The sequence below is a fragment of the Populus alba genome, chromosome 15 (genome assembly GCF_005239225.2).
Source record: "Populus alba chromosome 15, ASM523922v2, whole genome shotgun sequence".
In the NCBI taxonomy this organism is placed as follows: domain Eukaryota; kingdom Viridiplantae; phylum Streptophyta; class Magnoliopsida; order Malpighiales; family Salicaceae; genus Populus; species Populus alba.
Window position 1 is genome coordinate 9,469,493 of NC_133298.1, and position 144,179 is coordinate 9,613,671.

A 144,179-nucleotide genomic window follows, 5' to 3' on the forward strand; every position below is an offset into this window, starting at 1 on the left:
CAATACGATTTTATTTTTCTTTTTTTGACAAAAACCAGATATTTAATATAGGATTGTATCTTTACAGTATAAAAATACGAATCAATATTGATCAGAATGCAGTAAAATATTTGCGGAAAATCACAGATTTTTGAAAAGAATTTTTTTTTGAAGAATTTCTTTTTTACTTTATTTTATTTTCAGGCTGGGCCCAACTCGGCCTATGTGGCTGGGCTGGACCGAGCCACCCGTGTATGGTCATTGGCCCAATCCAGTGACCCAAAGAAACCATGCACACGTAAAATTTTTCACATACATGGAACAATGTGTATGTAATTATATTACCTTCACACTATTCATGCTCGTTTTTGCAGATAGCAAAAATGAGCCCTTGTTTCAAGTGCAAAATTTAAAACAAAGAGAATAGGATTACCTGGAATGGAGGCGCTGTAGTTCACAATGTTGATGGCTCATGGTGGCTTTGGTGTCGCGGCAGCTAGCTTTGGTGGTAAACGCTGCTTTTTTTTTCTTCTCTCCTCTGTTTTAGTTATGCTATTTGCTTACTTTGGTTTTTTTGTTCCCTCTTGTCAACGGTGCTCCTGCCTTTTTATAGTGGCTTCATGGAGGTGTTGTTGGTGCTAGCGGTGCCTCTAGTGGTGGTGAAGAGGAGGACAGGCCGTGGTATACGGAGGATACTGCTTTAATTTTTTTTTTTCTGTATTTTCTTCTTCTTCCTCCTGCATTCTCTTGTGCTTCGTTCACTCCCCTCCCTCTCTTTCTCTCTCAAATTTTCTTTTCTTTCCTTATTCTCCTCTTTTCTTATATTCACGCTTTCCTCCTCTTCTTTTTTTCTTTTCTTTCTCTCTGTGTTTTCCCCCTTCCCTATTTTTTTTTCTACCCCTACTCCTGCTCCTGTTCCTCCCTCTCTGTCTCTTCTTCCCCCCCTTTTGGTGCGGTTCCTCCTTTGGCTTTATAGCCAGAGGACGCAGACATTTCTTGGTAATAGTTGGCGTGCATCATGGTGGTGTGAAACATGCCACCCCAGACTAAAACGACTCCATTGATAGCACTCATTCACTGTCGAAACCGTTGCGAATGAAGAAGGTGATAAACAGTTGTCAAGGAAACGATGCCGTTTTTAATTCAAAATGCATATTTCTAATTTGGTCCATGGATGTTTTTTGTAATTTTGTAATCAAGCCCCCAGATAAATTGTAATTGGATCCCTTGATTTTAGCTGCTTTTTTGGTTTGGTCCTTGGTTTCAGATTGTTTCAATCAAGTCCCTAATTGACCATTAAACTTCAATAATTATGCAATTAAACCCCTGTTTTGACCAAATAAACTATTTAAATTTATAATTGGACCCCAAAACTTTAATTTCATCCAATAAAAGCCTATATTGACTTAAAAATTTTTTTTTTTTTTGCAATCAAACCCTCCATAAATTCAATGAAACCTTAGATAAAATTTAATTGAGTCCATAAATATCTAATTTTAGATTTGTTTTCCTCAAATTGAATTTTCCTTGTCAACATGTTTCTCAATAGTAAAAAATATACTGTCAAATTTTACCCTTTTGTATTTTTTAAACCTCCTCAACTAATTTTGGTTTTTTTTCCTGGACATTTTAGCATCTTTGTATTTGTATTTTCTCATATTTTTTTTGTGGGAATCCAAAAATAGATAACAATAGATGATATGACTAATAAGTGTCATATCATATGAGTTGGGGTTTAAGTTCTAAGCAAGTAAACAATTTGAACATCTTCCTAAACTAATAGAAATCCCATTACCCAAACTCAAACCTCAAATATAGCCTATTAGACAATATAGTAAATATTAGGGTTTAAGCTTTTTTAAACCCCATAGGAAACACAAAGTTAAGACATCTTAACCTAACTTTCAACAACTAGAATGTTTAGCATCATGTAAGCTAGAAGCCAAACCATGTATCTCCATCTCCATAAAAACAAAGGTAAAAACACCTTATGTGAAATACTAAACAATACAAGATAAACAAGTAGCTTAATAACCCAATGCATTACAAAAATAAGTATTCAAGTCCACAATAAGAGTTCCAAACTGACAGCGGGTTTTAACAATGAGAAAACACTTTCAACATGTCAATATTAGGCTTAAAAAAAATAGAAGTGCCAGAGAGCAATCTCTAGTCCCAGCCATTGAAAGCCAAGCGAGCCAAGATAGGCCATAAAATTTGTAGGCCATATATGCTTTCCTTAACCTTCAACCTAGCCATCAAAATTCTAATTTTTGTGTGAAGTCTTACCACAACTTCATTATGTTTTGTTTTTTTTTTTTTTCCAATCTTCTTTCTTCTCAAGTTTCAAACCCGTGATGGTTTGTGTAGAAAGACCAATATCAATAAACTCACCGGTTGGAAGATGGGTTGTGTTAGCCTTTGAAAATCCAAAAGGATAATTGTTTTGTTTAAAGACTAAGCTGAGAATAACTTGGAAATGTAATAATCTGTTAAGGTCTTGTTTGTTTGCTGAAAAATAGTTTTTTTAAAATAATAAATTTTTTAAAAAATAAATTGTTTGTCAATGTTTGACAGTGTCATGAAAAATATTTTTTAATGTTTAGCTATGCCATAAAAATCTAACTATATATTTAATATAAATATTTTAAATATAATATTATAGACATATAAAATTTTTCTTGGTGTTTAAAGAATATTGAAAATAAATTTCTTTTCTATGGTATCCTATGATTTAAAATGTATGATTTTCGTGTAGGATAAGTTTTGTATTTAAATGTATTTTATAGAAATATTATCTAAATTAAAGTATTATATCCACTAATATATCATATTAATATAAATTTATATTGTATATTAATATATCATTGTTATATATATATATATATATATATATATATAATGAAGTATTGTATCATTTTGGTTTCTAGGTCATTCATGGGAATTGTTTTTCAATTTTTTAAATTAAAAAAATACTTTTCTCTATCTAAAGCTTATATTTTTTCAATGACCACAAAGTGAATTCCATTGACTAGGTTTTTACAAAGTAGTCATTCATGAAAATTGTTTTTCAATATTTTAAACTAAAAAAATACTTTTCTCTATCTAAAGCTTCTAGTTTTCATTGACCACAAAGTAAATTCTGTTGATTAATTTTTTTATAATGTATATCGATAGTGCATGCTTTTCAGATTTTTTTTCAGCAAACAAACAAGTAATTCCTAAAACAAACTTACAATTATAATTATAAGTTTAGTTTTTTCCAATAGCATCCGTAATAAATACAATACGTTTTCATTGAAAAACTATCTAGTTATGGAAATGGAAGAAATTACATATATTTTTGAGGAGGTCATACACCCAAATTTTTAGATTTTTAAATTGTAGCTCTATTTCAAGGTTTTTTTTTTCATTCTAAATATGCATTTCCCCCTCAAAAAGTACATTTTTGCATTCTAGAACACTTTCTTATTGCTCCATCTTATTCTATTCCATCTATCTATTTTTATTGTAAGCCCCTCTAACTATAAGATCAGCTGAACTACCGGTTTAAAAGAAATATCTGGTTTATTGCCTGCCTCGTGCAATGAAACCTTTTTTTGACCTTGCCTGAGTCGTCTTCCATAACTCAACTTGATGATGGGAAAAGCATATGATATTGCCTCATCATGCAGCCTTTTGAATTCCGCAGCCCTAACTGGACCATATTACGGTGTTATCTAATACAGTGGAAAGTCGTGGAAAAATATTACAATTTCAGAGATATACTCTTGATTTTTCTGCCCTTTCCAACATTGAAGGGCATAAGGTTTTTGAGCTGCCTTACCTCCTAAAATTTCAAACAAAATAATTTCTTTATGTGCTTGCATTAAAAATAAAAGTAATCACAGAACCAAACAATCCAAAAATGTCTCTTGTGCAGCCCTCCTGTAGCTCTCTTGTGCACCAAGCACAGTCCAAAAATGTTTCGACTGCCAACTTGGAAGTCAATGGTCAACTTTGATTTCTTTCTGTGATATATATATATATATATATATATATTACTTTTGTCTGTGTCAAAACAAATAAGGGTCCCTTTGTTTACTGGCACAAAGCATCAGCCTTCCTCTCTCTTTCATTTCCTACAAAATGATGGAACAATCTATGGGTTGAGCCACCAGTTAAATCCCCTTCTCGTTAAAGACTCCTTTCTTCACGTTTTTGTTTTCTTAAAAAAATGGTTGCCCGTCTATCTCTCTATCAACACCACTCCATTATCACAACCGTCTTCTCTGTCCTAATAATCCTTGTATCAACCTCCTATGGTGATGATGATAATAAGGATTACACAGATTGCAAAAAGCCCTTTAGCTGTGGACTCTTGCCGGAACTTTCTTACCCTTTTTGGGGAGGTGATCGACCTGAAGTTTGTGGACACAAGGGGTTCGAGCTCAAGTGTGAAGAGGGTCAGCTCCCTCTAATAGCCAGCGACACGCTTGAATTCCGGTTATTGAATTTAAAGCAATCTTCCAGGTTGATGGCTCTTCAGCTAGTGAATTTCCAGGAGTACATTTGTCCTACTCAAATAAGAACCAATTCAAGCAGTGGCAGCGACATCCATATCTTCGGTTATGACCTGAACCTTCAAAACCTCAACTTACTCTACAATTGCTCTACATCTAGCTCGACAGTATTGTCTAAAAACAGAATTTCGTTTTGTAATGGATATAGTGGGAGATCATTCTATGGAAATGATGATATCTTGGTAAACAGCAGTGGGCTAGACGTAATGCAATGTAGCATGAGGATTAGAATTCCCATTGCTAAGTCTTTTGGCGAGCTACTAGTGGGTGATAGAGCAAAATTGGTGGAGGTTTTAGGAGAAGGGTTCAATGTGTCGTACGAGTATGATCAAGGTCCTTCAATTTGCGAGGGATGTATGGCTTCAAGAGGAATATGTGGAACTAACATGACCCATCTGGACAAAGAGTTCATGTGCCTTTGCCGTGACCAACCTTATGCTTTTGTGTGTCAAGGTAAGCTCGCCATGCCTCGCTGATCTCTCTCCTTTTTTCCCCTTGTTAATTTTTAGTACCTATTCTATCTATTGTGTTTCATGTTGTTTGCCAGGGAAATGAAGTTAGTGGGGGGAAATTAGGGTTGATAATTAGGAACAAAAGTACTTGGGGGCTCTGTTCTTAATCAAAAATTTTAAGGACGTCGTAGGACACAATCACAAAAGCAACAGCCAGGTGTATATGGAACATCGGGTAGAGTTTGGTATGCCATATAATATTTGATTAGATAAGATAAATAATTATCATCTTATCTTGTGTTTGGTATGATTTGAATTAGATTAGATAATTTGCTAGTTTTATTTTGTGTTTGCTAGATATTAGACCGGATTTGACCAACTTAAGGTTTAGACCGTTTCAAGTTTTTGTTAAAAAAAATAAAGAATGATTAATTTGACCTGACCTGATTAAAAACTCGGGTTAATTTATGACCTAGTCTATATGGGATAAAACACAGATAAAAAATTTTTTTTTTATATGTATATAAAAATGAGATTGTTTTTTTTTTTTAAAAAAATAGGTTAACCCATGTTAATCCTTCCAAGTCGTGACTTAGATCTTACCCATGTCGACCCATTATGATAAATAACCATTATTATTTTTATTGCTTTAGGTCAACCCAAGTTGACCATCCTAACCATAGCTTGAATCTTGCCACAGGTCGACCCTTAGTTGATTTAAAAATTATAGTAATAATTATTTTTATCTTATATGTTGATTCGGATCAATGTCAACTAACCCATGACCCAAGTCTAGCCTCAGGTCGACCTCATAGTTGAGTTTTAAAATTATAATAATAATCATTTTTATCCTTACATTAATTCGGGTTAATGGTCAACCTGATTCATGACCAAAGCTTAGCCTCTCAGATCCCCAATTAGGATTTTAATACTATATAATAATCATTTTATTTTTATGTTAACTTAGGTCAATGATCAAAACTAGCCTGTGACTCGGGCCTGGCCTCGAGTTGAACTCCTAATAGTCATCTCGATTGTGACCGAAACCTAATAAGCTCAAATTTGCTTTCAAGTTGAGTTTTAAAACTCTAATAATAATTATTTTATTTTTATATTGATACGATTCAATAGTCAACCCAATCTTGTGACCAGGACTTATTAGAAGTCTACTTTTAAATTAAATTTTAACTATAATAATAATAATAATTTTTATTTTTATATCGATTCAAGTAATTCCTTAAAATAATATAATATCCAGTCTATCATGGTGTAGCATTAGAAACACTTCCTTAGGGTATTCTCCAAGGTAAAAACCCTAACCAAACCAAATTCTCTGATTAATTAGAACACAGTACAAAAACAATTAATGGCATATGGCATTTGATTGTGATAATTCATAGTAGTTTCTCCAAGTTATGACGGGTGATAATTCTGAGTTTTGTCTCTCTGATATATATATATATATATATATTTGTGGCTGGTTAACAATGGTTTCTACTTTCTTATTATAAACTTCAGCTTGGTTTCCTTAACAAAGGCCAGACCCAAAACTTCCTTTAGCCTAACCAAAACTCATGGGCTCAGTCCAGTCGTCTCCTTGGGCAACACCACAGCTCAATTCTTAGGTATGTAGCGGATCATTTCTCAAATGGAGTTGCGAAAGAAGCTGTCCACTTTCGGTTCAACTAACAACTCCTGCCTCAAAAGTCAACCACTCAAACCATCCATTTCAATATTAATTGTTTGATGTTCATTATTTTTTAAGAATATTTTATTTTTATTTTTTTAAATTTAATTTTATATCAACATATTCAAAACAATTAAAAAACAAATAAAATTTTCATTTGAAACTAAAAAGAAAAATTTTTATTTTTTTTTTAAATATATTTGAATCGCAATACTAATAATAAGATTTACAGCATTTTCAAAATAGATTCTTAACATTTTATTAGTAATTTTATAGAGCATTTTTATTGAAAATGAGTTTCAACCTATTTTTTTTAAATTTGATTTATATTTCTTTAAATTAATTTTTTAGTGTTTTTTTAAATTATTTTTATGTGTTTAATCTTCAAAAATAAAATTAAAAAATAAAAATAAAAAATATTTTAAAAAATACTAATACTACTGAATTTTTATCATTTGTGCTGATCAAAACTCTTGTATATCCTCTGAAACTTGGGAAAACTAATGACGAATTCTATAAAATAAAAAAGGAAAAGTAATTGTCTTTTCCATCAAAATATCGTATCCTCTGAGTCTGACATTGAAAGCAGAATTGATATTGAAGAGTCGGCCAATCCGCGTCTCAAGTCGTTGAACGACTAGAATTCTGATGTCTCGTAATATTATTATTTACCCCATGCTCCTTACCAGTTTCCATCATCCCAAGCCATCCATGATTAGGCACCACCCAAGACTGGACCAGTCGTCTTTTAGACTCATAGCTCATAGCAACCACACATGATTTTGTGGACTTTTCTAGGTTGATGAAATAGCAAGAAACTTGCTTTTGCTTTTGCTTCCACAAAATGGTTTGTTTCTGTCCATCCTTCCCTTTTCAATCACGAATAAACAACGTTAGCCAACTCAACGACTCTTAAAGCCAAGTCTTGCCAACTACATAGGAACTCTGTTTCAAATCCTTGTGTCTCCCCTTTCTTCCTCTGTTTTTGAGCACTCCAAATGGATCCCAAAAACTCCTTCGTATTCAGAAAGCTTCTTCCTATCTACAACTGTATCTTTCTTTTCACATACTTGGCCACCCAAACTGTATCACATGATCCAAAGTCTCACTCTTGTGAACCAAAAAACTGTGGTGCTGGCCCTAACATAAGCTACCCTTTTTGGCTATCTCAAGAACAACAACCCTTTTGTGGCTATCTAAATTTTATGCTCAACTGCAGTGAAAAAAAGCCAGTACTCACAATTTCCAATGATGTTTTTATCATTGAAGATATCTTTTATGCCAATAATTCTATGCGTGTGGTTAATGCTGCTGTGTATGAGGAAACCTGTCCACCTCCTTTGCATAACATTAACCTTGATAGAACACCCTTTACTATTAGTCCTGGCTATACTAATCTCTCCTTCTTCTACAATTGTACCTCAAAGCCCAAAGATAACTACTCTCTCTATGATTTAAGTTGTGCCACAAATTCTACACACTATTCTTTTGACGGTTTTCACTTGGAAGAAATAGAGATGCGCAACAATTACTCATGCCACGATTTTGCTAATGCTCCTATCCACACTGGTGAAGATATTGGTAGTCTGCATCCGGCAAATTATACTGAGGTTTTGAAGATGGGGTTCCTTCTGAACTGGACTGCTCCTAATTGTAGCACTTGTGAGAGAAGAGGTGGGCGTTGTGGATTTGAGAATAATGAATTCATTTGTTTTTGCCGTGATCGGCCTTGTCCCAAATCTTGTGATGATGGTAACTGTTCATCAAATATTTCGTTTATCCCATCATCCTTGCTATATATTTTTTCTATTTCCCAACACAGTCAAATTCTCGGGGAGGACTAGCCATTTCTGATTTGGTTAGGTTGGGAATTTGGACAGGTTAATTTCTTGATTACTCCATGAATTTACATAGACAACCAACCTTTAAACAATGATGCTAATCCCTGACATATTGACATGAAAAGGCACTTGTACTGTATGAAAAAGTTCAATGCTTGGATGGAGTTGTGCTTGCATCAGAGTATTTGTCCGTTTAGAACCATGATTCTTTCTTTTCTCTCTCTTTCCTTCCATATTTTTTATGTGCTGCTTTGTATGGAATGCTAGATGCTTCTACTTATTGGATCGATCTCTTCAACAGAACAAGTACTATGCATACATCTTACTTGCAGTTTTAGAAAGCTTCAGTTTTGTTTATAAAGCTGTTCTGATCTTGCAGAAGTCTAAAATTTCAATTTTTTTTTTTGTTTTAACTTTTTTCATGAGAATATTAACACCTCATTGCTTTGAATTATTCTATCCAGGAACTAGTTTGAATGTGGGCCGGAAGGTTGCCATAGGTAAGATCTCTGTCTATCGTTTATTTATGTTTCTGTGCTTTGGTACTCACTTCAATTTCATGTCTAAATGTTGTAGAAATTCTCTCACCAAACTGTTACTGAAAAGGCTAACCAATTTCTATATTCTGCTTTTAAGGTCTTGGGGCATCCCTTGGTACATTAGTCACAATGCTCATAGCCTTCTTCTTCTGGTACCGCCGCAAGAAAAGGCAATATGAATCCATTTTCTCTAGAAGCATCAAATCGGTTCCGTCTTCAAAGGCACATACGGAGAAGCGAAGTAGCTACAACGGTGCTCATCTATTCTCTTATGAAGAACTTGAAGAGGCCACTAACAATTTTGATAAGACCAGAGAGCTTGGAGATGGAGGCTTCGGGACAGTATATTACGGTAAAGAAATAACAATCACTGTCTTTTGTGTTGTGTTTGAAGAACAATTTGTTGAAAAATTTGCTTTTCCTCGTGTTGTTTCATCAGGAAAACTTCCAGATGGGCTTGAAGTTGCAGTCAAGCGCTTATACGAGAACAATTATAAGAGGCTTGAGCAGTTCTTGAATGAAGTTGATATTCTAACTCCCTTGCGCCACCAAAACCTTGTCCTACTGCATGGATGCACCTCTCGGGACAGCCGTGAACTCCTACTAGTATATCAGTACATTCCCAATGGTACACTTGCCGACCATCTTCATGGTGAAAGAGCAAAGCCTGGTGCACTCCCTTGGTCTACTCGAATGAACATCGCTGTGGAGACTGCATGTGCACTGGCTTATCTTCATGCTTCTGATATTGTGCACCGTGACGTGAAAACCAGCAATATTCTCCTTGACAACAGTTTCTGTGTTAAAGTTGCAGATTTTGGCCTGTCTCGACTCTTTCCCACAGATGTCACCCATGTTTCAACTGCTCCACAAGGGACTCCTGGTTATGTTGATCCAGAATATCATCAATGCTACCAGCTGACCGACAAGAGTGATGTCTATAGCTTTGGGGTGGTCTTGATTGAGCTTATATCATCAATGCCTGCTGTTGATATCTCCAGACACCGGCATGAGATCAACTTGTCTACCATGGCAATCAATAAAATCCAAAGCGATTCATGAATGAACTTCGTTGACCCAGTCTGGGGTTTGAATCAGATTACGCAGCGAGAAAAATGATTAGGGCTGTGGCTGAGTTGGCTTTTCAATGTCTGCAGAATGAAAAGGAGTTGAGACCATCCATGGAAAAAGTGTTAGAGATTCTGAAAGAAATACGAAGTAGAGACCACAATGCGAAAAAGGCAGAGGATGTAAATAGTCCTTCAGATGATGTTGGGTTATTGAAGAGTGGTCCGATACCGCCTTCACCTGATACTGTCACTGTTACATGGATTAGCACGTCCTCGACACCTCATGCCAGTGTTTAATTGTTTCACTAAATTCTCAATTACATCGAGAAGAGAGGCAGGGACCTCTGTGCACTGAATATTGTGATAGTGCCGCCACTCTCTATTTATTTGCTGTTGATTAGCATTTGTATTTTAGCCAGACGTACATAAATTGATAGTATTTGCAAATATAGATGTCACCGTGTGTTGGACCATATTTTGAGGCTTTGTATTGATCAAGTGTTCATGAGTTTAAATTTTACGAGAGTTTCAATAGGACATTGTTCAGCTTGTTGCATGGTAGTAGGACCAGAGCAACTATCTTGATGTCAGCAACTGCATTTGTAAATTCAGAGGGAGAAAAGAAAGATTGATGATCAAGTTCATCCTTTTCTCCCTACTTGAACTAGGTGCAGCTGGAATGCTGTTCCTGTTGGCTGCAGATGTACTATGAAAACGCTACTGGAAAGGATTGCTCTTAATTAATAGAAGGGACGATACTGAATTTCACAGAAGAAATTGTTAAATGTAAGGATGTTTCGCAGATATGAAGTTTCAGGAAAAGCCATTTCACATCAATATGTTTAAAGCACGAGTACAGTTCTTGACCCAGTAACGAGTTCCATGTTCAAACCTGTAGCTAGGAGATGGACAATGCAGTTGCCATCTGTTCATTACATGTATAAATAAAGCTGAGTCTAGTTTTATTCTCGTGAATACATCAGAAAATCACATGAACCACTCAGTTGATTCATGTGAAACATTCCATTATCTTCATACTAATGATGTAGTAGATGAATATGAAAGTAATCTTGGAGGAGAATACAGGCGAGGTTTCGGTGGAATCTTCAATGCTCCAAGAGGCCCTTCCAACATTTCTATCACTTTTCTCATGGATGGTCTATCAGATGGATATGTGAGGATGCACCACAAACCAACTATTGCTATTTGCCTCACAATATCAGATTGTTCTGCATTTGTCACGCCATTCAATTCAAACCCATCATCTAGCTCAAGATGCCTGTAAATCCAGTCTGGAAAATACTTTTCGCTACTGGAACTCATTTCAGCTTCATGATTCTTTCGTCCTCCAACAATTTCTAGAGCCATCATTCCATAACTGTAGACATCGGATTTGTGTGAAACTTGTCCAAAGTTTCTACTGAACACTTCTGGTGCTATATATCCAATGGTTCCTCTTGCCTCCAACAGCGATACATTGCTCTCCTTCCTAGCGCATGGCTTCGCAAGTCCAAAGTCGGATATCTTAGGGGAAAAATCTGCATCAAGAAGAATGTTATGAGGCTTAATGTCAAAATGCACAATCCTTGTATTGCACCCTCGATGCAAATACTCGAGCCCTCGAGCAACGCCAACTAAAATCTGGTACAATTTATCCCATCCCAGCTGTTGATTGGCTTGCAAAGCATTTTCATGATTTATGAACTTTTCAAGCGATCCATTGACCATGAAGTCATAAATGAGAACTCTTTTGTCACCCTCCAAACAAAATCCCAGTAGAGTGACAATATTGACATGGGAAGTTCTACTGATGCTTGCAACCTCATTTATGAATTCTTCCCCGTCCCCTTTTGAAGCATGACCTTCACTGCCACCAGATGGCCATCCTGTAGCTTTCCTTTGTAAACAATTCCATAGCCTCCTTGACAAGTTTATCTTTGAAAAAATTGCGTCATTTTCTTAACATCCGACAGATTGTATCTTTTCAGTGCTAGTGGTCCGTGGTTTCTTATGAAAACCTCAAGATCTTGATTATGTTTCTTCTTTAGAAAAATAGGAACCGATTTGATGCTTCTAGAGAAAATGGATTCATATTGCCTTTTCTTGCGGCGGTACCAGAAGACGGCTATGAGCATTGTGACTAATGTACCAAGAGCTGCCCCAAGACCTTAAAAGCAGAATATAGAAATTGGTTAGCCTTTTCATTAACAGTTTGGTGAGAGAATTTCTACAACATTTAGACATGAAATTGAAGTGAGTAACAAAGCACAGAAACATAAATAAACGATAGACAGAGATCTTACCTATTAAAATCTTCCGGACCGCATTCGAACTTGTTCCTGGATAGAATAATTCAAAGCAATGAGGTGTTAATATTCTCATGAAAAAAAAGTTAAAACAAAAAAATGAAATTTTTAGACTTCTACAAGATTCAGAAACAGCTTCATAAAACAAAACTGAAGCTTTCTAAAACTGCAAGTAAGATGTATGCATAGTACTTGTTCTGTTGAAGAGATCGATCCAAGTAGAGAGCATCTAGCATTCCATACAAAGCAGCATATATAAAAAATATGGAAGGAAAGAGAGAGAAAAGAAAAGAATCATGGTTCTAAACGGACAAATACTCTGATGCAAGCACAACTCCATCCAAGCATTGAACTTTTTCATACAGTACAAGTGCCTTTTCATGTCAATATGTCAGGGATTTGCATCATTGTTGAAAGGTTGGTTGTCTATGTAAATTCATGGAGTAATCAAGAAATTAACCTGTCCAAATTCTCAACCTAACCAAATCAGAAATGGCTAGTCCTCCCCGAGAATTTGACTGTGTTAGGAAATAGAAAAAATATATAGCAAGGATGATGGGATAAACGAAATATTTGATGAACAGTTACCAGCATCACAAGATTCGAGACGAGGCCGATCACTGCAAAAACAAATGAATGCAGTATTCTCATATCCGCAACGCCCACCACTCCTCTCACAAGAGCTACAATTACGAGCAGTCCAATTCATAAGGAACCCCATCTTCAGAACATCAGTATAATTTGCTCGAAGCAGACTACCAATATCTTCTTCACCAGTGTGGATAGGAGTATTAGCAAAATCCTGGCATGAATTCAATGAGTAAATGCTGCGTATCTCTATTTCTTCCAAGTGAAAACCTGCAAAAGAATAGTGTGTAGAATTTGTGGCACAGCTTAAATTATAGAGATTGTTGTAATCTTTGGGCTTTGAGGTACAATTGTAGAAGAAGGAGAAATCAATATAGCCAGGACTAATAGTAAAGGGTGTTGTTCTATCAAGGCTAATGTTATGCAAAGGAGTTGGACAGGTTTCCTCATACACAGCAGCATTAACCACACGCATAGAATTATTGGCATAAAAGATATCTTCAATGATACAAACATCATTGGAAATTGCGAGCACTGGCCTTTTGTCACTGCAGTTGAGCATAAAATTTGGATAGCCACAAAAGGATTCTTGTTCTTGAGATAGCCAAAAAGGGTAGCTTATGTTAGGGCCAGCACCACAGTTTTTTGGTTCACAAGAGTGAAACTTTGGATCCTGTGATACAGTTTGGGCGGCCAAGTATGTGAAAAGAAAGATACAGTTGTAGATAGGAAGAAGCTTTCTGAATGCGAAGGAGTTTTTGGGATCCATTCGATAGCTCAAAAACAGAGGAAGAAAGGGGAGACACAAGGATTTGAAAGTCCTGCAGGCTTCACAAGATTTGAAAGTCCTGCAGGCTTCGTTGTTTGCTTCGTGGGGGTTTGAATATGAATACTGCTTGCAAGAATTGTGGCTCTATATATACTCGAGGGGCTTGGGTCCTAGTGTTTGCTGGGAAGGAAGGTGTCAACATTTTGAAGAGAAATTGCTGTTAAAAAGCGATACTGGATTCTTGAGAGCCAGTGGGATACTGGATTCTTGAGAGCTAGTGGGGGCCGACTCTTTACTCTTTTAAAGCCTCTCTCATGGCACAGTTGAGGTTTAAATAAAATAAAATTCAGCTTTCGAGGATTAGGGGAAGCAAACAGCTCTGGCTTAGGAGGTCTTATCGTGAATAAGATGGTCAAATGGGTGGTGATTGGTGGATTAATTTGTTTTTAACCACCACAACCCATGGTCCATGGATGTTTTGCTTGCTAAGTGATAATGGGAGGCTACCTTTTGTTATGGCGGACTTTGTTTTTGCTGATCGGACCTTTTGGCTTTAAGCGGATAAGATTCTTTTGAAACCCTTCATCCATTTAGTGTTTTTTATTCTTACAAGAAAGGAATAATAAAGGACTTTATCTTGCGGTGCCATGTGGACGGGGTGCTGGTCCTGCTGGATGGAGGGTATTTCTGAAGTGACGGGGGCATAATGGTATATTTCTCCTGTGGGCAGAGAAATGCTTGCATGTTCTAAGGCATCCATCGATGGCATGATCCAGTCGTTGCAGTTTGCACACCCCATGTGGTTAAATTCACTCAGACTATGATCTTTGTTGTCTGCAAAAACTTGAACATGAAAACGTCGCTTGGCTATTTTTTTTTTTTTTTGATAACGTGGGTATCCGGGCCAGCTTACGCGCACCACGACTAATCCCACGGCCCACTGAACATCCTGCAAGTTCTAGTGAGCAGGTAAGGCACCGCGGGGGTGACAGACATACCGCACAAGAAGGACCCAGTATAGACAGGAAATGAGCAAACTTTCCAGTCCCACTCCCACTGAGACTCAAACCTAGGTTTGAAGGAAGGAAAGCTGCTCCCTCCCACCGCTGAGCCACGCACCTGTTGGTGTCGCTTGGCTATTTTGCCCAAGTGGGGAGGTGACACGCTAATGCAAACTCTGTCTCAGGCCCCATCTTTTCTGGATTTCTCTCTTCTAACTCGTTTCATTTGGGCTCATGAGTTGAGATCGGTGGAGGAGGGAAAGCGTTGTGGGGAGGTATAATAAAATAATACCAACTTGTGGTGGGAGTTTCGCTCTTCGGAAAGTGGGAAAGAGATGGGCTGAGATCTGTGTCGAAACAGATTCTGAAGAGATCCTAATCATCCCAGGAGCGTTCTAATCTATTCCTAAACAGACGGTCAATCTCTGTATACCAAGAGATTTATAGAGATCCTAACTCCACAAAATCAAATTTCCAAGAGATCTGTAGAGATCCTCCTAACTCCACAAAATCATGTAACTTTCGAGTTGTCTTAAGGAGTGAGGGATCGTCCTTGCACCGTCCAGGTAACAGCGTTGGGTGATCGAGGACATCGCTGGAATTGAGAGAGAGGCACTGGGCTTGAGACACCAGCCATGGGATGGAATTAAGGGAACAAAAGCATGCCATGCTTGTGGAGCTAACTTGGGTTTTAACCGATGAACAAAGAGGTGGGTTTTGGGAGGGGCTTCTGAGGGATTAAAAATGTCAAATCCATTATCTTCATACTAATGATGTAGTAGATGAATATGAAAGTAATCTTGGAGGAGAATACAGGCGAGGCTTCGGTGGAATCTTCAATGCTCCAAGAGGCCCTTCCAACATTTCTATCACTTTTCTCATGGATGGTCTATCAGATGGATTTGTGAGGATGCACCACAAGCCAACTATTGCTATTTGCCTCACAATATCAGATTGTTCTGCATTTGTCACGTCATTCAATTCAAACCCATCATCTAGCTCAAGACGCCTATAAATCCAGTCTGGGAAATATTTTTCGCTACTGGAACTCATTTCAGCTTCATGATTCTTTCGTCCTCCAACAATTTCTAGAGCCATCATTCCATAACTGTAGACATCGGACTTGTGTGAAACTGGTCCGAAGTTTCTACTGAACACTTCTGGTGCTATATATCCAATGGTTCCTCTTGCCTCCAATAGCGATACATTGCTCTCCTTCCTAGCGCATGGCTTCGCAAGTCCAAAGTCGGATATCTTAGGGCAAAAATCTGCATCAAGAAGAATGTTATGAGGCTTAATGTCAAAATGCACAATCCTTGTATTGCACCCTCGATGCAAATACTCGAGCCCTCGAGCAACGCCAACTAAAATCTGGTACAATTTATCCCATCCCAGCTGTTGATTGGCTTGCAAAGCATTTTCTTGATTTATGAACTTTTCAAGCGATCCATTGACCATGAAGTCATAAATGAGAACTCTTTCGTCACCCTCCAAACAAAATCCCAGTAGTGACAATATTGACATGGGAAGTTCTACTGATGCTTGCAACCTCATTTATGAATTCTTCCCCGTCCCCTTTTGAAGCTTGCATGACCTTCACTGCCACCAGATGGCCATCCTGTAGCTTTCCTTTGTAAACAATTCCATAGCCTCCTTGACCAAGTTTATCTTTGAAAAAATTGGTCATTTTCTTAACATCCGACAGATTGTATCTTTTCAGTGCTAGTGGTCCGTGGTTTCTTATGAAAACCTCAAGATCTTGATTATGTTTCTTCTTTAGAAAAATAGGAACCGATTTGATGCTTCTAGAGAAAATGGATTCATATTGCCTTTTCTTGCGGCGGTACCAGAAGACGGCTATGAGCATTGTGACTAATGTACCAAGAGCTGCCCCAAGACCTTAAAAGCAGAATATAGAAATTGGTTAGCCTTTTCATTAACAGTTTGGTGAGAGAATTTCTACAACATTTAGACATGAAATTGAAGTGAGTAACAAAGCACAGAAACATAAATAAACGATAGACAGAGATCTTACCTATGGCAACCTTCCGGCCCACATTCAAACTAGTTCCTGGATAGAATAATTCAAAGCAATGAGGTGTTAATATTCTCATGAAAAAAGTTAAAACAAAAAAAAAATTGAAATTTTAGACTTCTGCAAGATCAGAACAGCTTTATAAACAAAACTGAAGCTCTCTAAAACTGCAAGTAAGATGTATGCATAGTACTTGTTCTGTTGAAGAGATCGATCCAATAAGTAGAAGCATCTAGCATTCCATACAAAGCAGCACATAAAAAATATGGAAGGAAAGAGAGAGAAAAGAAAGAATCATGGTTCTAAACGGACAAATACTCTGATGCAAGCACAACTCCATCCAAGCATTGAACTTTTTCATACAGTGGAAGTGCCTTTTCATGTCAATATGTCAGGGATTTGCATCATTGTTTAAAGGTTGGTTGTCTATGTAAATTCATGGAGTAATCAAGAAATTAACCTGTCCAAATTCTCAACCTAACCAAATCAGAAATGGCTAGTCCTCCCCGAGAATTTGACTGTGTTAGGAAATAGAAAAAATATATAGCAAGGATGATGGGATAAACGAAATATTTGATGAACAGTTACCATCATCACAAGATTTGGGATGAGGCCGATCACGGAAAAAAAAAATTAATTCATTATTCTCAAATCCAAAACGCCCACCTCTTCTCTCACAAGTGCTACAATTAGGAGCAGTCCAGTTCAGAAGGAACCCCATCTTCAAAACCTCAGTATAATTTGCCGGATGCAGACTACCAATATCCTCACCAGTGTGGATAGGAGCATTAGCAAAATCGTTTCATGAGTAATTGTTGCGCATCTCTATTTCTTCCAAGTGAAAACCGTCAAAAGAATAGTGTGTAGAATTTGTGGCACAACTTAAATCATAGAGAGAGTAGTTATCTTTGGGCTTTGAGGTACAATTGTAGAAGAAGGAGAGATTAGTATAGCCAGGACTAATAGTAAAGGGTGTTCTATCAAGGTTAATGTTATGCAAAGGAGGTGGACAGGTTTCCTCATACACAGCAGCATTAACCACACGCATAGAATTATTGGCATAAAAGATATCTTCAATGATAAAAACATCATTGGAAATTGTGAGTACTGGCCTTTTTTCACTGCAGTTGAGCATAAAATTTAGATAGCCACAAAAGGGTTTTTGTTCTTGAGATAGCCAAAAAGGGTAGCTTATGTTAGGGCCAGCACCACAGTTTTTTGGTTCACAAGAGTGAGACTTTGGATCATCTGATACAGTTTGGGTGGCCATGTATGTGAAAAGAAAGATACAGTTGTAGATTGGAAGAAGCTTTCTGAATACGAAGGAGTTTTTGGGATCCATTTGGAGTGCTCAAAAACAGAGGAAGAAAGGGGAGACACAAGGATTTGAAACAGAGTTCCTATGTAGTTGGTAAGGCTTGGTTTGAAGAGTCTCTGAATGGCTTGATTGAAAAAGGAGGGAAAGGACAAAAACAAACCAATCTGTCAAAGCAAAAGCAAGTTGCTTGCTATTTCTCATTGACCTGGGAAAGTCTATAATAGTATTGTGTGGTGGCTACGAGTCTTGTAATAACTAGATTTTAATGTAGTTTGAGAATTTTTAGGTCATAATCAAGATTTGAATTGCAAAAAAAATTGAGAAAGAAATTAACTTGATTTAATTTTTCTAAGAGCAAAAGAAACTTAAATTTAATAATGATTTTAAAATAAATAGCTAGATTAGAAATCAATGAAGGATTTAATTAAAGAAAAAATTAAAAATTAAGGATTAAGGATAAATTTATAATAAATTTAAGGATTAAGGATAAATTTATAATAAATAATTAAATTTAAAAATTTACATTGATTCAATTAGAGGTGCAATTGAAAAAGGTAAATTGAATGAGATTGTAAAAATTCAAAATCCAAGCACTTCAATGAGAATAAGAAAAGCTTGTCTGAGTTTTTATTTCACTCCATTTAATTCAATCTAGTCCAAATTAATTGATTGATTTCATTCATGTTAGTCCAATTAAATTAATTTTATTCAATTCAATGTCAGTTAATTAATATCAATCTAGTCCTATTGTGTTCAATTCATTCATTTTTAGCCCAGAATCCATATAGTCAAGCAATCTCCGGCGATTAATCCCAGATTTCAAATTTTCCGATTGAAGATTTCAATCCTATATTTTGAGCTCCCAAGACCCAGCAATCGATAACCCAATCTCAAGATTATAGCCAGCAGTCAATTTCCCAAATCAAATCCCAAATGATTCTAAAAGACAGAGGAACAATCGAACACGGGAGGATGAGCGTTCATCATTTTTCCAGCTCTCAACACAAACAAAAAACCAGAGAAAAAAAATCCATTCCTCACGGCCATAACCATACACTGCCAAGACCAAGAAAATCCCCCAATCCATCTCAAGCCTCCCACGAAGAACACCAAGGAGTTCTGGAAATTTTTCCAGACTTCAATCTTCCCTACCAACACTACCTCTCACCCACCCACGGCTGAGAAAACACCAACCTTCAACCGTGATCCGTGAGCAGCCTCTCCCATTTTTCTAGACCACCAAATCAATCCCTTCCTGAACCAACCCATCCTCCTTGCGTCCCATTTCCAGTTTATCTTCCTCCCCAAGCAGCCATCATCTTCCCCATCACTGCCAAACCAACATGTGAAAATTGCCCCACCTCCATCGCTGTCAACACCCAGCCACTATCAAAACCACCAAACCAGTTTCTTGTCTATCCGATTAGCACACCAACTTACCTTAATCATCGATCAACGACCTTACTTCTCCAACTATACCACCATTGTGTAGCCTAGAAAATCACAGCCCCTCCATATCGTTAAAAAAAAAAAACCAGGTCCAGTCTCCCGAATCAGCAGCTAAACCACCATGTATAGATACCAACAGCCCCCCCCCCCCGCGCCTTTTTAAACCCAAAACCCCATCACCGACCGTGTCATCGAGCTCCTCAACGTTTATATATTTTACCCTTAAAATATACTGGTGTCCAGTTGCTTCTTCTTCTTCTTCTTCTTCTTTTCCCTTATCTCCCTCTTACTGTTGATATTTTTCCTTTAAAATATACTAGTGTCCAGCTTATATATTTTTATAAAAACAATTATATTTACTATTATTTTTATATTAAATGTTAATATTAATAATTGTATAAAATCTTTAATTATAAAACTTAAATCAATTTAATTGATCGATTCAAAAATCAATTGATCTGAAAACTAAATTGATCCAGATTTAAATAAAATATGATTGACTTAATCTCAATTGATCATCACTTGTTATAAAATTAGGTTAAAATCTAAGTAAAAAATCCTTTGATTTTTTTTAAAACATTTTTATAATTTTTTTTATTTAGAACGAGAGAGTGTTTTGACAAAGTCTTGATAATGTTAAGAACTTAATCATGCTCTCTAAAAACCTCTCATGTCAAGATTCTCTTGTCCATTTCTTACAAAAAGTTTATTCTCGTTTATTTTATTTAGAAAATGAAACATTGAGTAAGACAAAGAAATAATATTGCAATCATAATCATACCAGAGAGTAAACAATGAATTGTTTTAAGGTCAAATGAATGATTATTGCCTGAACTATTTTTAAAGTTTGTTTTCTATCAGTAAATACTGGTAATTTATATTCATGTTTTAATTATATCCTGCAAAAAACCAAATCATAAGAGGAAAGCAAGCAGGAAAAACCGCATCATATATTAATACCATAATTGTCAAACTCCAGGGATTTACTATGTAGCTTCTCTCGCTTTCTATTGCTTGAATATTTACATTAGTGCACTTCCAAGGAAAGTGCGGGATAGTTTTAGCTGCCGGGGCATCGGAGATATTGACTAGCTATTTCACACACCATTGCCATATTATCATTTTACAAACTGTGGCATCCGAGTAGATTCTTGATTATGTTTTCTGCACCTTAGCTAATGCTCGATCGATCCACTCTATCGATCGCCATTGATGAAGGACTTGGATGTTATTTCACCATCTGATGACGACTCGGAGATGCTGTACTGGATTCCCTGTTCAACTGCTGCGCCATGATAGTGATTTGAAGTTATTTTCCAGTTGTTGTATGCATTGCTTGGCACGTTCCCCGTCTCAATGTATCTGTTATGATCAGTTGAATACGCAAGTGGTGGAAATGATTTCACAGTCGTCTGATGCTGATTCAGGTACTGATCCACTGGCTCACCTGTTTATTTGTTTTTAATTACCAATTCTATGTTAGTAGAGGGAGAGAGTTAATGATGAACATTTTTATTTTTTATTAATAAGAGAATTCACTATATAATATACCTTGAGTGAGCAGATGAGTACTGTCACTTGGAAACCCAGCAACCTCCTCCAAAGAGTTCCATTCTACATACGCTTGTCTCACCAAAGTCTCGATATAACCCTGTGCAAAAACATTATGATAAGAAACAAATATGCTCGCGTTTGAGCGCAGAAATAACATAATTAAATACTTGAAATATGTGCCTAGATGATTCCTTACCCTTATGCTTGGAAGCTCCTTGTTGGAGTATGAATTCCCGTCGATCATGGCGTGCACGATTTGACATATAGGGTTTAAGGTGATGGTGCAGTTGGGGCGGTGAAAAATAAAATGATTGTTCCCCAGATCACAAGTCCTCGCATGTTTTATTGTAACTTCCCACATTTTCTCAGACATCCCAGGGCCTAAAATCTGTTCAAGTAACAGCAACCAGTTAAGTTAGTTCCCATATACTTGGAGGCATTAATCAATTAGAAATTGTCGGAAGGTAAAATGTTAATTTACATACCCTCCTGAGTTTCTGTCGGTCGACAACAGACAACTTCAAGAAGTCTTGCACGGTGTTAATACCGTCGGCGGCTAGCTTTCTGTGGAAAGCTCCATCTTTCCCTATCTTCTCAAGCCGCCAAACTTCGTCTTGTAGCATTGGTGGATGATGCTTCTTGTACACTGCATGGAAAAAAAAGAAGAAGAAGATGTCATGGCCGCTTGATCATTGTTAAGGAAAATGAATCCAATAACCAAACAAAACACATTAAGCATATATATATATACCTCTCTGTTTGTTTTTATTGGGACTATTCATGTAATTAGGATCAGTCGCATTCTCAGATTGCAAAGAATTTAACTTATTTCATTGACCACAGCGGCCGCGTGGATATGAAAGATCATGAAAGGAATCGAGTCAATAATAATAATAATAATAAAAAAGGGCACTTGCTTGTAGAGTTTCGGCATTTAATTTTCTTTACTTGAACGAATCAAAGGTTCATCATCAGTACGTGTAGTAAAAAATAATGATTTTATTAAAACGAGAATATTAATTGGGTATTAAAAAACATGTAATATATAGTTGCAAAATCCTAGATATTTGCTGACTGAAATCTTCTGGTCCTTCTGACAGAAAAGGATTTTTCTGAATGATGTAGAGACCCAAATGGTCCCCGTTGAATTGTAGTTCTTAATTTTCAAAGATGTTTTTAACTAGTATTTTTCAATGATTCTTCTCGTTCAACATCAAGTCCTTCCTTGCGGGGAAATTAAAATTCCATTTTAAAATCATATATATCCATGTTCACATGATGATCTATTACGCTAGGTACTGCTATCATAAGCAGATGATAAAATAACTGATGAGGGCAAGGTAAGCAAAGATTCTCTCTCAAGATTTTAGATAAATATGGAAGAATATATAAATATATAGTATGGTAAGATGTTTTGTTCAATGGTTTGACTTCATAGCTAGCTAGATTCACGGTTTTATATGGTGATATATAACATTGGGAAACATTATAAGATCATTTTTAATTTTATGCCCAGCTCGCCAACTCACTTTAGCTAGACAGAGAGAATATTATTGAATGAAAAGATTTAATTATAGCATTATATATACTAGATACTCAAACATTAATTAAATACCACGAACTAGATAATTGTAGAATGTTTTCAAGAAATGGCAAGTACCTTACATGTATCATGGCGCTATAATGTTTAAGAAAGAAAGGGCGTAATTGGGTAGAAGAAAGCTTACATTCTCCACGGTGATCCTTGACAACAAAGGCTTCGGTGATTGCTTCACGGATTTTAACCCCTTGGTAGCTCCCCGGAGCTACTCTTGCACCGAGCCTGAATTTCCTGCTCCTGATCCAGCTCGAGTTGTCCGTGAACTCAATCTCTCCAATGGGTGCAAATCCATCCCGTAGAGTGACCGTTAAGCAATCTCCGGCGAGCAAAGGTCGTTTGCCTGTTCTCTCCTTCACAATATTGCTGTCAAATTCTTCACTTGTCCAGTTGCTGCTACCATTCGACGGGAAATCTCCATCGAGAACCACAACTTCAATCTTGAGCGGGTGAGGGAGATATGTCGAGACCATTTGATCACCCCTCGTGTCTACAAGAAGGATTTGCAGGGGAGAACTATCAAGATCAACTATTTTGCTCCCTGTGAATATAGGGAGCATAAGACTCTTGCTGTACATTAATTGTAGACTAGATGCTTCAAGGGCTTGGATTTGCAATGACGATGATCTAGTCAAAGAGCATGTTGAACGCCTTAAACTGCTCTCCACCTCTTCATTCACCTAATAAAACATATAACAACGCTTCTTAGTTAATTGTGCCATGCTTTATTCTTGCTAGGGTTTCTATTTGCCGGCAAGGTGTCCGGAAGATAAAATTAGTGCAAACCCTAAAATATTGAAAGACGCGCAGGGATATGGAGATTATATTCTATCAAATTATATCAAGTATATCCACAAGTAATTAAAACGAGGTATATAAATACACTTAATTAAATCCTTTAATTTCTTGTATCGTTGCTATATATTTAATAGAATGAACATGCACAAGCTAGCAACATATGTGTTAACTTACCACTCTCCTGATCATTGGCTCTAAGGAAAAACATAAATTCCTCAAGGAATTCACCATTACTGCTTCTCCAATCACCCTGTCAAGAAATTATACAAATGAGATATATACAGTACTGTTCTAATGTGCACCAGCTACAAGTGCAATTTCTTTGCTTAATTTCTCACATAGAATTTAAAAGGCCCCCAGAAAGCTACTGGCGTGTTTGAGCATCAAACTCAAGTTTCATGAATCAAAACAACAGAAATGAAGAAGAAATTAGCTCAGAAATACAAACATACGAAGCGAAGGAAGGTCTAGTTCTCATTCGTTTCTGATCCACTGGCTGATCCAGGTCCGAATCCTGTTCATCAAGAAAACGTTTGGCCGCCATGAAATTTAAGGATGTGAAGAGCAGAAACTAAAATAAGTAGGAGATGAAATGGTGAAGCAAGGAGTATGAGTTTAGGGCTCAGGAGTGCTAGGGTTCTTCATCTGCAAGGGGTATATATATATAAGGGTACAAAAATAGCTACAAAAATAATAATAACAAAAGGCAGCTTCTAGGAATCATAAACGAAATAACTTGGTAGGTGAATAGCGGAGTGACCAAGGGGTGCATGATGTAACGACTTTGACGTCGACTTTTCTCCAAGTCAACCCCAATCAAGCACCATTGATTTCGCTCATTCGAGATTTACTTCTCCTATCAACGGCTATGATCAATCAACCGATTAGATGGTACAGATGTTTGTGTCTGAGCAGATTTGTTGGGTTGCTTAATGGAAAATTCTGGCCGTCCGATAATCTTAAATATTCTCGTGTGAAAATGGTCAGACAGTAGCTTCATTTCTGAGAAGGATCTGGCTTTTGGAGGTAGGTGGGTCCCAACTCATTTTAGACATTTCATGGAAGCAATGAGAAATAATTATGAATTACTAGTGGGCCCATTACTGCATATCGTCGAAGGATGTTAAGCTCACGTCAATGAAGAAATCATTAAGAATTACCTTTTTTCATTCTTTTTTTAGGTAATGAGAAAATGATATTCTGATGCTTGTCAATGTCGATTTTTTTTACTGATATATCATCGTATTATTTTTATGTTTTTTTTAATTTAATTAACTATATAAATATCATTGATAACAAAGTTAAGAAATAAAAAAAACTTAGTTTTTCATTACAAATCAAGACACAAAACATTCTGGATTCAAATAATACATTAATTTTTTTAGTATTTAATAAAATATTATTTTATTGTCTATTAGGGATATTTTCATAATCCAATAGTTATTATCAAATTAACTATGGATAAATCAGTTTTTTTTCTAATAAAATAACTTAATTATCTTTAAAAACAAAAACAAAATATTAAACTGGCATCTAAGAGCATTTTTATTTTATTTTTAAATACAATCAAATGACTTTATTATTGTTTAAATAAAAAAAATATTAGGATGGCATCCAAGGGTTTTTTTTTTTGTATTTTTATCCTTGTTCTTTATTTTCTATAATCTAATTTAATAAGGTGTGATTTGATATTTTTAACAAATATAAAATATATTTTTAAAAAATATCCTTTAATTTTTTTTATTTGTCATATTTTTTCTATTATTTTGATCGCTACTTGTTTTATTTATGATAATTTTTTAAATTAAAATTTCCTTAACAATTTCATCCTTTATTTTTTTTCTATTAGATTTTAACCTCATTTTTTTTTTCCTTACTTTGAAATATTTTTAAAAATTGATATTTTATTTTACTGTATTATTCAACACTAAATTATTCGCGGTATAGAATTTGCTACCAATTTAATAAACTCTAAAGGATAAATAGTTCATATCCAATAATAAAATTCCAAAATTTCAACTAAAGTTTATGGCTTGACTTTCAATATATATAAAAAATAGAAGCGGATTTATTATGGATAATAAATTATTTTATTAACACGCTGGAAGTTCTTAATCATGGGATATATCATTATTCTCAGCCACGCTATTTCACAGCAAATGATCCATGAATTGATAATCATTATGTTCAACACAAATTCTACCTTTTTCCCTCCTTTATGGCCACCAACATCGTTTCCTCAAATTCACCCTTTTTCAACTATTGGTTTGATTTGATTTTGTTCCTCATTAAATTAAAATAGGGACTCAATCAAACAAAAAAAAAATAGCATAGGAAGCAATAAAAATAATTAAAAGAGGCCATGGAAAAATAATGAGTAAAAATAAATATTTTTTAATTGCGACAAGGCTTTCATGTGCAAAATCCATTCTTTTATGAGTGGAATTTTATACAAACAAAGGACTGATCACTAAATTAAATGAAATAATTTTTTTGTTTTTTGTTTTCCATGGAGCTGGCACAGGATTATCTTGAGTCACTGGCTCACTGTTCTTCAACATGATCATGATGACTTATGTTTGTCCCGTCACCAATTTTAATATTAGATAATAATAATAATTTCTAGTTGCCGCAGAAGGTTCCTCAACATTGTTCGGAAATTTGGCAGCGTTTTCATTTTTCACAAGGAGTGGGTGTGCGCGAGCCTGTCACAGTAAGCCTCTAGTTCCCAAAATCATGCTGATACGTACTTTCCTCTTTTATTAAATTCCTGATGGCTGCTCCCCTGACTTTGTTTCATCTTTGCTTGTGACATGACCTAACTTTTTATTATTTTTTTAGTATTTTATAAAAAAATTTTAAAAAAAAACTAAATTATAAAAAAAATATATTTTTAATGTATTTCGGTCATTCACCCTTTTTTGTAATTTTTTATTTTTTTTCTTGTTGATGTCTTTTAAAAAATTCATATTCAAAGAATATGTTTTTTACGTTAACATATCCATCTTGTAACTCTAGTAAAATTAGGCTTAAGTCAAGTAAAATCAATAAATTTGGTTTGATTTTATAAATTTATTAAATTTATGATATGAATAAAGTTAGGTTTAAAATTGACTTTAAAATATCTGCTGATCAATTTTGTAAGATTGTGAATATCTTTTAAACCGTATATTGGATAGAGCTAAAATTTTATAGGAAAATATTAGATACATAAAAATCTATTGTGTTAAATGTTCAGATCAAATGGAGTTCGAGAACATAACATTTTAGATGGTCAAAGTTAGTAGACGAATCATGTCAAATATGTCAAACTAAACTTTTGTGTACTCTTTGGGACATATCTAAAGCTACCGGTGAGACTTTATTGCAATTAAAGTTGGGTTAGAAACTAGACATCTAAAGCTTTCCAACCATATATCATAGGCCCAATAATTCATCTAGATGAGAGAGAAAAACATATTTGAAATCAGGATTCAAATCTGCCAAGAATATATAAAAATTGAAGGTTCGGGTTACATGGAGGAATTTTAACATGAAGACTTTTTTATTATTCTATTTCTTTATTTATTTAATTTTGAATAATTTTTTTGAATTTGAATTTTTTATAGCGCATCAAACATTGTTTAGGGATTTATTTCATTATCGAATTTATGTTAGTCAATTAGTAGTTTAGGCTTATTACACAACCAAAAACTCAAAGAATACCAATGGAATTTTTCTATCCAAATTATCAATCGATTTAAATCCGTCGCTAACACCATCAGTATATATTAATGGAATTATTCTATCGGTATATACCAACAGAATTCCAGATGGAATATAAAGAATTTCAAAAAATAAAGCAGTGTGATGACATCGAATATAGTTTTTATGGGTGATTTTACTGATGGAATTATAAAGGGATTCAAACTAAGATCTCTGTATAGTGACGTGTCCACTTCATCGACACAATTGCCATTAGAATCACAGACAGAAATATTCAGTCGATAATTCTATTGTTAAACGTTAATATATCTCCACACTGTTGACCCTCCCCTCCCTTATTTCTCCTTCTTTTTCCCCATCTTTACTGTCGAATGTGTGTGGCGTCGCGGCAATCGTCCACCACTCAAGGTATATCGTGTGTTTAGGCCATTTTATGGGCGTTCTAGCTTGCTTTTTTCACTGCTATTATTTTTTTTTTCTTCTGAATATATTTTTTGATTTTTTGGCTTTTTTTTTTTTGTGTGGGGAGACTAAAAATGGGTTACAATACTTAAATCTAAACAAACTCCACCCTAAAAAAAAACTGCAAAGAACCACCCCTCAAACACATCCCTCACTTCTCAACACAAATCATCTTTCTTTATTTTTTATAATCACAACATTCGTGTCCTGATTTATTGTGCATTTTATTATTTTTTTGTAAGTAAATCTATTTTTTTCATTTTAACATCAAAATGTCAATTTTATTATTGTTGAATGTTTTTTTAGTATATGTATTTTGTTAGGGTATATATATATATATTTGATTATTTTTTTCTCAAACAAACGTGTAGTATAAATGTATAATTTTGTACTTGTTATGATTTGTTTTAGATTTTGTAAAATTATATTTATTTGTAAATTGCTGAAACTTATATCGAATTACCAAATTAGATGTATTGTAATGAAATAAATAATAGCTTATTTAACAGGTCCGTTTTTATTTTTATCATTGTTATTGCCAAGTTGTAATTTTTGTAAATTCATGTGTATAAATTTGTATGGATGTTGATAATTGATAATTAATATTTAATAGAGGTTTTAAAGTAAGTTGGATAATCTTGAGCTAAACCGATATTTTTGTAAATTTATTTACTCAACGTAGTTAATTAATACATGTTGTCATCATTATCTTATAGAGATTTGATAGAAGTTATGAATGATCATTCACCCCAAGGATGGTGGATGATGAATTATTATAATGGAGCTCAGGGTTTTATTAATTTCATAATATTTATTTTGAGAAATTTTAGTGGAGGCGGTATTAGGTGTTTATGCAGGGAATGTAAAAATAAAAAGTTTTTGTATCCATAAGTTGTAATTATAAATCTTCTACACAAAGGGTTCATGGAGGATTACCTGTGTTGGTATGCACACGAAGAACTATTTGTTTGTAACGATAGAAAAGGGGGTTGGGTCAACTTCCAATGTTAGCAACGTGCATGGAGTTATAAATAACAATAGTAATCCTTACAAGAATATGGTTATAGATGCAATGAGAATGAATCAAGGTAAAGTTAGTCAATGTCCAATCGTAGAAGAAGAACCTAATGCAAACGCGACCATGTTTTTTGATCTGTTGAAAGATTCTGATGAACCATTATGGAATGGTTGCACGAATCACAGTAAATTATTGGCTATTGCACAAGTGTTTACCATCAAGTCAGATTATGGATTGAGTGAGGTCGGTTATAACAGAACTATCGAATGGAGGAGAAGCATTTTACCTAAAGGGAACAGGCTGAAAGAAAACTTCTATACTGCTAAGTTCATGATGAAACCCCTCGATTTAGGATACCAAAAAATTAACATGTGCCCTAACTTTTGCATGTTGTGTTACCTTGAAAATGCTGAGCTGATCAAGTGCATGACATATGAGCATTCCTGTTACAAACCCAGAACTGACAAATGAAAGATTCTCGTAGCATATAAAAAACTTAGATACTTCCCAATTACACCTAGACTGTAGAGGTTATTTATGTCATCAAAGACTGTTGAGCACATGACATGACACCAATTACATGATGCGGTTGATGGAGTTATGGTATATCTTCTGACAATAAAGCATGTAAACACTTTAACAATGTATATCCTCACTTTTCATCTTAATTAAAGAATGTGTGTCTTGGGTTGTGTACAGACGGATTCAACTAGGGGTATATCAGTTTTTTTTTTTACAGTAAAATGATTTAACTGTCTTTAAAAACAAATAGTGGTATTCCTTAAACATTTTTTTTTTACATAAAAAATTTAACCTGATTTGCGGAATAGAATTGCTACCAATTTGATAAACTCTAAAGGATTTCATATCCAATAATAAAATTCCAAAATTTCAACTAAAGTTTATGGCCTTGATTTTCAATATATAAAAAAATAGCTTGGATTTATTAAAGATAATAAATTATTTTCTTAACACGCTGGAAGTTCTTAATCATGGGATATATCATTATTCTCAGCCACGCGATTTCACAGCAAATGATCCATGAATTGATATCATTATGTTCAGCACAAATTCTACCTTTTCCCCTCAATCATGGCCACCATCATCGTTTCCTCAAATTCACCCCTTTTGAAATATGTTCCTCATTGTATTAAAATTAAATAGGGTTTCGTCAAATTATTAACACAAATGCTGGGACTCAATCAAACAAACAAAAAAACAAAGCATAGGAAGCAATAGAAATAATTAAAAGAGGCCATGGAAAAATAATGAGTAAAAATAAATATTTTTTTAATAGTGACAAGGCTATCATATAGGGATGATTATTTTCGATTCAATTCGGTTTTTATATTTATAAAAAAAGGAGTACTAAACCAAATTAAAAAAAAAAAAGCAGAAACTGAACATAAACCGGTTCAAACCGACCGGTTTCGGTTTGGTTCAGTTTTTTAGAAAAAAACTAGTTCAAACCGGTTTGACTCGGTTTTTTTCAGTTTGGCTAATTTTTTTTTGATTTGGTTCAGTTTTTTCAGTTATTATTTTTCTGATTTTCTCTATTATTGTTTTTTTTTTTTTTATCGATTTAATTAATTTTTTGATTTTTTTTTCCCTAACTCTTACTTTCACAAGCAAAATCCGTTCTTTTATGAGTGGAATTTTATACAAACAAAGGACAGACTAAATTAAATGAAATAATTTATCCAGCATGAAATCTTTTATTCAAGATTAATAGTATAATTAGCAGTAGTAAATGAGATTTCATACGATTTAACTTTTTGTTTTTGTTTTTTCTGGCACAGGATTCTCTTGAGTCACTGGCTCACTCACTGTTCTTCAGCATATTTGTCCCGTCACCAATTTTAATAATTTATAGATGCCGCAGAAGGTTCCTCAACATTGTTCGGAAATTTGGCAGCGTTTTCAGTTTTCACATGGGGAGCTGGACCGCTCCACATTGTGGGTGTGCGCAAGCCTATCACAGGAAGCCTATAGTTCTCAAAATCATGCTGATACGTACTTTCCTCTTTTATTAAATTCCTGATAGCTACTCGCCTGACTTTGGTTTTATGCTTGCTTGTGACATAACCTAATTTTTTATTTTATTTTTTTAATATTTTATAAAAATCTAAAAAAAGCTAGAACATAAAAAAGTATTTTTGATGTATTTCGGTCATTCACCCTTTTTTTTGTAATTTTTTTTTATTATTTCTCCTATATTAAAAAATTCTTATTCAAAGAATATTTTTTTTTTACGTTAACACATCAATCTTGTAATTTTTGTTTTTTTCTCAAATTTATGCTAATGTTATTTTAAGAAAAAATAAAATTACAAAGAAAAATAAGAAAATAAAAAATCAAAATAAAAAGTAAAATAGATGACAAGCTAAAGTGTAGGGCAATAGAATAAGAAACCAAAGTGAAATTGAGTTACATGGGACCAAATAACTAAAAACAAAAGATGATAAAATTTGTTGGCTATAAATAAATGAGTAAATTATAGAGAAAAAAGAGTTACCACATAAAAAACAATATCTATCATCTCTTCCACCAAAACTCTATTAAAAAAATATTATTCACCATCTCTTCCGCTAAAACCCTAGTCAATTACATGCATTAAATTCAAGTGCATCAAGTATTCAACATAGAGGTTCTTATGCTAAAAATATCCTATTTATTACGGACTTAAAGTATTTCAATATTTAATATTTAGTACCGATTAAAAGTCAGTAAAATTTCAAAAAAAAAAAAAGCAATTTCTAATGGCTGGCTAATTATTTGTTTCCTTCTCCTTTGCATCATTTGCTTGCATCCTTGTCTCCACATCAATCCTAGTCATCATCTGTACCAATAACATATTGATGTAATTGTTCGACATCCAAGCCGATTTGAACAAGTTTGTCATTAACTACACAATATATTGTTGCATATCTATAGTAACTTGTAAACAATATCAAATTTATGTTCCCATTTACCAATAAAATTATTAAACTTATTTGATAATGCTTGCAATTTTTTAATTATAAGAGGGAGTAGGGGGCTAATTTGAGGAGTTTTAGGATAAGAGGATATAGATTCTTAAGGACGTGACTCTTTTTTACTGACCATAACTTCTAATTTGACAACAATTGTGATTGAGATCATTTCAAAAATCTTAACTATTAGCTCATTGTCACCCAAAGATATCGACCCTTTAAAAGGCAAACTCAATTCCTTTTTAGCTTGTAACGTTTTTTATGATATCAATAAAGTAAGTGGCTAGGTCGATACAATTATGAGTAGTAATAATATACATGAACTGAGCTTTCTCAAGTGTTAGCTCAGTATATCTTCCAATAGGCCAGAATTTTATTATCATAATTCTTACTAGCAGTTGATAAGGAGGCAGCATAGTGTTCATCACACCCGGACATCACGATGACCAATTAAAAATATATCACTCGATTGGAAAAAAGAACAGATATCTAGCATCTTGTTTTTTTACGAGAAAATATCTTGTTCAAAGAGTCGTCATCTAATATTATGGTCACTTGGAACCCTAACTGGTCAACAAAGATTCTATAGTACGAGACTGGTTACGCAAAATGGATGATGTTATCACCTCTTAAACGTTCAACCTAAGGTAGGCTGCATTGCAGATTTTGTCTAAAATTACTAAGAATTTGTTCTTATTTTTTCCTTTTTTTAGTCTTCCTTTCATGTTCCTGAATTTAGCGTCAATGAACAATTCCTACGAATATTTCCAACTTTGACATTGGTAAATATCACATAAATCCAAAAATTACAATATTTCTGACTTTGGCGCCAGTGAATATTTTCGCAAAAAATGAATTTGAAGAAGAAATTTTCTATGTCATTTTTTTCTTGTTTATCCTTTATTATTATTTGCCCTTTTTAGATGGAAGTAAAAAAAAACCATTGCACAACATATTTGCATTTAACAATAATAGTCCACAGATTGAGCACATCTACAAAAAATAAAAACACAAAGAAAAAAAATAAAACAAAGTGCGAGGGGCCTATAAATAAATCAATGAAGGCCCCCAAATATTTTTGGAATTTTTTGTTATCGAAAAGGGGTTAATTTGGTCAAATATCAAATTAGAATGAGCATAAAAATTATGACAAAGGCATAAGGGGTTTGTTCTTGATAAACCTATTTGTAGCACATATGCAAAATTTTATGACTCTTCTCCTTTATACGCGTTTAAAGGAATACGATGTTGGCTTGATAATGTGTCAAGTCTAGCCACATAGGACTTGACAATGTGTCAAGCTTTGGGTACGCCTATATAAATCTACATCCTCTCTTGGAATGTCTAAGGGAATGACAATTCTTCTTTGACACGCCCAAGAGAATGAGGTAATGTGAGCCTGAAAAACATGATAGGCCCAATGAATTTGGATATGACAGTCTGCCAAGTTCACAATAACATGGGTCTGGCAAAATATTAGATTGATGAATCTAATATTTTATGAATATTAAAGATAAATTAATTTTTTTTATTAATAATTAATATGTATTTACATGAATAAAATAAGTGTTATGTATAACTAACCAATTGGCTGTAAGGCATATTCATTAACAATTTCCCACATGAACTAAAGCTAATCATTCATGTATCTAAAATCATATCCCTGCATATGATGATCATGCTTCTATTGGGACAGTGCCTTAGTAAGAGGATTTATAAAATTCTCTTTAGTCTATCTTTACATCTTTCTCTTTATGATTTCTCTAATTAAATGGAATCGTCTAAGTATCTATTTGGATTTTTGGTGAGATACTGGTTCCTTTGCTTATGCAATGGCTCCATAATTGTTATCCTAGTATAGGGCTACTAGATCAACAATGTTAGGAATCACACCTAGTTCAATGATTAACTTCTTGATTTAGACAACTATTTTTGTAGCCTTAAACATAGAGATGTATTCAGCTATAATTTTAGATTTAGTTGTGATCTCTTGTTTAAAATTCTTTCAACTCACAACATTACTATTTAAAGTAAAAACATATCCTGAATGAGATTTATTGTCATAAATATCTGATTGAGAACTTGTATCTGAAAAACCATGAACCTCTAGTTCATGTTCTCTATAGACCATAAAGACATTCTTAATTCTTATTAAGTATTTAAGAATGTTTTTAACTAAATTTTAGTGACTCTCATCTAAATTAGATTGATATCTACTTGTTATGCTCAAAGTATAATATATATCTAGTCTTGTACATAGCATTATATATATAATGGATCCTATAGCCGAAGCATAAGAAATCATTTTCATTCTATCCCTCTCAATTTGTATCTTAAAACACATATTATTTAAGAGATGTATTCCTTGTGAAATAGGTATATATCATCTTTTGAATTCTTACATGCTAAATTATTTTAACATCTTGTCTATACACATGGATTGCGATAATACAAGCAACATTTTAGATCTATCTTTATAAATTTTTATTCCCAATATATAGGTTGCTTCTCCCATATCTTTTATAGAGGAATTATTGGACAACCAAATCTTTACTGATTGAAGTAAAGGATGTCGTTTCATATTAATAATATGTCATTTACATGTAATATTAAGAAAACAACTCCATTTCCACTAACTTTTTTTTATATATATATAAACACAAAGTTTATTTATATTTTTTATGAAATCAAATTATTTGATTATCTCATGAAAACATATATTTCAACTCCTTGAAGCTTGCTTAAGTTCATAAATGGATTTTTGTAGCTTGCATACTTTGTTGGTTAAAAACCTTCAGGTTGTGTCATATACACATCTTTATAAAGATTCTCATTTAGGAATTTAGTTTTGATATCCATTTGTCAAATCTTATAATCATGGTATGCAACTATAGCAAGCAAAATCCTTATGGATTTTTATATAGCTACCAACTAGAAGGTTACATCAAAATTAGCCCCTTGTCTTTATCTGTAACCTTTAACAACTAGTCTAGCCTTGTGTGTTTATCCATTGTCATCCATGTCAGCCTTTCTCTTAAATAACCATTCACATCAAATGGGTTTTATCCATTCAAATAGATTAACCAAAGTCCATACCTAGTTAGCATTTATGGAAACCATTTCAAATTCATGACTTCAAGTCATTTCTTAGAATCAATATTAGATATTGCTTCTATATAATTGATAGGCTCATTAAGTATGAGCAATTTGTCATCATCAGCTTCCACGTGAAGTTGATGTATCAATGGTGCATAACGTGTCTTACCAAATCTATAGAGTTCTTGTGTTTCTTGAGTTTCAGGCAAAATATCAAATGTTATAGCCTTAGACTCTTGTTCTATTTAGATGTTTGTTTGTGGTTCTTGAACTTCTTTAAGTTTTATTTTCCTCCCACTACTCATTTAAAAAACAAATTCTTTCTCTAGAAAGGTATAATATTTTAAGACAAATATTTTTTGCTTAATGGGATGGTAGAAATAATATCCAATAGGTTTTTTTGGATTACCCATAAACTTACAAATATATAAGTCAACTCCTAACTTTTCAAATATTATACGCTTCACATAATCATTGTACCCCTAAATCATTAAGTATAATAGGTTTTGTCTCTTACCATTTCATATTTCATATAGAGTCTCATAACAAATTTTGATGAAACCCTATTTTAAAGGTAAGCAACAGTTTTCAGGGCATAACCCTAAAAAGAAAGTGGAAGGTCTACATAGCTCATTACAAACCGTACCATATCTATTTTAGTATGATTTCTCCTTTAAGAAACTCTATTGAGTTTTGGTGTTCTAGAAGATGTCTTTTCTGAGATAATCCTATTATTTTTAGATAACCGTGAAATAATTGGATCAAGTATTAACCATCTCAATATAATCGAAGTATTTTGATACTATTTCTAGTTTGTTTTCAACTTTAATTTTGAATTTCTTAAACCTTTCAAATAATTCAGACTTGTGTTTCATGAAATAGACATAGTCATATCTACAATCATCATTAGTAGTTGTAATGAAATAAGTATATCCACCTATAGCATGAATTGTCATAAGTACATAAACATCTGTATGTATTAAACCTAACAATTCCTTAGATCTTTTACTCTTTCTAGTAAAGGGTGTTCTAGTCATCTTACATAATAAAGAAGCTTCACAAGTTTCATATGATTCATAATAAAAAAGAGCAAAATATCCTTGTTTATGTAACTTAATGATTTTTTTTTCATTGATATGAATTATTCTACAATGCCAAAAATAATATGGATATTGATTATCTAATATTTTCTTCTTGCTATTTATATTGAATTTGGGCATTTCAAGAACAAGTATATATAAACCATTTGTATAAATATCAGATCTATAATAAACAATATTTTTATAGAAGGAACAATGTTTTTCTTTAATAATAAATTTAAATCCATTCAAAAATGGATACAATGTTTTTAGAAAGTGCTAGAATAAAATAACAATTATAAATTCTAGTATCAGCTCATTTGGCAAAGTAAATGCAACAACCTTTGCTACATTGCCAACTGTTAGATCCATTTTACCTTTATTCAATCATAAGCACACATGAAGCACAAGATGTGATATGATTTTTAGCTTTCATAGTTGCAAGATAATCTTTGTAGTTCCTCTTATAGTGGCTTTCCTTGCCACAATAATGATAAGTACCCTTGTGATTCTTGATTTTCTAAGTAGGCTTTTATGTTTAGAATGCAAGACCAAGTTAACACTTAACTAATGGTTCATGAAAAAGCATGATCGACCCAATTTCTTTAAAATAGCCAATCATCCTCAACACATAGATGCTCACCAAGGAACCTTCTGCTATCTTACAATGAAATAATTCCTTAGAGATATCATACCTCTCATTTTTAAGATTTATTATGTGGACATCCATATTCTCATGATTTATTTGAAGTTCAAGTGACATGCTAGCTAACATCATACTTGTAGCCTACTCATTGTCATCAAAATGACATTGATATTCAATCGCAACTTTGTTATCTCATCAAGGACAGAAGGAATTAGATTTTCAAGAATATACAACTTTCTTTTTTATTTGAGAACAATTCTTATATATTGGTATTTGTCCAAGAAGTTTAGTTTAGTCAATTTATTAGTATTAAGTATGTTACATAAAGATATATTTATCTATACTCATGGTAATTTATTAACTTATTGATGTAAAGATAAGAGTATTACATTCAAGACGATTTGAATTCTGTGAATACAGAAACGCATTATCAGCTGCTACATGTTTTGTCAGTTCCAGATTTGCATCCAACAAATAATTCTATAGAATAAATATAAAATGGAAAGCCTTTGCTTGAAGCATTTCTGGCTGTGCTCAAAGTTTATTAATACAAGTATCAACGAATGGTGCTTTACATGAAACTAATAATAATAATAAAAAAGAAAATGTTAGAAATGGGCTAAAATTGCATGACCTTGGGAGCAAATCTCATCAACCTATCCAGAGCAACAGGAGTGAACTTTCTTGCAAACAAGTAGCAAATATTAGTCCATCTTCCATTGTTCTCACATCGGCTCCATTTCCTCAACCTCTCCAAAAAATCAACAGTAATATCCAGTCTCCCAAATTTACGAGGATGAGGTCCACCCCTCGACCAATCAACCCATGTTAAACTCCTGTTTGAATTTTTCTTCCGATACTTCATGTTAACAAATGTTGGCAAATAATGCTCATCACTGTAGCAGGAGACTTTGCAAAATTTCTGAAACGTTGGAAAATATTTGCGGTCGGATACTACCTCCACCGCAAGCTGCCGGTCCATCTCGACCCACTGGGAGCCTTTTCGCCATTTATCGAGCTGAATTACCGGCCTCATTCTATGGTTGTATCGGCCGCGGCCAACGGGGCCGGGTAAATCGTAAACCTCGATGAATGTTGTTGTTGAGCCCATTAAGTAACTGTAGATGGTGGAGAAGTTGAACAAGGGAATGCATGATTCTGATAGGAGAACAAAACGTTGATTTGAGAAGTCCAGTAGAGCATTAGCAAGTAAACGACGCTCTGCTTCCACCATTGAAAACTTTCCCCACTGTACCTCCTGCGTTCATGAAAAATAAGTCCTTATTAGTTGAGGTGTATTGGAGATGGATCATTGATTGCAAAGAAGGGCTTTTTGACATTTCTTGAGTCTTCTTTATCAATGGAAGGCTACATTGCAAAGCCTGCTATTGAATAAAATCAGGTGGGCACTCAGTTTTCGTTGCTTTATGGTTGATCCCAACTCTTATCATGGCATCTTTTGCCATAAAAAAACAAAAGAAACCGATGAAGAAAGGAATGAGAGAACGTGGAACGTAGAAAGGTCGAATTTTCTTCTCAGTTGGAAAAGGAGTAGAATCAAAGTAATGCATGGAGTGAACTTGTAAATTATTTGGCTTTTATTCTATATATTATCAATTAATAACAATTGCATTAGATAACAACATGTTGTATGATTTCTATATAAAAACATTTCATTTTATATTATTTCTGTGCAGTAAGATCTTTCGATATAACTTTTTAAAATACAGTACAGGTTCAAATATGTATGAAAAATGAATTTCTTAACAATTTGATCACTCCATTTTGACTCTTGTAAAGATATTCTTATTAATTCGTAATAAATAGCAACAATTTTATACTAACAGTAATTTCTTTTTTCATTTTCGTATTTTTTTGTCCTGGTATTTCGAATATTGAGAATTTGGAAAAATGGGCAATAGTCCAACTTTCTATGGAAACTGATTTGGCAACATTAATATGATCTATCGCTAGCTAGTAGCCATGAACATCACCTCAACATTTTCTTTATATTCTAAGAAGAAGAAGAAGTAACAATTCTACATGTTTGAACTAATTAGAAAATAAACGAATAAATTAAACTGACCTTGCTTGGGATCTTCCTGCCACGAAACACAGAATCTTCCTCATCTGTATAATTTCCATTGAAGGATGGATTGGAATGCACAAAAATTGAGTAAAGCCCTTGATGCCCTTTAAAGAACAAGTTCCACAACGGAGCCAAAGGCAGAGGCCCTTTGGTCAAGAACAAGAAGGCAACCTTGGGGACTAGCTGGAACGGATAATTGGGTAGACGAGGAACCATTGATGCTCTCCATAACAATTCTTCCTCGTTCATATCATGAGAAACGTTAGGCGCTCTCAAGAACTCTTCGAGTCCGATCCGGCCAGTTCTGTTTCCGTCGATTGTAATGAAGGGGGAAGATGAGGAGGAGTTGGATAGGGAGGTGTTGGTTCGATTGTTAGAGAATTGGTCGAGTTGAAAGTTGAAAGAAATGTCTCTGATGTAGGAAGTGCGTGCGATACCAAAGGCTAAGCCACAGCCGAAGACCAGCAAATAGAAGATGAAGTTCTGGAGGTGCGTTTGGAGCTTCCATGAGGTTTGTGGGCGGAGCTGCTGATCGTCGGTGTCCTTCATTGTATGAAGAGTGAGGATGTAGAGGAAGAGTTAGATATGTACTATGGAATGAATTGTAACGGCCGGAGCTTTTTATGAAGGTCTTAATGGATGTTTATTCCGGGGAGAAATGAAATTGCCGTTGGCTTCTCTGAAGGTTTCTTCAAATAATCTTGACTGCTCTGTATCCTATATATATATCAGAACTTAGTGCCCTGTTTGATATTAATTTTAAGTTACTCTCTTTCCATATATATACATGGGGAGTGATCTACTTACACGTAAGACTTTTAATTTTAAACAAATTTCTAGCCTTTGATTTGTTTTGTATGCAGGGGGGCTGTTACTAAGTCAATATTTATTATTATAATAACAACATTAACTGCATTTCTCAATTCATCGTGTAGCAATTAAGTGCACATTTCTTTCGCTTCTTGGCCACGGGTGATATTTTCATTTCGTTTAATTTTTATTAAAAATAAATAATTAAATTAAAATTTATTTTTTTAAAAAAAAATAAAAAATGGTTTAAAATTGAACGGTTTTGGTTCGGCTTTTTATGATAAAAATCGATTCAAATCAGTTTGGCTAGATTTTCTTGGTTTGCCTTGGTTTTGACTTGGTTTTTTCAGGTTTGATTTAGTTTTTTCGGTTTCAGATTTATAAAACAAAACCAAAACCGAACCAAACCGGTTTGTTTTTTTTAAAAAAAATTTTAATCTGTTTAATTAATTTTTTTTTCACGGTTTTATTTTTTTAATTTTCTCGATTTAATTGGTTTTTTGCTCGCCTCTATTCTTCTATTCTTGGCCACAATAAAATTCTATTTTTTTCTTTTTTTTCCTTATATATAATGTGATCTTTCTATTTTTGTTGCTGGATAGGTTTTTCTCTTCATTATTGAATTACAAGAATTCATGTTTGTGTGCAAGAATTGATGGAAACATATTTCAAAAGAAACCATCTTTTTTCATGATTTTATTACGATTTTATGACTTCATGAATTAAAGATATCAATATTCACCCCAATTGGAGACTTGGAGAGGCCCTAGATCGCTCGGCTCTTCATGGCCTAGTCCTAGGGCCGGGGCCTTTGGTTTGGGTTTACTATGTATTGTAAAAAAAACATTTAGGCCCATAAAGAATTAGTATTTTTTTCAACCCATGAAAAAGTAGTCTTAGTCTGAATAATAACATTTCTCTTCCGGAACAATTTATATTTTAAAAAAATATTGTTTTTAAGCAAAAAATTGTCAGATCTTTATTTTTTTATGATGGGTAATTAAAGAAAAATGATGAGAATTAATTCTAGTATGTATCAATTTTGGTTCAAAAAACCAGTATAAAAAATGATTGAAGATAACATATTTTGTAAAAAAAAAAAAAGTAACTTTTTTCCCTTCCTCTTTTTTGGTTTTTTTCAACATTTTCTATTATATTATTCTTAGTCATTCTAAAGCTTATGTTAAAAATTTTCATAGAAGTATTTTTTTAATATGATTTCCTAGTTCATGGAATTTGATTAATAGGACAACTAGTCAAGATAGTATCGTTAAAATCTTGAGAGATCGATTTTAATCAATTCATTTACACTAAATAACGAGTAAAAAAGCCATAAAGTTAAAAGATTTAAACCTTAATAGCAATGTAATATACATTTCTTTTACATTTTAAGTATTTTAACAAGCATACTAAACAATATGTTTAAGATATTTTGCATATGTTTTTTTATGCATATGTTTTTCATAAAGTTGTATCTTTAATTTTAAAACTTATAAAGTGATAATTAACAAGTACCACCAAAAAATCAATTAGAGGTGTCAATTGGATCAATTTTCAAAGGTCAAAGATCAAAAAAATTTAAAAAGGTATTTCAATGGGCTAATTCAAAATATTAAAATCAAGTTTCAAGATTACAATAAAAAATAAACTTTAAGGAAATAAAGAGGTAATTAGTTTTGAGCTTGAGGCATGTAGATTGGACTTATTTTCATAACATGAAATTTTATATTAATGGATATAATTTCTGATTTGATTGATGAATCAAAATGAAGTTTTTCCAAAAAATTCTAAGGCTATTATTTCATATAAGGTTAAAATTTAATACTAGTAAGACATATTAGAAAGTTTTTGTGATAAATCTTGGAAGTTTCTATTCAAGATTTATAAAATTTTCCTCATTGATTTAGGATCTTTTTCTATTTTATATGGAAATATATTATTATTATTTTTCTATCCTTGTTTAGGATATTTAATTATATAAACAATAATATGGTATTTTATTTAGACTTTTTGGTATTTTGATTTCAGATAGAATATTATGTGTGGAAGGTTGCTTCTCTTGATTCTTCATTAAACTTTTCAGAACTTGTCAAAAATTTATTCTTTGTGACATTCATCCTTATATTTTAATTATTGATTCTTTATAATTAATGGTTTTGGGTTTTCATCCAGTAAATATAATTTATTGGTTTATGTAATCATTAGGTTAAGTTCTTTTCAATCTAATTTTAGCTTTCTTGGGTTGTATTTAATCTTGATTATGGATTTTAGAGTTCTTACTCTCTAAATTTGCATATGTTAGTATCAGGGTTTATCTCTAAAATCATGTTTTATCTATCTTTAAATTTTTCATATCAGTTCATGTTTTATTTCAAGAATTTGTTTTTTTTGTTCTTGTTTATTAATTATTGAATTGAGGCAACTGTTAAAAAAAAAAAGTTTAAGAAGAGGAAAAGAAATTTACAATTAGTTTTTTCCATAACTTGATATTACTAAAAAATTGAAGATTTAAGGATTTATTTATCTTTATTTTTCCATAATTGGTGGAGGTTTTCATCCAATAACTATAAATTTTTAATTTAGATAATCATTGAATCAGGTTTTTTTTAATCTAATTTTAACTTTTTTTTAGTTTTGTTCGTATCTTTTAAGTTCACATCACTAAAATAAAAGATAAATCTAACAAAGTAATATGCATACTGAAATATAGCATAATAACTTTATAAGTTAAGAGATTAAAGATACAACTTTATGAACAACACACGCATAAAAAAATTATATACAAAATATCTTAAACAAATGGTTAAGTACAGTTGTTAAAAGACTTAGAATGTAAAAGAAATCGCTATGTTAATTAAGTATGCATGTTACTTTGTCAAGTATCAAGTCTTGTTCGCACCCTGCAGGAACTGAGGTGACCCCTTATATCATATTACAAAAGACAGAGTCTCTGTCTAAAACAATAACAAAAAAAAGTCATGGTCTGGAACAAATTTCTGATCCAAGTAATCTTTAATTAGTCATTCTCAAGTACCAAATTAATCGGTCATACAAAATAAAAAAATGTCACCACTTGACAAATGACTCAAAAGAAAGGTTAAAATCATATTCATCAATGCCATAACCGGAGAGTAATCTTCAATGTAGTAATGTAGGTGCAAGCTGCAACAATGGCTGCAGAGTGCCTGGTACGAACTTCCTAGCAAACAGAAAACACGGTGAAGAAGCATTGCCATTATAAGTGCAGTTTTCACCAAACCTTATGCGATCCAAGAACTCATCAGAAATATCTTGCTTCACAAACCTTCCGGGATGCGGACCTGCCTTGGACCAATCAACCCAGGTAATGCTCCTATTCGAATTCTGTTCTGGGCAACGAATATTCACTAACGTAGGAATATAATGTTCATCCATGTAACATGGAGGGCTACAATGCTCGCTGAAGATGCGATAATACTTGGTATCGGATATGATTTCAACGGCGAGTTTCCGATGTACCTCGAACCATTGAGACCCCTTGCGCCAATCGGAAATGGTGATTGCAGGGAACATTTTCGGATTGTACCTGCCACGCCCTACCTTTCTTGGATCATCATATGACCCTATGAAGCTTTCGTTGGCATTAACAAGGTAGTTATATACTGTTGTGAAGTTGAATATAGGGATGCATGTTTCTGAGAGCAACACAAATCTCTCGTTAGATGCATCGAGAAGGGCATTGGCTAGTAGACGCCTCTCTGCGTCGATCATCGACGGTCTTCCCCATTCCACAGGCTGAGATATATAACGGGAAAAGAATCAGAAAAAGGTTTTTTCATCATAGAAGATCTAATTGATTTCGAATTATATATCAGCTTGCACTTGCAATAATACAAGTGTGGCTGCTGTATCACATAACTTGAAGGTATAATTCATAGACCATATTGAGTAAACTATCCTAAAGTTTTGTTGTGGTGTGCTTAGGCTATATGCAAGAGAATTCATTTCAGGAAAATCAATAAACAGGTTTCAGTAATTTTTCAGCCTGCTGCTTCATCTAGTTAGCTTTCCTTTCGTCCCATTTCTTTAGGATTAGAAATACAAATTTGGGATTATCCTGTACCTACACATTCAGATATTTTTCTACGCTATTCAATTTGAGAAACAATTTTGAAAACTGATAATTCTACCATGTCAACACTTTTACTTTCCTGTTTTCTGGTTATTATTTACATGCACACATAGAAATCAGCAAGAGGATGGAAAAGACTCACCTTGCTTGGAATTCTTCTTCCATGGAAAACAGAACCCTCAGGCACTGAATCATTGTAAGAGGGGTGATGGTGAACATATATAGTATAAAGCCCTTCATGGCCTCTAAAGAACTTCTCCCACAAAGGAGCCAAAGGTATAGGTCCCTTGGTCAAGAACATAAAAGCAACTTTACGGACTTGTTGATCACGTTGAAAATTTTGACTCCCTCGTATCATTGATGCTCGAGAAAACAACTCGTCATCATCCATTATGTGCACAAGCGGTGGCCTAACATCGGGTAAAAGGGTTGGTAGCGATGCTGGTGGTGGAAATGGTTTTATTAATGGTGGTGGTGGTGGTGGTTGTAGCAGTAGTACTTGTGGTGGTGGTGGTGGGGCTACTTGTGGTGGTGGTACTTGTGGCGGTGGCGGTAGTGTCAGAGAGAACATGGTAGCATGTGAATCGAAGAAGCATTTCAAATATGAACTGATAGTGATTCCAAGGGACAAACCGAAAACAAAGAAAAGAAAATGGAAGACATGGCTTAACTGTAAATGGGAATTAATAACTTTGGCAATTGATGATGATCGTTGCTGCTCTTTTCCCATTTCCTTCACGCTCCTAGAGAAGAGAGTTGTCTCAGAATGGAGAGGATAGCAAGAACACAAGTTAAAATAGTCCAATAGACGCTAGGACTTGAAAGACTTGAAGCGAAAGTTAGGACGACGTGCATTTGTTATGGTCCTATGAAAGTTCTTTAGTTTTACTCAAACACTTCAAAGAACATTGAGCTTAGATTCACCACCAAAAAAGCAAAGAAATTTAAAACTCGACAGCCGTTGGTGAATCTGTAAGCTTCAAAAATATGCGCAGCACTCTTGGTAAAGACCCTGCAGCTACAGCACATATTAGCCCATCGCTTTCATTAAAGCTTGATGCAAGGATACAATGATCAAAGTTGTGAACCCATGAATTTGAGAAAATTGTGAACCTAAAGTCAATCTCCAAATGGCTTTAAATTTGGCAATTTGGCACCAGGCTTATTCATCTCTATCCTGCTGGTCTTGGTCTTGGATAGAGTTTGACATTTAGGACACGCCTAAAAAGGTTGACCCTTGCTTACCACTCTTCTCATTATTCTTCCATTGACCAGTTGACGATGTTTACGAGTGCATTAATTTGATCATAATGGAGATTGGTTTGCTTAAAGAACCAAGCTCCACTAAATTACAGCTGTGTGTTGTTTTGGAACCCTTTTTTTAAGCCATGTTACTGGAGACAGAATGATTTCTTGAGAAGAGAAGTTACTCCTTTTTGTTTTTTTACATATCATTTCCGAAGACTACAAATTTGGCAGCTCATGGGTTGGTTATTTTTCTAATAGCATGCAATTCAAAAGTATTTTTAAATAAATATGAAAACTTTAAACAGAATACCAAACTGAATCTCTAAGTTATTAACATCGTTACAAGTTGTGCTTGGACCAGAAAGACTAGGTTTTTATTTATGATAAACTGAGACAGGACGAGTAAACGCAACTTCAGGGAAGATGTTGAGAATCGAACAACACTCAACCCATGAAACATTGACAAACAAATCGAGTTCCTTTAGAGGAAGCCGATGGAATTATTAAAGAGCTTATTTCTGGCCCAATGAAGGAAAAAAGAAACTTCAATTCATAAAGGGGATTGCCTCCCAATGCTGTCTGTTCCCATCTGCGAAGATTTCTGGCCCAAATTTGCTGACCTTTCTGACTCTCTGCTTTCAATCCTTGGTTCCACGCTTACCCACTTTATATTTGCAGAAGAACATAAAAAACCTTCCCAGATCTTCAAGAGAAACCACATTCCCAAATAAACAGTAGATTATTAGAAGTGATGGAAAATGAGTTCTTGCTAAAAATTAGATGGAAACAGATAAATTAGTGTTTTAAAAAAACAATTCTGAGACTCATCAGAAACTATGGTAGATTAAACCCTAATTTATAGAGATTAGAACCAGGTTGCACAAAAACCATACTTGAGGAGATACCTTCAAGAGAAGGTTTCTTTTTTAGAATACTTGAAGCAAGATCACATCATCGTACAAAACTTGCTCATTTCATATGAAGAGGATGTTTAAGTGTCATTCTTACAGACTTGCTCAGTTCCTATTATTGGGATCTGCAATGATTCTAAGTGAAAATATTTGAAGTTTATAGACTTATTATTGCTTAAAAAACACACAAGTAAAAATGCCAAACTTCAGCAAGTAGATGAATAAAACAATTGCAATAAATACATGCTTAGAGTAACATAGTTTTCGTTTCCAAGGACAGCTCACATAAATCACAGGAATCAGGATCCATGAAATATCACGAACTCCTCCCTCTCTTCTAGGAGCTGGATCGGAAACCCACAAATTTAATTTGAAATAAAAGAAACCCCACTAGTAACACTTTATAGGAGTTCCAAAACTCTATAATCAAACTGATGGTGTACTAGCTTCAATATCAAGAAATTTATTATAGGTTTTATTGGATCCAGCAAATAGATTCAAGAAGATCATTAATAATAATAATAATAAAAAAAAAAAAGATACATAGATTAAGGTAAATTTCGAGAGAATATTAAAAAATAAAGAACAAATCTTAATTAATTTTATTAATATTCAATAAGGGCTTGTAGGGAAGCATCTGGATATTATAGAAAAATTAAAATAAAAAGATTTAAATATATCAACTTTGACCTTTCGCTACTAATTTGATCATAATTGGAGCTACAAAATGAATTTTAATATGATTCCAGATGCAATGAAAAGTAGATATCCTATCCACATCTTTCTAGTGATATATGGTAGACTTTTTAATTCATCAAGACGAAAAAAAAAAACATTCATTTGAAGTTAAGCTACTAATGTGTTAAGATTTACTTATCAAGTTTAGATCTATTAAGTCAAATTATAGTTAGTTTTTTTACAATATAAATCAATTGTTAAATATTATTTTGAGGTTGATGAAATTTTATCTAATAATGAGATTTTATCTAGACCCTATTTGTTTGCTGAAAAGTAGTTTTTTTTTTTTTTTTGAAAAGTGAATTACAGGAAATTAAATTATTTTCTGATGTTTAGTAGTGTAATGAAAAATAAGTTTGGAAAACATTTTCCAGTGTTTGGTTATATCATAAAAAATGAGCTGGAAAATAACTTATTAATGTTTTATTTTTTTCAAATTTATTAAAATAATAAGGAACAAATCTTACAAATTAAAAAGTTAAATGAGAAAGAAATTGAAAAATATATATAATTTCATAAATTATCTCAAATAAATAAATAATAATCAAAATAATAGAGATCAAATCTAAAAAATAAAAATAAAAATTGAAAGATGAAGAAATTAAAATAATAATAATTAACATTTCATAAATTATTTCAAATAAAATAAGTAACAATAAAAAAAAATGAGGATCAAATTTGATAGATAAAAAATTTCAATTAAAAAATGATAAGAGAAAAGCAAATAACAATTATAAAAATGAGAATCAAAGTTAATATAAAATTAAATTCTAATGGATGAAATTAAAAAAATAAATATTCAAAACAAAATATATATGCAATCAAAAGTTTGAGGACCGAATTTGATATAATCAACAAATATTATGACATTTCTAATTTTTTCAAAACTTCCAGAAAATATTTTCCACCAAAAATAAAAGGAAAACACTTTTCTGGAAATCAAGCAAAAAAAAATTTTTGACTGGAAAATGTTTTTTATTAATCAACTTTTTAATGACAAACAAAACATAGAAAAGTTTGAAAAGTGATTTCCTTAGAAATCGCTTTCCAGAAAATAAACACAATCCTAAAGTTGTTGTATATTTATGCTTTATTTTTGTTGAGTGATTTTCATATTAAATTCTTCAATAAACTTATAAATTCTTTGAAAAATTAATTAATCTCATTGTAATTTATACTTGTAAGATTAATTGCATATAACTTTGTTATCAATAAACTCTTTTTCTTCAATCCAAGAGACAATTCCGTATCAAAAACATATAAACTTCGAATTTTGAAGCAGATGGTACTTCAATCAAAACATGTTGAAGGCATTTATGGCAGACTGGAACAATCATGCAAGGAGTATTAAAGATGTTAAATATTCAGCGCATACCATCATTTACTGGTAAATCTAAATAGTTGCTGCGAGCCCATGGTTTTCATCTCACAAATTAGTGGGATTACCAGATAAGAATCGCAAGGAGCAGATAAATCAAGCCAAGCTCTACCCGAAGACACTCACCTGACTTGAATGTTACTCATGATCACTCAGCAAGTATTCACAGAACGATCAGATTTATAAATTCCCATTCAATGCAAAGCTCAGAATCAAAATTCAAGAGTAAAAGGTAGATGAGACGCTAACACCGAATGCTGTTGTAGGGATATAAGCAATCTCTCTCTGTCTCTCTCGCCAAACTCAAATTGAACATTTCAATTTACATTTTGACAGTGTCTTGCATGTAAAAGCAATCCCGGAATTACCAAGAAAAACTAAAAAGGCCACAAATCCAACCAAAAAATGAATATATCTGATCTACACCCAAAAAATGAAACCAAACTTAGCATTCAAGATGGTTGAATACATGGGACGGACGAAGTCAAACAACTCCTCTTCAGCAGTCACTAACAGAAGCACTGATCCGAACATTTAATTCTATAAAAGGTAATCAGGAATATCCGGTGTTTGTGCAACCACATTTATAGGTGCATCAGCTCTTTGTCGACTTTTGTGTCTCCCATGGTGATCTCTAGTCTTCTCTCTTTCTTTCTCCCCATCATCTTCCCTTCCATCCCCATTCTTCTTCCCTCGACTTTTTCTGCTTTTCTCTTTACCATGACCCCGGTGTTGGCTTCGCCTTGAACTTGGATTTTCATGATTGGGCTGTTCACCGACAGCTAGATTTTCTTTTGAATCAGGTAGAATAACAAGTTTCGCCTTCCCTTTTCTCTTACTGGATGACTTATCATATGGATTACTTTGTGATGAGGCAGCTTTGGCTTCATTACCTAAAAGTATATCACGAATGGCGCCAGAAAGTAAATCATCCTTCAGCTCTGGTTTCTTGGAAACGACAGGTGCTGCATCTCCTCCTTCCAACTTCACCACCACAGGCCTAGGTTTTGCATGGTTTGGCTTTCTCTTGGAGACTAGTGATTGGTCTGCAAGCTTAACTAAATCTTCAGTGTCATCATTCGTGTTAATGCCAGAACTAGGGTCATTGGCAGGGGGGTAATCATTTGCAAGAATTTTATTCTTTTCTGAAGGGAGATAATACAACCCATGCCGCTTTCGGTGTTCTGTAATCAAGGAAGTGGACTCTGTTGATGGTTCTGAATCTTCTTCACCTTGGAGGTTAGAGACGGAAAAACCAGCACTTTCTCCATAATATGGACTTGTAAAAGAAAAGGAACCAGGTGAAGGTAATTCTACTCCTCCACAAATTGCTTCCAAGTCAGTGAGATTCTCCTTAAGCACTAGTTCATCTGGTATAAGGACTCTATCCTGGGCAGTTACGGAGACCGGACCAAGCTCCTCAGAGAAGGCATCATGCACCCATTCAACAACTCTGGAAGCAATAACTTTTTCCCTCTCCAAATTTGCTTCCTTTCGAATCAATGGATTAGAAAATTCTTGTCGTACCAACTCAATAAATCCAAGCACATTCCATGCTCTCTCCTGTATTTCAACATCAAGGCTGCCTGATAATGGACCCAACACCAATTCCATCAAGTTTAACAGGTTAACAATAGATTCATGCATGAAACTTTTTTCCTCCATGAATGCGGGTGTAGATGTCTGTCCAACCCCAGTATCTACAACAGAAGGATCTTCATATGATTGGTTTGATTCCCTTGGATTGAACCCTTCATCCTGATCACTTTGGACAAGAGCTTTGCCTGTTGCTAAATCAGAACTTTCTGAGCATTCCCTTTTAGAAGCCAAATCTGAAACTTCTGAGGTCATATCTTCCTTTTGCAAAAAGTAAGAGCGTATACAAAAGATTAAGACTTTAAAAGCAGACTGCATGTAAACTGTTCTTATTGACGAAGGCAGGAGACTAGTACGAGGCTGTAGCAATGCCTCCATAAGTTCAACTGGGTTCCTCGAGAACTCTACATATTCCCCACACACCCAAGCAGCAGCAGATAACAGCCGATGCAGAAAAGGATTGCCAAGTAGTGCTGGATCAATCAGCAAGTCACGGCCAACACGGACAAGCTCTGGCCTAACATCCTTGACTCTCATACCTATATCAATTAGCTGATTCTCAATTTCTTCCCCCTTCTGGCAATTTGGAATCCTTGACATTTCCCCAAGAAGTGACACATACCAATCAAAGTCAATTATAACATCATAAACGTTCCGGCAGCATGTTGATAAAATTGAACCAAGAATTTCATTGCAGAACTCAGGGTCAGATTTGAGCGCATAATTAACCAAAACCCTGCAAGTTTCCACTAAATTGCTCTCTGAAGCCATTGCCATAACTAGATGCAAAGACTCGAGTTTAATATTAGGATCTTCATCACTCAAAGACTGGATCACCACATCCTTATTCTCCAAAACTGCCCACAAATGCTTTGGCGCCATAATAGTTACGGCATGCAGTCCAAGATACTTAAGATTTGGATCATCCTCCATCAAAAACTCACGAATTTTTTCAGCTGCAAGCTTCATCGCGGATTCATACTCAGTGAAGCTAGTGACTACAGTCCTAATACACTCAAACACCAAAGACTTCGCCCCGGTCTTTCTCATATGATCACAAATTGGTTCAACCATCCTTTTAGCCAACCTAGGCTCTAAAGGAGCCAACTTCGCAAAAATCTTTAACACCTTAATCAACACCCAATTATTCTTCGAATCAACCAAAATCCTATAAAACTCAGGTGCCAATGGGAGATACGATCTGGGGTCCTTGGAAGCAAGCTCACAAAACACACCTACAACTGCAGACACAATTTGCGAATCACTACCCTCTAAACTCTCAACAAGTTTCTTAAAACACACCCTAACTGCATCTGGGTATTTCTCAAAAAGCCTTAAAACAACACCTATACCTTTCTTTCTAACAAAAACTTTAGAGCTAGACATCAAAGTGAAAACCTCAGACGTAAGGTCTCTACATAAATCAACAGTTCCAATTCTAGATAAGCAATCAAGAGCTAAACTCACCTCAAACTCATTGCTACTCTTGAGATCCTTCCTTAGTTGATTACTAATCAACAAAATAACGGGTGTGGATTCATTGAAAGACTGAGAGATCGCTACATAACCAATCTTTTTGTGAGCGAAAGTAGGAGAAGAAATGCATTCAATAGCATGAAAAGATGCCCATGACATGTCAATAAAGTGGATTGAATTCAGGTAAGTGAGTTTTTGAAGGGCAGTGGATTTGGTTTGCAGGTCAGTGGATTTGATTTCTCGACGGATTTCTTCAATAACTTTGGATATGAAAATGGATTCAGTACTACTTTGTTGTTGGCGAACACCTTTGATGATGTCATCTAAACTGCGTTGAAAAAGCGGTGTCCATAAGAAGGAGATGCCATTGAAAAGCTTTGTGGAGAATTAGAGATGGGTTTTGATTTATGGATTGCATGAAAGCATGATTATATTGAATAAGGAGGGATTTTTTTGGTTTTTTGTTTTGGTTTTGTCTGATGGTGTTTTAGGGGAAACAAAACAACAAAAATTTGGTGTTCTTTTTGGGAGAAGTGAAATTGGCGGGAGGAAGTTGGATCAGGGAGCAAAGAAACAAGAAAAAATCAATTAAATTAAAAAAATTAAAAACAAAATAATTAAAAAAAATTAATCCCTTGAAAATTTCCTCTTAAATTAATTAGAATTTTTAAAAAACTGATCGATTTGATTTTAATTTTATAAGTTTAAAATCAAAAAAATCGAACTAAATTAAAAAAAAAACCAAATAAAAAAAAACCAAATCAAACTAGTTTGAACCAGTTTTTATTCTAAAATAACCGAACCAAAACTAGTCAGTTTGAACCGGTTCAGTTTTGGTTTTTTTTTAAATTGATTTGGTTATTTTTTTTATAAAAACCAAACCAAACCAAAAATTATCACTTCTAATTGGATCTAGTAGGATTGGGACCCACTATCTAATGATCTATAGTATTTGGGTTATTTACTTAATTATGATACTAGAGGGATTACCCAATTAGTTTCATTAAATTACAGGGACTATATTTTATAACTAAATCATAATTCTTAACTGCTGGCCAGTTCTCCTACTCCGGTAAGTCCTTTACTATGTTTGTAATGTTGTATAATATCTTTTCAAAAATATTTTTTAATTAAAATATATATAAAAAATATTTTGTTAATTTTTATATCAACAAATTAAATTAAAAAGTATTAATTTAATGTTTTGTAAAGCCAAAACAATTTAAAAAATACTTTGAAAAAGAAATTTTATTAAAATTGCCAAAACAAGCACTGAGGCATTTCTATCATTTAGATTGTCTTTGGATATTAGCATAGGTAAAAAAATACCATAATTAAAAACATATTTTTAAAAAGTAAAACAATTTAGCAAGTTGACAATCTCAAGCATGACTCACGAGCTGTATGTCACATTTACGACTCGTAAGTTATATGAGAAAATTATAACTCTTAGAAAATATCAATTTCTTTCAAACTCGCAACTCTCAACAACAAAAAATCAATCTATCAACAATCACAATACACAAACATAATATACAATTCATCTCCAACTAACTTCACAACATATTTCATAATTAAAAAAAAAAATCAAACACGCTTCACAATTTATAAATGAAACATAATGAAAATTCACATAACACTTTATTAAATTTAAACTAAATTTATAATTCTTCAAACATATAGCATATAACATAACTACATTTAAAAATCACTTAAACTCATGCAACACGAGGACAAGCCTATAACACCCAGGGATGATCATTTTTTGTTTGGTTTGGTTTTTATAAAAAAAATATAACCAAACTGAAATTTAAAAAAAAAAAAACCCGAAACCAAACCGAAACCAGCCGGTTTAATAAAAACCGGTTCAAACTGGTTTGGCTTGGTTTTTTATATGTGGCTCGATTTTTCTGGTTTAACTCGGCTTTTTCAGTTTGGCTCGGTTTGGTTTTTTCGATTTTAGGCTTATGAAACTGAACTAGTCGGTTTTTTCAAAATTTTAATTGGTTTTTTTTCACGATTCGGTTTTTTTTGTTACTGTTTTTCCAGTTTTCTCAGTTTAATCAGTTTTTTTGGTCACCCCTATATAGTGGTCTGCACCAAAATCACCTCAACTTGTAAATGGGCAATGAACGCTCATGGCAAACCTGCTTCAAGCTTTTGTTCACGATAAAACAATCTCATTTTTGTTAAGATCTCTTCAAGACTCTCAACCTCCTCAACCTCTTAAAGTCCAATAAGACATAAATTGATTGTATTGCTGGCCATGGCACGTGCCACCTCAACGCCTTTTATGGATAGTGGATCTTGCTCACCGAACCTCCTATAATAATAAATGAATATAATAAATACAATAAAAAATAATTAGCACTTTACATCTATAATAATATTAACAATATTTAATAAAAGTTATATAAAAAAATTCCTTACCAATGGTTGGTTTTCACTGCATAAATATCTTATCTCTCCTAACACCTTAAACATCTAGATAATATGCATGAATCACCAGCTAATTCCCTTCTTGCCTACCTTGATGAATGATAGTATATGACTCCTCAATGGTGTCAACATGATCTGGAATGTGCTGATGTGGGTCAATCTACCACATCACTCGGTCAGGGCAATGCATTTAAACTATGTCAAAAGAATGTAACGAGACATTTGTTAACCACAAGTCTCCCTCCCAGCATACAGATGCAACTAATAATATCAAATCCTTGATATTAATTCATGAAAAGCATAAATTACAAATAAATCAAAACTAAAAAATTGACGCCCAAATAAAAAAATAAAATAAATTTATAACTCATACATGGTGAGGCTATTGTGCTTCCAACGCATCCTAGTAGAACTCATGGACGTGAGTGACATTTAAAGTGAAATGTTGGCCTCATGCCATCTGACATGAGAAACAAAAAAGTTAGTATATTTTTTGTATTTAATTTATATAAATAATATTTTTATTAAAATCTATTAGATTTTATTATAACCTAGATCATATAGAGAGTTTCATCTTGGTTGCAAGCTAATAGGTCCAAACTAATAATTAACTAACATAAATTCAATAATAAAATAAACTCCTAAACAATGTCTAATGGGCCAAAAAAAAAATCAAAATTAAAAATAATTATTCAATATTAAATAAATAAATGGTAATAAAAACAAAGTCTCCATGCTAAAATCCCTCCATGTAACCCGAATCTCTAATTTTCGTATATTTTTGGAAAATTTTCAGACCTAATTTAAAACACATAATTCTCTCTCTTATGAATAAATTAATGAGACTACCTTATATGGTTGGAAATCTTGCGATGTCTAGTTTTCATAACAATTTGAATCACATCAAAATTCCACATGTAACTTCAGATATATCCTAAATAGTACACAAAGGTCTAGTTTGGCAAATTTGACAAGATTTGTCTAGTAAATTTGACCCTCTAAAATAATATGCTCTTGAACTCTATTTAACCTGAACATTTATCAAAATATATTTTTATGTGTCCAGTATCTCCCTATAATATTTTAACTCGTTCTGACATATAGTTTACAAGATATGTCTGATCTCACAAAACTAGTCAGCAAATATTTAAAGATCAAATTCAAACCTGACTTGATTTATATTAGGGTTCTTATTTCAATAGTGCCTTTAGACAAGTTTTCATTGTATCACACTCATATCAAACATGTTTTGGCTTTCGAGATTTGTCGGCAATCTTTTCTTGGGTTGTGTGATCATGAGATTCCTATCAATTAGTATTAAAGTAGACTTCTAAATCAGGTTATATCTTTTTGAAAAATTTATTTTCTTTGTGTTTTGTAAGTTTAGTTATGTAATTCAATCTACTTCTTCTCTTTGTGTTTTCGGCATCTTAGTACAAAAAAAAAAAAGTTGTTTCGTTTTGTTATTATTCCTAAACATATAAGTAATATAGAAAGTTAAAAAAAAAAAAAAAGATGTTATTCAATCAAGTTTCAATTCTATTGAGAAAACACAAGCAATATAGAAACTGAATCAAACCATCTTGAAATCACTTAAAACTAAATTTGGGCTCTTCTTTATATCGTTTGATTAGGGTTTCAATTATGAGTTCAATTATATCGCAAATTGATCATACATGGGTTTTTGATAACTAGGAAATGGAGAACAATCTATAAATTAAGATCTATTATTTATTAGGTATAAGGGTACTGCATATCAAATTTAAGATTGTTCCAGTATTGTTTCGTCTAGGTTTTAATTTTGTGATTAAAATTAGGTAATGGGTCAGATTTGCCTCATGTTTACTACTATTTATTTCAACCTATTTAGTTTATTTATGTTATATTTGGGTTATTTCTTATTTGAGTCAAATAAGTGTTTTCATTAATTTTTGCTTTTGTTTATTTCAAGTCTTCATAACATCCATATTTTGTACGAATTTACTTTGTTACTCGTGAAATAATAATCATAGTTTTGTTTTGCTTATTCTTAATATCTTAGTTATTCTTAAGTTACTTTATATATATTTGGATTATGTTACGATAGCCATTGACTTTGGTGTATTGATTTTCAGTTCCAAAATAACCACATGAAGGTGAGCCAAGAGGTAAAAGACTTAAGAGCAATTGAGTGAAAAGCCTTGAATTGTTTGAAAAAAAAAATTGTGATGATATATTTTTATTACTACTAATAAATTTTTAAAGAGTTAAAGATTTCTAAAAATCTTGAGTCTGCCACCAAAAGCCAAAAACACCTTTCAAATGTAAGCTTTCACCCAAAAAACACTTCTGACTAAGGTGATAAAAGATCTAAAAAATGAGATGGCTTCGATAAGACAACAAAATAGTAGGATGGTTGGATTGAGGAGAAGGGTTGATCGATGAGGAAACCCTATTCAAAAGGTTGTATGAAATGTTAAAATTAACTTTGTTGATTTTGTGGATGAAAACACAAAAGTAGATGATAATGACTATAACTTTGCATTCATGGAAAATAGAGATTGGTTTGGGCATAATCAGAGCTAAAAGAATGTTAGTTTTGGCCTGAGTGGAACTTTCAACTAGAGGGAGAACATTTTCCATACGTGTTCCATTGTATAAAACAAGGTGTGTAGTTTGATTATAAATAGTGAAAGTTGTGTTAATATAGCTAGTACCACCCTTGTTAGTAAACTGAATTTGTGTATGATTAAGCATAATAGACCTTATAAGTTGCAATTGTTGAATGATTGTGGTGAGGTAAAAGTAACTAAACAGTCTTGGTTCTATTTTTTATTGGAAAGTATATTGATAAGGTTTTATGTGATGTAGTTCCAATGCATGCAAGTTACAACTTATTGGGGAAACCTTAGCAATTTGATAGGAAGCCAAACATGATAGGTTTAAAAATAGGTATTCTCTTAAGAAGGATGAAAGGACACACACACTTGTATTATTGTTACTTAAATAGGTTTATAAAGACCAATTGAGATTGAAAAATAAAAGTGAAGTTAAAATGGTAATACGACAATGTAAAAATGTGGTTACAATGCAAAAATATGTATGGAAGTGGTTAGTAAAACGTGCATATTTGAAATTATTATCAGCTATTATTCTTATATAGTGTTGTTAAAGGCAAGAGCGAGTAAGAAAAGAACTTCAAATGCTTCAATAAGAGGCTAAATAATTTTTCATTATAATTATTCATGATTTAAGAATGAATCATCTTGATGAGAGAGTGAATGATACGATATAAGTAAGGTTAGATTCAAATTTTAAGAGATTCTTTCATAGGATCAAAGGTACTAGATGAATCTTGTCAAATTTATCTATTTGGACCTTTGTCTACTGTTTGGACTATATCTAAAGCTACATAAGAAATTCTACCAAGTTTAAATTAAGCTGGAATTAAACACTCATACATTTCCAGTGATAGTAGGTCTACTAATTCATTTGGACAAGAGAGAACGACATGTTTGAGATCATGACTGAAATCTATCAGGAATGAGCGAAAATTATAGAAATATTGTTTCCTTGTACATTATAGATTCCATTCAATATAAGGATTTCTTAATGCTTCTTAAAGCATGTGTGGCAGCTATTGACTTACCTATTCTACAAGGATTCCATGTCAAATAATAAGACATTTATGACAACAACTGTTATCTATAGTTTGCAAGGATTCCATATCCATTATTAAATGAATGTGGCTTCAAAGAGACTTGAGATTCTTTTGTTGTTTTTTTCTTTATTTTATAGGATTTTTTTTTATTCAAAATGAAGATTATATAAGGTTATTTAAAGGAGTTCATGCTTGAAGAGGAAACAAAATGGTAGCAACTTCTCCTCCAAAATAAGGAAGTAAGAGGCGGCAAGTTTTCCTTGTTCTTAAGGACAATAGTGGCGGCAACAAGGCTCTATATAAGGCCCTTGTTTTAGATTTATTTTATTTTATTTTCTTCTTGTCCTCTCACAAAAACAAAGATAATTTATTCTTATGGGTTTTATCTCTTGTTTTTTCTAATAGGCTTAGTTCATATTAGGCTTGGGTTTGATTAATTAGCTTAAGGTTCAAGGCTTGTTTGGGTCTATACATTCAGATTTATTAGTATAGGTTTTTTGTTAGTTTTTTAAGTGGGCCAGTTTAGTCCTTAAGGGTAGATCCTTTAGTGTTTTTTTTATTCAAAAGTATAAATAGTCTTTGTAAGGATAAAATATAAAGGCTTGATAATACTATTGTTGCTAAATTTATTCATCTTGTGTGAGAGAGATTCCTATATTTTTTGGTTCTTTAATGAAATAAATTGAATTATGAAAGATTAACTAGCTTCGTGGTGTCTTTCTTATACTTCTTGTTCGTGAATTGGTATTCATAAGGTGAGGGTTCTTATTCCAATAATATTGGTACCTTGGGACAAGTTTCTATTGTGTCACACTCCTATCAAACCTGTTTTGACTCTCTAGGATTCATTGTTAATCTTGTTGTAAGTTGTGTAACCATGTAACCATAAGATTATCATCACCAGCTCTCTTATACTCTTAACAATTCGTACCAATATGACCATATTATTTACAGGTGTTGAAAATACTGGTGATGCCTACACTATCGAAGCTACTAGAGCTGTCAGGGCTAGTGCATTGGGCATCGCCTCAATCCGATACCATCATTATCAGGGCTATGAATGCAAGGTCAGTATGCAATGCAGGGGTTCATGTAGGTGTTGTTACTATTGGTAGGGATACAAATTTTTGTCTTTGTGGGCCTAACCCTATAGATTGTGACACTTCAATCTGCCTCGAATCAGTATCATCCTAGAGTCTAGATGATTCTCTTATTCTTGACTGATGAGTTATCGGTGGCATATGAGAGATATTATCTTATAGGGAATCCTCCCCTACCTCTCATCATAACCTGAATGATGAACCCGTCCCCGAGTTGGAGAGGGATTTATTATCGTAGATTTTATTGTATGAACCATCCAGATATGATACAACAATCATCAAATTTTTGTTTCAACTCCTAAACATAGATCAGGACTTTGATACCGATTGTAACAACCTCAATTTAATTGCACAACATTTCATGTATACAAATTTTGTTATCATTGAAAGTACAAGATTTTTTTTATATATTCTACTGAAAATCCAGCAAAGTTTCCTCTAAATTCTTCATACCAAGTTATCAACTCAACAACTTTCTCAGCCAACAAATCACAAATTCAACATTGTCTCACCATCTGGAACTTTCTTATTTAAATTAAAGCCAACCACAAGAACAGCTTCTCCTTTTTCTTCACTATTCACTCAAATAAATCAAGTATTGTTTTATTCAATAAATATTATGATAATTAAATTAGTTGCACCGTGAAACAAGATACACATTCATTTTAAAGTAAAGGTAAATCTAAAAAAAGAAATACAACATAATTATAGACATGCTTACAAAAAAAATTACTTTAAATACATCACTTATATTTAATTTAGATATACATATATTTTTTGATACAAAATTACATTACAAAGCAAAATATTCTTTTCTTCCATTACATCATTAGATTTGAAGAAAAACAAATACAAATACATGATCTACTACTCGGTAAGATATTGTGAGGTACCTGAAAATTTATTTAATACCAAATACAATCAATTTAATACACAATGATTTTTTATTATTATCTCTTCTATATATTTACTATATCAATTTGTAAACAGTTAATTTCTTATTTTACTCTTAACCTAACAAATCAAAATAATTTTAAGAACATATTAATGTCCTCTCTAGCTCAAATAGGCATTTGTTAAATTACCAATTTAATTGGTTTCTTCCATTGCTTAATAACTAGACCACTAATCTTGTTAATCAGAATAACTAGCTTTTTCAATAACTTATTAACCAAGACACTAGTCATATCAGTCAGAATAACTAGTTTTTTCAATAACTCATTAACCAGGGCACTAGTCATATTAATAAGGATAACTAATTTCTCCAATAGCCCATTAACTACGACACTAGTCCTATTAATTAAGGTATTTAGCTTCTCTAATAATTTAACATTTTCCAAATAAAATCAAGATTTATTCAAAGAAAATTATAATTACATTTTAGATTATATTTTAGTTTTAAGATGTCGAGCACCTATTCAATATATGGGCGCGTAAAATGATTCCTTGCTGCTAAGTAAGTCTTATGGCCTCTCCTATACCGGTAAAAATAATATATCATTTATCATTCATCCAAGGTTAGTTTCATTTTCCATACATATTTCAAGTTCCGAATTCAATCTCATCAAAATTTTCAAATTGTTACCATGCATAATGTCCCTAAATAACTCATAATTTTTTTAAAAAAAAATTACCTCTAATCAACACAACTCTTCACAATTTTACATGCCACTTAAATTAACCAAATCCAGTTCCTTTTACATAACGTTTGCCGAATTTCTTGTCCATGACGAGGGTAAAAATTCTCTTTTAATTCTTCACCATTAATCTATTATTAAGTTCTCGGGTATTTCAGTTGCATACTTTTAAACATAATTCAATTCAATTCAATTCTCACATAACACTAACTCTCAATTCTTCAACATATCACAAAATCATTCAAATTAATCTTTTGAGTGAGTCTCTTATCTTAATTGGATGATGAATCAAGTGATAAATACAAGAAAATCAAGTTTCCTTCACTTTTTATTTTCTTCTCTTCAATCCCCCAAGACCCTAACTCTCAATTTATTTTCAAAAGAACCTACCAAACCACCCAATCACCTCTTTTAATCACTTATCTATCCCTTACTCACTCGAATTTTGCCCCTTTTTTTTTAAGGATATATCAAGAAACAAGAAGAGAAAATCAAGCAGTTCTCACCCTCTCTTCCTCCAATCAAGTCATCATCTACAAGAGAGAACAAGGGTATTTATAGTCCAAAATTTTTATTATTTGCACATTGATCCCATGTGTCTTATGTATCCCATTTGTTCCTACTACTTTTCCTTCTTAATTAATTTGTACTATATCTTTTTTTTTTTCCCATCCAATTTCAGTCTTCTCATATTAATTAATTTTTTTATTTAATTTAACACGTTTTGTTTCTGGATTAATTAATTTTTTTAACTTGAGAAATTTTTAACCAAGTTTTAAAGTAAAAGATAAACTCATTTTTAATATTTCTACAGACAACTAAAAAAAGTAAAATAAAGAGGTGTAATTCAATTGGTTAAGTTCTAGGTTTGTTTCCTAAAGATAATCAGTTCAAGTCTGATAAATTTTAGAACCACTGAAGGCTTATATGGTCATTAACTTTAGGCCCTGTGGGATTAGTCGAAGTGCACACAAGCTGACTCAAACACCCATGTTAATAAAAAATTAACACTTTGAATTCAAAATTAATTCCAACAATTGAAGCTGCTACATCGCCACTGCACAATTTGCATTAGCTTTATGAGCAGCTCTGGTAAATTTACCATTTTTGTTTATCGATAGTGATGTAAGCAATGCATGTTGAGAGGCATTCTACAGAAGAAAAGGAATGTGAACTGAGAACACTCTGCTCAATCAGATTGAAGAAAAATGGAAAACAAAGATGAAAAGCTGACCCTTTTATTGGTTGCAACAAACAGCCTAGCCATTAATGTCCATTCAATGTTTAGATTTCCCTCTACTTTGTATCTTTTGATATTCAGTAGCTAAGAATTTTGTATCACAGAAATATTTTATTTCAATCTTCACGGCAAGGTTTTTGGCGATCAGAAAGTCCGGAAGAACACTGATTGTTTCGTTTTGTTCTTGTGAGGAACTCCCTTTATGAAGTATTACCATATAAATGAATACCAGAGACAGAAAGGAGAAACAAAATCAGTGATTCTAAAATGGATAAATCATATCAAAATATATCTGATCCTTAAAGATGCTTTTAGTTGTCCAGCACTGCCCCCCAAAATCACTCTCCAAGCCTGCGTTATGACATCCAAATTGACCAGCTTGGTTATGCTTTGACATATTTCATAAACCAGGAGAAGCCACCGTAGACGAATCTTCATCTGAAAATTTCAGGAGAAAAAGGGTGGGTGGAAATCAAGGAGGGGAATCATATTTCTCATGTGAGAATCATATTTTGAATGAATTGGAAACAAGGAGAACCATGAAAAACGATTTTTTATCTTCTTATCCTCATCTACTTCATAATTCTCAACAACCCTGAAGGAAGCTAACATGAAGCCCCTCCCTCCCATGGAATTATTGATAGTCCCCACTTACGTCTAATCGCCATCTATATTTCTTTCATGTATTAGGGTTACAACTCCCTACTTGAAGTTTAAATTATTCTTAGCAAGAGTAGTGAATATTCTAGGCGAACACAGGGAAAGTGCTTTCATTACATTTTGTTTTTATCACAAGAATGATTTGATTTCGGACTACACAGAATTGAGATGTGGGATTCCAATGTTGATAGGGAGTCTGCCATCAGAGGAAAAGCTTGAAATGTCGCACTCCTAACTATTACTTTGATGGAAAGCAGGGAATTAGGTGCTATAAATCACACATACCATGCCATTACTGATGCAGAGTTGGTCCTTCAGAACCATATTTGAGCTCCTGAGGTGGTATGGTTATGGGGAAATCTTGATAGAATTACCAAGCCTTAGGTTAATTTGGAACATAACATAATGCCCTTCATGCTATCTTAACATATATGCTATCATTCAAGATGTGTTACATGGCACAAGACATGCTTATAAAATAAGATTCACTTAATTCAAACGGGGAGGTTTTGTTTCTTTGTGAATGGTGTTCCTTGAGAAATAAGGAACTGATGGCAATTAGAGAACTCTAATCACTACTACATGAAACTAACTAAGCATGGAAGGAATAGGGTTTTTTCAACTTCATCGCACTTATAGGGAAATTTCCATATGGAGCTATGAAGCTAATGCAAACAAAAAAATATCAGAAAAGTTTAAAGTCATGTTATAGATTAGTGTCTGGTTTTTCAAGCCAATCCTTGAGACATGGCCTTTGTCCTTCCTCCCACGGGAAGAAAACAAAACACAACCTTACCAATAGAAAAAAGGAAGAAGATGACTTTGAATAAACAATAAGGGAGGGAATCTCACCCCCCCTCTAGTAAGAGAAACCAAAAAAAGATAAAACAGAATATGACAAGCCATGAAAGAAGGTTACCTGTTCTTCTGTCTCCTAAGTTTGTGACATGTTGATATGCATGATCACTGAACATCCTCCTTCTAACCCTCCTAATCCCTTATTGGCATTATTATATACAAGTCACTTAATTAGCTCTCTTAATTCCTAACCTCTACAATTTCTCCTTGCTAGCTTCCAAGAAAATATTACATGGCTTGGATCAGCAAAAACCACAAGAACCCACAAAATTATAATTTTGAAAATAAGATCATTTCATTGGTTAAAGGATCAAAATGAGCACTTTCTGATCTTCTTTTCCTTTCCATTGCGCAAAAAGGATCCCAGGCCAAGGAGATTTGCAGCTCCTTTATAAATGTAAGGAGGTGGAACATTCAAGACTGGACTTATCTTACCATAAGATCCACTCTTCTTCAATGGAGGCTTCTGTGGTAATGAATACACTAAACTAGACACCGAAGAAGATGATGATGATGCTGACTTTGCCATGGCAGTTGATTGTTGCTTCTGTGAATTGCTCTTGTGCGTGTCCTTCAATGTTGTTCTCTTTGAATTTGGCACAGAACCTGTTGAGTTGCTTCGTGACAAAAGTGTTAATGAGCATAGGCTTCTCTTGATATCATAATTGAGACTATTGCTTCTCTTGAATCCCCAGAAAGACTTGGACTGGGGCTTTTCCTCAAACTGGTCAGAATTCACAACCAGTAACTCTCTCATGTTATCTTTAGTTAAATTCTCATTTGTAGAAGGACATGGAAGAGGAGGGAGTGAAGCTCTTCGTGGCGATTCATGTCTGTATATTTCCTTAGAGGCAGTAATTCTTTCTTGAATTCGAACTGGCAGGATCATGCCATCTGCGAAAAGATCGTCTGCCGGAGAAGATTCATGGCCAAAATTGCTGCAAATACTGAACTCAAAATCAGAATTTGAGTCCAGTAATCTAGTGTCCCTTCTTGACACTTGCTCAGTTTCTCTGTCATTTTCTTGGACAAGATCATTAGAGAAAGATATTCGAGGGCTTGTTTCTGAGCACATACTGGTGATCACGGTTTGAGAAGATTCTTGCTAGCATATAAAAGACAGCGGAATCAAAGAGAGAGTGATTTTAGGAGCAAATAGTGGATGCCAGAGAAATAAATTAAAGAAAGAGAACAGATTTTATAAGAGGTGAGAAAAAAGGGTGGAAAAAAGATTCAAAGATTATGGCTATGAGAAGAGGATTTGAGGATGAACATAGACAGCAGATATTATTCAGACTTGGGAAGTCAGAGTTCCAAAGAAAGGATAGAGAGAACAAGACAAGAGATCACTGCAGCTTTATTGAAGGTCTGAGAATGTAAGTGATTCTAGGAAAACTCAAAGGAAGCATGTTCTGTTTTCATCTGAAATGGAGCAGAGCAGACTGCAGAGGAAAGCTGTTTTGTTACTGGTTACAGAAAAGAAATGAGAGAGAGAGAGAGAGAGATGGCGAGAGAAACAAGAGGAGGAGAGTAATAAGAGAACAAAAAACAAATGATATTTTTTGTGGAACATTTGGTGAAAGCATTAGATATGAGTAAATGAAGCCAAGCCACATGAGATAGAGACTGGTTTTCCTTCAATCTGAGGCAAAGGAAAATTAGATACAAAAAAAAAAAAAACTAAAAGAGATCAGTAATGTATTGTGCCATGTGAGATGATTTACTATGGATTAGCAGTGAATTGTTTTTTTCACTTCTCTACACAAAATAATTGCATAGCTTTTATGGGCAAGATCTTCATTTCCAGGAAATTCAATGGTCATTAGAAAATTCATTGGATGCAATTTAGTTGGTTTGATTATTACTTTTTTTTCACAATAAAAGGATTTTATTGCTCTTAAAAGCAAAAAAAATATATAGATTTTTTGTTTGGGGTTATTTTATCTTTTTTATTTTCTTTACACGGTAAAATAGAATGCATACCCTTATCCGTTAAAAATTATTGAACTTGAAGAGTGTGGTATTTTAGTCATTTTATACTTATAATACAGTAAAATGACAAATTTATGCTCAAAATAAAATATTTTAAACCTAGATTAGAAGGTGGTTTTCATCTTTGTAATATTATTTTTTTGTAATTGTTAAATATCCTTAGAAACTGTTTTGTAACTTAATATATTAAAATATTAATTAATAAATTAAAAGTGCAAACGAGAGATCACCCTCCACGCCTTTCTAGCAACGCATGGGAGATTTTTTGTGTGAAAAAACAGTCAACCATCATGTCATCCGACCCGTCTAGTAATTGCTTAGTTGATGAAGTGACGAGTGTGGTCAAATTCATCGTGGTCCACTGACAATGGGTTTTTTTATCTTCTCTTTTTTCTCTCTCTCTTGGTTTTGGTATTCACACCGAGCCTTCAAAAAATCAATTATGTCCTTTAGTTTGTATTTAATTTAAATTTATTTTTTATTACTTTGATTTATATTTGTTTGATTTAAATTTTGTTTGAAGTTTATTATTTTTTTAATTTCATTTTTAAATATTTTATTTCACAATAGGTTTTTGATAAAAAGAAAGAGACAGCGAGGCCATCCTTTTTTATCTTGCCTTCTTTCTTTTTCCCCCATGTAGAGTTGGAGATGGAGTGAACATTTGTTAAGAGGGATGAGCTAGGGCTGAAGTGTTAACCCTCTCACCATATAATTGACTTTTGGGCTAACATTCCAACCACCGAAAGCTTCATTTGTTCTTTTAAGAGATTTTACTGTTTCCTTCATGTTCTTATATTTCTGCTTTTTAAAGGAGGAAGAAAAACTCTCCTTCGCAAGATTTGAACAATTCATTCCTTCTTTTTCTTTCTTTTTTTCTTCACTCATTGCTCAAGGAATTTAATCTATGCGGTAGGTTGTTCTAGGTCTTCAACCAGCTGCAGGCCTGCTGCTCTTGCTCCCTGCCTTTTTTTTCTTTTTTTTTTTTTTTAATTAACGTAGATGTTTACATCAGCTTAAACGTATTTTAATTAATTTAATGAGTTTTGAAATTAACAACTATGTAAATTTTTAGTGATCCTGAGATTTATAAAACTTAAACTAGTAACCTCTAAAAAATTGAATTATACCTCTCAAGATTTTTTTATTTTTTTATTAAATGATGAAGAAAAAATAATATTAATTGTTCTAATTAAGTCCTTGAATGATTGAGGTCATTTGTTGCATCAGGAGACGACACAACTGACCACCCAACCATTTAACTTAATATCAAGTGGAATGATTCATGTTAAATGATCATATCATATGGTAGGAGTTGATATTTGCCAATCATGAAAAGGTGGTTTTATTAATTTCCGATTTCTGTCAATCTTGATACCATATTTCAATTTTTGTAAGTTGATCGTTTCAAACTCTTGGCTCTATCCGTCGTGTGATTGATATGATTACGTGCTGATTAGTTGGTGATTAAGAAAATGGAGATTATGCGAGCAATAGGTGGATACGTAGATTGGCTTCAAATTAATGAATCGAGTTGAGCATTTTTAAACACAAAAGGAGCGTCATAGATGACTATTTTATAGCACTCTAGGTATGGTTTAATTATTGTTAATGAAAAATAAATTTCAAGGGATCTAGTTTAATTAATTAGGTCCTGAGTTTATTCTTCAGAAATCATCAGTTCGAGTCTCACAAATCTCAGGACCGCTAAAAACTTGCTTATATAGTTGTTAACTTCAGGGTACGTAAGATTAGTTAAGATATGTGCAAGCTGGCTGAATACCCAATTAATCTAAAAAAAATATTATTGATTAGGTCCTGAGTTTATTCTTCAAAAATCATCAGTTCGAGTCTCACAAATCTCAGGACCGCTAAAAACTTGCTTATATAGTTGTTAACTTCAGGGTACGTAAGATTAGTTAAGATATGTGCAAGCTGGCTGAATACCCAATTAATCTAAAAAAAATATTATTGTTAATGGAAAATCTAATTCGGATTAGTTAAGAGATGAATTTGACAAAACTCTGCTTTGCAGACATGGCAGCCACATCTGCTTAATTTACATTTTGAACATTTCCCTTTCTGCACACCACACACAGCTCTTGAGATCTATTGACTCCAGTTTTTCTTCTTTTTTCTTTTTATTTTAGAGATGTGATGTTGGGTGACACCCTCTTGTTATTATTAAAAAAAAAAAAAAAACTGTTGAGATGTTAATCCCATTAACAATTTAGGAATGCTATGAAAATCATCTTCCTTAAATTTAAAAAAAAAACATTATTAAAAATTAATTTTTTATATATTTTTTTTATATCATTTTTGATATATTAATCTCAAAAATAATTTTTAAAAAATATAAAAATATATTATTTTAATATTTTTACAAGTAAGATACACTTTTAATCAGAACCTCTACTACAATCCCTAATAAAAGATAAATAAAACCAACAAAAATCAGTATCTTTTGTCAAATAGTTTATATATATATATATACACGATGACATGTACATGCATGGATCTTGCACAAAAAGTTAAAATGGTAATCGGAATAATGGAACTCATATATTAAAAAAGATATAAGCTACAATATAATTTATCTAATGTTTGCTTTTATTCTTCATAGATATGGGGATATTCAGAAGAACCAAAAAAATCTTTTGAAACAGAGGGTCTTCTATCCCCTACAGTTCAAGCACACTTCATGTGTTTGCGATTTCTTTTTATAGTTGGTGAAATAGAAGAATTGTAATATTATGATAGACTGAAATAATCACCACAGTAAAAAAAAAAAAAATTATGAGATCAATCGAAAGTCAAAAGTTATATATGCTTCTTGTATGAACAGTTGCATTTGCAAAAGCATAAACACATTTAATGGAACAATTACGATCATCGAAGATCAATGACATCAAATTTCAAGTTAGGGTTCATGTAAACATCTGTACAGGACTTGTAAATGGGCCCACCATCTGGAGGTGGATCATGCGGATGAAACCCGCGATGCTGGCACTGTCTGATGACCGACATTCCACCTGGAGTTGTCAACCTAAAGATGCCATGGGTTCTGCACGAGGGGGTAATGAAATCTGACATTCGTGAACAGAAGAGTGAACAATTCATTATAAGAAAGAATGATACTTGCCTTGAAGAATCTCTTGGTGCCATGACAATGGCAACGGCTTCTGGCAACATAATCTGCAGAAAGAAAAATATGTTTGTGTGAACAACAAAGAAAATGATTGAGGAATAAAAATATTGTTTACTTCTTTGTTGCAAGGAAGTTGTTTTCCTCGGATCATGCCAGAAGTTAATCAAAATGCAACAAAGAGTGCATCTGGCAAACACTAGAATGGGAAGGAGCGGATTTAAAAAAACAAAAAAATTCCTCTCCCGTCATGGGCAAAGGGTAACATAGTATTGGCAGGGACATGAAATCGCTTCAGCAGTTAGAATCCTGACAAAGTTAAGCACCAGGAGGACTTTTAAATGTGACAACACTATTAGATCAATCATTATGTAACCACTCATTTACGTTGTTTACAGTCCTGCTGTTCAAACTCTTCCTGAAATGTACGCATTCACCTTTAAAACTTGTTCAGACTACAGCCTAGTTTGCTATAAATGGATAAACATATTGGTTTCCCACCATATACCAAATCGACCGCTTTAAGCAAACAACAAACAAGAACATGAGGTTTGCTTAAGACTTCCTTGCAACAAAGATAGATAGATTTCATAATAACAGGAAGAGGCACTCACCTGGTATGAGTAATGGGTGTGGACATCAATTGATGACATGAAACAAGACTGTGTAGGATGTGTCTGGAATTTGCACCATAGGGGTTAGATAAATCAATAAACAGATAAATTGTAGTTGTCTTCTAGCATTTGAAGATGCTTTATTAGCAAACCATTAAAACAAAAGAAGAGCCAGTATTAACCAGATGCTTGATTGGTTCTAAACATTAGAAGAAGAAAAAAAATACAATAAGGGGATCCTGCCTTCCAGGCTCCAGCCAGAACCTGGAAACATTCCATTTTCAATCACCTTTTATCACAATATTAACTAGACAATTTGGTAGCTCTCACAATTAAATTAATTCACCATTTCAAAAAGATGAAGTTCTATTGTTTGTTATGGGAAGCATTCATCAATTGCAAAATCAATCTAATTCTGAAGCCAATCCAAGCAATTGCCTCTTCTGGCACTCCTAAATCAGACCAGCATTTAGAACATATACATTAGCTAATGTTTGCCTGATCGATGTCTTCTAGGTCTGCCAATAAATAGTAAGAAATTATAGTTTCCAAAAAAATAACAGTTTCCCTAATCATGGCAAGTATAAATAAAACAGCTCACGTCCTGTACATTCTTTCCCATGTTGCAACTGTCAAAACCTTAGATCCAGTGTATTTTTTGTCTCGTTATTACCAAATGGTGGAGGCAATAACCTTTAATTTCTTAATCTGCAAAGCATAAAGGTAATTTTTGTGGCCCATAAAAAGGCAAACCAGAAAGAGTAAGATATCACATCCAAGGAACATGGCAGTTCCGCAAAGTGGATGGATATCAAATGAAGCACTAACAGAGTATACATAGTGCAGAATAATTAAATCATAATAATAACAAGAGCAACAGAAACAACAGAAAAAAAAGGGGGTAGTTAGACCATAATTACTCACATGAATCCAACCAAGTGGGAAAAGGGATCGTTTATCCTGCACTTCAAATATTTCTTCTTCATTTGTAGTTTGACACTGATTAAAAGTGATGCATTCCACAACAGTTAGAGAAATGTAATAACAAAAGCAATATGCAATAGCACTGCTCAACCCATGATGAAACTGCCATACCGAATCTGATGTTGATTCCTGCTTTGGAATAATGAGAGCTGTAACATAGAATTTTCTGTTTTTCTGCAAAGCAGAGATGATTGAGCCATCAGATTTATCAGAAACATCAGAGTTATACAGTAACCTTTATGCCATCAGGACTTACAAGTGAACCAGCAAGGACACCACAAGTTTCTAAATTCTTATCAGTATTTGACTTTGCCATCTTCATGAAGTTCTCCATCAATGTAGTTGACTGCAAAGAGAAACAGTTGTCAGACAAGCAGCATATTGACCCTGCAACCCATTACTACCATACCCCCTTTTCTTCTCTAACCACAATAATTTAAAATAATTAAGCAAAGTGCACAAACATTCTGAGTTCAAAATTGATGCAAATGATTAATTTACCACAAAATGGAAACCTAACAAAATAATAGACAGAGACTAATTCACAGTACACATTTTAAATCCTCAGAGAGATTCCTAATAGCTAAAGTCTCAAAAGATGTAAAACATAAAGAACAAGTTTGTTAAGAAGCTCACAATGTGCAGTTGCAGGGGAGCTTCAGAACAAATTAAATCATTGGGTGAGGAAATGTCCATTTTATTTTCTGCCTCAGAAATTTGGGGAGGTGTAGCAGGGATTAAATCTTGTACTTCTGCAAGTACAGGGGGAGGAGAAGGTTGTCTAATAACAGCTGGGAGGACTGGGGTTTCCATTGTTTCAAAGGAAATCAAAGAACAAGGTTCCTCATCACGGCACTTCTGATTATCATCTTGCACACTAAGAATTGATTCTAAACTTGATCTTCCTGGTTCTGAGCTGCTCTGCTCTGATTTTACAAAGAGCTCAGCTTTTACAGATTCCTGCAGCCTGTTTTCACAAAGAGATCACCCAAGGAATGAATCCAAAACCAGAAATATTTCAAATACAAAAAACAGGAAAAGAGAGAAAGAAAGAAAGTAAACGGTGCAATGAGATTTATCATAGATAGAACATTCTTCCAAGAATAAAATTCAAAGTGAAACAAATAAGGCTTCTAACTATCACATAATGCCTTTTGAAAATATCTTGTAATTATCATGCATGATTTTGACCAGGGCTATCTAGTAAATCTGGATAAAATAGGACAGAAATAACCCCAAAAGCTAAATAAGAATCTAACCTTGGAATTTCAACTGGTGTTGAGTCGATGATGCTCGGGTATTTGACCTGCATTTACATGAGATATGTCAGTGCAAGTTGTGCACATGAAAAACCTAAAGGTAGAGGCATAACACATACCCCTTCATTAGTCCTTGGTGGTTGCCAAGTTCCATTAAGCCCATTCGGACCCAATATAGAATGCCTAGAGAGTGTCTCCTCATTTGGTCGTTGGAAGTTCAAAGATCTTCAAGAAGAAAGTAAACAAGCAAAGCCAAAAAGAAATGAAAAATATTATTCAATATCAACCTGCATCTTAGTAAGGAGGTTAATCTATAAGGGAATCAGCTGGTATTGAATCTTCCTCTATCCCTTTCTTTTCATTTCCTGGACATCTGATATTCTTTTTTAAATAAGGATCTGACGTGATTCAATATCAATTATCAATAGAAACTTCACTTCTTTCTACCTGGCCACTTTAAAATTAAAATAAAACTTTTTTTAGCTTTCATCTAGGCATTTCAGGACGGAAGTCAGGCACTCATCTCAGGGACATGCCTTGAACTTTAGCTTGAGCACTTCCAGTAGTCTTTGCTTTGTGAATTGAATGAATTTGTAGTGTTGAAACATGAATTAGAATTCGCAAACTAAATTCTCATTCACAAACTGAAAGATTTAAGCTAAACGTGTTTCTGCTGTTGCCATCATGCTCATAAAATTACCTAATGAGGATTTCTGCACATACTGTGCAAGATTCAACTGGAATTTTCAAGCTTAAGGTCGGGGGTCAAAGAGATCTCAAGTGACAGGTTAAATCATGCATCAATTGTTCATCATACTCAAACCCTACCACAATACATGCATGCCTATCTATGTGGATGTAATTGGGATAAACTGGAATTCTTTTGTGTACTTCCTATCTATAATTTTCTTTGTAATTTAAATTGTAATTCACATGGAAGCAGTCAGGAGTTGTGATCACAAGCACAGGTGCAAATGTAGTTTCTTTGAAAATCAATTTCATAATTCTCAAGTTCTTTTCACATTTTCATAATAAACTAATTAAAGAAGCACACACAAAGCAAGCACCAACTATATGGTAATCCACCAGAACACGTGAGAGAGGAATGCTGAATAGCTAGGGAGGGAAGGGAGAAGGTTTAACAGCAGCACATGTTATTGCATTAGGAGCTTAGGGTGGCTTTGAAGCATTTGGCTTAAAGTCAACGGGGCAATCTCAAAATTAATAAGCTGCAATCCTTCCATGTCCGAAATTTTATGCAGCATTTCAAAGATAGTTGACTAAAAAACTTGGAGGAATACTTACAGTCTGCGGAACTGCTGTTCCACTGGCCTAACATATGAATATTGTCGGGTTCTTGAACCTTGATACAAGGATTCCCCAGTGACTGGTCTCACTGCCTGTAGGGTGTGTAGAATAGCATGAGGATCACAAACTTTAACTTCATAGAGCAGAACCATAAGTGCAACCACGCATTAAAAGAGAGAGAGAGAGAGAGAGAGCTTCTCCGTAATGACAAACTGAATATCAAAGAAATAGCAACTGTACCTTTGTCACACCATTTCCATTCAAATTTTTCTTGTTATAAGGAGGTTTCTCTAAAAGATCATTTTGAGTGTTATAGCCCCATCCATTTACTTGATGTGTGTGTTTTCTGTTCAACTCATTTATCCTTTGTTGCACTGCTGTCTTTAACTGCTCCAACTCGCCCAAAGCATTTAAAAGTTTCTAAAACAAAAATCTGACATCAACATAAATGCCAGGCTTTGAAACAAGGAAATCTTGTCCAGAAAAGGAAGAAGAAAAAGGGCATATTACCTTTCTTAAATAATCTTTTTTGCTTTGGGGGAATGCTCCATAACCTCTATGACATGGTATTGTTTCTGAGACCAAGCTGAAGCAAAAGAAGACAGGCAACATTATTGATAGTTTCAGGAAGAAAATCAGACTAAAGAAGAAAAAAACAACAAACAGATGAAGCAATCCAGCTAAAAAGAGCTCTAACTAAAGTAACCAGAGTGTGATCTTTCATCACGCGAAACCGAAGACATACATTGTTTTATCTCAAAATGAATCCCCCAATTTTACATAAAAACAATGCAGCATAAAAAGCCAAAAAGAAAAAAAGGAAAATAAAAAACCATCTCCTCCCAATTTCTTAAAACCGAGCAAGGTTACACAGTAAAATGAAAGAGCAAACAAAATAAATGGCTTACCTTGAAAACCTTAGTAACATAACATACAAATCTATTATATTCTTCTCTGCTCGAAAAATCTCAGCCTGCGTGAATGCAATAATAGCACATCAGAACAAGAAATTAAAGGAAAAAAAGTATACTTCCATCGCCAAGAGGCAACGAGATTACAGAATAAACAGTTAAATTATCACGCAATTTCAAAATTGAAAACCCTAATTGAAAAAGAAAGAGGAGAGTAAGACACCTGTTTGAGAATATTATTAGCGATCCGAAAATAGATATTAAGAGCAAAGCGATTATCGACATCCAGTCTCTGAGTTCTCGCTTCTATATTTATTATATCCATACAGCTCGAAGAAGAAGACTTCATTCTTTTCTTTCTTCGGATTTTCCCTTCTTTTCTTGTTAGCCAAACAGTATTTCAATTCTTATGTGTTTTGAATTTTGATCGGGGCATTAAGGAGAGATGAGAGAGGTCGCTCTTGGCTCCCAGCTTGCCTGCTTGGGGCTATTGAGCAGAGAGAGAATGCGATGGAAATTAGGGAGGAGGTCTTTTGCGTTTCTATTTTGTTTCGAGGGTAAATATGGTAATACGTGGAAAATTAAAAGGCTGGTTTAGTTGTTGGGATAGTGATTTTCCATGGTTGGTATGAATGATATAAGGTTGACTTCTTACCTGTATTAAAGCACAACTCCACGATTTTTCCTTTTTTCTTTCCAAGATTTCTAAGAAGACGAATTGGGAAAGCTTAATAAAGATTACATTTTCTTTTTTCATATTTTAGTCATAAAATTTTTTTTTTACATTTTAATCTTTGATAGTTACAAAAAAGAAAAAAAATCAAAGAGAAAAAATGAAAAAAAAGAAAAAGTTCTTAGATGGTCATATTCCGCCCTCAAAAATAATTATTTTAATGTTAATTTTAAATTCGTCTTTAAATATTAGAAGTTCAATGAATTTGGTTTAAATAGTGAATTGATGCCGGAAAAGTTGATTAGGCTTTAAATTAATTTTATTTTGATTTGAATTTATTTTAAAAAATATATATATATATAATAAATAGAATTAAATAAATAATTTAATTTATTATCAATTCAATATTTTATTAATTTATATTAGAAGATAAAGTGTATATCATCTACCAACATGTCATGAACTCCCAAATATTAGAGAAGTCATTAGTGGTTTAACTTAACTTTTTGATGACCAGTTTCTCAATATAATTAATATTATTTCATCAATAATGTTCCAATTTAATATTAAAGCATGAAGTATATTTGTCATGTTAAATCATGTTTGTTTTTTACATAATAGTCATTGATCGTTTGAATAATATTTGAAACTCCTTTCAAATCTCATTTCACCATGGTCAAAGATTTCTCAATCAAATACTATTTGAGAACATATGAAATATTTTTTCTAATTCATTTAGGGTGATGAATTCTCTCTTGATCACTCAAGAACATTCATATAGTTTATGATATATTCAATGTCTGCCTCTTCATTACTTTGATTAAGATAACATACAACAAGATCAAAGCATAATATTCTCTATATAAGATAACTTAGTGATCTCAAGTTTAAGTATAACAGCCTGGCCCAACATGTCGTATATTGTTTGTTGTAGGCCTTACGCCCTCATGTTTTGTTCTTGGTGACGTGAGCCCACTTATGAGTCTAACGCCCCAAAACACGTATAACATGTTAGCAACCAGCACTATTAATAAGGCCAGCTACCAAACCCTCACCCGTCGATGTGGATATTACAATTCCACCCCCTTAAAGGAGCTCGACGACCCCGTTGCATAACCAGACAACCAGTAAGGTCGAGCTTTGATACCAAATGTAACAGCTCAGCCCAATATGTCGTATATTGTCCACTTTAGGCCTTACCACCTTCACGATTTTGTTCTTAGTGACGCGAGCTCACTTCTGAGCCTGACGCCCTAAAATGCATACAACATGTTAGCAATCAGCACTACTAATAAGGTCAACTATCAAACCCTCACCCATCGATGTGGGATATTACACTAAAGATCACTTACACAACTATCACGTGAGCCTTCTCATATACATATGTGATATCTCCAAATGGAATTCTTATGCAAGTTAGTTCAATGTATATGTTTTATGACAAGTACCTACATATTAGTTATAAATATTCCTTACACCCCAGCTTATAAGAACAATTATTTCATTTCATTTCATAAATAAATAAAAACATAATATGCATCAGTGTCTATGGCTCTAATGAATGTCCAGTATTTAAGAGAGCATTAACCAGGAATATTTTAGAAACAATGCTTTGATACAATAAAAATCTCATAATTATAACAATTTTATAATTTCATTTGCAAAGTATTTTTATTCCGTGAACTTTATCTTTACTCTAAATTCATAAATCAAATATTATATTCATTAATCTAATATTACATGAATATTAAGGATAAATTGAGTCTTTATTAATAATAAATATATATTTACATGAATATAACAATATTATGTGTAACCAACTAATTGGCTACATGATATATTAAACTAACATTCTCTCACTTGCACTAAAGTCAATCATTCATGTATCTAATATCATATTGCTCCATGTAGCATTAATGCTTCTGTATGGATAATGACTTAGTAAGAGGATCTTTTATATTCTCTTCGGTAGGTACCCACTATATTTTTACATCTTTCATTTCATTGATTTATCAAATTAAATGGAATTTCTTAAGTATTTATTTGAATCATTGATAAGACTTTGGTTTCTTTGCTTATGTCATAACTCCATTGTCATCATAGTATAGGGCATCTAAATCAATAATGCTGAAACTAACTTAGTTCATTGATGAACTTCTTGATCTAAACAACGTCTTTGTTTCCTTAAACATTAAGATGTACTCTTATTCAATTGTAGAATCAGTTATGCTCCCTTGGTTGGAACCCTTCCAACCTAAAGCAATACCATTTAGAATAAAACATATCTTAACTAGTATCTAATATTTTTCTATATTTCATTGAAAAAAAAATCTTAATTCAAAAAAATTGAACTTCTAATTTATCTTCTTCATTTATAGATATTGTAGCTAAGTATAAGATACCATTTCCATCATATCTCTCTCAATCCGTGTCTTAGAACACATGACTTTAGAGGGAGGTATTCCATGCAAAATAGAACAGAATCTAATATTAAATTCTTTCATGCTAAGCTATTTTAACATTTAGTTTATATGCAAAGATTGAGACAATTTAATCAACTTTCTAAATTTATCTTTATAGATCTCTATATCTAATATATAGGTTGCTTCTCCTAATTTTATTTTATTTTTTTGAGAAATTCCAAACAACTAAAACTTTACTTATTAAAATAAAGATATGTCATTTCTTAACAGATAATATGTTTTCTATATATAATATTAGAAAAACAACACCACTCTCCATTAATATTTTGTAAACACAAGGTTTATTCACATTTCTTTTATGAATCAAATTTGTTGATTATACCATCAAAATTGGATATTTATACTCCTTAAAGCTTACATTTTACATTTGTACATTGCCTTTCTTGTTAATGTTTCTTTTAAAGACCCACTTAGATTTATTGGGTTCTATCACTTCAGGTGAATCAACCAAGTTTCAAACCTCGTTAGTACATGAAGTTCATAGCCTCAAGTCATTTTTTTGGAATAAATATCATATTTTACTTTCAAGTAATTGGTAGAATCATCAATTATGAGCAACATGTCATTCACAACTTTCCATGAGAGGTCCTTATCTTATTAATGCATAACTTAAATGTCTATTAAAGCTTTTATTTAAAAGTAGTGTTTTTTAGAAAATCTCATTATCTTAAAGAATATTTTCAATCAGAAGTTTCTAAACTTATTATAATCCAAATTGTTTATTTAGTTTGGAGAATATATTTCATCATTTAACAGATGTAAATAGTGTTTTATTAGATTAGGAATATAGAAAATCTAGTGTTTTCATTATTCTATGTAGATGCCTTGAATTCCTTGAAATATATGATCAAGTGATTCCAGTGGAATTAAAAAGCTAACATCCATACCTTTCTGGAAATGTAATGTAAAGAAAAATAAAAAGAGAAAGATCATGGAAATCACATCCTTCAAAGTCAAATCTCGCAGTCTGCCAATGTTGACCTTTGCCCATTAAAAATTCAATATCTGAAGCTTCAGAAGTCCAATTGATGCAAACTCAAATTCCTTACTCAAAGATCTTAAACGCTCAAATTTCAGCCAAAAACGATGTCATATTAGGGAGATATGATTTTTTCAAAGATGACAACTGAATTTTGTGAAGAAACGAATGAACATCCAAACCGACCAGCAGCTCCTCTAAATATTCTAAAGGTCAAGGAAGGCAGCCACCAGCCTCAAGCCAGCAGGCCTTCACTACCACTATCTATTGATGTTCACACTTGAGCTTTGATATTTTCTTACTTACAATTTGTGTATAAATAGAGGGTGAGTAGAAGAGGTAAAAAAAAAGAGAAGAAGAAGCAAAGAAGTGAAGAAACACAAACTCTCCTCTCTACAAATCAGAAATTATGTATTCTTTCATCTTTAGGAGTAGTGTTCAATAGATATAGCTCGTTTCTTGGTTGCAAGGACACAACAAACCTTCGGATTTCAAGAACCGTGAGATTTATTCTTCCTTTTATTTTCAGTTTATGTTATGAATGAGTATGTTTTGTTTTCCTATGCATATTTCCTATGATGTTTATCTTAATTGCTAGAGGGGACTCTAAGTTATTATTGTGAACAATCTATTGCTAAGTTTGATATCAAAACCGGAGTTGTGATATATAAACTTGTGAAGCAACTAAGCTTGATAATTGTAGCGGAACTACGTTATTAAACTTAGGGAGAACATTCGATCATAGCAACACAAATTGACAACTTGGTTGTTAAGATTAATGAATTTATTTGGATCTTAAGGCTACCATTGGATTAAATCATTAGTACGGACACTGTGATTGTTTGTTGGTTAGGGCTAGTTATACGGTGGATCCGTTAATTAACCAATATTAAGAAAAGATAAAATTCATGATATAAACTGGAGTTTCGTTTCAAGGATCGGTTTTAATTTCTGTTGGTGGTATGTGCTTGCAACCAAGGTTTGTTTTCTTGATATATTTCACTTTCAATTGATTTTGTTTGCTAGTTTAATTTTTACCATAGTTTACATCATTGCAAATCAAACCCCCCATTGCATAACGTATAGCATAAAAATCTGAACTAAACCTTCCTCGTGGGATCGACCCCTTGCTTGCTCTATACTATCTTATGTGTTGTGTTTGAAGCTAGGGTAATTAATTTGTGCGACCGCGACATCGCAACATAATACAACAACTTTTGCTTCTCTAGTGAGTCATAGATCCACTTTGCCTTCAACTAATCTTTTATTTTTTCTTAGTTCATGCATGCAATTACAAATATGAAAACCATATTTGGTATCCAATACCCAAGAACTATAATACAAAGTAGTAAAATAGTTTTCTATTATAAACATACCTATAATAGAAGCTTTATTAAGCTTTTTTACCTTCACGATTACAAGGTATTCCTTGTAATTCCTCCTTCAATGTCCTTCCTTGCCATAATTATGACAAGTTTCCTTGTCTTTCTTAATGTCCTTAGTAGGTTTGTTTGTTTGCTTTAGAGACAATATATTTATTTTTCTTATCCTTCTTCTTAGACATTCTAAAAGACTGAACTATAAGAAGTAAGCTTTTTTTTCCCTCTTAAAGGCCCCTTCAACAATCTTAAGTATATTAAATAATTCTAGCAATATACTATTTAACTTGTTCATGTGATAGTTTATTATGAATTAAGAAAAGTTTTGGGGTAATGACAACAATATCAACTCAACACCTAACTCATGATTCATGATAAAACCTAATTGACTCAATTTCTTAATATAGCTAATCATTTTAAAAATATGGTGGTCATTAAAGAACCATTTGTCATTTTATAGTGGAATAATTCCTTAAAAGTCATGTAAGTCTCAATCTTCCTAGCATTATCAAATAATTCTTTGAGCTACATAATCATAGTATGGGCATTTATATTCTCATGCTACCTTTAAATTTCAGGTGACATACTAGCTTACATCACACATGCAGCATGTTCATTGTCATCAACATACAGCTTGTTCATCGTCATCAACATGACGCTGATGTTCATTCCTAACTTTCTCTTCAACATCATCAGTAGGGACATTTAGAATTAGATTTTCTAGAACATAAAACATTTTTTCTTCCTTGAGAACAATTCACGTATTTTGGTGTCAATCCAAGAAATTTGATCTAGTCAATTTGTTAGCATCAAATATGCTTCGTATGCATATTTTACTACTCATTTTGAACTACCAACCTATTTATATAAAAATGAAGAGTATTAGTTTCATGCATATATATTTAAATTCTAAATGTATATAAGGTCTTTAATTCTAATTTGACCTCTCACTATTTTCTTGCAAATTAATAGCTCTTCTTATTAATTCAAGAAATCTCGCTTAGATTTTTCTAGTGGCCTCAAATCTCATTTAATTTATTTGACATTGAGTAACTCAACAAATCAAAATAAATTAAATTAGGTAGATAACATCATTTATCAATCACATCTTTAAATGACTCTTAGATCAAATAGGTGATAACTCTATGTCTAAACATATCTTATATGTTTTACCTAACCTAATTTCATAGCATTAAATATATTCAATTAACGATATTTAAGTGACTTAACAAGTTATCAATGAATAAAACCATTGTATTTATGCATATAAGATTGAAAGGCAACTATTTATGTTCTCAACATGTACTTAAGATATTAATGAGGGATTTATTATCAATTAATTAGGTCTCATACATAATAGATATACATAACAATTTGTATATAAACATACACCCTAGTATGATTATGGACATATCTAAACTAATTTTCTTGAGCCATTGAAGGAAATTAGATGGTCAAATTCTAAGTAACTACTACAAATCTTAATAAGTTCTTTGCAAGCACTTTGATTATAACCTTCATCTCTATTTCTTTCTTCATCTTGGATCATAAATAAATTTTTTTTATCTAAATTCTTAAATTTCTAAATTACATGACATTTACATCATTAATTAAGAAATCTTGAGTTACATTCGTGGAGAATTAGATGAGAAAAGAATTTACAACCCAAAAGAAAAATATAAATAAGGCAAGACAAACAAGCCTTATTTAATAAAAATTACAACAATTCAACGATCAAATAAACACACACAATTACATTGGTCTTTAATGTTCATGGTCATTCATCATGCATAAAAACATTTTAATACCATGACAAATTACATTGTATGTTTCAATTCTAATTATTGGCTTTATGTACTACTATAAAATAGTATTTTTAATCAATCAAATCTAATTTCATAATTTCCCAAACAAAAACAAATTTATTTAACATAAATTCCTTGAAAAACATTTTAAAATTTAATAAGAAAATTAATCACATTAAAATTCTTATTAATATCCTAAACTATTCTAGGATTAATTAAATAAAATTTCTTGGCTTAAAAAAATTCTCATTATTTTAGAAAAAACCATTTTTCTAAATATTATTTCACTAAACCATTTAATTAAATAAATCCTAATCCTAATCCTATTAGGATATCATAAAACTCAAAAAACTAAAATAAACAATTTAATTCATTCTTAATCCTATTAGGAAAATTAATTTTTTAATTAAAATAATTTAAGGTATAAAATCCAAATTTTATTTAATTAAAAACAATTTTTAATTAAATCCTAATCATATTAGGAAAACTCATTGTATAATTAATCTAATTTGGGTTTCAATTAAAATAAAATCAAAATCTTATTTGTGGGGTTAAAATGAAATAAATAAGAGCGTAATATTTTAAATTAAAATAAACCCTATGGTTATAACACCAAAGGGGAGGGGTAAAGGGGTAAAATGCCCAAAACCATCTATTTCTGCTACTCTTCTTCCATGTGCCACTGGCATTATTTCCAGCGGCGGCCAAGGCCACCACTGCCTTCAGCCACGCGAGGCGCAACCGTGGTGGTTGGCGTTGTCAGTAGCGGTAGCGCCCTGCTTAGCCAGCAACAACAGCGTCCAATGCACTTGGCTTTACTACCCATGACATCGTTTGGAAATTCCATCTAGATTTAACTGAAACAGTAACCAAGTGATGAAAACATTTTTTTAAAAAATCTTATTTCAAAAATCATGAGAGAAAAAATTGACTTTAAAAAAAAATATTTATTTCGCATATAAAATTAATTTATAATTAATATTAATAACAATTAAAACATAAAATTAAAATGATTTTTTTTAGAATTATTTTACCATTATCACATCAAAATCATCATAAATAACTAAACTAAATATCAATTTAATAATTTTTAAATAAAACAATACTTTCAAAAAAACTTCAAAGAATAAAATCAGAGGCAGTATCAAAACACCCCCATTACACTGCAAAGTTTAAACTACCATTCTCCATCTTCATTTAATTTGAAGGTCTTGGGATCTACTCCTGAAATTAGTTTATTGGAGATATATTGTTCATGTACAATTATTTTAAACTTTATTTTTGAAGTTGGTTTTATTTAATTACATAATAAAAATAAAAAGCAATAACAATAAATAGATGAATTAAAAAAATCATTATGACATAAAAAAAATACTTCAAAAAAATAACTACAAAGATCAATTACTAAATAATTCAAAATGAAGTAATATAATTAAAATAAAAAAATAAATAAAAAATCTAAATTAGCTTATTAATCTCGCAAACCGAGTCCTACCATGTGCATGCATCCAAACTGACTTGGGACAAAGGCGATTGTTTCATTTGCCAAGGTCTCGAATCCCCACCCATCAGGATGGGATTTAAGGGTCCGCCTTGCCAATGACAATGCTGCCCATATTTATATTTATATACTAAAGAGTTTCCCAAATAGTATTTAAAATTCTTTAATTCTTGAAAAACAAACAATAAAGTCCATATTTGTTTTCATAACTGAAACCGACCATCCATTAAGTATTGATTATTAAAAAATAAAAAAGAGCACTCATTTGACTGTGACTTTAAACACCGTTTTCACTGCGTTTCATAAAAAATCAAAATTATTTTATTAAAAATTAATTTTTTTTGATATATTTTAAATTGTGTTGATGTGCTGATCTAAAAAATAATTTTTTTTAAAAAAATATTTTGATATATTTTAGCATGAAAAAACACTTTAAAAAACAACCGTAACTATACTTTCAAACAAATAATAAAATTATTTAACAACATGGTCTCTTCAAATTATGATTGGTTCCTAGTTAGATGTTTATTTTTTTAAAATAAGATTTTAAGTTTTAACTTCATAAATGAAGCATATCATAATTAGAAGAGCTTTATGTTTTAATGGGTTAATCTTAGTTGGATTTCAATGAATTTTTATCGGGATTAAAAAAAAAAAAAAACTTCTACCTTTATTACAACTAATCAAAGCTTTAAATATAATCAAAATTCAAGCTTTTCAATTATAAAATAAAACAAAATAAAAAAGATGTAGACGTGCTACATGAGGAAATGTATTCAAATGTCAGTTGAATTTCATGTTGGTACTTGGTACACAAGCCAAAAAAAAAAAAAAAAAAAAACTATGAAGTAATCCGAAAACGTCGGATCCTCCTTTGATCTTGTTTGTGTTGGATTCTAATTTCCTTAAAATTTCTTTACAGCTACACTTAATAGAGAATTAAAAAAAAATGTATTATGTTGTGTAATGAAATGCGTTTTTATTAGATTTCCCATGAATAAAATAAAATAAAATAAATGAAAAAAAGAAGAGGAGGACAACGCTCAATCACAGGGTGACTAAAGGAGACGAAGAAAGAAAACAAACGGTCAACCCAATTGGTCCTTCCCTCTCTAATTTCTCTGATTCCTTACTCGTTACTCTCGGAAATACACAGACAGCACAGCAGGAAAATCCCTCTTCCTCTGTGTCTCCCAGTGTATCTTATACACCCAGAGATATATCTGCTTGGCGGGCAACCATCAAGAAGACATCGTCAAGTCAGATTCTTGCATCTGTTTCTTGTAGGGTGATTAAGCTCCAGCAGCTTAGAGAAAGGGAGAGAAATGAGGCCAAATTGGGAGTTAACGCATTGCTGTAACCATGAGCAAGTAGTCTTTCTTGTCACTGTTTCTGTGTGCGCCGTTGTTATTCTTGCGGTATGTAGTTATCTCTCTGTTTTTACGGTAGCGTAGCTTCATTACAATGTTTTGATCAATGAGAGTGAAACCCATTTGATCGAACAAGTAAACTTAAAAGACCTTCTTTTTCTCCTTTGTTATGTAAAGAAGTTGGGACCTTGTTTTGATCTGTTGAGTATTTTTGTTCTTCTGAAAGAAGGGATCAATGCCCCTATTATCAAAGATATTTTTTCGGGGAGGAATGACGATGTTGTTCTCTGACTTTGAAAAAAACTGTTTTGTTCTTGTCATGAGTAATGGTATTTTTTTTTTTAATTCAATAACATGCAAATGGGTATTTATTACTGCATTCTGTTTCTGTCAGTGCCATTGATTCCTTCACATGTTGGATTCCTTTTATGCTTACTTTGAAAGGGTTTCACTGTTACAGTTCAGATTATTAATGTAGCTATTGAAAATTCCACCCTTGTTGTGTTAATTAACTCAAATTATCAAAAAAATGTTCAATTATAAAGTTTTTAGTTTCAGAATGAAAATATAGCATCTCACATTTTAAAATTTGAATTTCTGGTAGAGGTGGAATTGTTTTCATAAGGATATTGCAAGTCTGGAATTCTGAAACAGAAAACCAAATCATAAGTATCTTTGATGCCAATTTCAATTGACAATTTATGATTTTTCCCATGAAAAAACAATATTAGAAATTCTGGTACGTCTTTGATGGTGCTGGTATTATTACTTGTTTATCTGTGATTTCTGCTTTCTTTATTCTAGTTATGGAGAACAGTGTTGCTGAGACCATTCAAGCTTGTGACAGTATTCCTTCATGAAGCAAGCCATGCCATTGCCTGTAAACTAACATGTGGCCATGTAATATGATCTTTTCTCCCTTTATACTTTCTTCCTCAAAGCTTGTTGGGGTTGTGTTGCTATACTATATACATATACCTTCTCTCGCACTTTTCAAATGGGGTACCTGTTTTTCATCATGTTTCTGATAGATTCTTTGAATGAAAATAAGATCTGTCAACACCCATCTCTTACAACCTCGTGAAGCCATTGCATGTATACCGGGCTGTTTAAAATCCAACTTCAAATCCATTCTATTTAGGGCGCATGACAAAATTTCTGCCATTTTACAGAAATGAAGCTTCAGCTTTTCCATTCTATATATATATGTATGTATGTATGTATGTATGTATGTATGTATATATATATGTATGTATGTATATATTTGATATGCAATTGGAGTGCTCAAGGTGGTATGCATTTAACACTCGATCCATTTTATTCAGGTGACAAGAAAAGTGACTTTCATTCTGTTGTTCTGTTTATGGGAAAATGATCATCTCCATTGCTAGTAAAATCTCAACAGTATGGTTGTAATGGATCAGAGAGACAATCTTCTTTCACCCAATTTCCATATGTACAAAGATTATGTTTGGTTAACTCACCAATTCACATATCTGGTCATCCCATGTTGTTATGATCATGTTTAGGATTAGTAATTTTTTGGTGATCCTATTACCACCCATTGATGTATCTAGAATGTTAGTCTCAGAAATCTATCCAATTAACTGTTCTTTTTTGAATAATTAAATAGAAGTTTCTTAGATGATCATCTAGCTTTCTAGCATTCAATATTCAGTAATATGAATGCTGGAGCACCTTTATACGCAGGTTGAAGGAATTCAGGTTCATGCAGATGAAGGTGGAACCACTCAAACACGTGGTGGCATATACTGGTTAATCTTGCCTGCTGGATGTAATTTCTTTGTCCTTTGCTTGTCTTTCCTCTTTCTCTTTTTGTGTGCATGTGTGTGGAGAGTTGTGGTTATACCATGTGAGATGAGTTATTTCATTTCTAAAGTTTTCTGCCTGGGGTTCATTGTGAGTATATTTATCAAAATTATTAATTACTGCTGTTATCAATAAATTTCTCTTCCTCATCTTTTCTGCACTCTAGATCTCGGTTCATCCTTCTGGGGGATGGTTTTGATACTTGCATCCACAAATCTTCTTACTGCCAGAATAGCTGCAGGATGTTTTATTGCTTCTCTACTTGTTATGCTCTTGGTAGCTCAAAATGTAAGTGGCTATGTGCATCGATTTGTTGCCAATATTACATTTGTGAATGTTTTAGTTGTACTACGTATTACAAATTAATATGAAAAGTTGCACATCGTCTTTCCTTTTAATAATTGAATTCAGGAGTTCCTCAACAAATACATTGACGAAGAGTAAAGAAACATTTTCATGAAATCCTGAAATGGAATCTTATATACAGCATGCTTAAAACTGATTCTAATCCTGTCAAAAATTGATAAATCCTAGAATAGAGTGATTATAGTTTCTATGCTCCCCTGTCCTTTCATCTCCTTAATATCTAGTTTGTCCTTTCCTGTAGATTTGTATAATTATTCTTTTTTTTTTTTTAATCATTTAAACAGTGGACTCTTCGAGGACTTTGCATTGGTAAGTTATTCAGTAACCTGTCTATAATATGCACAGAGTTCATATAAAGTATCTATCTTAACGATAGTTACATGTTGAGCTCCCAGGCTTTGTTCTTTTCCTTGGGGTGGTTTGGGTCCTGCAAGAAACAACAAAAATTCATATACTTCGGTACATCATTCTTTTCATTGGTAATGCCATTTGGCTTTCTTTCTTTACATGTTGCTTAGTGAGAATTACAAACATGCCTTCTCTTTAGAAAAAAAAAATGGTCATTGCTTCTGTGATTATCCTTGCAGGTGTCATGAACAGCCTGTTTTCAGTTTATGGTATGGAGCAGAAACTGGTCACAATTGATTCTCAAACTGTCTGTTTATGTAATTATTGATAATATGTCTATGTTAATGCAGACATATATGATGATCTGATATCTCGTAGAGTTCATTCTAGCGATGCAGAGAAATTTGCCGAAGCATGTCCATGTCCATGTAATGGTGCCGGATGGGGATTCATATGGTGAGCATCGTAGGTTAAAATGATTGATCTCTTCCCAAATTTTTTTATTCAATTTCAAGGAACTGATATAACAACTTTATCATGATCCTATATGTGGGTCGTGGCATTTCTACTCTAATTACTTGCAGGGGGGTGATATCTTTCTTGTTTCTTTGTGGAGCCATGTACCTTGGTCTTGTGATATTGTCTTGAGGTACATTCAGCTTCTATATCCATTGCCTTGGTGTTTGTAAATTACGTTTGAGAATTTAGTGGATCCATATATTGAAAGTGCTCATGTTTTATATACAAATGGAAATGGTTAGGTAGAATGCGGTCGTCTTATAGGACCAGTAACTAAATAAAATTGATGCAAGTGCTTTGCTTGATAATAATTTTTTTTATTATTAAAATGAGGACTTGCTGAATATTAAATTAAATTTTAAGCATATATGAAAAAGAAAAACTGTTTATATGCTTTTGTTTGTGCTTCTGTTAATGATTATGCATCAAGTATACTGTGTCATGTCAATTAAAAAATGAGACCCACCATTTTGTTTAACATAGTCAGGCCAATGTATATTCCAAAGAGAAACAACAACAACAACATTATTATTATTTTTTTCTCCACACAAAAACAATGGGATGGTGGCTATCATCATGATTGCTTGTTACTACTTTCCTAACCGCCTTAATTGCTATCAGAAGCAAAATCAAAGAATTTTTGTTTCAACAATTACCACCCTGAGTTTTTGGATCTCATAGCACATGTTGCTACACTTTCTTTGATTCCTCTGAAGAGGGCGAAGAATTGCAGTGTGGATTCTTTACTACACTGAGATGCTGACTTCTAGTTGACATGCTTGCAGATCTGAGAGGCTGCCTTCTAGTTGACATGCTTCTAGATCTGAGAGAGGCTTTTCCCAAATGAGAGGCAAGATGCTTTAAGTTTTGCTCGATTCACATTAAGCATTTTTTTATTTTTTCATTTCTTAACTGTTGAATGAACTCTTGATTTTGTAAGGAGTTAGAATATATTAAGCTCTTTTCACTAGATCTGGCGTCCTCATGTTTTGTAATTGCGGGCCTGCTCAACTACCCTTGAAACAATATTAATCAATGACACTAGATTTATGTAATCATCACTAGTTGTTTTATATATATAAAAAAGGGACAATGTTTCTCACCAACAGTTTGAGAGTTGAGTGATGCCTTTCGTATGCTAGCATAAATAGTTGAATTGAGAATCCTTGCTAAAGTTTTTGAAGCATTCAACTAGGTGCTGGTGGTTTAACAAGCTCCAAAATTTGAATTCTACAGGTTGAAGGTGACAGTGGAAGGCGTCAAGCACCTGGACATTTACAGCAGAAATCCGTGTTAAGAATTTAAGATTTTTATCACTTCATCCCACTATCCCACTAGCCCTACTTTTAACATGAAATTACATTTGCTTGTAGCAAAGCAGTAATATTTTCTAGAAAACTGGAAAAGTTTCTAAACATAACCTAAACAGACCCCCCAAAACAAGTTTCGGCGAAAAACATTTAAAAGTCGACAACACCTTGCCTTCCTAGGCCTCAGTTACAGGATACTCGAACACAACATCCTTGCCAGAAAGCATGCGGTAAACTGCAGAAAAGGTCTCCAACTCTCTGCTGTTGTGTTCCTTTGGATCCAAGAAAACCTGCGTGTAATTATGATGCAGTTGGCATTAGCCTGAAGTAATCAGGCAGGTATGTTTTTGCCATGTTCTCATAATGATGAGTCCTCAGGTGAAAACATAAACAATTAGCTAGCTCATTGAGATGTTTTGCACTTATTATCATTCCAAGAATGAGGGACGAAATTACCTTCTTTATCTTGGATCCATCAATTCTGTATCTAATGCGCTCGCCAGCAATCTCAGCAGGCATCACAAGATCCGCAAGCAATAGCCTCATGTACAGCAGTGAGCGTGCGGCTCCGAGACCGTCGAATCTGGGCCTTTCTTTGGAGGCCTCAAAATCCCTTCTAGTTGCCATCAAGATCACATCCCAACAAATAATTACAAGAAAATCAACACTCTTACAAACCTCACAAAAGCTGTGCAAATAACCTTGGAATAAAGAAACTTGCAATAAACTTGAAGCCAACGACAAGGTTTCATCAGAACAGTATCCATGATCGGCAACCCCAGACAAGACGAGGGAAATGACATATACCAGAACATGCATGAAATAGAAATGATACGCAAAACGGTAGATAAAAAACCCTGTAGATGATCCATGATAATTTCAAATGACATCTATATCCAAATCAACAAGGAACATTCATCTGTCAATTTCCTTCACAATAACATACATTTCAGTGGATTATAAAGATTCAACATCTTAACAATGAGCAATCAAAACCTGCAAAAAAAAGCGTGGTTTAATCTTATAAAATAGAACCTTAAAGGGGCATCATAATGCTACTTCATAGAAAACATACCAACAAAGATAGAAACTTGTAGTTTTAATTACATTTTTTTTTTATTTATGCTTGTATCCACAAGAACCTACTATAAAATTGGGAGATAACAATTTCAACTATGTAGTTTCATGAAACTAGATTAAACAAACAAACTTGTTTCAAATGATTTGTTTTGGTTCAAAACAATGTTGTTTCGATTGGTTCTAAACAAAACAAAAAGGGTTAAATAACTTGTTATTTGGTTGCTGTTGATCTTTTTTCTTAAAAAGCCCTAAAAAAAAACTGGTTCTGCTGCCATCTTATAGAGCTTGTTTCTCCTCCATCTCTTCCTAAAACAAGACAAAGAGCATACCCCCTCACACCTTGTATTTTGTACTCCTAGATAGACAAAACAAAACCTCTTTTACATCTTTGAAGGCACAACTACAAGAGGCTAAAACATATATCCCAACCAGCCATGTCCATCAGTGTACTTCCCTGTCAACTCTAAAACCCTACAAAGCTTGATCCTCAAACTTGATGGATGGCTTGAATTCCTTCTTTAACATCAATGGGTAAGAATGAGCTTATGGTCTCTGAATGACCTTTATTCACCTTTAAAAACCTATGCCAAAGGCAGTAAATACTCTTACATTGACTTGAAAACCCTTAGCTAACTAAAGAAAAACAACATAAAACCTTCAATAAGCCACTTTTAGAAGTCTAAATTTGTTTCAAAAATTCATAACCAAGAAATAATTTCGTTAGAAGGTATTCTTCAAACTTTGATGAGGGGATAAAGGTCAATAATCACACCCCTCCCCCTTTTATTTTGTGTTTTAAATTATTGTTCAAATGCTTGTTTAAGCCTCATTTGAAGTCACTCGCTAGTTCGAAAGCTATGATTCTTGTTTTGAAATGTTTAAGCATGTTTTGAAGATAATTTATATATGTTTAAGTTTTGTTAAATTGGTTTGTTTAGTGTGTTATTATGTGATAATGGTATGGCAGTAGTTGAATGGATATTGATCGGTGAAAACGTTGGTGCCCACCATTGGATGTGGCGTCTAACTCATTATTGATGAAGTGGTTGGTGAATGTTAGCAATATATTGGATATAAATAACCATAAGATGAGACAAGAGGTGCCTAATTGCATTGAATAGAGTACGTGTTTGCCCTATTAGCCATTGACTAGAAAAAGTTGGTTATAGGTTTGTGTAAAAGTGTATACATGTAGAGAATATGCCAGTAAATCATAAAAAAAGTTTGTACGCATGGGCAGTGCATTACACTGTAAACACCTTATAACTTAAAAAATGTTCAATGTGTGTGTGTTGGATAATGCGTTTAGAAAATCTAGGAGGAGAAAATTTGGTTCGTAATTTGGGCCTTGACCTAAATGGCATGGCATAGTTGGTGCCCACAAAAAACACATGTGAGGTTCTTATGCATGGCGTGACCAAATATGGCATGGGTGACTATATATGACATGGGGTGGTGACTATTAATGTACATGCCTTATAACCAATCGATTGGTTATATATTCATTATTTAAAAGACTTTCAAAATCTTTAATATTCACATATATTTGGTTAATGAATTTAGAGTAAAGATAATGTTCTTAAAACAAAAATGCTTTATAAAGAAAGTTATAAAGTGGTTATAATTACAAGATTTATAATATATTAAAGCATTATTTCTAGTCAATGCTCTATTAATACTAGGCATTAATTATAGTTATTAAGGCTAATATATATATATGTCGTCTCTTTTATATGAAAAGAGATGATTATTCTTATAAGTTAAGATATGAGGGTTACCTAAAACTAATATATAAGTATTTGTTATATGACATGTACATTGAATTGACCCACATAAAGATTTCATATAAAGAGATCACTCATGTTTATATAAAGGCTTATGTGATAGTTGTATAAGTGATCATTATACTTTAGATTACTAAGTTATCTTATATAGGGAATGCTATATTTTGATTTTGACTACACGTTATCCTAATCAAGGGTAACAAATGAGAAAATATTGGATATAACATGAACTATATGAAGATATTTGAGTAATTAAGAAACGTTGCTAGACGATGCACTTGATCTTCAAATATAGATCAACTAGTTATTGAATTGATAATAAATTAAATTATTTAATTTATTTAATCCTAGTTTATTTAAGATTATATTTTATATTTGGGTCAAAATATTAGAAATCTAATGAGTCACACACATTAAGAACTATTGGTCATAAATTTATCCTAGATAATTAATCAAGTGTGACTTGATTGTGGATAAGTTTTAGATATTAATTTAGAAGATTACAATTCTAGACCTAGAAAATAAAGTAGGAAATTGATTAAATAAATTTATAAAAGCTTATCCTGAAATAATAATGTTATATTATTTGCCGGGGGGTATTTTGCCATTTATAAAGTTATCAAGTTTCCTTATAATTAAAATGTTATGTCTTATATTTTGTGTGTGAGTTGTACAATTATTACAAAACATATAGTATAGAGAAACATGTGAAACACAAAAGAAAATGCTAGCATTCAAAGACATAAAAATCCCTTTCTCATAAAAAAAGTTATAAAAGATTCATCACATATGGTTCATGAGGAATATTATCAGAAACTATATACTTAAACGATTTATGGTTTATGGCAATCTAATTTTAAAAAAATTAATTAAATCTAAAAAAAAAAAATATTTTCAAGTAATTTTCACTCGTATCATAGATTATCCAACCTTAAAATTATCATTTCTATTGCATTTATTCGTTTCAAGAAACCTAATAGTGACCACTCGCAGTGTTGGGTGCACCCCGTTTAGATCATGGCCTAAACAGTGTACTTTCCCTGTTTTTTTTTTTTTTTTCCTTTTTACAGCACCGAGTGTCAAGCAGAACACTTGGCCATTCCTTTTCCATCAACGAAATCAAAATGGTCAAATTCTTGCAATTTCTCTCTCTCTTCCCTAAGCCAAATCATATTGGCTGGATCACTTAAACCTCCACAGTAGATAAATGTCAAAGAGATGTTGAAAATGCACATGAACATGTCCCAAAATGGAGCAACCAACCATGAAAAAACCGTTGTGTCCTTCGTCCTTGAAGAGCTAATAGTTAATGGGTTGATTTTATTTCTTAAGTTATGATGCATGATATACACCACTTTCAATGTAAAGAATTTCTTAAGACTTTATCAGAAATGAATTTATAACATGATTGAAAGTAATTTATAACATGATAATATTTTTTTATGATTTTAATAAGAGATTAAAAAATTATTTAAAAATATTAGATCATCAACATTTTCAGTTCAATTTTTTTTTTTTGAAAAAACAGTATAACTACAAATATCATCTAGTTGGATAAGAATATCTAAACTTATTTAAAACAAGAAAATCAAATATGTTCACTATAAGGGGTGTAATTTAATAAATTAAATTTTAAGTTTATTTTTAAGAGATCACTAGTTTGAATATTATAAATTTTAAAATAACTAGAAATTTACCATATTATTTACTTTAAAATATCAAAAAATTAAACGAGTCATGCTAAAACTTATCTGAATAACCACGAAGAAAAAGGAAAAAGAAAACCAAACGTGCTCTCTTCAATGAGTGACAACTTTCGAAGTGATTGATTTGAGGACCCACTCCACATGGGAAAAGCATAACCATGGAAACGTGAAACTGTGTGAAGGTAGCTTCTACCTATAAAAGACAGAGATGGAGAGAAAAGGGAAGGGAGAGAGTTCAGTCTCTTCACGCATCCATAAGACAATGACTGATGCCAGGGCAATTGGCTGAAGCTCAACCTTTTCAAGTGCTTTTACAAGTACGTAACTTTCAAGAGTTTATGAAACTTTGATAAACTTGCATCAGATCCACGCCTAGGTGTGACTTTTGAGCAGTCCACACACATAAAAATCAGCTGTTACAGTGCTTTTGTTCGTTTTTCCCTTTACATATTGAGCAAAATTAAGGATGTATTGTTTTTTATCTTTCTTCTCAGAAATGATATGCTCAAGAAGAAGAAGAAGAAGAAGAAAGAAATTACGATTTTCTAATGTTTACAGAGAGAGAGGGTGAACTTGAAGTTAATTCGATATATTCATAATTAACTGCTAGGGTTAGATCTTTATCTTCAAATTTTTATTTTGAGTTTCTTGAAGGAATATTTCTGTTCCTGTAATAAACCTTCAAAACCATGTATGCTTTGCTCTGAAGATAACTTTCAAACAGTCGTGACTTATTTGTGGTCCTTTTATATGTTATGTGTAGAACAAAATAATTAGTTGTTGTATTGTTTTTAATTAAAATTATTACAGTAAATTAAATTACAAGTTTTAGTAGATGATTTAAAAAAGATTCGGTAAATAATATACTTTTATCTTATCATGTTTCTGAAGCAGAATATTTACTGATTGTCGCCATTTTTTTAAGCAATAAAATAATTATCGTGCTTTAAAATAACAACATTTAAATATATTATGTTTTTTAAGTGTGAAAACTACTAACCAGTCAACTGGATGGATACACTTGTATAACCGATCGATCATTTCACATAAAAACTATAATTTTAAGAATTTTTTTTGTGAAATATATTTTATAAGTAAAAATATACATCCTTGTTCAATTTATAAACTAAAAATATACTCCAATAAAAATCTTGAAAAAATTATTATTTACATGAAAGTTCTCACAAATGATTAGAAATAGTCATGTGTGAGTTTATTATGATTAGATAAACATCTACTTTAAATAAATTATATAAATAATATATTTATGGTCTATCTTGATAGATTTAATTTGAGAAAAAAAAATCTGTTCATGTCATATCAAAATAATGCTTAACTTAATCCACCATCCTTTATTAGTTGTTGATTTAAATAAATAATAAGTAAGTCTCCTTGTATACGAGGACTTGTAAAATGAGAACTTTTCTTTTAAAAGTATTAGGTACCATGGAAAGTGGAATCACTTCTTTTTTCTTTTAATTTTTTTTTGTGTTTATTTATTATTAAAAAAAATTAGTTAATAAAAATTACTTAACCAGACACTAAAAATTAATTTCCATCTACAACATTCCAAGTCAATTTCCAAACACTAGAAATCTACTTTCCAAATAAATAACTTAAAAAAATAAAATTCCAGGGGGCTTAGTAGATAATTCACTGTGAGCTCACACCAGTGAAGTCATCAGATACGTTAGCAAACAGAAAAGTAGAAATCCTAGACATTGTTTAATATTTTAATATATTGGATTTTAAAATTCTATGGTGGGGAGTTCCCTGCCATGACCAGTCAACTTATTCTAATTAATTAGAATATATATTTCTCTGGAGGCATCACGGCCATCTTTTTCCAATCATCGTAAAATTCAGGCTGTCTTCGGTGTAGATTAAATTGGATTCTTGCAGTGTATTCATTTATGGGAGCCTGAATTTGTCAGATTCATTGTAGGTGGCTTCAAATGCCATTTTGCTTTCATCTTCCAGTCAATATTAGCTAACCGACTTTATTAATTCCCACGCTGATTGTGAAAGAAGAATTGAGCATGTGGTGATAAGCTTCAAGCCATAAAAATGAGCTGTCTCGACTCTGTTTTGTTTCCAGAAATCACCAAGACTAATAAGATTTATTATTAGTGCCCACGAAACCTTTTGTGCTTAATCTTTTTTTTTATAATCTTGGATATTTTAGCCGGTTTATGTATGTATTGAGGTTTTAAAATTAATAATCATAAAAATTTCTAATAGTTTTTAAATTTATAACACTTAAATTAGTAATTTTTAAGAAATAAATTTAAAATCTGATTAATTTAGTTTCATCTTTCATGAGTTGGTGGCTTTCTTTTCACAGCAAAAAGTCCTAAAATAGCATAAATGTGAGAAATTTTGTTTCCTGGAATTACCTCACCTCGTTTATTTTTAGTTGTTAGAAACAAGTGTCGTCATGGATTGAAGTTCAACAAGAGCTAGCGAGCACCTCACTCAGACAAATTGACTCGACACTTGATCTTCTAGGTTGTATGAGAAAGAGAATTATTCCTGAACTTCTCCACCATCCCACTACTCTTTGACTTGATGTGTCACGCACGATCATGGAAAGAAGGCACTTAACAAACATCGATCATATATATTAGTTTTAGTGTTTAGGATTGCTGTAGGGACAGGAGGTTTTATGAAATATCTTGACATTGATAAATGTTTGCACAGGACCAAAATCCACAGTTACTGTTTAAAACATGGTACAAAAATTAACAATGGCTTATCACACAATTACACAAATAATCCAAGAAATATAAATTTGTCGCTTTTGTGACTAAGTATTTGTGGGTTATTCCAAAGACCTTAATTTTCCTTTCCTTGCAAGTTCCTAAATTGCCATAATTCATCCATGTTCCACATAGTATCTCCGAAATCGTATTCACCCCAATCACCATCTTCCATGTGGCGATCGCCAGCTGAGATCCCAAGTTCTCCAAGCACTGGCATAGTTGCTAGGTTGATGGCTTCCATATCATAGCAATTGCTGTCAACATAATAGCAACCCTTCGCCAAGGTGCTGTACTCACTGCTGTTGTTGCCCATTGCTTGAAAGGGACTTGTAGGGTATTCTGATAATTGAGACATTTGTGAGACATTCATTGATTCTGCCGAAGAAATGCATGAACTTGTACCAAGCTCTGAGTCTGAGGTCTGTTCATGAGGCTCCAAACAATATTGCATTGTCACACTCATATCAAGAGGAGCTTCTTGCTGCTGTACTAGTGGAGGGAGTGCTGGCGGAAACGTTGAAAGCTGAGGAGCATAATAGAGGTTCGTCTGAGAAACTACTGCTGGTCTTTGGGATGCCATGGCTGATGAAGATGTTGACGATCCTCCTATCTTTTGAAGCAATCTTGGCATCCAAAACCACCTAATTATATTCTGAAATGCTGTGCTATTGGCATCTATCTTAAGGTGCCTTGCTTGTTTCTGCACCCTAGTTCTCCAGTAGTTCTTGATTTCATTGTCAGTTCTACCTGGCAAATGTTGTGCGATTTTTGACCACCTGTAATGGGAAGGATAAACAAGTTACAGTACGACATTTAAGATCTCTACTTCTATTGGTCACCGTCATGGCTATCGCTTTCAAGAAACAAACACAATTGAGTGTTCAAATTGAACACAACCCAACCATGCCATCTATGAGCTCTGCTTACATTAGCTGGCTATTGAAAATGAAATAATAGTACAAGTGGAGGGTAACTGAAAGGCACAAACTTTCAGAGCAATGCCAACCAACAGTGGGAGAGAAATAATGCCTGAAGTAAGGAATTAGAATCAGATGTGGATACTTATTCAGCATGCTTTTCTGCTTGATCAATTATGAAAGATAGCATATGGTATGGGTCGGTCTAGTGATGGCTAAGTGGCCCTAGCTACTTTTTAATGCCCTATCTATCTATCCAAACTAATGGCAAGTTGATGGCACATAAGGATATATATGGTAAAAGACATGATCAAGAAATCATACTTATTTCCCCACTTGGAATGGAGGTCAAGGATCAAGAGTTGTTCCTGTGGAGTAAGATTTCCTCGCTTTACATCTGGTTTTAGATAGTTTAGCCATCTCAATCTGCAACTCTTCCCGGTTCTCCTTAACCCTATAGATCAACAAGAAAAATCAATCATAAAAGAAATATATATATATATTATAAATATAAACTCAGTATTATATATTACTGATGTGTGATCACAAAGGATTAACTATACCTGCACGTTTAGCTAGCAAATTCCATCGGCCTTCGCCATGACGACCAATATAATGAACAAGGAGGGTGTCTTCTTCAAGAGTCCATGGCCCCCTCCTAAGTTCAGAACCATCTTCTTTAGAACCTGTCATGCTCTTTTTTAAAGAAGACATGGTGATGTCCTCGCTCATGCAGTAAGAGAAACAAAGCTCAGAAAAGCATAATATTATTGCAAGAACAAAAGATGAGGCATTCGAGTCTTGGAGCAAGTTATATAAACCAGTGCCTCATTATTCTTTATATATATATATATATAGAGAGAGAGAGAGAGACACACACACACACACACGCAGCCCACAAGAGGCTTCACCAAGAATACAGTACTTCGAGAAACAACTTTTCAAAAGAAGCAAAGCCACTGTTGGAGCCTCCTTGGAACTTCCTTAAAGTCTATGTATTCAATTAAGAAATTGAAAACATTGGAAATTCATTTCTCTCGACTAGTTTACAGGCAAATGAAACAACTGTTTGCACTGTTCTTGGTGTAAGGAAAAAAAGAAAAAACTAACAACATATTTCACGGTACAATTTACCACAGGGCCGCAGTCTCCTAATCTTTCCTAGTCAATTAGAATAAAATATCCAAAAGTATTGAATATGTCCTTATACCATGAATTATTATGTAATATATTACGTGTGCATGTGATGAGCACCATTTCTGTATATGCGACGATTACAAGCGTGAGAGGGGGAGTTTAACCACATTTTATTTTTTAAATTAGCGTGCCCTTTAATTTAATTTGATACCTTAATTAAAGCTCAACGATATAAAATTTCAATTCATTAAAATCAGATGCTTTTCCATCCAATAATTAATTAATTCAAATAAAATTAAATCTAAACGCTTCAAAGAAGACTAGGAGCTAGCGCTTTCTTTGACAATTAAAGGGGGAGAGAGAGAGACGAAGTTCTTCACTTCTAGCTAGTTTAAAGTGTAAAGGTAGACTAGGCTAGGATAAATGATCTATATTAGTACGATTGAGGCTCTTCGCACAGTCAGATATACCATACTTTGGATAAATGTGAGACCTTTAGCCAATAAAGAAACTATGTGCGTTGTTGAGTGTCTTTAGTGGAAGCACAAAGTTATTTTGTAATTCGACTTCATGTTTAAACATCCAGTCGAAGTTTCGACTGCACGTTCGAACGGATTGTCAAATTTATTGTGTCTTGCCTTTGAAAAATTGTATATGCGAAAATTATAGAGACTTCTACACTTTATTATAGGCAATTTATACATCACATAAAAGTTAAAATGATATATATGAATTAAAGCTTTTTAAATCAAATAGTATTTTATTAGCGCTTTCTTTTGTTATTAAAATATATTGTATTATATTAAACTAGTGAGTAAAGATATTTAATTTATTGTAACAAGAGCATACAAAACAAAAAAAAAAATTGTTCAAGGTAAGCCTGAGGTGCATATAATTTTAAATCTATAAACATTCAAAATAAAATTAAAGACAAACAAGCCTTCAACATAAACATAATAAAAGAATACTAGCTTGTATAATAAACATATATTCAAACTTATAATATATATAAGATCAAAGTCCTAATATACATACTAATAATAAAAATAACAATGTCTAAGTTAAAATAAAAAAAAAGGACTTGTTGAAACATTTTAAAGGAATGAAACTATAGTTGTTGTCAAATCCACTACAATTTGAGATTGAAACAAATGTATTTTCTTTCCTTTAATTCTTTAAATATTATTTTATCTTATTAAGTAGTATCGCTAATATTTGTATTATGTTTACCTTCACTTTTAAATATATAAGATTTATTGAAAAAGATGAAATTACAACCCAATTAGTTTTTAGACATTTGTGACACTTAAAATTAGGTAATAGAATATGATCCATCAACTTTGACAATTGAAGAAGTAAAAAAGCATTCAATATGATCTAGCAACAATGACCATTTAAGATACTTCAAATGATGGTAATGAATGTTTGATCATTTATTTATTGATTTGTTTTAAATAAAGTATTTGTTAATGTGTATTATTTATCAGTTAATTATGTTTTAATTATAAATTTGATAAATTCTAATGAGATTAAAGATGACAACAATGATGAAGTTACAAAAGAACATGATAATATCTTTATAGGTGTTAATGAAATTGGCTTAATCCTATCGATATTTGATTTAAACTTTGTTTCTAAGAACATTGAAGAACTCAATACATTCATTCAACTAAAATGAAGGTGATGTTGTTTTAGAATTGATGTTTATGAATGTTTTGCTTTACATATGAATGTTTTAAATATTTTAGAATTATGTTTGGTTTGTATTTTGAATATTGAATTAAATTTTTGTTGTTGGTTTATAATCTAAGTTTGGTTTAGGCTTTTATATATTTCAATAGTGTTGTTAATTTAAAGTTAAGGATTTGGTTAGTTATTGGAAGCTTGGAAGCATTGAACCTTGTAATTTTGTAAACTAAAATAATTTTTTTTTTTGATGTTGACACGTGACCTAACTAACCCATGACTCGACTATTGAGCCAAGTTGACACTTGGGCCATATCAACACTTGGGCCAAGTCTTATAACTATAATGCAAACTTTATTTTTGTAACAACTTAAAAAGATATATTTTTCATTTGGTAAAATTATATTATAGCAATCGATAATCAATAATAACTATATATAACATTATCAACTTGTATTAAACTATTTGGTTCAACTGAAATATCCTTACTATCTTATATCTTAATCACTAATTTAATCATTTAAATAATTCAAGTTTGTTCTTATTTTATAATTTTTAGTTACCTTTGTTTTTTAATACTAATATATTTTTAATAAAACTATGTGATTTTTTAACTATTAAATATTAAATCAATTCATGAAAATCGTTTATAACAAAAATAAAAATACTCACATACCCACTATATAAAAATACAAATTGTTCACAACCAAACAAGAGAGAAAAGGCTAAAAACATGAACAATAAAATCAACCAAGCTTGAAGAATCCTGATGGACTAAGGTACTAGCAAGTAATTGACAAAATAAGCACGAATTTGAGTGGATGACTAAAAGGTTTCAATTCTACTTGGAATGGGATTCGTAGATAGTTTAAACTAATTAAATGGTATAGCTTACTTATGATTCACATGATTATCAACAAATAAAAAGTCTAGTTTGTATTATGATTCAATATACCTTCTTCTATGATAAGACTACTTTATATAGGATTAGAATTTGATGCTTAGATAGAATTCAAAAACTATATATATATATATATATATATATATATATATATATATATATAGGGTCATCCAACTACTAAGAAAGACGATCAATCCCACATATGAAATTTCTTTAGGCAATTTATTCATTTTATCTTCTTTTTTTCCTCGTATTTCCTTTATTTACTTTCTTTTACAAGTTTTCATTTACTTTCTGACTTTTTTTATCCCTTTTGCTTTTAATTCATGTTCTTTTTTACCTATTATTGTTCTTATATGGTGTTACTTTAGATAGATATACATTTTTTAAGGTTTGAAATCTTGAAACCCTATATTTTGTATACTTTTGTGAGTTTGTTACATGTCTACACTCATGATTTAGTTCCTAGTTATAGTTTTCCTTATTGAAAGAAAGAAATTATTACCAAGTAGCATTATAATTCATTGATAATGGATTAATTGATTAGTCAATGATCAATCATATAATTATTTGTTGGATCAATAGATTGTCACGTCGTGATCGATATGATTTTGTAGATTTATAACCATGTGAGAAGTGCTTGTAAAAAAAGAATGATATAGGGATCTTGATGAGCTAATTAGGATTCATAAGGGGTAAAAATACAAAAACAAAACTTACCACCAAGCAATCCTAATTGATCTTTAAAGATTCTAAGTAAGGAACTAATTATGTAATAGAAAAGGATGACATTCCTATATATCCTACATAAAATAAGTTTCTAACCTAGAATCAATTCGATGTTTTTATGATTATAAGGACATCTTAATGAGATAATTAGGATTAATAGAGGTTAAATTAGAAAAAAAAAAAGCTACCATTTAGTTTTATAATAACTGAGAATCTTAAATGGTCTTATAGATATGCTTGATAAGGAGTTGGTTATACCATAATAATAAAAAAAGATATACCTAAAATGCTTCATGTTTAATTTTTTTTTATAAACAATACTTTTTGTGCTTTCATGCTAAAAGTTTACTTAAATAGATATATGAGAACTTCTTATTAAAGGTAAGGGAATATATAAATCTAGAGTAATGATTTTGAATTGGGGCAATACTATAGAGCCTAATCTCACTTTTGAGAAACTAGTATTGGATCACAGGATGATTATAATTAATTGGGTTATGGCCTAAAAAAGGATAATACATTATAATGTTAAAATAGATAGAGAAAGTCATTTTCACCCCTAAAGCCTACTAGAAAATGGCTTGAATAATAGAAATGGATGGATTACATGTGCTCATGAGTGGAGGTGGCTGTGACGTGTTGATTATGCATTGATAAAGATAGGGGTGTGTGACTGGTTATATAAGGTGTGCTTTATTCTCCTTTTCCTTGTTATTTTGACGATGAAGTCCATCATCACCTGAGGAGAGAGATCAAGGCAGGAAGGTTTAAACTTTGTTTCTCTATTTCTCTCTTTTTATTGGTTTGGTGGTTTTGGATGGTTTTTTAGTTGGGTTGGTCATGATGTCGAAGAGATGTTATGATGATTAGGGTTTATGGTGCCAACATGGAGGAGATAAGAGGGCTACTAGGTTTAGTCAATCGATGAAGAGAGTGGAAGGAAGATGAAGTGGTGGCTTTCTTTGATCAGAGAAAAAAGACAGCTAGTTTGAATTGGTATTTGTCGTTAATGTGGTGGTTAGTGGTTATATGAAATAGGGAGGAGAGAAGTTGCCTTATTGTCGAATTATGACATGGAAAGGGAAAGAAAAAAAAGGAAGACAATTGGTAATTAAGGTACACAAGAAAAGAAAAGAAAATCTTTTTTTCTCTATATATTTTTTTTTTTTATCATTTCTTCTTCTTCTTTTAGTGCTCTTGGCTAAGGTTTGCTTTCTCTAGGATTTTCTTATTTTTTTATGTGTACCTCAGTCTTTAATTTATAGTATTCAGTTTCATGTCAAATAGAAAAATAAAATATATTTTTTTATATTCATTCCCTCTTGACTAATAATGGTCTCTAATTTGAGAATTTTATGGTCAACTATTAATTAATTTTTTTTATTATCTTGATTGTGTAGAATTTTTTTCTACCATTTTTAAAATTTTCTTCATTCTCTATTTTATGGAAGATAATCTGTATTTATTATTTCTCATCATTTATGTGATATTCTATTATATTATTTGATCTTTTTTTAATCCATTATCCCACCCCTAATGACAATAATAATAAAAAAAATAAGTCAACAAGTCTATATTAGTAGCAATAGATACTACTAGATATGTTGCATGCACGTTGCTGCAGGCTAAATAATGTTTTTTTTTTGTTAAATATTGTTTTTTAAATATTTTTTTTTAAATTAACAATAAATACACTAATAAAAAAATAATGAAAAAAAGCAACACTTAAGGCTATTCGAATTATCAAACAACTCAATACTAACATAACTAAAGGAAAACTAGGGAAATCAATCAAATCTAGGACGAACCTTCTAAACCTAATCCAATCTAAAAAACTTGCTACTTGTTAAATAATAGACCCGAGTTCAATCAAGAAACTCAAATGTCATCTAATTTAATTTTAAAAGATGAAATCGTTGAAAAACTATTAATAAAAAAACTTGCAAAAAAAAAAAAACAACAAAGAAGAATGGGGCTAAAATCTGACAGGAAAAAAGTCAACGAAGATGAAATCTAAAAAACATGTCAGCAAACAAAAAAATTGCAATTAAAAGAATTATGACTAAACTTGAAAGATTAAAAAATCATAAAGGGTGAAATTGAAAATTATTTATAACATGAAAGATTATTTATAGATTAAAAAATGATAGGGATGAAATAAAAAAAAATATTGAGAGCTAACCCAATAGAATCAAACAAAAAATAAGTTAAAAAAAGAAGAAAAGAGAATTAAATAAAAAAAAAAAAAAAAAAAGTGAAAAAAGGATAAAAAAATAAAACAACATCAATTTAGAAAAAAAAAGAAAAGAAAAGAAAAGGGTAAACCTCTTAAACCTGGTTTAATCTCTAAAAGTTGCATCACATGAAATTGCTTGTACCCTGATTCAATCAAGAAGTATAATTCTTAATTAATTTAATTTTAAAAGATGAGATTGGTAAAAAAATATTTAAAATAACTTGCAAAAGCAACACAAGAAAGATGCAATTTAATAAAAAAAAAGTAAAATATAATATAAAATAAAATAAATATCAAGTAAAATATGAAACCTTGAATTCAGGCCCTAAGAAGAAACTTATTATAAACCAATTTGAAAATATGAATTTGAAAATGTTGTCAAAGCAAGAAAAAAGGAAAAACAAAAAAGGCCTCGAGTGAACTCGCAATAATCACACTTAACAAATCAAACACATGACATATGATATAAAATTTGGATGACCCTATATATATATAAATAAAAAGAAAACGAAGAAAATATCACCAAAAAATATTAAAAAATGCTTTAAAATAATACGGAAGTCAACTTGAGCTAATCCTTTAATTTTTTTTCTTGGGCCATAGACTAAGGTGACCCTATTAAAGTCAAACCCTAAAAAACAAAGAAGTAAGATTTTTAATCAAATAAATATTGAGGAATAAAATTGAGAAAAAAAAAACAATGCAAAACAAAAAAATATAAAAATTATAAGAATTAGGACTAAATTTGATAGAAAAATTAATTGAATTAAATGTTTAGGGATAGAATTTTAAAAAAACAAATATATTAAGAACATGATTAAAAAATAGAATTAAAAGAATTAGGATCAAATTTGACATAAAAAATAAATGAAAATAAATATCTAGGGGTGGAATTGAAAAAAAAAAAACAAATCATTCAAAAAAATTATTTTAAAAAATAAATAATAATTAAAAAAATGAGATTAAATTTAAAAAATAATCTCATATAATCTTGCAAAAGATATTTATATCCCAATAAAAAAAATATTTTATTCTCAAAGTAAAAAATAAAAGAAAAAATAGTATAATATAATGCATGAATAGTGTACTAACTTTACATCAATCAATTGAGATAAAGATTAATATCCAATAAATTAACAAGTTAGAGAATTCAAGTTAATTACTCAAAGGATATCGTTGACTAATAAACCCTACAAGAGACCAACAAACAAAATTAAGAGTGGAAACTAAAATAGTGAATCAAATTATAGAAAACGAAATTAGTGGAATTTGCAGAGGTAATGGGCCCTTGAATTGTTAGATGAGCTGTGATCCATGGCTCTATAATAAATGCTAGAGTGACATGAAACGTGCTTGACCGAACAAGATATTTTTTTATCATTAAAGAATGTGACATTAAAACGTGTTGCCATTGGAGTGTGCCAAATGAGGCGGCATTTTGAGCCTTTGCTTGGAATCCCAGAACAAGGACATTTTTTCCTGACTGCTTTCCATTGGCTGTCTGCTTTGCAATGTAACAGTGCCTTTTCCCATGTGGTTCCTGTTGCTCCAAAGCCTAATTTTTTGAGGTAGGTTACAACTTAACTAATAGGTTAATTTTTAAAAATTAATAATTTAAGTGTTATAAATTTTAAAATTATTAGAGGTTTATTTGATTATTAATTTTAGATTTTTGAAAAATTAACTAATAATGTGTATAAACTGACTTGAACATTTATTATTAAAAAATAAATAAATAAAAAAAGAAAAAGGAGAAAGTAGCAGTATAAAAGTCTTCTACACCTGTCTGTCTTGGCAGCTATATTTGACTCGTGTAGGAGTTGTGCGTTTCCAATATCCTCGAGTCATTTTCTCTTTGATATAAAGAAAATTACACCCATCAATCCCAAGGGTTTAATGGATATGGTAACCATTGAATTCTAATGGCGGAAAAACAATTAGATGCATTCAAGTTTAAATAAAAAAATTATGGGAGGGGCCAGAAGTACATTCTTATTTGGAACTATATGAAAAGACTTTAAAGTACAGGGACTAAAACTGAAGTGTAAAAAATATCAAGGGAGGCCAGTGCCCACTTTCTGCTACCAAGGTTCCCCCGGTCAAGAAAACTTTTAAATATAGTTGTTTTATCTACTTCCTCTCCTAATGCTGAAAAGTATTCAATTAAAGAGTATTTTAATAAAATGTTTTATAAGTGTTTGACTTGATATATAATTACATTATGATAATGCTTCAAGATATAGATTCAGTTGCGGATTCTCGTTGAGACAGGGGAGAGCAACAGCCTTTCCTGGCATTTTTTTAATTTTAAGTTCCTTTACTTTTCAAATAATTCAATTTAGTCCCTATATCTTAGCATTTATTTGCAATTAGATCCTTGATTTCAAATTCTTTCTTTCTTTCTTTTCTTTTTCAAAACTAAAAGCCTCTGCCGACATCCATGTTATTTTCAAGCAACAAGATATAACTAGATTTCCATCCACCAACTTGTGGAGAAATTATTAGGTAAATTCAATCTATCACATCATCCAAAAACTATACCAATAAATACAAGACACATCTACAAAATATAGTGATCTTCATTTAATGACGTAAGCAGTTCAAATGATTTTGTTTACATGTCATGTATTTATTAGTATAGTCTATAGATCATGTGTTACACTAAACCTACCTAGTAATGTCATCATTCAACTATATTTATAAGATTTAACCATAGGGTCATTTCAGTTCAAGATCCAATAGTGGATCTGGTAAATTAATCTAATTATTTTTTTAGAAAATAAACTTGAAATGATATTATTTTAATAAAAAAAAATTAAGTTTTTTTTTATTGACTTGATCCAACCAAACTTCAAATTGACGGGTCAATGAACCGACTTATGATGTCTTATAACAATTTAAAATAAAAAAAAGTGAAAGCAATGAAGAATCCATTATCATTACGCACAAATCACAATTTACAGAGTAATTATTATTTTTTTTTTTAAAATAAAAAAATCAATTCTATAAACTCCATTTGTTATTATGATATCAATATGGCATAATTTAGTCTTTTACGATTTAAATAGATATTATAAAGATTTTATTCCACTTAAAAGCAAGATTTTTTTAAAGATTAATCAGGGAACAATTCAGTCTTTTTATATTTTAAATACATAATGTATAGACTAAAAGTAAAAATTTTCAAACTATCATTCAAAGGTTTTTTCATCTTTTACAATATATTTTTTTTTAAAATTGTAATTAATAAGTTAACTTGGGGTGATTTATTTTTTTGATAAATATAAATATAAATATAAATATAAATATAATTTAAAAATAAAAAGTGAATGACACTTGTAACACACGCTAGTAAGTAAACAATGTTCACACTCTTAGGGTAGCACATAAGGTATCATCTTACTTGCAAATGAAGCCTTCTACAACAGTGTTAGAAGCATCTTGTCTTGATCTTTTTGGTAGTGTGGTACATGTTAACAATATATAGTAGTTGGGCTTTGCTGGACTTTTTTCTTCACCTTTCATTTTTCTCTCTTCTCCATACAACAGTAGAAAGATGTCATTTCATTTGTTTTGTGTATTCAACTTAATCCCTTTATTTTTTTTGATTGCTATTTTTTTAAAAAAATTTAATTAATTTTTTTCTTCAATTTCATCTCTCATTATTTAGTTTCATTTGATTTTTATATAATTTAGATCTTCACTCTTTTGATTGCTATTTTTTTATATCATTTTTGCAGTTGAATTTTGTTTAGTTTCATCCCCCAACATTTGATTTCAAGTTATTTTATATCAAATTCAATCTTTATTCTATTAGTTGTTATTTTTTTTGTTTTGGATATTTTTTATTGTATATATTTTTTTTAATTTCACCCCTCAATATTTTGTTGATTTTGAATTTTGCTTCATTATTTTTAGGGTTTTCCTTTTATAGGGTTAGTCCTAGGGTCACGGGTTTCAAAAGTTAACACAGGTTGACTTTGATATTTGTATAGTTTTTTTTTTAAAAATCGATTTTTTTTCAATTTCAATCTTCAACATTTGATTTATTGAGAATTGGTTATCATGCTTTTCTTTTTTCAATTTTATTTCTATGTAGCTATCCCAATCCCATGCCTATGGTTGCAAGGTTGGTAAGTTAACCCGAGTTGACTCGGATTTTTTTCTATGTTTTTTTAATGATTTTTTTTCCAGTTTCGCCCTTTAAAATTAGTTTGTTTGATAATAAAGCTTCATAGTTTTATTCAATTTGTTTTTAACGAGGTTACCTCAATATTATGATTAGATTGCAGATTTGACATGTTAACTCAGATGGATTAAGATCGGTTTTTTTTTAATCTTTTTTATTTTATCAAATTCTTTTTCCATTTATTTATTTTCGTTATATGTTTTTATTTGTATTATTTAAATTAGTTAATTTTTTAAAACTCAATCAAATCAATAACTCAAGTCTTTTTTTTTTTTTTTTTTAACTTTTTCTTAAAACACTTGTTTCACCTTAACTTCTTCTCTTTTTTTTTTTTTATCAACCCACGAATTAGCTTGGGGTCAGGGCTCCTGTTAAGTGCATTCTACATTCGATACATTCATTCAGCGTTGAAGCCATATATATCTCCGGTGTATAGTAGAGGCCATGACATTAATTTTTTACCCCTGCAAATATGTTGTCAACTTATAGTCCCCTCAATATAAGGTGCATGTAATCCAATCAATTGTAATCCTTTAACTTTAACTTTAACATTAATTATGATGATTTTAATTATTATCATCTAGAATCAGGAAGTGGTGGATGATGTGCCTTTAAGTTTTTTGGATGAAGTATATTTCAATTGTTCAACTTTCAGTGTGATTAATTTAGCTTTCACTTCTAATTTTATAATACTTTAGTCTTTTTCCCAATATATATATCAGTATTTGAATTATAAAGTGACCAAGATAATAAAATTTTAGATAATCTAGAAATAAAAATTAATCTAGATTATATCATATGCTGATCCATTTATATTTTTTAAGCCTTTATCATCGAATAAAAAAAACGTAATAATATATGTTTATTAGAATTTTTATTTTTTAAAAAAATTATATTATCTAAGTTTACAGCCATAGTTAACAAGCAATAATTTTCATAACATATATATGACAAGTTAAATTGCTATTACAAAGTTAATTATTTAAATTTCACATTCAATCATTTTGGTCTACATCCATAAACAGGACTAAACTTGTTGTATTGACTAATAGCTAGTTGAAAAAACTACATTGCTAAAAAATAGACTTGTGATAGTAAAACAAATAAAACATGTCGAGAGTAGGATTTGAACCCATGCCCTTTTGGATTAAGATTCCGTTTGGCATTCCAGTCAAACCTGCTTTTCAAAAAATTTCAATTTTTTTTTTATTAAAATTGAGTGCAGTTTGTACTTTTTAGATCGTTTTGATGTGCTGATATCAAAAATAATTTTTAAAAAATAAAAAAAACATTATTGGCATGCTTTTCAGCACGAAAAGCTATTTGAAAAGCAACCGCTACCACACTCCCAAACACCCTCTAAATCTTTATTAGTGTCTTAGACCAACTTGGTCATCTCAACAACTAATAGGTTGGAGTCTAAATGTGTTTTCATTTGTTATTGTAAAACAAACAAAATATGTCGAGAATGAGATTTGAGCTCGTGTTCTTTTGGACTAGAATTTTTACTAGTGTCTTAGATCAACTTGGTCATCTCCACCAACTTGGTCATCTCAACAACTAATAGGTTGAGGTCAAAATGTGATTTTCATCTCTAACGAACCTGTAATTTAGGTTGATAACAATAATAGTTTTATTGAATTAAAAAAATTGATTAGAAAGATCTAATGAAAAAAAGAAGATAAAAAGATAAGTTTCTAAGCGTATTTGAAGTTATCCAATCCTCTCATGATTTAATAGAAAGTCTCCATATATTTTTTACATGATTTTTTTTCAAACCTAGAATTCTACTTAAATAGAAGCGAAATTCAAACACATTTAAATTTAAAATATTTTAATATGATAATCTTTAAATAAAAGTAAATCAAGGCTAAGACTATTACAATTCCACCCCATTAAAAAGCCTTACCTTCAAGTTTAAGGTAGGTTCTTTTAACTGACATGTTTTGAAGTTGATACATTAGTTCTTTCAAATTGTTTTGTTGAGTTGGTGTAGTTGATGTTTCTACTGCTCTTTATGCCTGAAACTGTTCAATAAGTTGTGATATCCTTGTTTCTTTTGCCATAGATCTACTGCTCTAATACTACTAATTGTAACAAACCTGATAATTCAAATTAATAACAATAACAATTTTATTGAATTAAAAGAATTGTTTATAAAAACCTAATTGAAAAAAAGTTAAAAGATAATTTCTGAGTATATTTGAGATTATTCAGGTCTCAATAAAAACATATTCAAGATTTTCCAATCCTTCCATGACTTAATAGAAAGTCTCCATAAGTTTTTCTCATGATTTTTTTCATAACTTAGAATTCTACTTAAATTAAAAAGGAATTTAAACAAATTCAAATTCAAATTTAAAAGATTCTAATCTAATAACCTTAAATCTTAATAAGAATAAATTAAGGTTTGAGCTCTTACATCATCACTATAAATAAAAATGAGGAGAAAGCAAGGTAAGGGTTGGTATAAGTTGTCTTTTCTCCCCTAAAATCTTTTCTCTAATTTGGTCCTCCTAAACTAAATTTCTAAATCAGCCCGCAAACAATCCTCATTATTCTAGCATAAATTCAAAGGATTGATAGGATAGATAAAGAAATTTATTTCTTTTTAACTTTTTGGATTTACGTTCTTGAATTTGGTATCCATTAAAATTTATTAATTTATTTTTTAAATGTGTATATCTTTAAAATCATTAGAAAATACCCATTCACAATTAATATATAAACTGACTTGAAAATATCCTTATTGTATATCATACATACATACATACATACATACATACATATCCTTTTCTAAGCGAAGTTAAATTAAGTGTCCAAGATATATGACCTTAATGGAATTTCGAAATGTGTTGTGTTTAATAAAGCTTGTTATCAATTTCTTAGTAGACAATGTCTCAGTGCTTTCGTCATCACATCCTAATGCCAATCAAATTAAGAAGAATAAATTAATGAAAGTTTGAAAACCGAGCAACAAGCAGCATGTCCATCACCATCTACCCTCCTGCCCTATCTGGAAAAATGCACCAGAAGTACCCACCGTAACTGTTGAGAAAATACATTCCGGCAAGTCCCCAAACGTCAGGCCTCACACTGTGCTTCGCATGCAGCCATCAATTTCATCATTGCAGATAAGGATTCTTTTCTTAATTACCCTCAAGACTATTATTAACTGTAATTATGATGCCACGAACTTGGAATTAAATTCGTCATCCTGGTCAAAATTAAAAACTTCAAGGAATATACGTGCGTGTATAGCAGAAGATCACGATAATGATTATGAGGAAGAAGACGATGGATGCATGAAGGGTTGCGGCGATCACAAGAACCAAGCAACAACGTTGAAGGTGATGGTGATTGTTTAAGCGTGATTAACGCAGAAGAAAAATTTATGGAATAAAAAATATCCTCATTACATCATTGATTACGATACTCTTTAAGCTTGAAAAATAGAACTTCACTGCATAACTTGTTATCTTTGCGATTCGGATCAAAAGTTAATGTCAATGCGTTTTTTATTTTTATTTTTAAAAATTAACTGTTAATTGAAAAATTGATAGCATACTTTTAATCATGCAAATTAATAATTACATACACAAAAAAATATTAAAAAGACTCATAATACTAATTAAATCAACAAGCTAAGATATAAAAGCACATTCTTGTGTCACTGGGAGCTATTTCATTTTTTTTTATTTAATTATATGTCAAAACTGTTTTTTAGAAAAAAAATAATTACATCAAAACAAAATAATTTATTAGTATAATTCATCATTTTTCTTATCAATATATATTGAAACCTCTTATATTGTTAATGCACTTCTTGTTTTGACATTTTTTTTACTCAAATATTTGTTTTTTTAAAAAACAAAAACTCATTAGAATCATAAACATAGGTTTTAATAAATAAAATGTAATGCTGTGATGATCTTGGCACGAATAAGTTACAAACTTAAGAACAACACCCTATTTGTGTGCTGTCATGGTAAACTTTTTGATAAGTACAGCAAATACAAATATTTGCTGAGATTCGAGTGAGAAAGTACCACAATTATTTACATTCATTACCTCTTTATAATTCTCGATTGCTTTAAATAAGCAAAACCAATATAAAAAACTAAAATTAAAAAAAAGCTAGTAACTCATGATGTGAGATTACTTGTGTAAAAACTGAAAGTAACACGTAATAAATAATAAGCATAACAACTATAATAAACTGAAATAAAAGTGATAGATAAATCGCAATTGAAGAAGACCCAGTCTTGTAGAGAAACCACTCCTCCTTAGCACAATCTTTATCTCTTCTGAATACTTGCGTGTCCATATAGATACTGTTCACGTTCAACTATTGTTGTATGGCACATGCAGCTAATATTTCACGTTCACATCTTCCCACATGACACATGCAGCTAACGTTCACTTCAACACACATATTTGAGATTTGGCCTAATGCCCTTGGCTGATCTACGTGGCTTATCAATACCTCCCCTATTTTATGAAACCTTGTCCCCAAGGTTCACGTCTGGAAACAACTCTAGTAGTTGTTTGGTGGATACTCACGTTGCCTCCTTAACTGGTAGATATTTCTAGTGGACTAAACTTTCTTCAACAATTTGGGTGCCTTGTTTGATCCAGCAATGATTAATAACCGTTTGTGGTGTCAATAGAACTTTCCCATCATCACTGAAGGATGGTATCTCCGTGCTGTGTTCATTAACATTTGTGTTGGTGTTGTACCGTTTGAGCAGAGAGACATGGGATGAATACGTGACTCTGCTGGTAAATGGAGTTTGTAAGCGATAGGTTTGATTTTTTCCAGAATTTCATAGGGTCCATAGAAGCGACTGACAAGTTTCTGGTATTCTCTTTTAAAAACTGTATGCTAGCGATATGGATGGAGTTTCAAAAGGACTAAATCACCAACATCAAATAAGACATCTCTTCTTTTTTTATCTGCGATTTGTTTCATCTGGTTAATTGAGTGTGCCAAGTTGACTTTGAGCTGCTGGAGTAATCCATCGGCGTCCTGTAACTACTAATTTACTTGATGCACTGGTGATAGTCCTTCATTGTATGATGGAATAATGGGTGGAAGCCGACCATATAATGCCTGAAAAGGAGTCATTCCGGTTGAGATTTGGTATGTTGTATTATACCAATATTCTGCCCACGATAAGTAGAAGCTCCATTGTTTTTGCCATTGGTGGACAAAGCATTATAGATATTGTTCAATGCATCGATTTACAACCTCGGTTTGGCCATCTATTTGTGGGTGATACGCGAAGCTAAGCTGTAATTTTGTACCTGACATCTTGATGAACTCCTGCCAGAAATGGCTCACAAAAACTGGATCATGGTCACTGACTATAGACTTTGGCATGCCATGTAGCTTAATAGTACCTTTCACAAATTTATCCACAACACTTTTAGCTGTAAAAGGATGTTTTAAGGTAAGAAAATGAGTTGATTTGCTGAGCCTATCGACGACTACCACGATGGTATCCTTGACTTGGGAGGGAGGTAATCCCTCGATGAAATCAAGTGTAATGTCATCCCACACTTGGCAAGGAATGGGTAGTGGTTGGAGGAGACCTGCGGGTGCCAATGTGTTTGACTTGGTTTTTTGGTTCACCACATAATTCTTGATATATTCTTGGACTGATTTACGCATTCCTGGTCAATAGAATTATTGTCCTAGTTTTTTGTATGTGCGTAGAACACTAGAGTGGCTGCCAACCTTGGCATCATGCATTTCATGCAGCAGCTTTACACGTAAGGTAGAGTTTGCAGGGACGATGACTTGTTCCTTGTAACGAAGTGGACCATTTCGCCACACAAAATGGCTGTGTAATTGACCCGTGGCTACCTGACTCATGGATTGTATATATAAATTTATCTTTGCCACCTGTTTAATTTCTTCCCATATAGTAACTCGAGGAACAAAAAGATGGTGAAGAACAAGACTACCTTGTTTGCGAGAGAGAGTATCAGTTGCAGAATTTTCACGTCTAGAACGGTTTGTGATCTCATAGTCATAGCCTAAGAGTTTGGCTACCCATTTTTGCTGCTCTGGTGTGGTGATACATTGCTCTAACAAGTATTTTAGGCTGCGTTGATCCATCTGAATATAAAACTTTCATCCTAAAAGATATGGCCTCCACAAACATATAGCTTCAAGGATGGCCAACATCTCTTTAACATAAGTAGACCAAGATTTTTTTGCCACCCCAATTGCTTTATTCATAAATGCCACTAGTTTGCCTTGCTGGGTTAATATTGCACCAATACCATCACTTGATGCATCAGTTTCTATAATGAAGACGTCTTTGAAGTTGGGCATTGCTAGCGTTGGTGTCGTTATCATGGCTTGTTTGAGCGCAAGAAAAGCAGTTTTAGCTTCCTCATGCCACCCAAATTGGCCCTTTTTAAGGAGATTGTTGAGAGCCCGTGCCACAATGCTATAATTTTTGGCAAACTTCCTGTAATATCCTGTCAACCCTAAAAACCCACGAAGCTTTGAGATATTAGTAAGTCGTGGCCATGCCACAATTGCTACAATTTTATTTTCATCTACCTTCACTCCATGATTGGTGATTATGTGCCTTAAGTTCTCAAGCTCTTGTTGGCCAAAAGCACACTTGCTAGTTTTGACAAAGAATTGATGTTGTTGTAATATCTCAAAAGTCTCCCTTACATGCATCAAATGCATGTCCTATGTAGGACTATAAACTAATATGTCATCGAAGAAAACCAATATAAATTTTTGAAGATGAGGTTGAAATATAGAATTCATGATAGCTTGAAATGTAGAGGGTGCATTACACAACCCAAATGGCATAACCAAGTATTCATAATGTCCATTGTGAGTGTGGAAAGTAGTTTTTGGAATATCCATAGGATTAACCCGTACCTGGTGATACCCGGCTAGAAGATCAAGCTTGGTGAAATATGAAGCACCATAAAGCTCGTTTAACATATCATCAACTGTAGGAATAGGAAAGCGGTCATTCATGGTCGCAACATTGAGTGCCTTGTAATCTATGCAGAAACACCATATTCCATCTTTTTTCTTCACCGATAGTACATGTGATGAAAACGGGCCGGTACTTGGTCTAATAAGGCTAGAATTTAACATTTTGTGAACTTGCTTCTCAATTTCTTCCTTTTGATAGTATGGATAACGATATGGCTGAACATTAATAAGTTTGGTTCCGTTTTTGAGGGACATGTAGTGATCAATGTCCTTGATGAGTGGTAGATTTGTCGGTCCTTTTAAAATTTATGAGAACTCATGCAAAATTGCCTTTATATCAGGATGAGTTGTCTAGCTGTGTGGCTTCACAGTACTGACCTGTAGATATATTGCAAAAATGGCACGGTTTTGGTGAATTGCTTTGGTTAATTTAGTGATTGATGCAATTTGTATGCCTTCATCGTCCATTACTTGTAACTACCTAAGTTGGTTCTTCCACAAAAATTCCATGGTGAACTGTTTTTAATTGCAAACCACAAAACCTAGCATTTCCAACCATTGAATTCCCAAGACTAGATCCAACCCTGTAAGTGGAAGAGAATAAAGAGTTAATGAGAATTGAGTGCCTTGCAGGTCCACTCCAACCTCTTCAAAATGCCCTTAACATTTCAATTTTTTGCCATTCGCTACCCGTATTGTGAAGGTTGTGGTTGGCACCACTGGTATTCATAATGCATTGGCCAATTTTTCGCTAATGAAGTTGTGAGTTGATCCACTATCGATGAGTGCGATGGCATCATTGGACCTTATCTTGGCAGTGATGCGCATGGTCTTAGGTGCAACCCATCCTTTCAACGCATGCAGTGTAATTTCTGGTTCAGTGGTTGTCTCAAATTCTCCTGAACTGGTTGGTCTTCACTTTCATTATCACATAAAAAAGTGTTGTTGCCATTGTACCCTTCCAATATTAGGATTCGAGGCTCGCGACATTTATGTCCTGCAGTATAACAATCATTGCAATTAAAACATAAATTCTGAGCTCGTCGTCATTGCATTTCCTCCCAGGTGAAGCGCCGAATGGGATTGGCAGGAATCGTTGGGGTAGCTTGATTGAAATTGGGAAGGGAAAGCGTAGATTTTATTGGTGGTAATGGTGTTGGTCTGATAAACCTCATTTGTTTGCTAAGTTAATCATCCTTCATTCGGGCTAGACTGATGGCCTCCTTCAAGGTTTGTGGTTTAAACATGTGTATCCTATCCGAAATCTCAGTATTTAAGCCACCCATAAATGTACCAACAAGAGCCTTTTGTGTCCATTTGTGTACTCAGTTGCCTAAGCGCTCGAATTCTCGTTGGTAATCTCACATGAGCCTCCTTGCCTTATTCTTGAAAGGGCCTCATTAAAATCCTCACACTTTGAAGGACCAAAACGAGCCTAGAGTTCGTCTTCAAATTTGCCCATGATAGAACGCGTCCTTCTTCTTTAGTCAACCAGTGAACCCATTGCCACCACTGGTTGGCTTCCCCTTCTAAGTGGTAAGAAGCTAGGGAGACCTTCTAAAGTTTTAGAGTATTTTGAAAATTTGATTCATATGATTAAACCACTCTGTGGGATCATCTCCTGAAAATCTAGGAAATTCAAGTCATACTGTCTTGGAAGAGACAATTAGTTGTCCCCCTTCTTGACCTTCACGTTGCTGGTTGCCCTGGTTTGAAGGCTCTTGATTTGCAAGTAGCACATCAGAAAGTTGGTTAAGCGTGTCCTCCAGATGTTGCAATCTATCAGCAATGCCCAGCTCCATTCAGTGTAATCCATCTTCTAACTACTTAATGCGTTCCTTATTAGTGCCCATAAGATCATCTAAATTGCTCTGATACCAATGATAAGTACAACAAATATTTAACAAATATTTGATGAGAAATGTTTGTTTCTCTTCGGGTGAGAAAGTACCATAATTATTTAAATACTGATTGATTACCTCTTTATAATTCTCGGTTGCTTTAAATAAGCAAAACCGATACAGGAAACTAAAATTAAAGAAAAGCTGGTAACTCATGATGTGAGATTACCCACGTAAAAACTAAAAGTAACACGTACTAAATAATAAGCATAACAACTATAACAAACTGAAATAAAGTGATAGATAAATTGCAATTGTAGAAGATCCAGTCCTGTAGAGAAACCACTCCTCTTCAGCACAATCTTTATCTCTTCTGCATACCTGCGTGTCCATATAGATACTGTTCACGTTCAATTATTGATGTATGGCACATGCAACTAATATTTCACGTTCACATCTTCCCACATGGCACATGCAGCTAACGTTCACTTCAACACACATATTTGGGATTTGGCCTAATAGCCCTGGCTGATCTACATGGCTTATCACTTTTTGGAGCCAATCTTTTTTTTTTTTTAATTTAATTATAAGATCATAAAAATAGACATGTGCATTATAGTCGATGAATAAAATATACAAAAGAATAAAAAACTAACAAAGATATACAAAAAGAATGCTCGCTAATACTAAAAAATGATGATATAATCTTATTTGAAAACCAAGTAAAAATTGAACAATATTTAAAAAAACAACATCTCTACTATATTTGTAATAAATTAATTTAAAAAAAAAATTAAAATTAAAGGAAACAACAACAACAAAAAAGAAGCTATAAAAATCTTTATAAAAAGAGGCTAGATGCTTGAGCCTGAGTACGTCAACGTGCCTAACCCATAAGAGAGGTGGCCAACGTGTGCGGGTCTGCATACCTCGATAGCTTTATTTATTTATTTATTTTAAATGAGTAAATGACATTTTAAAAAAATTATACAAAGTAAATGACATGTTGCCTGTAGTGGCAGACGTGTGTTGTTACTAGCAGATCTCCAGCCACTTCATGTGATTAGAAAGTTAAGCTCCACCTTATTTGATGTAAATAAAAATGTTTTTCAACCTTTCTCTTACCTAAAACAAACCTCATAATTCTCAATAAACCTATATCTATCCCTAAACAAACCTTTAATTGGTAAAGAAACTAAAAAATACTATAATAATTATTTTTTTTAAGACCCTATCTACTTTTTATTGCAAGATGAGGAGTCAAAATCATTGCAATGGATCAAATGGTACCAAGGACGAAGTACTTTTGGCATGTAAAGCTATAATTTCAGACTTCATGATAGTATGCCAGCACATAAAACGATCAGCCTCAAAATTTAAAGGCTTAAGAGTAGTGGGAGACATTACTTGTGGGGTTGCAAACTGTGATGATGGAGAAAAGGTCGAAGTTGTGTTGATAGTCTTGTTCTGTCTAGGATGCAGTACCATGTGCTGCTATCATTATGTGGGGGGGAGGCGGGGGACTAATAGAGGACTTTTATCATGGAAGAGAATAGCTGGAGAGATCAACGCAGAGATTTAAGGTTGGCGAAGATTGGGTAGATGATCTGGATGGAAAGGCAAAACTGGATGGTAGTGTTGTAGAGATAGCAATAGGAGGGGAAGTAGACATAGAAAGAGTCGGCGTTGCAAATTGTACCTGTAAAATGATCAAGAGATATAAAGGCAAATGGTGATAAGAGGGCAAAGGGGTTAGTGGGTTTAGGTGGGGTGGTTGATAAGGGTGTTGTCAAGAATGTGGCAAGGGAGGGGAGGCGTGTAATAGTGATAGGTGGAGGGGTATGAATGGTAGAAACAAAGTTATTGACAGACATAAGAAACAGAAAAGACTGTTCATGAAATTAAATATAACAGGAGATATAGATATGATTAGACAACAAATTAAGACAATGATAGCCTAGATGAGATGAAGTATAGCCTAAGAACACCATAGAGTGGAGTGATAGTGTAACTTATGAGCATTATAAAGTCGAAGAAAAGGAAATCATAGACATTCGAAAGTACATAAGAAGGCATAATTAGGCAGTTGACGAAACATACATTTAAATGGAGATTTGTTTCGCAAAACAGGTGTCGACATATGATTAATGAGATAACATAGGTTTCAAAAGCATAATTCTAGAATTTTAGAGGTACCTTAGAATGACCAAGAAAAGTAAGATCAGTTTCGACAATATGACGATGACGATGCTCAACAATACCATTCTTTCCATGTGTATGTGGGAATATTAAGCGATGATGAATACCAATGGTTTTAAAAAATAAATTTAATTTATGATATTCATCACCCCAGTAAGTTTGAACAAATTTGATTTTTTTAGGAACTATCATTTAACCAAGACTTAAAATTGATGAAACACATTGAATACCTTAGATTTGATAACAATAGGGGAATACGAGATAAATTTCATATGCACATCCATAAAAATAACAAAATATCAAAAGTCATTCGAAGATAATATAGAAGTATGGCCCCAAACATTACTAAAAATAAATTTAAGGGAGCATATATTTTATGACCCGTAAGCCTTAATGACAGACAAGATGATTTTTCAAATGGACACACTTGATATGAAAAATTTAAACAATGCGAAGTACAAATGACCTTTTTATTTGACACTAAGAGACTCAAAACACGAGGGTTTGGGTGACCAAGTCGACGATGCCAAACATCAATAGAAGTAGACAGAAAGGCTTGGGGCATAAACATGGCAGAGGACTCTAAAAGGATATAAAGACCATATTTTCTCTAACCGGAAAGAAGAACTTTATTGGTCATGAGATCCTTGACATAGAAAAAAAGGAGTGAAACTCAAAAAACACAATTTTCATAACAAAATTATTGAACATATAGGAGTATTTTCTTAATTTGTGAAACATGTAGGATATTAGACAAAGTAAAGGCTTATTTTGGAGTATGCAAAATATTATGAGCTGTATTAGATATAACAAGTCCCTTACCATCACCAACATACAATTGATCATTATCAAGATAAGGTTCTGCATGTGTCATAGCGATAATGTCTAGAGTAACATGTTGATTTACACATGTGTCAGGAAACCATGTGATAGAATTTACTGCTGAAGCATCACTAAAGGAAAGGTTGACTGAGGCTTGATTTCCATGATGCACAAACTGTGAACATATTTGTGTAGAGTGCCCAATTATGCTGCAAAGTTGGCATATAATATGTCGTGGCCACTAGTTTTGCCTTGCTGACTTCTGCTGCTTCCAATTGCTACCATAGCTATGGTTTTTCTGCCAAAAGGAACCCCCATTGTTGCCAAGATAAGACTGCCCATTATAGTGGTTGTAGTTGCTGTGAGAATGTCCCCTCCAACCTGCTCTTCTTCCTCTACCCTGATGAGGAGAGGAGTCACTGCCATTAAATCTAGCAAAAGTATATTGTGTAATATAGGTAGAGGAAGGCTGCAAAGGTGTGGGCAGCAATGGTGTAATAGTTAGAATAGATTAAAGAGAGCTTCTATGTAAAAACTTGTGTGTAGACAAGTGACTATGGAGCTTAGAGTAAGCAAGGGGCTCGACTTTGGTACACACACTTGTAACCAAATCATGAAATTCACCATAAAAGCCCCGAAAAACATGAAGACTGAAGTCAGTAAGGGAGATAGGTCTACCTGCTATGGCTAATTCATCAAATAATCCTTTAGCTTTTTACAGGTAAAGAATGACAGTATCATAACCTTGATGAAGGTTCCGAATAGAGTCATGCAATTGTATAATCCTAGATTTGGATGGAGAGGCAAGAACACTTTCTAAGGTGCTCCAAACGCTGGTCGAAGTTAGGCAATCCACTATAAGATGAAGAACATCGATGTAGAGTGATGAGAGTAGAACATTGAGGATGAGTTGGTCTTGCTATTTCTATGTTAGAAACACTTGGGAAGGACCATAACTAAAGCTGGCAAAGGTGGCAAAAGGGTCACTCGACAAGTTATGCGAAGATGGGCATATATAGGAGCCATTGATAAACGAGAAAACCCCTTAGCATATCAAATATGGCTTTATCTACACATGCCAAAATAAATAATTGTTGTTGGTGATTTTTAGGTTAATGACCTGCTGTATGTTGGAGAGGGGAATAATAGTTATTGTCGTAGTAGAGAGGAACATGGTTGCGTTGATGTTGGGAGATGATGCACTGAAACTGGTGTTAAGAGAAGAAGAACTGATATTGACGCCAGTTGTAACAAAAATCGAAGGATCCATATTTGTTGAGAAGACATAAGACAGAAGTTGAGTAGAACACTGAATCATAGAACAGTTAATCGTAGAACACTTAATCATTTGTCCAGCAAAAAACTTAATCCAGCAGAAGGGAAGATGTTAATCTTGTAGAGCATTTAATCGTTGCAAAGAGGAAACAGTAGGGAAGGGAGGAACAAACTTCAGCACATCTATAACAGAGGGAAATAATGTTTGCTTCAACATACAATTAATCATGAAGGAGGAAGACGAAAATCTTGCTGTTGTTTGGAGAAGAAGGTGAAGGAGGGGAAGCCGTAAATCTATTTAGATAAATCAGCTCTAATACCAAGTTGAAACAAAGTTTATAATAATTAAGAGGCTAACATAATCAGGTAGCTAATTCTTCTATTTATATGATAAGGGCAGTACACATATGTTATGGTGTAGCATGCTACACATGATAAATCAATACATCAAAGAACAAAATTTCCTATTCTATAACATATTCGATAATAATAGGAATACCTATAAAGATGAGCAAATAAAATAAAATAAAAAAAAGGAAGACCTGAGCAGATATTGGTAAAACTGAAGCCCTACAACAACTGAAACAATAGTGGAACACCCAAAACTGAAAAGAAAAATAAATACATTATGAATGAGATAGACTAAGAAAAAAAACCAAAACTAATCAATTTAACAATGTCAAAAAGAAGTGAAAAAAGTTGAATACATAAGTCTAGTTGTATGGTATTATAGAACGTATACTATATAGGAAATATTATAAGCACTACTCTAGTTTTGTATTCTTTATCGTAACTATTTTATATTGCCTTACACATATAAATAGAAAAGGATTGGCTAAACCAAAGGTTAAGCCTCCTAATTATTCTCAACTTGGTATCAGAGCCATTAGAACTCTTCTCTCCCTCTTCTTCTTGCAGCCGACCTTCTCTCTTTCTTTTCTAAATGGACTTTACTGTTGCTGTCACTAACTTCCTCACCACTGGTGATGGAGCCCAGTTGGCCAGCTATCTACAAGCTTCTTTTGGTAGTGTTATTCCTTAACAACAGCAGCCTTTACTTGCAAAACACGTCAATGACTTCTTCTCATATGTTTTTGTCATTTCTCTGCATATTAAGAGACCTTTTGCTATCATTGCTCTATCTAACACCCACCAAGTTGTTTTTTTAAAACTTACGAACACAAATTATCTATATTGGCGAATGCAGATGCAACTCTATCTTCTTGGTCAAGGTGTTTTACACTTTATTGACAGCTCAATGTCGTGTCTTTCATCTCATGTTTCTGACAGTTCTTCTGGTTATTTCTCTATAATCAACCCTTCTTTTATTTGTTGGAAGCAATAGAATCAACTTATTTTGAGTGCGTTGCTCTCCTCTTTCTCCTTGTATGTATTGCATATCATGGTAAATTGTCATACCTTGTAATGCATTTGGTGCACTTTTAAGAAAGCTCTTGTGTCTCCATCTAATTATCGCATCATGCAACTTCATGATTCCTTTCAAGATCTTCGACAAGGTGACTCATCAGTTAGTATATACATGTAGCAAGCCAAATCATTATTTGATAAATTGGTTGCTACTAGCCAGCCCATTTCTCTTGAAGACTTTAATCTATATGTGTTTTAAGGCCTTTATGGTGAGTTCAAAGACTTGGTAACGAGTTTTATAACCAAAGCAAAACCGCTATCGTATGTTGACCTTCACATCCACCTTCTTACCCATGAATTTCTACACAAGAACTCCTTTTATTTCATGGATGCAAATCCTTTTTTGTTGTCTCTATCATATACCTGTAACTGTAAACGCAAAAAAAATAGAGAAGTAATGCTAAAATGACTCCACCATTACTGTCGATTTCTGAATGGGCAGCGATATAGTTTTTGGCTGTCGATTTTTAAATCAGCAGCGGAAAAGTTTTTGGCTGTTGATTTTGGAATTGGTATCTACAAAGTTTTTTGCTGCTAATTTCTGAATCGGTAATGGCATAATTTTGTTGTTGATTTCTGAATTGGTAGCGACATAGTTATTGGTTACCAATTTTTAAATCGGCAGTGATACTATAAAATCTAACAAAAATTTATGGTAGACCGGCCTGAAAATGGGAATAGAAACCAACCAAGTTAACCAAAAAAAGGGATAAGGACAACTTTGGTCCATCGCCCAAACACCTCAGCACATTAACTAAGGCTATAAATAGAAGGAGAGAGAAAGGGTCACTCTTCCCAAAGTTGTTTGCAATAGCTACTTGCTTCATTTCTCTTCTTCCTCCTAACAAAAAATTAAACCAAACCAGTAGAGAGTGCATCTTTGAATGTGTGAGAGAGGGATTTGAGATATTGAGAGAAGATTGAACAACTACCTAGAGGAAAGGAGAAAGGGCTACAAATCGAGAGAGGAAGAAGAAGAAGGAGAACCAGAAGGACAAAAGAAAGAATATTGTCAAACTATCCCCAAACTTACTTAGATTTGAAAGGAATGGGTCATGTAACTTCTTTCCTCTTATTCTTGAGACTCCAGAACACTTAACACTTAACAAAGAAAAAAAATAATAATGAATGGAATGATCAAAACATGAAAAAGGCTTGGCCCTAGCAGAAGATCTGGCCAAAATGCTTTGTGTAATAAAATGCATGTATGTGTTAATGTTAAAATCATGAAACTCTGTTGGAATCTAGTGACTGATTATGTGCTAGAATTGAAAATACATGTGTGTATTGATGAAACTCTTCTGGATTCTAGTGACTAATTATGTGATGGAAATGAAAATGCATATGAGTGTTGATGTTAAAATCATGAAACTCTGCTGTAATCTAGTGACTAATTATGTACTGGAAGAAAATGCACGTGTATGTTGATGTTAAAACCAAGTGTTTGCTAGATATTAGTAATAGATTATATACTAGAATTGAAAGTGCATATGTGTGTGTTCATGCTAAAATCATGCGACTCTATAACAAATCTGTAATTCACTACTGAGATTATATTGTTTGCAGTAAATATGTGATTTGTTGCTGAAATTGAGTTCTCTATAGCAAATTAACAGTCGCTGTTGAAAATGTGTGTTCTGTAGTGAATTTGTGTTTCGCTATCGAAAGGGCGTTGGCTACAGCAAAATTGCATTCACTGTTGAAAGTGTGTTGTCTCTAGCGAATTCGTAATCAAAATGGTGTTGTATGCAGTGAATCAGCGTTTGCTGTTGAAAGTGTGTGTTCTGCAATGAATTTGTGATTCACTTCCAAAATTGAGTTGTATGTAATGAAGTAGCATTCGTTGCCAAAAGTGTGTTTGCTACAAAGAATTAGCATTCTTTGCCGAAAATGTATTGTCGACAGCGAATTTATGATTCGCTGTCGAATTGTGTGGCCAATAACGAATCAGTTTCACTGCTTATTTTCTACAATAGACCCCTGGGTATAAATGACTTAAATGTTTGTAACAATTTCATTGTATGATGGTGTAAAATGTAGGACACTTGAATATGAACATATGGACTCTTGAAATAAGTATAGTGATGAATGTGATTTAAGGATGCAAATGTACTGATTTGTGGCCATTGATGTCTTAGGTTGTGTGGCCGGGATTTGACCATCGTCAGGACAAGGACAACCTACTAATGGAGTAGGTTGGTGGTTTCCACCTTTTTCTTGTATGGTGTTTTTGTTTTGAAATGATTTACTTATAATGATATATTATTAAATCTTTGTTAAATGATGAAATGATGATGAAATGTTTGATTGAATTCTTGATGATTATCGAAACAACTATAAAATGTCGATCGAGTTCTTGATAAATGTTGAAAGAATGATGAAAATGTTAATGTTCTGAAATGACCTATTTGAGGTGGATATATTATTGTGTTGTAATGAATATTAAACTGACCATGAGATGTTGATTGGGCTATTATGAATTTGGGTTGCTGGCGAATGTATGTATGAGTATTACGAAGGATCTACTATTGTATTTTATTAAATGTAATTGTGATGAATGGTTGTATGAGTATTACGAAGGATCTATCATTGTATTATATTGAATGAAATTGTCATGAATTACTGTATGAGTATTATAAAAGATCTATTGTTGTATTATACTGAATGTTAATTATCACGAATAAATGTATGAGTATTATGAGGGATCTATTGTTGTATTATATTAAACATTAATTGTCATGAATGGTATGATGAGTACTAAAAAGGGTTTAGTGTTGTGTTATATTGAATGCTAAACTATTATGAAATGTTTGTTTGTATATTACAAAGGATCTATTATCGTCTTTACTGAATGTTAAACTATTACGGAATGTTTATAAAAGTATCACGAAGGGTCTATTATTATGTTACAGTGAATGTCAAATTGTAATGAATCGTTTGAATGAGCAATTCAAAGAATATTACCATGTTATAGTGATTTCATAAACCACCTCTAGAACATTTGATTGGTTAATGACTAGCTTTGGCTAATGGCATCCCAAGTGGATGATCGAGATTGATAAATGATTAGCTTCAGCTAATGGCATCCCAAGTGGATGATCGAGATTGATAAATGATTAGCTTCGGCTAATGGCATCCCAAGTGGATGATCAACACAAATGATTAGCTACGGCTAATGGCATTTGAAATGGATGATCGAGATTCACAAATGATTAGCTTCGATTAATAGCATCTAAAATGGATGACTGAGATTGACGAATGATTAGCTTCTGCTAATAGCATCCTAAATGGATGATGAGATGAACAAATGATTAACTTCGCTTTGGATAATGACATCCTAAGTGGATCACCAGGATTGATAAATGATTAGCTTTGGATAATGGCATCCTAAGTGGATGACTAGGATGAACAAATGATTAGCTTCGGCTAATGGCATCCAAAGTTGATAATCAAGATTTATAAATGATTAGCTTCAGCTAATGGCAGCCCAAGTGGATGATTGGTATTCATAAATGATTAGCTTTGGCTAATAGTATCCCAAGTCGATAATTGGGATGAACAAATGATTAGCTTTGGCTAATGGCATCCCAAGTGAATGATCGGGGTTGGCAAATGATTAACTTCGGCTAATGGCATCGCAAGTGGATGAACTAGACAAATGATTAGCTTCGACTAATAGCATCCTAAGTGGATGACCTGGATTGACAAATGATTAGCTTTGGCTAATCGGATGCCTGGGATTGAAAAATGATTAGCTTCGGCATTGATAAATGATTAGCTTTGGCTGATGGCATCCCATGTAGATGATCGAGATTGACAAATGATTAGCTTTGGCTAATAAAATCTAATGACATCCTAAGTGGATGTCCGAGATTGATAAATGATTAGCTTTAACTAATGACATCCTAAGCAGATGACCGAGATTGAAAAGTGATTAGCTTCGACTAATGGCATCTGAAGTGGATTACCAAGATTGACAAACGATTAGCTTCAGCTAATGGCATGCTAAATGGATGATGAGATGAATAAATGATTAGCTTCGCTTCGGCTAATGGAAACTTAAATGGATGACTAAGATTGATAAATGATTAACTTTGGCTAATAGCATCCCAAGTGGATGACCGAGATGAATAATTGATTAGCTTCGGCTAATGACATCCTAAGTGGATGACAGGATGAACAAATGATTAGTTTTGGATAAAAGCATTCGAAGTGGATGACCGGGATTGATGAATGATTAGCATTGGTTAATGGCATCCCAAGTGCATGACTAGGATTCATAAATGATTAGCTTCGGCTAATAACATCCCAAATGGATGACCAGGATGAACAAATGATTAGTTTTGGCTAATGGCATCTCAAGTGAATGATCGTGGTTGACAAATGATTAGCTTCAGCTAATGGCATCCTAAGTGGATGACCCAGATTGACAAATGATCAGCTTTGGCATTGACAAATGATTAGCTTCGACATTGCCAAATGATTAGCTTTAGCTAATGGCATCTTAAGTGGATGATCGGGATTGACAAATGATTAGCTTCAACTAATGGCATCCCAAGTGGATGACCGAGATTGATAAATGATTAGCTTCAACTAATGACATCCCAAGTGAATGATCAGGATGAACAAATGATTAGCTTCGCTTCAACGAATGGCATCTTAAGTGGATGACCGAGATGAATAAATAATTGGCTTCGACTAATGGCATCTTAAGAGGATAGCCAAATTTGGGAGTTATGAGTTAGTTTCAAGAATTGATGCGTTCATGGGTACTATGTTTTGTATATACCAAGTATATGAAAGAACTATGATTATTATACTTTAAACAAAGAATAACGTTAGTTTGGTTAATGGTATTCAAGATGACTGACTAAGTTTGAGTATTGTAATTAGCCTCGGTAATTGATGAATTATTAAGGGTGTTATTTACATACGTAAGGAGAATGAAAGAATTATACTCTTTTGGTCCATGAATGAAATGTAACATTAATATTATTTATTATGTTTTTAAATTGCCTATAATACTTGAAATTATCTTGTGCTATAACAGGGACATTATACCAATATGGCGCATAAGGAAATCTGTTTTGCGGCTCATATATTTTGAAAAGAAATATATATTCGCATGTTATAGGTGATATGAGTTCTATATGAACAGACGAATCCATTTGATAGGAATTTTAATTTACATGATCCTACATGGATTGTGCCTTGTTATTAAATGGAATGCAATTATAAATCTATAGAATAATACGGTGAAAAACAACCAAAACTAGACCAAAAACAAATTCCATCAATTTTGGCATTGAAAAGGCCAAGTCGTTACAGCCACTACCACTTATGCTAACACCACAACCCCTTACTCATCTCGCTATGTCTCATGACAGCTTACATTTTATTCGTAAGAGTGGGCATTTTTGTTGCAATTGGCGTCCCAATAATAACCATTACAATCACCAGAATATGTTCCAATCTATTTCCGATTGGAGGCCAAACAATTGGCAGCAGAATAGGCGAGCACAGGGGCTAGACACTTGTTTGGACAACAAAATATCCGCTACCAACTATGCTCAAATTTGGTCACACAACTCCTTATTGTCCCTAGTTTTACATAGGGTGAGCAGAGGGTTATTGGGTACTCTGACTAATTATGTAACCTATCTTGGTAATTATCATTTGCATGTTGGTGATGGCAAGGGCCTTGACATATCACATATTGGACATACCATGTTACATTCCCCAAAACGTATTTTTACATTATCTAATGTTCTTCATGTGCCCCATATTATCAAAACATTGTTATCTATTAAAAAATTATGTCGTGATAATCACATTTGTTTTGAATTTCACGCTTCTGTGTTTTATGTCAAGAATCTCATCACCAAGCAAGTTCTCATTTTCAGTCAGAGTAATGATGGTCTTTATGTTCTATTTGAGTCTTCTGCCACGTCTATTCCTTAAGTGTTTTGGTCTCCTTGCATTTCCGCGACTGTCAATCTGTTGCATTGTCATTAAGGTCATCCAACCTCTTGTATTTTAAATTTGTTATTTTTTGAAAATAAAATAATATGTACTTCTAAATGTTCTCTTTCTCAGTGTCAACTTTTTCCATTAGGCAAGTCGTTGCGACTTATAGGTCACAAACTACTACCCCACTTGATTTAATATTTAGTGATGTTTGGGGTCCTGCCCTTATGTTTTCTTCTGATGGCTTCCGTTACTTTGTTATATTTATTGATGTACATACCAAACATATATGATATTTTTTGCTTATTGCCAAATCTGATGTGTTTTCCATCTTTCATCATTTTCGAACACCTATTAAGCATCATTTTTCACTTAAGATTAAATTTGTTCAAACTGATTTAGGTGGTGAATATTGTAAGTTAAATCAATTCTTTCAGACCATTCGTATTCATCACTAGTTAATCTGTCCTTATACTCATAAACAAAATGGCACTGTTAAGCGTCTTCATTGGTATATTGTTGAAACTGGCCTCACTTTTTAGGCCAATGTAGTGCACCAATATGATTTTGGAACTCTAGTTTTGAATCATCGGTATATCTTATTAATCGCATGCCTATTTTTGCTCTCCAAAATAAATGTCCGTTTGAGTGTTTGTTTCATCATACTCCTGATTATAATTTTCTGCGTACTTTTAGGTGTTTTTGTTTCTCCTTTTTGCGCCCATATCATGTTCACAAATTGGATTTTTGTTTCTCTCCATGTGTTTTAGGGTATAGCTCATCTTATCTTGGTTATCGATGTCTTGATTTAGCATCTCAATGTATTTATGTGTTATGTCATGTTAGTTTTCATGAAGATGTCTTTCCTTTTACAAATTCTGAATAGTTAACACATACACCAGTACCCTTCACACAACCTACACGCCTCTCACCCTTGAATTCTCCCTAAATCTTTCAGCTTACTACTTCACAACCTTGCCAAACCAGCCTCCTTGTTCTGCCATCTGCTACACCCTAACAGACCCCCACTTAGACCCGGCCGACCTGCTCTTTATTTATATTAAAATTAAAGCTCGATGACGAGCTTTATTTAAGAGAGAATGGGGAATGAATAGAAAGGCTTTGCCCACAAATTCTGCAACCACTTCATCATTGCCTAGCCCTGCCATACTATCACCATCTGCTTGTTTTTCCAATAATCATTAAGCAGGAATAGGTTCTCCTTCGATAAATGTCATGCTTTTAGGTCTTCCATTGCAGAACAGACCAGTTGTGCAGTAGGTTCATCGGTTTTTGTTATGCCGACCAGTCCCTCTACAGACTCTCTAGCCGACCTGCAGCTCTCTGTAGATTGACATGATCAAAAAATTGATGTCTTCTTCCAAGTGCAGGAGTGTTGAAGTAATAAATAACAAGACAAGACCAGGTTCGAATCACCGGGAGGTTAATTGTATAAATTATAGACAAGAATAATACAACAACAACAACAACAACAATAATAATAAAGAAGAATAAGAAGAAGAATAAGTTGATGAGAACTTTGAGATGGAAGATGAATGTAAGGATTAAACAATGATAAAAATAAATGTCAAGGTTAGAGGATCCACTAATGGTATTTCAAACAAGTATAGTATAAACTCTTATTATTCAACTGGAAACCACACACAAAGAAGGTTCCAATCGGATGATTTTTCATTAATAGCTCATTATAAATTGTTAACATGATCATATTAATTATCTTATTTAAGTTACACCAAACTTTTAAATATTGTCAGGAATTCATGTTGCTAACTTATGTTAACAACAAATCAAGTTCCTTTCAGAGCACAGGTGTAGGTTATACCATACGGTTGGGCTATGAGAGTGTCAAACATTTATTGTACCAAGTGTTATACAACACAAATCTAGATTAACCATTTAACAAGCAAGGTATTAATAATTAGTAGGATAAAAAGATAAGACATGTTAATATTAAACATTAAGGTCCATGTTGAGTTTACACTATACTTATTCTTACACCATTAGTGTAACCTTTTCACCTTGACATAATAAACTTAGCTAAACATAATGAAGAAGAGAAACATAAATAAACAAAATAAGAACATAAATAAGATACAAGTTAACTAAGTAAAGGAAAGAAAATGAAAAGCATAAACAAGATATTAATGAAAGCAAAACTTAAAAATTACAAAAAATATAAAGAAAGAAATAAAGAGCATGATCTTAATCTGAACAACCAAGATGCCTAAATGCATGGCAAATGCCTCCTTTTATAGGCCAAATTTTAGAACTATTGATTTGATGACTAATTGTTGAGTGGGTGACCAACTCTTGACTTGGTGAAAATCTTTATCTTCTTGTCTAAATAAAACGTCATTGCTAACATCAGAATTGGAATCACCTATACTCATGAAAGTTATTGTCTTATCTTTCCAGGAAAAACAATTGAGGTCATTTGGACTTCTAGAACTCGAGATATGGGTTGAACACTGAAAAATATCTGGGCTACAGGACATATTTGGACTTCTTTGTTGTTGCTATAATTTGGACTTGAAAACAGCCTTTTTAAATCTTGGACTCCACATGAAAGTTGTAGGCCTATGTATTACCGAATTTGTCCAAACAATTGAGGGTATTTGGACATCTAGAACTCAAGATATGACCTAATTACCGAATAGTGTTCTAGTTTGGACTGCACCAACATCTCTTTTCTAAGTTTGACCCTCTCTTTGTCCTTTTAATTTCAATACTTAAACTCATTAATCAATCCTTTCATTTATGTGATAGCCCTGCATTTAAAATGAACATTTACCATAAATTAAAGGTATCTTTTATTATTAGGTATGTTATTATAAAACATGCTTTAGTTAAGGAGTTATTGATACTTCAAGTGCAAAATGATGATATAAAACCTTGATAAAAATGCAGTTTTAAGTACTAATCATAAATCTCCCCTCATATCCTCTCCAACAACTTCCAGGTACAAGCTCTTCTCCTTCACGACTAGCTACTCATCAACATCACATGGTCCTTCATTTTAGGTAGCCAAAGACAGCACTGCCTACAACAACTACCACCACCACTATTATTTCCATTAGTCGGGTATTATCTCCTTTTACTCATGAACCACTTTTTTTTAATGATGCTAATAGGTATGAGGTGTGGCATAGTTCTATACGCGAGGAAATTCAGGCCTTACATGCTAACAAAACTTGGACCTCAGTGTCGTTTCACCCTTCAATAAATGTTGTTGGTAGTCAGTGAGTGTACAAGATTAAATGTAGAGTTGATAATAGCATTAAGAGGTATATGGCACATCTAGTTACTAGAGGTTTTAGTTAGCAAGAGAGTATTGATTACTCTGAAACCTTTAGTCTTATTATCAAACAGACGACCGTCAAATTAGTCTTCTCCATTGTGGTTTTTTGTGATTGGAAAATTCATCAGGTTGATATCCATAATGCTTTTCTCAATGGCCTTCTTGTCAAAGACATCTATATGAAACAACCTCCAGGTTTTGTTTATTCTACTCTCCCCTCTCATGTGTGTAAATTGCATAAGTCTTGATATGGTTTAAAACAGGTTATGCAGGCTTGCTACACTCGTCTGAATGACTTTATACTATCCATTGGTTTTCGCACCTCCAAAGTGGATATCTCATTATTTATCTTCTCTATTGGTACTGATATTTTTTTATCTTTTGGTATATGTTGATAATATTTTTCTTATGGGTAATAACTCTCTCATGCTTCAACGCCTCATACAGTTATTGAGCTTAGAATTTAAGCTTTGCGACTTGGGTACTGTTCATTATCTTTTTAGTACTGGGGTTCAGTCTACTTGTATGGGTCTTATGCTACAGCAACATAAATATACATTTCACATCCTCACTCGGGTTGGTATGATATCTTGCAAACCTGTTGATACTTCTATCTCTACATCCAAAGCTATCATACGACCAGATTCTTTATTTTCTAATGCTACACGCTTTTGTAAAATTATGGGTGCTCTTCAATATCTTACTTTTACGAGACCAGATATTTGATTTGATGTTAATAAAGTCTGTCATTTTATGCATGCTCCTACAGATTCTCATTGCGCTGCTATTAAACACATTTTTGCGTTATCTTAAGGGTGGTTATCTACGGGTCCTTCCTTTGCTCTCTCCTTTATTGAAACTGAGTACAAAGCCTTAGAAGATTGTACTACTGAGGTTATTTGGCTTCAGTATTTATTAGCAAATCTTTAGATTCTGTCTGTTTCTGCTCCTATCATTTTGTGTGATAACCTTAGTGCCACTTATTTATTTGTGAATCCTGTTTTTTGGTGCTCACACAAAACATATAAATAAAAAAGGATTGGCTAAACCAAAGGTTAAGCTTCCTAATTATTATTAACTTATGACAACGCATTAGCAACTAAACCAACACCAACTCTAATTAGCCTGATATTAAAGCTGAATTCCTGTGGAGCTCCACAATCTAGAAGAAATATAAAAATATAAGAAAAAGTCAGAAAAAAAATTAAAAACAACTTACACAATCAAGGCAGATTACAACAACAAAAAAATCCCAATAATCAATTGGTAGCGTGAAATAAAAGGTAAAAACACAACAAATATACAAAGCAAATTCTATGACAACATAGTTGGATCACTAAAAACTCAGCCTCTAAGACAACAAATAACGAAGAAGAGAAAAAAGCATGCAATGACAATGAAGCTCCCCTCAACAACGCTGGTCCATAACAAGAGGTTGCATGCCCTTGTTGTTAGCTAAAGAATCAAAACAGAACCATACATTTTTTCCATTGTGATGTCGTTGATCGATCTTCAGAATATAAGTGAACGGTCAAAGTGATCCAGTAGTTAGAAGGATTTGAAATCAACCAAAATATATATTTCTGAGTATTTAATTATCAAACAACTTTCAATAAAGGATGCATATGGCCTTATGAAAGTAACAATTAAGAATCATACCATAGCAATCGTTGATACAAGCAGCCAAACACACATGTGATTTATCATCTTAATATCTGTTAATGTCGAAGAACGAAATGTAGTTCTTCTTCAAACATCCAAATCCTAGGCGCCTAACCTAAAATAGTTGCAAAAGAAACTAACATGGCAATCACCAAGAGCATACAAATGGTAGATCAATATCTCAAAAAAAAAAAAAAAAAAACATTCAAAGACAATCTATTTCTAGACGCACTAAACACTTGGACATCTTCATTAAAATACTTTTCCAAACTGTAAGGCTTACAGAGAAACAAAACAAAAGCCAATTAATAGTGATGTCAAAAGCAGCATGGATGATCGAGATCCAAGATGAGCACAAGATATGCCCCACTAGAAGCTTGAAAAAAGCCCCCCCTGAAAAATAAAAAAAATAGAATACAAACATCAAGTGTTCTTAGCAACCTGGCTCATCACCCTTGAAGAATCCTCCTTACTCTCTGCATTTATTCAAGATAATCGTATAGAAATTGCACCTTAACATAAAGAATCACAGCACAATAAAGGAAGATAAAAACTACAAACCACAATCCCAATCCCAATCAAAGCCCATCAATATCCAAAGGAGTAACGTAAGAAAACATCAAAGAACAAGGATTTCTGATAATGTATCTTTTTTCTTTTCTATTTGACAGCTTCCAACTTATCGTAGAAGAATCACCACCATCCCCAGCTATAGTGACACGAAAGCAAGGGCTCTCTTTCGCGGCTTCCCTGCCTTCCTTTTATTTTGTCAATTTGGTGCCACCTTTTCTTCTTTTTTCCTTTTGTCAACAAGAACACCATGTCCTTCCTCTCTCTACACCTTTTCTTCTCCACGGCACCTTCCTTCTCCTTTTTTTTCTTTTGTCTGTTTTGCGCTTTTTCTCTCTTTTCTGTCGGTCTAGTCTACAAAAAAAAAAAAAAAAAAATGGTTGAATTGAAAAACATGATTTCAGGTTAAGAAATTCAAAAAAGAGAAGGGGAGAACGACGTCCATGCAGGAAAAAGGAGACAAAAAAATGAGTTCTTGTTCATCTATTATTGCAATCCACTGTATTTTATTAGGGCATCTCCAACGATAACGCTAAATGGAAAGCCAAACTGAAAAAATGCAATTTTTTTGGCTTTTTATGTCTATTTAACTCACTCCAACGGGGAAAATGGCAAAATGCCATTTCTCCTACAAAGAAGCCATTCCTACATGTATTGAAAAAAGCGAAAACCCAGCTGACACCAAAAACCAGCTGACTTTTCTTCATCTTCCAGTACATGTAGCCGTTGTTTCAACGACTCTTTCAATTATCCCTACAAACACCAAACAAGAACAGCAAGAGAGAATAATAAGAAGCCTTCAATTCTTAAAGCAAAAACCCTAGCGTCTCAATTAATTGAAAACTCCATAATTTTCTCTGTGGCTTCGATTCAACTTGGAGGTGTTCCTCAATTGCATATTCAACTTTTGATTTTCTTATATTTTTATTTTCTAGTGTTTTGACTATGATTTCTTACAGTTTCCATGGATAGTTATTGGCTGATTGATGTTTGGATACAGTTTTCGTGCTATATTCTAAAACTATAAAATTTGTAGGATACATGTTAATGCCCTGGCAATATTTTGGAATTTTATTTATTTGAATTCCAGTTTGATCTCTTAGACGATGAGGTGGAAAATCTTTGAAACCTTCTTGAAAAGCGGTGGATCATATATTGAAACATTATCCTAGAGTAAGATGCTCTTCTCTTCTGCCACTGACACTTCTTTGATGTAATTGGAATTAGTTTTTGCTTGCTTGCTTGCTTGCTTTCATTTTAGCTCTTGGGTGTGTGATTTCATTTGATTCTTCATTAAAGTTGTAAAGTGGAACTTGAGAGGGAGACAACTCTATGCATAATTGCCTTTGAATAATCTTGGCTTAGACTTCATCACTTCATGTTGCATACAAGGAAATGTTACGAATTTCCAAATCTTGAATGAATCTAATTCAAGCTCCAACCATTCAGAATTTCCAATTTTAATTATATTAAAAAAACTAATAAAATAATAAGGTAAAAGATTAAACAAGTTGCATTGGGAATGTCATTCCTGATAGTGTTTTCTTTCACAATATCTACATCACATCAACTTAAATCCCTAAAGTGCAGGTTTCTAGATGATAAAGTAAAGCTGCGATGGTTGCATGAAGATTGTTGTGTTTGTGCAGTTTATATTTTATGTTCAATGAGAAATTTGTATCGTTATCTGGCCCTTGCATTGCTACGTGTTAATCTGTCACAAACACTCTGTCGCCTGCTCTCAATTTCATATCTTAAAGTTTCTTCTTTTACAGTAATGATGCCTTCGAAAATGCTTGTATTAAGTTCGATGAAGTGAACTTAAAGCCAACTTACAAGATTCTCTGGGCAGTATCAGGTTTTCCTCCTGGGTGCATGACTTAGCAACCTTTATAGGAATTGTGAATTTCTTATAATTTGATTTATAGCCCTTGAAAATGCTATTTGCTTCCTTTTTTTATTTATTTAATCTGACTCATTTTTTTCCCTTTAGGTGAAACAAGTGACTTTTCATCTCAACTAGAAGCATAGCTCAGGGTAACGCCTTTTCTCCATTTTACAAACTTCTCTCTTTAATTTTGGTTCATAGTCGAATCTTCGATAACCTTTCATGTTACCAGATTAACATAGGCTTATTTACAAGTGATAATTGAAATGAAAGAAATTAACTTTTATTTTATTTTCGATGACACCTAAACCTTATGGCACTGGTGTATTTTATTTTTATGATGGTTATGGTCTTCCAGAAAAGTTGTAAAGGAAAGATTATCTTTAAGGATTGAAAGTTTTATTAATTTTATACTTTATAAACTAAAGAATATTAGTACAATGGAATTAGATGTCCATGTATAAAGTATAAGAATAAAAACTTTCACCATAAAGATATTATGATGATGCATCTACTTAAAAAATAATTTATCAAATAACATTTATATTAGTATGTATATGAAGAATTCTATGTTCCTCAAGAAATCATGTTAGAAAAGATGGTTGGCTCAACTTCCAGTTCTACCAACATACATGGGTTTACAAATGATAATAGTAATCCATTTAGGAGTATAATGATAAATGCAATGAGAATGAATCATAGTTATTCAAATGAAGGTTCATATAACATCCCTTTTAGATGAAGAACCAAATATAGATGCAATTAAGTTTTTAAAACTTTTAAAATAGTTTGATAAACCATTATTGGATGAGTGCACAACTCACAATAAATTATTAACCATAACATGAGTGTTTACTATCAAGTTAGATTATAGTTTGAGTGGAACCGATTATGGTAACATCATTGAATAGGCTAAAAGCATGTTACTTGAAGAGAAGAAAAATAATTTTTATGCTGCAAAATCCATGATGAAACATTTTGGCTTATAATACCAAAAAAATAATGTGTCCTATTATAGAATATGATTCTAATATAGGATGTTGTAATCATTACAGTTACTCATGTATCTATTAGAATAAGATTTTAATATAAGGTGTTGTAATCATTACAGTTACTGCAATGTTCTGCCTCTATATAAATAGGAAGGTTGGCTAAGGCACAACCCAACACATTCCATTATTCTCAACTTGGTATCAGAGCCACAAAACCCTAAAATAAATTAAACCTAATTTTCTCCCAGCCTCCCTTCTTCAATGGAACAACCGCAACATACATCTTTAAATTCTACAGCACTAGCAGTCCAACTTTCTTCTTCTCCGACAGTGCAGCCCTCTTTTATTGCAGCGCCTCATCTGCTTTCCTCTGCTGCGTCACCACCTGGATTCTCCTCTGCTATGGCTAGTGAACGCCTCCTCTTGCAGCCCACGTTTGCTGCCTCTACTGCCGCAAGCATTATCTCCCTTTCTCACACTCATCAAGTCATCTCCCTCAAATTAACAAACACCAATTATTTATATTGGCGTATGCATATGCTGCCTTATCTCCTAGGCCAAGGAGTTTTTGGTTTTGTTGATGGCTCCAACACATGTTCTTGCCCATGATGGTATCTCTCTTTAGGTAAATCCGTTGTTTCAAACCTGGAAACAATAGGACCAACTCATTCTAAGTGCTCTTCTTTCCTCCCTATCTATGGAAGTTTTGCATCTTGTTGTTGGCTGTCAAAGTTCTTGTTCAGCTTGGGGCACTCTTGAGCGAGCTCTCGCTTCCACCTCTAACTCTCGTATTATGCAACTTCACGACTCTCTTGAGGTTCTTCGACAGGGTGATGAATTAATAACTCAATTTATACAAAAAGCAAAGGTCTTATTTGATGAATTGACCGCTGCTGGTCGGCAAGTTTCGCTTGAAGATTTCAATTTATATGTGTTTCATGGTCTTCGGGGAGAGTTTAAAGACTTAGTTACCAGTCTTATTACCAAGGCTGAACCTTTATCATATGCAGATCTTCACAGCCATCTCCTCACACATGAATTTCTTCACAAATCTTCTACTGCCATACATGCTCCTTTGTTTCCCACACCTAGCATTCCATCTTCTGCTCTTGTTGCACAGCGCCAGACTTTTGGCAATTTTGGCCGCAGCAGGGGCTGCTTCAACAATGGTTGGCGTCCCAACCAGTCCAACAATAGAGGCAACCAATTTGCTGGCTCTAAAACTAATCACCGCAACTTCCAAAACTCCTCCTTCGGTGACAATAGGCAAGGCTCTTGGCAGCGTAATAGAGGGCAGAATCCACGTTGCCAACTGTGTCAGAATTTCGGTCATACAGCTCCCCATTGCCCTCAATTCCAGCAGCGAGGTTATGGCTAACAACCTACTGCCAACCTGGTGCATCGCAATCTCTCCTCAACTGATTTTGTTGATTGGTTTCCAGATACCGGTGCCAATCAACACATCACACTTGATCTTGCCACCTTGACCGCTTCAGAATCGTATCTTGGTAATGATAATTTGCATGTTGGTGATGGTAAGGGCCTTCCTATATCTCATCTTGGTTATACAAAAATATATATAACATCGTTCTTTCATCTTATCTAATGTTCTTCATGTTCCTGCAATCACAAAACCTCTGCTTTCTGTTCAGAAATTTTGTTTTGATAATAATGTTTATTTTGAATTTCACCCTTGTGTGTTTTATGTCAAGGATTTCAACACCCATGAAGTCCTTCTCTCAGGTCAGAGTAAATATGGTCTCTATGCCCTGACCAAGTCTTCTGTCACGTCAGTTCCTCAAGCCTATTGGTCTTCCTGCACTTCTGCCTCTGCCGATTTATGGCATCGTCGACTAGGTCATCCTACTTCACGTATTTTTCAATTATTAATCTCAAAAAATAAGATCATTTGTAACAACAAACGTCTTAATTTTCAATGTCAAAGTTGTCCTTTAGGAAAATCATCGCGTTTGTCTTTTTAGTTTTTAGTGATGTATGAGGCCCTGCTCCTCTTTTTTCTTAAAATGGCTATCGTTATTTTGTTATCTTTGTTGATGCTTATACTAAATATGTATGGTATTATCCTCTCGTTGCCAAGTCTGATGTTTACTCTGTTTTTCATCAATTTCAGACTCTTGTTGAACGTCAATTTTCATTAAAAATAAAATATGTTCAAATTGATTGGGGCGGTGAATACCGAAAACTATCCATATTTTTTCAGACCATTGGTATTCATCATCGTCTAATTTGTCCCCACACTCATGAACAAAATGGAACAGTAGAGCGTCATCATAGGCATATTGTGGAAACAGGTCTTACTCTTTTAGGGCAATGTAAAGCACCTTTTCGATTATGGAATTATGCTTTTGAAACCTCTGTTTATCATATAAATCGCATGCCTACTCCTATTCTTGTCCATCGCTCTCTGTTTGATTGTTTATTTCAACGGTCTCCTGATTATCATTTTTTACGTACCTTTGGGTGTCTCTGTTTTCCTTTTTTGCGTCCATATAATAATCATAAATTGGATTTTTGTTCCTCTCCATGTGTGTTTTTTGGATATAGTTCCTCGCATATTGGTTATCGATGTCTTGACATTGCATCTCACTGTATTTATATTTCTCGTCATGTCCGCTTCCATGAACATGTGTTTCCATTTGATAATTCTGAACAGATTGCAAAGGTCTCCACCACAACCCCCACCCCACTCGCTACTGTCACCCTCCTAAATTTGCTAAACCACCCACCGCCACCCACTTTTACTAGCCACCCAAACAGCCCACAACACTCCGCTTTGCCACTCCAAACAGCCACCCGACCACAGCCTCCACCCATCCCTTGGCCATCATCTCATGCTTATTTATCTAACCCTTATGATGTAGGTTCAGATTGTCAATTGGTCTCCTCTCCTCATGGTCTTGGGGCACTTTCTAGTCCCTCCTCTGCTTCGCCCTCCCTGGCCAACACTCTTGCAGCTTCAGTCTCTACCCAACAGGAAGGTATTGATTATTTTGAAACCTTCAGTCCAGTTATTAAACAGGCCACTATCCAATTGGTTTTTTCTATCACGGTTTCGCGAAATTGGAAGATTCATCAGCTTGATATTCATAATGCCTTCCTCAATGGTGTTCTTGCTGAAGAGGTCTACATGAAACAGCCTCCAAGTTTTGTTGACTCTTCTCTTCCATCTCATATATGTAGATTACACAAATCATTGTATGGTTTGAAACATGCACTGAGAGCATGGTACACTCGTCTAAGTGATTTTTTACTCTCCATCGGTTTTCGAGCTTCCAAGGTTGACACCTCCCTATTTATCTTATCTGATGGTACTAATATCTTTTATCTCTTGGTGTATGTTGATGATATTCTGCTCACGGGTAGCAACTCTGCTATGCTCCATCACCTTATACAGTTACTCAGCTCTGAGTTTAAGCTTCGTGACTTAGGTGCTATTCACTACTTTCTAGGTATTGAAGTTTAGTCTACCAGTATGGGTTTAATGTTGCGTCAACATAAATATATTATTGACATCCTCACCCGAGCTGGTATGACTTCCTGCAAACCAGTTGATACTCCAGTCTCCCCTTAGAAAGTCATTTTATTACCAGATCATTCATTCTCTGATCCTACATGATTTTGTCAAATCATGGGTGCTCTTCAATATCTTACCTTCACCCGTCTAGATATATGCTTTGTTGTTAACAGAGTCTGTCGATTTATGCATGCTCTTACAAATTCTCATTGGGCCGCTGTCAAACGTATTTTACGCTATCTTAAAGGTACGACATCTTATGGTTTCCATATCACTCGAGGCTCCTCTTTTGCTCTACATGGCTTTACAAATGCAGATTGGGCTGGTAGTATTGATGATCGCAAGTCTACGGGCGGCTATCTTGTCTTTTTTGGTCAGACACCGATTTTTTAGAAATCCAGCAAGCAACGCACTGTTGCTCGCTCCTCTACTGAGGCTGAGTATAAAGCCCTTGCTGATGGTACCACTGAAGTCATTTGGCTTCAATACTTGTTAACAAATTTACATGTTCCCTCAGTCTCTACCCCTACCATTTGGTGTGATAATCTTGGTACTACCTATCTCTCAGCAAATCCTATCTTCCATGCTCGTACTAAGCATGTTGAAGTGGATTATCACTTTGTCCGTGACCGTGTTGCCAAGAAAGAAAGTCAGATTCATTTTATTCCCTCTCGGGATCAACTTGCCGATGTCTTCACTAAACCACTTCCTGTTGCATCCTTTACTGCTTTTCGATTCAAGCTTCAGGTTGATCCCCCACCCTTAGCTTGAGGGGGCATATTATAGAATAGGATTATAATATAGGATGTTGTAATCATTACAGTTACTCATGTATCTATCAAAATAGGATTTTAATATAGGGTGTTGTAATCATTACAGTTACTGTAGTGTTCTACCTCTATATAAATAGGAAGGTTGGCTAAGGCACAACCCAACACATTTCATTATTCTCAACTTGTCCAAACTTTTGCATATTATCCTACGATAAATATATAAATTTTACCACATGCAAAACTTGTTAGCATGATTGGTATAAACCTAACAATGGTAAAGAAAGGACACTTGTTGTATATAAAAAAAGTTGGTTAATTCCCAATCACTCATAGGTTGTAAATGTTATTTATATAACCTAAGACGGTTGAGCACATGACATAACATCATTCATATGATTTGGTGGATGAAGTCATGATGCACCCTTTTGATTGTGAAGCTTGGAAGTAGTTTAATAAAGTGTATACTCAATTTTTAATGGAACTATAAAATATATGTCTTAGTTTGTATACAAATAGATTTAAGCCATTTGTACCATTTGATGTACCCTATTCTTGTTAGCCAGTCATACTAATAGTTTCCAACTTGCCCCTAGAGATGTGTGTGAAGCTAGAATTCATATTCTTGTTTGTGGTCATATCTAATCCTTATAGTCCATGTTGATATTTATCTTCAACCATTGATAAATGAATTGAATAAAGTATGATGAGTTGAGGTTATGACATATAATGTCTCAAGAAAACATAATTTTCAGATGAAGAAAGCATTGATGTAGATTATAAATGATTTTCTTGAGTATGAGATTGTTTTGGGTTGGAACACATATGAAAAATTATTTTATTCGTACTATATGGAAAATATTAAGGCATTAACCTTAATGAATAATGGCAAAGCTTTTTTCTTTAATTTCCACTAGAGATTAATTCCAAGTTGTCATCAATATAAAAACAACATAAAGAACTTCTTGAAAGGTAAATTAAAAATGGATGTTACATCACCGATACTATCAGGTAAAGAATTGTATGATGTAGTTTCATAGTATGAGGCATTTTATTTAGTTTTTATTTTAGTAAACAAAAATGTTTTTCGTTTTGATGTAATCCACAATTGGGTAAAACGAAGTATATTTTAGGATCTTTCTTATTAAAAGTCTAATTTCATTTTCTATAATTTGAATGTCATGCATGTCAAATTTTTTAAGACATGAGGGAGTGAGTGAGAAAATAATTTTTTATCACTCAAATTTTACAGATTTAAAGAGGTCAAACAATACCAAAATGACACTTCCAATTAAAAATCTAGCTTTTCAAATTCAAGCCTTAGCATAATAGATGGAAATGATGAACAATTTAATAGGTAATTCAGAGGATATGGTGGAAAGAATGGAGAAATGTGATGTTAAAATTGATGGTTTTCAAAATAAGGCTCATCAGGGTGGAAAAAATGTTAAGAGGTATGAAAGATGTGTTAGTCCTATTGTTGATGATGATTTTACTAAAATGAGTGATGAGAATTATGTTAGTATGCCTTTAGGCCATGAAGATTTGTTTGGACAACCTAGAAGTTATAGGTATGAGGAAGTTATAAGAATGGGTACTTTGTCCAAAGAGATTATATGGGTAATTTTAGGTACCATGACAAGGCGGATAGGATTTTGGGTAGCATTAAGATGAAAATTCCTTCATTTCAAGGGAAAAATAATCTTAGGGTGTATTTGAAGTGAGAGAAGAAGATGGAGCTCATGTTTGATTCTCATAAATATTCGGAGGGTAATAACATTAAGCTTTTCATAATTGAGTTCATGGACTATTATGTGGTGGGATTAGCTTGTGATGAGTCGGAAAAGGAATTGTGAAAGACCTGGTAAGACTTGGGAGGAGATGAAGGCTCTTATGAGGAGATAATTTACCCCTAGTCATTATTATAGGGAATTGTACCAAAAGTTATAGTGTTTAAGCTAAGAAACAAAAAGTGTTGATGAGTACCATAAAGAGATTAAGATCACAATGGTTCGAGCTAATGTGGTGGAAGATACAGAGGCCACTATGATAGGTTTTTAAAAGGGTTGAATCGCAAGATCATGAATATTGTAGAGTTTTAATATTATGTCGTAACCCATTTTTTGGTCCCCGCATAAAAAAGAGAAAAGAAAAAACAAATCAATCAAAAATATATCAAAAAAATAATAGTAGTGAAAAGAGGATGTCAGAGCGCTCAGAAAATGATCAAAAATTGGTTAAGGACGTTCAAAAATACAAAGATTGAAATTTGACAATATATCTTTGACTGGTGAGAGCCTTGTTGATGAATAAAATTTGATTTGAGGAGGAAAAGTATAAAATCAGATGTTTATGGACTCAATTAAATTTTATTAAAGGTTTAATTGAATTTATGGAGGGTTGATTACAAGAAAAATTGATTTTTAAGTCAATTTAAGCTTTAATTGGAAGAAATTAAAGTTCTAGGGTCAAAGTAGAATTTTTTAGAGTTGATTTGGTCAAATCAAGGGCTTAATTGCATAGATATTAAAGTTTGATGGTTAATTAGGGACTTGATTGAAGAAATCCAAAACCAAGGACCAAATTGGAAAAGGCGTGTAAATAAAAGGACTAAAATTGACCAAATCAGGGGTCAAATTGAAGAAATTGAATGTTTATTGATCAATTGAGGGTGAAATTGCATAAATCTGAAACCAAGGATCAAAGGAAAAAAAATGCACCGAAATCTAGGGTTTAAATTGAAGTTCTTCATGGGTAAAATTGAACAAAATTAAAAGTTTAAAGCCAATCAGGGGTGTAGATGGAAATAAATCATAAATTAAAGGACTAAATCATAAGATATTGTTCATCTCCTTCTCTAACAAGGCTGGTTAGATGGCCACCTCCCCAATGCATTTGGTGCCTTGTTTGTTCACCAAGTTGGATGAAACGTACATGCAAACGATCCTGTGATACCCGACTACATGCCAGTGTAAGCCATTTGGTCTGATCAAAGTTGCAAAGGCGGTGCCACCGCCCCAAAGTGGCCAACCCAACTAGCCATTTTCCTGCACAAAACTGATAGTTCATCATTGTTACTTTGAGCCGATGGTTGGGATGCTTTTGGGTCAAACTAAGGGCTGAGATTTTGTATCAGAAGAGACAAAGTGTACTGCTTCCACCGCCTATAAATAGATTTTATCTTCATGTTCTAAAAGAGAGAGATCAGGGGTCCAAAGTTAAGAAAAATCATCTTTTGTCCAGGTTCCTAGCAGCTACTCCTCTCTCTGTTTCTTTCTCCACCGTGGCCTCCTGCCATAACCACCAGAGCCATCGTCAGCTGCCACAGTCCTTCTAGTTGTTAATAATAGCACCTGCACCGTGAGAAATGGAAGAAGAAGCAAAAACAGAAATAAAAGGGGGAGGGGAGCAGCGGAAAAAAGAAGAAACCGAAGGAAAGACACAGGGAGTGAAATAATAGAAAGGAGGAGAAAGAAAAAAGAAAACGAAGAGGAAAGAGAAGAGCCATCGTTGCTTCGCCACCACTAACAACGCCGCCACTGCCAGAGAATAAACAACAAAGAATAGGATAAACATAAGAGAGGGAAAAAGGCAGGAGAAGGCAGTAGGAAGAAGAAGTAGCCCCTTGTAGCAAAATAGTTATATTGAAAGAATAGATCTTCAAGTTGCAATAGACCAAAATGCTAGAAAAATAGTTATATTGAGATATTTTGACAAAACGAGATGAAGAAAGAAAGAAAATTGAAAGAATTAATTAAGATTAAAGACTTAATTAAACTTCTAATGGGTTTTATAAATTCAATTAAGGACTCAATTGAAACTAATTCTGATCAATTTATAAGGATTAGAAGATTAAAGACACAATTGAAATTTTGAAAAGACAAACTGGTGCAATCAGTGATTTAATTGCAATAAATTTAAAGTTTAAAGTCTAAATGAGGGGCAAATTAAAAAAAATTAAGACCAAGGACTTACATAGAAAAGGCATGCAACATTGGGGGCTATACCAAACTTAATTTAAGAAAATAAAAGTTTAAGGCTTAATTTGGGATTAAATTAAACAAATTAAAAACCAAAAACTACTTTATTAAAGGCACCAGACTTGATAGATCTTAATTGATTTTTGGCAAAGGCTTAATTGCATAAAATTAATGAGTTTTGTCTCAATTAAAGACGTTTGAGCTTAAATTGAAACAACATATACCAAATTCAAAATTATCAAAATCCTAAATAGAAAACCCTAAATTTTAAGATTTAAATAGATGATGTGTCACTCGTTTTTAATGAAGAGATTGAGCGACACATCATCTATCTTTGTTTTATTGTCTTTCTCAGCCAAGAAAGCTGATCAAGATGTCATATTCAAGCAAATTAATGTGGCTTCTTCGACCAACTCAGAGACTCCAAACACCACCATTCAATAAAGGATGTTCCCTTCTACAGGTTATGTCATCTTTATTCGGTGTTTGTGCTCCACCTGTCATGTGGAAGCCCTCAACTTAGTTTCCCAAGAAAGTGATACAACCATATTATTTGATAGTTTTACCTACATTTACCTAGTATTTTGCCTATTTTTTA

General features: G+C 33.0%; 10 protein-coding genes, 1 long non-coding RNA gene and 2 pseudogenes across 14 annotated transcripts; 3 read left to right on the plus strand and 10 right to left on the minus strand.

Annotated features, from left to right (window-relative positions):
• The first annotated feature begins 4,075 nt into the window (after positions 1-4,075).
• Positions 4,076-10,667, plus strand: LOC118037314 (LEAF RUST 10 DISEASE-RESISTANCE LOCUS RECEPTOR-LIKE PROTEIN KINASE-like 1.2). Its single transcript, XM_035043252.2, has 4 exons — positions 4,076-4,994; positions 8,986-9,021; positions 9,158-9,412; positions 9,500-10,667. The coding sequence occupies exons 1-4, from the start codon at positions 4,196-4,198 to the stop codon at positions 10,120-10,122; spliced, it is 1,713 nt and encodes a 570-aa protein (XP_034899143.1). The 5' UTR covers positions 4,076-4,195; the 3' UTR covers positions 10,123-10,667.
• A 266-nt stretch (positions 10,668-10,933) lies between these two features.
• Positions 10,934-14,081, minus strand: LOC118037379 (LEAF RUST 10 DISEASE-RESISTANCE LOCUS RECEPTOR-LIKE PROTEIN KINASE-like 2.1; annotated as a pseudogene).
• Positions 14,082-15,007: 926 nt separating this feature from the next.
• Positions 15,008-18,291, minus strand: LOC140954226 (LEAF RUST 10 DISEASE-RESISTANCE LOCUS RECEPTOR-LIKE PROTEIN KINASE-like 2.4; annotated as a pseudogene).
• A 2,222-nt stretch (positions 18,292-20,513) lies between these two features.
• LOC118037383 (protein SAR DEFICIENT 1) lies at positions 20,514-24,185 on the minus strand. The gene is made up of 7 exons (XM_035043349.2): positions 23,998-24,185; positions 23,720-23,795; positions 22,878-23,427; positions 21,636-21,796; positions 21,347-21,538; positions 21,148-21,247; positions 20,514-21,043 (listed from the first exon to the last, which is right to left on the minus strand). Exons 1-7 carry the CDS (start codon positions 24,087-24,089, stop codon positions 20,793-20,795), a joined length of 1,422 nt encoding a protein of 473 aa, XP_034899240.1. The 5' UTR covers positions 24,090-24,185; the 3' UTR covers positions 20,514-20,792.
• A 12,786-nt stretch (positions 24,186-36,971) lies between these two features.
• On the minus strand, positions 36,972-39,333 carry LOC118037387 (glycosyltransferase BC10). The gene is made up of 2 exons (XM_035043354.2): positions 38,610-39,333; positions 36,972-37,781 (listed from the first exon to the last, which is right to left on the minus strand). Exons 1-2 carry the CDS (start codon positions 39,159-39,161, stop codon positions 37,143-37,145), a joined length of 1,191 nt encoding a protein of 396 aa, XP_034899245.1. The 5' UTR covers positions 39,162-39,333; the 3' UTR covers positions 36,972-37,142.
• A 2,920-nt stretch (positions 39,334-42,253) lies between these two features.
• LOC118037374 (glycosyltransferase BC10) lies at positions 42,254-44,647 on the minus strand. The gene is made up of 2 exons (XM_035043341.2): positions 43,676-44,647; positions 42,254-43,196 (listed from the first exon to the last, which is right to left on the minus strand). The coding sequence occupies exons 1-2, from the start codon at positions 44,261-44,263 to the stop codon at positions 42,561-42,563; spliced, it is 1,224 nt and encodes a 407-aa protein (XP_034899232.1). The 5' UTR covers positions 44,264-44,647; the 3' UTR covers positions 42,254-42,560.
• Positions 44,648-48,079: 3,432 nt separating this feature from the next.
• On the minus strand, positions 48,080-61,920 carry LOC118037315 (AP-3 complex subunit delta). The gene is made up of 2 exons (XM_035043254.2): positions 61,882-61,920; positions 48,080-51,255 (listed from the first exon to the last, which is right to left on the minus strand). The coding sequence occupies exons 1-2, from the start codon at positions 61,918-61,920 to the stop codon at positions 48,349-48,351; spliced, it is 2,946 nt and encodes a 981-aa protein (XP_034899145.2). The 3' UTR covers positions 48,080-48,348.
• Positions 61,089-64,024, minus strand: LOC118037373 (uncharacterized). The gene is made up of 2 exons (XM_073404755.1): positions 62,516-64,024; positions 61,089-61,374 (listed from the first exon to the last, which is right to left on the minus strand). The coding sequence occupies exon 1, from the start codon at positions 63,527-63,529 to the stop codon at positions 62,765-62,767; it is 765 nt and encodes a 254-aa protein (XP_073260856.1). The 5' UTR covers positions 63,530-64,024; the 3' UTR covers positions 61,089-61,374; positions 62,516-62,764.
• A 3,206-nt stretch (positions 64,025-67,230) lies between these two features.
• LOC118037317 (AMSH-like ubiquitin thioesterase 1) lies at positions 67,231-73,267 on the minus strand. Its single transcript, XM_035043258.2, has 14 exons — positions 72,891-73,267; positions 72,665-72,729; positions 72,267-72,342; positions 71,997-72,176; positions 71,754-71,848; positions 70,568-70,673; positions 70,449-70,495; positions 69,826-70,156; positions 69,446-69,535; positions 69,301-69,363; positions 69,130-69,204; positions 68,206-68,268; positions 67,589-67,641; positions 67,231-67,510 (listed from the first exon to the last, which is right to left on the minus strand). The coding sequence occupies exons 1-14, from the start codon at positions 73,014-73,016 to the stop codon at positions 67,336-67,338; spliced, it is 1,545 nt and encodes a 514-aa protein (XP_034899149.1). The 5' UTR covers positions 73,017-73,267; the 3' UTR covers positions 67,231-67,335.
• A 9,234-nt stretch (positions 73,268-82,501) lies between these two features.
• On the plus strand, positions 82,502-87,340 carry LOC118037375 (uncharacterized). Of its 4 annotated transcripts, none has more exons than XM_073404791.1 (11): positions 82,503-82,905; positions 83,662-83,757; positions 84,568-84,652; positions 84,854-84,975; positions 85,338-85,362; positions 85,449-85,532; positions 85,641-85,670; positions 85,752-85,856; positions 85,954-86,050; positions 86,706-86,770; positions 87,157-87,340. In XM_073404791.1, exons 1-10 carry the CDS (start codon positions 82,813-82,815, stop codon positions 86,728-86,730), a joined length of 762 nt encoding a protein of 253 aa, XP_073260892.1. In that variant the 5' UTR covers positions 82,503-82,812; the 3' UTR covers positions 86,731-86,770; positions 87,157-87,340. The 4 variants fall into 4 exon arrangements, 3 of the variants coding, with proteins under 3 accessions (XP_073260891.1, XP_073260892.1, XP_073260893.1); XR_012168032.1 differs by having other exon boundaries at positions 82,504-82,905; positions 85,752-85,857; positions 85,986-86,050; XM_073404790.1 differs by lacking the exon at positions 86,706-86,770 and having other exon boundaries at positions 82,502-82,905.
• A 66-nt stretch (positions 87,341-87,406) lies between these two features.
• LOC118037378 (small ribosomal subunit protein eS7-like) lies at positions 87,407-87,857 on the minus strand. Its single transcript, XM_035043347.1, has 2 exons — positions 87,687-87,857; positions 87,407-87,520 (listed from the first exon to the last, which is right to left on the minus strand). Exons 1-2 carry the CDS (start codon positions 87,855-87,857, stop codon positions 87,407-87,409), a joined length of 285 nt encoding a protein of 94 aa, XP_034899238.1.
• A 6,604-nt stretch (positions 87,858-94,461) lies between these two features.
• LOC118037370 (uncharacterized) lies at positions 94,462-96,490 on the minus strand. Its single transcript, XM_035043339.2, has 3 exons — positions 96,043-96,490; positions 95,804-95,933; positions 94,462-95,338 (listed from the first exon to the last, which is right to left on the minus strand). Exons 1-3 carry the CDS (start codon positions 96,209-96,211, stop codon positions 94,636-94,638), a joined length of 1,002 nt encoding a protein of 333 aa, XP_034899230.1. The 5' UTR covers positions 96,212-96,490; the 3' UTR covers positions 94,462-94,635.
• A 36,169-nt stretch (positions 96,491-132,659) lies between these two features.
• Positions 132,660-135,278, plus strand: LOC118037371 (uncharacterized). Its single transcript, XR_004685592.2, has 3 exons — positions 132,660-133,589; positions 134,192-134,274; positions 134,410-135,278. It is a non-coding gene; the product is annotated as an uncharacterized lncRNA (long non-coding RNA).
• Positions 135,279-144,179: the final 8,901 nt, after the last annotated feature.

What these genes read in the sequence shown, in the direction of transcription:
- LOC118037375 (XM_073404790.1), top strand. Translation starts at nt 82,813, where the DNA reads ATGAGGCCAAATTGGGAGTTAACGCATTGCTGTAACCATGAGCAAGTA. An exon ending in TGCTCTTGGTAGCTCAAAAT is followed by an intron (nt 84,976 to 85,337) that starts GTAAGTGGCTAT and finishes TCATTTAAACAG; the next exon opens with TGGACTCTTCGAGGACTTTG. An exon ending in GTACATCATTCTTTTCATTG is followed by an intron (nt 85,533 to 85,640) that starts GTAATGCCATTT and finishes TTATCCTTGCAG; the next exon opens with GTGTCATGAACAGCCTGTTT.
- LOC118037370 (XM_035043339.2), bottom strand. Translation starts at nt 96,211, where the DNA reads ATGAGCGAGGACATCACCATGTCTTCTTTAAAAAAGAGCATGACAGGT. An exon ending in TTTGCTAGCTAAACGTGCAG is followed by an intron (nt 95,934 to 96,042) that starts GTATAGTTAATC and finishes GTTGATCTATAG; the next exon opens with GGTTAAGGAGAACCGGGAAG. An exon ending in CATTCCAAGTGGGGAAATAA is followed by an intron (nt 95,339 to 95,803) that starts GTATGATTTCTT and finishes TTCCCATTACAG; the next exon opens with GTGGTCAAAAATCGCACAAC.
- LOC118037373 (XM_073404755.1), bottom strand. Translation starts at nt 63,529, where the DNA reads ATGTGCTCAGAAACAAGCCCTCGAATATCTTTCTCTAATGATCTTGTC.
- LOC118037317 (XM_035043258.2), bottom strand. Translation starts at nt 73,016, where the DNA reads ATGAAGTCTTCTTCTTCGAGCTGTATGGATATAATAAATATAGAAGCG. An exon ending in AAAAAGATTATTTAAGAAAG is followed by an intron (nt 72,177 to 72,266) that starts GTAATATGCCCT and finishes TTTTTGTTTTAG; the next exon opens with AAACTTTTAAATGCTTTGGG. An exon ending in CTCCCCTGCAACTGCACATT is followed by an intron (nt 69,536 to 69,825) that starts GTGAGCTTCTTA and finishes TTCTCTTTGCAG; the next exon opens with TCAACTACATTGATGGAGAA.
- LOC118037378 (XM_035043347.1), bottom strand. Translation starts at nt 87,857, where the DNA reads ATGGCAACTAGAAGGGATTTTGAGGCCTCCAAAGAAAGGCCCAGATTC. An exon ending in ATGGATCCAAGATAAAGAAG is followed by an intron (nt 87,521 to 87,686) that starts GTAATTTCGTCC and finishes AATTACACGCAG; the next exon opens with GTTTTCTTGGATCCAAAGGA.
- LOC118037374 (XM_035043341.2), bottom strand. Translation starts at nt 44,263, where the DNA reads ATGGGAAAAGAGCAGCAACGATCATCATCAATTGCCAAAGTTATTAAT. An exon ending in GAAGAAGAATTCCAAGCAAG is followed by an intron (nt 43,197 to 43,675) that starts GTGAGTCTTTTC and finishes TATATATCTCAG; the next exon opens with CCTGTGGAATGGGGAAGACC.
- LOC118037383 (XM_035043349.2), bottom strand. Translation starts at nt 24,089, where the DNA reads ATGGCGGCCAAACGTTTTCTTGATGAACAGGATTCGGACCTGGATCAG. An exon ending in AGCCAATGATCAGGAGAGTG is followed by an intron (nt 23,428 to 23,719) that starts GTAAGTTAACAC and finishes ATGTTTTATTAG; the next exon opens with GTGAATGAAGAGGTGGAGAG. An exon ending in AGGAGCTTCCAAGCATAAGG is followed by an intron (nt 21,248 to 21,346) that starts GTAAGGAATCAT and finishes GTTTTTGCACAG; the next exon opens with GGTTATATCGAGACTTTGGT.
- LOC118037387 (XM_035043354.2), bottom strand. Translation starts at nt 39,161, where the DNA reads ATGAAGGACACCGACGATCAGCAGCTCCGCCCACAAACCTCATGGAAG. An exon ending in GCAGGAAGATCCCAAGCAAG is followed by an intron (nt 37,782 to 38,609) that starts GTCAGTTTAATT and finishes TCATGAACGCAG; the next exon opens with GAGGTACAGTGGGGAAAGTT.
- LOC118037314 (XM_035043252.2), top strand. Translation starts at nt 4,196, where the DNA reads ATGGTTGCCCGTCTATCTCTCTATCAACACCACTCCATTATCACAACC. An exon ending in GGGCCGGAAGGTTGCCATAG is followed by an intron (nt 9,022 to 9,157) that starts GTAAGATCTCTG and finishes TCTGCTTTTAAG; the next exon opens with GTCTTGGGGCATCCCTTGGT. An exon ending in CTTCGGGACAGTATATTACG is followed by an intron (nt 9,413 to 9,499) that starts GTAAAGAAATAA and finishes TTGTTTCATCAG; the next exon opens with GAAAACTTCCAGATGGGCTT.
- LOC118037315 (XM_035043254.2), bottom strand. Translation starts at nt 61,920, where the DNA reads ATGGTTCTGAAGGACCAACTCTGCATCAGTAATGGCATG. An exon ending in TCTGCATCAGTAATGGCATG is followed by an intron (nt 51,256 to 61,881) that starts GTATGTGTGATT and finishes TTCTCCACAAAG; the next exon opens with CTTTTCAATGGCATCTCCTT.